The 144179-nt window shown below is 47.1% G+C and overlaps 7 protein-coding genes across 8 annotated transcripts; 2 read left to right on the plus strand and 5 right to left on the minus strand.

The window, feature by feature from the left end:
• Window positions 1–156: 156 nt before the first annotated feature.
• LOC139394321 (intermembrane lipid transfer protein VPS13B-like) lies at window positions 157–1485 on the plus strand. The gene is made up of 2 exons (XM_071142362.1): window positions 157–402; window positions 1154–1485. Exons 1-2 carry the CDS (start codon window positions 157–159, stop codon window positions 1400–1402), a joined length of 495 nt encoding a protein of 164 aa, XP_070998463.1. The 3' UTR covers window positions 1403–1485.
• Window positions 1486–6298: 4813 nt separating this feature from the next.
• LOC139394312 (regulator of G-protein signaling 22-like) lies at window positions 6299–47177 on the minus strand. The gene is made up of 22 exons (XM_071142350.1): window positions 47087–47177; window positions 43953–43981; window positions 43661–43723; window positions 43203–43382; window positions 42761–42846; window positions 37119–37278; window positions 35699–36366; window positions 34190–34351; window positions 30558–30771; window positions 29303–29428; window positions 28939–29040; window positions 26300–26494; window positions 26027–26119; window positions 24036–24208; window positions 22056–22218; window positions 21435–21599; window positions 20573–20641; window positions 20086–20247; window positions 17514–17693; window positions 15095–15355; window positions 9785–9875; window positions 6299–6518 (listed from the first exon to the last, which is right to left on the minus strand). Exons 1-22 carry the CDS (start codon window positions 47175–47177, stop codon window positions 6391–6393), a joined length of 3561 nt encoding a protein of 1186 aa, XP_070998451.1. The 3' UTR covers window positions 6299–6390.
• Window positions 47178–47628: 451 nt separating this feature from the next.
• On the minus strand, window positions 47629–54971 carry LOC139394323 (F-box only protein 43-like). Its single transcript, XM_071142364.1, has 5 exons — window positions 53924–54971; window positions 53124–53618; window positions 50986–51088; window positions 50200–50388; window positions 47629–47877 (listed from the first exon to the last, which is right to left on the minus strand). The coding sequence occupies exons 1-5, from the start codon at window positions 54943–54945 to the stop codon at window positions 47629–47631; spliced, it is 2058 nt and encodes a 685-aa protein (XP_070998465.1). The 5' UTR covers window positions 54946–54971.
• Window positions 54972–56464: 1493 nt separating this feature from the next.
• LOC139394316 (large ribosomal subunit protein eL30-like) lies at window positions 56465–60102 on the plus strand. Its single transcript, XM_071142356.1, has 4 exons — window positions 56465–56620; window positions 58164–58309; window positions 59765–59895; window positions 59984–60102. Exons 1-4 carry the CDS (start codon window positions 56600–56602, stop codon window positions 60034–60036), a joined length of 351 nt encoding a protein of 116 aa, XP_070998457.1. The 5' UTR covers window positions 56465–56599; the 3' UTR covers window positions 60037–60102.
• Window positions 60103–60107: 5 nt separating this feature from the next.
• Window positions 60108–64337, minus strand: LOC139394315 (ethylmalonyl-CoA decarboxylase-like). Of its 2 annotated transcripts, none has more exons than XM_071142355.1 (6): window positions 64309–64337; window positions 63517–63850; window positions 62776–62918; window positions 61704–61756; window positions 61528–61608; window positions 60108–61363 (listed from the first exon to the last, which is right to left on the minus strand). In XM_071142355.1, exons 2-6 carry the CDS (start codon window positions 63788–63790, stop codon window positions 60949–60951), a joined length of 966 nt encoding a protein of 321 aa, XP_070998456.1. In that variant the 5' UTR covers window positions 63791–63850; window positions 64309–64337; the 3' UTR covers window positions 60108–60948. The 2 variants fall into 2 exon arrangements, with proteins under 2 accessions (XP_070998456.1, XP_070998455.1); XM_071142354.1 differs by lacking the exon at window positions 64309–64337 and adding an exon at window positions 64017–64033 and having other exon boundaries at window positions 60721–61363.
• Window positions 64338–75729: 11392 nt separating this feature from the next.
• LOC139394317 (serine/arginine repetitive matrix protein 2-like) lies at window positions 75730–122465 on the minus strand. The gene is made up of 8 exons (XM_071142357.1): window positions 121709–122465; window positions 121364–121531; window positions 107548–107814; window positions 98681–99172; window positions 97800–97882; window positions 94287–96554; window positions 93299–93473; window positions 75730–77131 (listed from the first exon to the last, which is right to left on the minus strand). The coding sequence occupies exons 1-8, from the start codon at window positions 122096–122098 to the stop codon at window positions 76901–76903; spliced, it is 4074 nt and encodes a 1357-aa protein (XP_070998458.1). The 5' UTR covers window positions 122099–122465; the 3' UTR covers window positions 75730–76900.
• A 4911-nt stretch (window positions 122466–127376) lies between these two features.
• On the minus strand, window positions 127377–140539 carry LOC139394320 (microtubule cross-linking factor 3-like). The gene is made up of 10 exons (XM_071142361.1): window positions 139689–140539; window positions 138269–138493; window positions 134348–134506; window positions 133839–133907; window positions 133438–133754; window positions 132340–132490; window positions 129603–129764; window positions 128733–128933; window positions 128286–128642; window positions 127377–127695 (listed from the first exon to the last, which is right to left on the minus strand). The coding sequence occupies exons 1-10, from the start codon at window positions 140490–140492 to the stop codon at window positions 127585–127587; spliced, it is 2556 nt and encodes an 851-aa protein (XP_070998462.1). The 5' UTR covers window positions 140493–140539; the 3' UTR covers window positions 127377–127584.
• Window positions 140540–144179: the final 3640 nt, after the last annotated feature.

Raw genomic sequence — 144179 nt, forward strand, 5'->3', positions numbered from 1 at the left:
TGTGTGGTAGTGTTTGAATAGGTACAACATATCTAGTGATTTAACATGTGTGTATACATTTGTATGGACATACTGGTCATGTGGTCTAATGGGATCTTGTATATTCATCTGTCGGCTGACCTCTGTCTCCTCTTCCTCCCTCCACTCCCCAGGAAGATGCTCCAGTCCCTGGGTCGTCCAGAGGTTCACATGTCCCTGGAGGTGGTGATCGTGTCCGGGTCGGGCCAGGAGCATGCTGGGTGTCTGCTGCTGACAGGGGAGGTGGTGTTTGTGGTCAGTCTGTCTGAAGACACACAACAGCAGGCCTTCCCCATCACCGAGGTGGCCTGTCAACAAGACCCCCACCACCTGGGAGCGCTGACCCTCACGCTGCAGCAGCAGAGACTCACCAACGATGTAGAGGTAGGGGGGATGGGATGGTAGGGGTGAGGGGGGATGAGAGGTGGTGAGGGGGGAGGGGAGGGTGAGGGAGGGTAGGGGTGGTGAGGGTAGGGGGGGGTAGGGGTTGTGAGTGTAGGGGAGGGGAGGGGAGGGTGAGGGAGGGGAGGGTGAGGGAGGGTGAGGGAGGGTAGGGGTGGTGAGGGTAGGGGGGGGGTAGGGGTTGTGAGTGTAGGGGAGGGGAGGGTGAGGGAGGTGAGGGGAGGGTGAGGGTAGGGGGGGAGGGGAGGGTGAGGGAGGTGAGGGTAGGGGTGGGGGAGTGGAGGGTGAGGGTAGGGGTGAGGGAGGGGAGGGTGAGGGTAGGGGTGAGGGAGTGGAGGGTGAGGGTAGGGGTGAGGGAGGGGAGGGTGAGGGTGAGGGTAGGGGTGAGGGAGGTGAGGGTGAGGGTAGGGGTGAGGGAGTGGAGGGTGAGGGTAGGGGTGAGGGAGTGGAGGGTGAGGGAGGGGAGGGTGAGGGTAGGGGTGAGGGAGGGGAGGGTGAGGGAGTGGAGGGTGAGGGTAGGGGTGAGGGAGGGGAGGGGAGGGTGATCACTATATGGTCATTTAGCAGACGTGTTTATTGGCCAACTACAGTGAACAAAAATATTCAGATTTCAGAACATGCAGGAAACATCACTAAACCTCTTCCTCTCTTTCTCTCCTCCCCCTTCCTCTATTTCTCTCCTCCCCCCTCTTCCTCCCCCTTCCTCTATTTCTCTCCCCCCCCCCCCCCCCAGGGTGACAGTGGGAGGGAGTGGTTGTCAGAGCAGCAGTATGGTCGCCTGGTGGACTATGTGACTCGTGCGTCTGCGTTCCTCTCCCCGTCGGCCTCGTCCCTCCAGCAGGCTCCTCCCATCACCCCGGCCGAGCCTCCGCCCGCCGTCACCAAGACCTACCGTTACCTGGTCAGCCCCGCCCACGCCGCCGTGTTCGTCTCCAAGTTCACCATGGTCAAGAACAAGGCGCTGCGCATCGGCTTCCACTGACACACAGCTTTACAGAGACACACCTGTACACACACACACCTTTACAGAGACACACCTGTACACACACACACCTTTACAGAGACCCTGACACACACCTTTACAGAGACACACCTGTACACACACACACCTTTACAGAGACACACCTGTACACACACACACCTTTACAGAGACCCTGACACACACCTTTACAGAGACCCTGACACACACCTTTACAGAGACACACCTGTACACACACCTTTACAGAGACACACCTGTACACACACACACCTTTACAGAGACACACCTGTACACACACACACACACCTTTACAGAGACACACCTATACACACACACACACACACACACACACCTTTACAGAGACACACCTATACACACACACACACACCTTTACAGAGACCCTGACACACACACCTTTACATAGACCCTGACACACACACACCTGTTGTACTCTCTCTTTAGGTTGTACATCCACAAACTGCCTTTAAGGTTTAATGTCCTCTGTGCATTAAGAAACAGTTCCCCCTCTCATAGAACAAGGGAAGAGGGTTTTAGGTTGTACATCCACAAACTGCCTTTAAGGTGTAATGTCCTCTGTGCATTAAGAAACAGTTCCCCCTCTCATAGAACAAGGGAAGAGGGTTTCAACTGTGATTTACATTTCAATAAAACACCTGTGACAGTGAACACTAATGTCGAGGAGACTGGAGGGGCTACAGTACGTTCCAAATGCCACCCTAATCCCTACATAGTGCACTACTTTAGCCCAGGCCCCAATGCCACCCTAATCCCTACATAGTGCACTACTTTAGCCCAGGCCCCATAGGCCCCTGTGTTGGGAATAGGTTGCCATTAGGTCGTTTCACTCGTCTGAGCTGTTTAAAGCTCTTAACCGAGTGTCTCCGAGCTCTTTATTCCTGAGTAACTGAGCCGTTTAAAGCTCTTAATGCCGAGAGCCTCTCTGACCGGGTCGCGGTGTCGGTGGCGAACATGTCGGACGAACGCTCAGGAATATAGAAATGGTCCATATCCAGGCTGTCCACCAAAATATGGTTGTGGGATTTGTTGCTTTTCAGTGTTTTTTTGTTTTTGTTTTCTAGAAGACGTTTAAACATCTAATCGTTTAGTTCTGTGTATTTTAAGTTCATGCCCAAGATCATGACCTTGTTATAAATTCTGTTCAAACGCAGCTAAAAACAGTTCATGCCCAAGATCATGACCTTGTTATAAATTCAGCTAAAAACAGTTTTTGTACTCTGATGCTTTTTTGATGGTCTGGCTCAGGTGTCCCCAACCCCGTTCCACGGAGGGCCGAGTGTCTGAAGGGGTTTCTCCCTCCTCCCCTTTGTACTTGATTGGTGAATTAAAGGTCACTAATTAGTCAAGAACTCACCCTCACCTGGTTGTCTAGGTCTTAACTGAAAGGAAGAGCCTAAAACCTGCAGACGCCAGGCCCTCCGTGGAACGAGTTGGACCCCCACCTGGTCTACATGGATAATATATTGTATTAAATGACATTCTAATAAAAATATTGAAGTTGTGATGTCACGTGGTTCCCTCGACCAATAATACCTGATCAGGTTATTAAAGTTAGTCGATCTACTACGGATTGTTCAGGGTTGGATAGCCAGCCAATAGGAGGAGACATTAGGGCTCAGTATTATCCTGACTAGGAGGAGACATTAGGGCTCAGTGTTATCCTGACTAGGAGGGGACATTAGGGCTCAGTATTATCCTGACTAGGAGGAGACATTAGGGCTCAGTATTATCCTGACTAGGCAACTAGCAGGAGACATTAGGGCTCAGTATTATCCTGACTAGCAGGAGACATTAGGGCTCAGTATTATCCTGACAAGGAGGAGACATTAGGGCTCAGTATTATCCTGACTAGGAGGAGACATTAGGGCTCAGTATTATCCTGACTAGGAGGAGACATTAGGGCTCAGTGTTATCCTGACTAGGAGGGGACATTAGGGCTCAGTATTATCCTGACTAGGAGGAGACATTAGGGCTCAGTATTATCCTGACTAGGAGGAGACATTAGGGCTCTGTGTTATCCTGACTAGGAGGAGACATTAGGGCTCAGTATTATCCTGACAAGGCCACTGGGAGGAGACATTAGGGCTCAGTATTATCCTGACTAGGAGGAGACATTAGGGCTCAGTATTATCCTGACTAGGCCACTAGGAGGAGACATTAGGGCTCAGTATTATCCTGACAAGGCCACTAGGAGGAGACATTAGGGCTCTAGGAGGTGACAACACTAATCTAATTTCTGATTCATCTCTGTGTTGACCCGTCTGTCTGCCACTGGGCGCGTTTGAGTATATCACATTTGTCAAGTCTGATATAACTCATTGGTCACTGCCTTTCAAAGTGTGTTGCATTATGGGGAAATAAATTGTCAGACTTGCGCCTCCATGTCGACTGCGTGAACTTTACAACAACCACGTGATCGAAGGTCATGACGTTGACTGCAACGTTTCTGCAGTTGCTCCTCACCAACTAGCAGACATCGCCTGCATTGTGGGAGGAGACTATTTGTCAACCAATCACGTGATTTTACTTGACCCATGAGAACAGGACCAAAGAGGTGACTAAACAGAAAGCAGCCTTACAGCGATTCATTTATACACTGGATATGTACAAGTTACATTTTATTTAACCTTTATTTAACTTGGCAAGTCAGTTAAAGAACAAATTCTTATTTTCAATGCCGTCCTAGGAACAGTGGGTTAACTGGTCTAGGAACAGTGGGTTAACTGGTCTAGGAACAGTGGGTTAACTGGTCTAGGAACAGTGGGGTTAACTGGTCTAGGAACAGTGGGTTAACTGGTCTAGGAACAGTGGGGTTAACTGGTCTAGGAACAGTGGGTTAACTGGTCTAGGAACAGTGGGTTAACTGGTCTAGGAACAGTGGGTTAACTGGTCTAGGAACAGTGGGGTTAACTGGTCTAGGAACAGTGGGTTAACTGGTCTAGGAACAGTGGGGTTAACTGGTCTAGGAACAGTGGGGTTAACTGGTCTAGGAACAGTGGGGTTAACTAGTCTAGGAACAGTGGGTTAACTGGTCTAGGAACAGTGGGTTAACTGGTCTAGGAACAGTGGGTCTAGGAACAGTGGGTTAACTGGTCTAGGAACAGTGGGTTAACTGGTCTAGGAACAGTGGGTTAACTGGTCTAGGAACAGTGGGTCTAGGAACAGTGGGTTAACTGGTCTAGGAACAGTGGGTTAACTGGTCTAGGAACAGTGGGTTAACTGGTCTAGGAACAGTGGGTTAACTGGTCTAGGAACAGTGGGTTAACTGGTCTAGGAACAGTGGGTTAACTGGTCTAGGAACAGTGGGTCTAGGAACAGTGGGTTAACTGGTCTAGGAACAGTGGGTTAACTGGTCTAGGAACAGTGGGTTAACTGGTCTAGGAACAGTGGGTTAACTGGTCTAGGAACAGTGGGTTAACTGGTCTAGGAACAGTGGGTCTAGGAACAGTGGGTTAACTGGTCTAGGAACAGTGGGTTAACTGGTCTAGGAACAGTGGGTCTAGGAACAGTGGGTTAACTGGTCTAGGAACAGTGGGTTAACTGGTCTAGGAACAGTGGGTTAACTGGTCTAGGAACAGTGGGTTAACTGGTCTAGGAACAGTGGGTTAACTGCCTGTTCAGGGGCAGAACGACAGATTTGTACCATGTCAGCTCGGGGGATTTGAACTTGTTACCTTCCGCTCTAACCACTAGGCTACCCTGCCGCCCCAAATGTGATATTTGAGTCTCTCTCTTCCCAGTACAAATTTAGGCTACACACATTTACAGTGATATGGGGATAGAGACATTTATTTCTACAAACAATCAACTTTTCTGAAAAATGTCAACACTGCCATGTTGGAAAGTTACGTGAGTATCAGACTTAACGCTGAAACAGATGCACCTTCCCAGAATTAATTTCTCCACGATCGTCTGCAGACGGTTTGCTTCAGGCTTACCACTCAAACAAGCCCATTGTCTGTCCTGGGGAAGACGTTGGAGCTCTGCTGGGCCTGGTGTTGGCTCTGTCCTGGGGAAGACGTTGGAGCTCTGCTGGGCCTGGTGTTGGCTCTGTCCTGGGGGAGACGATAGAGCTCTGCTGGGCCTGATGTTGGCTTGGGGAGACGATAGAGCTCTGCTGGGCCAGGTGTTGGCTGGGGGAGACGTTAGAGCTCTGTTGGGCCTGGTGTTGGCTCTGTCCTGGTGGAGACGTTAGAGCTCTGCTGGGCCTGGTGTTGGCTGGGGGAGACGTTAGAGCTCTGTTGGGCCTGGTGTTGGCTCTGTCCTGGGGGAGACGTTAGAGCTCTGCTGGGCCTGGTGTTGACTGGGGGAGACGTTAGAGCTCTGTTGGGCCTGGTGTTGGCTGGGGGAGACGTTAGAGCTCTGTTGGGCCTGGTGTTGGCTCTGTCCTGGGGGAGACGTTAGAGCTCTGCTGGGTCTGGTGTTGGCTCTGTCCTGGGGGAGACGTTAGAGCTCTGTTGGGCCTGGTGTTGACTCTGTCCTGGGGGAGACGTTAGAGCTCTGCTGGGCCTGGTGTTGGCTTTGTCCTGGGGGAGACGTTAGAGCTCTGCTGGGTCTGGTGTTGACTCTGTCCTGGGGGAGACGTTAGAGCTCTGTTGGGTCTGGTGTTGGCTCTGTCCTGGGGGAGACGATAGAGCTCTGCTGGGGCTGTTGTTGGCTCTGTCCTGGGGGAGACGATAGAGCTCTGCTGGGTCTGGTGTTGGCTCTGTCCTGGGGGAGACGATAGAGCTCTGCTGGGTCTGGTGTTGGCTCTGTCCTGGGGGAGACGATAGAGCTCTGCTGGGTCTGGTGTTGGCTCTGTCCTAGGGGAGACGTTAGAGCTCTGTTGGGCCTGGTGTTGACTCTGTCCTGGGGGAGACGTTAGAGCTCTGCTGGGCCTGGTGTTGGCTCTGTCCTGGGGGAGACGTTAGAGCTCTGCTGGGCCTGGTGTTGGCTCTGTCCTGGGGGAGACGTTAGAGCTCTGCTGGGTCTGGTGTTGGCTCTGTCCTGGGGGAGACGTTAGAGCTCTGCTGGGTCTGGTGTTGGCTCTGTCGGGAGTGTCTGCTGCCCTTTGACTTCCGACTGTGGGCAGAGGACGAGTCTGGAGGACAAGAGAGGAGGAGAGTAGACTTATTGTTGTGGTCGTTAAGCGCCGTCAGTCAAACTACAGGTGTGATTTTACAATGTGAGGACAGACAGCGCTGACTGACTCTTCAATGTGAGGACAGACAGCGCTGACTGACTCTTCAATGTGAGGACAGACAGCGCTGACTGACTCTTCAATGTGAGGACAGACAGCGCTGACTGACTCTTCAATGTGAGGACAGACAGAGCTGACTGACTCTTCAATGTGAGGACAGACAGCGCTGACTGACTCTTCAATGTGAGGACAGACAGCGCTGACTGACTCTTCAATGTGAGGACAGACAGCGCTGACTGACTCTTCAATGTGAGGAGAGACAGCGCTGACTGACTGTTTAATGTGAGGACAGACAGCGCTGACTGACTCTTCAATGTGAGGACAGAAAGCGCTGACTGACTCTTCAATGTGAGGACAGACAGCGCTGACTGACTCTTCAATGTGAGGACAGACAGCGCTGACTGACTCTTCAATGTGAGGACAGACAGCGCTGACTGACTCTTCAATGTGAGGACAGACAGCGCTGACTGACTCTTCAATGTGAGGACAGACAGCGCTGACTGACTCTTCAATGTGAGGACAGACAGCGCTGACTGAATCTTCCCCTCCTACAGAAACACTTCTGAACCAGGAGCAGAGCCCTGGCTAGCTTTCCGTTGTGAATCACGAGATTTGTCTCAAAGCTCCACATACAGATGGTCCATGTTTCTATGTAGACAGGAGGTCCATGTTTCTATGTAGACAGGAGGTCCATGTTTCTATGGAGACAGAAGTTCCATGTTTCTATGTAGACAGGAGGTCCATATGTAGATAGAAGGTCCATGTTTCTATGTAGACAGAAGGTCAATGTTTCTATGTAGACAGAAGGTCCATGTTTCTATGTAGACAGAAGGTCCATGTTTCTATGTAGACAGAAGGTCCACGTTTCTATGTAGACAGAAGGTCCACGTTTCTATGTAGACAGAAGGTCCATATGTAGACAGAAGGTCCACGTTTCTATGTAGACAGAAGGTCCATGTTTCTATGTAGACAGAAGGTCCACGTTTCTATGTAGACAGGAGGTCCATATGTAGATAGAAGGTCCATGTTTCTATGTAGACAGAAGGTCAATGTTTCTATGTAGACAGAAGGTCCATGTTTCTATGTAGACAGAAGGTCCATGTTTCTATGTAGACAGAAGGTCCATGTTTCTATGTAGACAGAAGGTCCACGTTTCTATGTAGACAGAAGGTCCACGTTTCTATGTAGACAGAAGGTCCACGTTTCTATGTAGACAGAAGGTCCATGTTTCTATGTAGACAGAAGGTCCACGTTTCTATGTAGACAGGAGGTCCACGTTTCTATGTAGACAGGAGGTCCATATGTAGACAGAAGGTCCACGTTTCTATGTAGACAGGAGGTCCATATGTAGACAGAAGGTCCATGTGTCTATGTAGACAGAAGGTCCACGTTTCTATGTAGACAGGAGGTCCATATGTAGACAGAAGGTCCATGTTTTTATGTAGACAGAAGGTCCACGTTTCTATGTAGACGGAAGGTCCACGTTTCTATGTAGACAGAAGGTCCACGTTTCTATGTAGACAGAAGGTCCACGTTTCTATGTAGACAGAAGGTCCATGTTTCTATGTAGACAAAGGGCCCTTGTTTCTATGTAGACAGAAGGTCCATGTTTCTATGTAGACAGGAGGTCCATGTTTCTATGTAGACAGAAGGTCCACATGTAGATAGAAGGTCGATGTTTCTATGTAGACAGAAGGTCGATGTTTCTATGTAGACAGAAGGTCCATGTTTCTATGTAGACAGAAGGTCCATGTTTCTATGTAGACAGAAGGTCCATATGTAGACAGAAGGTCCATATGTAGACAGAAGGTCCACGTTTCTATGTAGACAGAAGGTCCATGTTTCTATGTAGACAGAAGGTCCATGTTTCTATGTAGACAGAAGGTCCATGTTTCTATGTAGACAGAAGGTCCACGTTTCTATGTAGACAGAAGGTCCATATGTAGACAGAAGGTCCACATGTAGACAGGAGGTCCATATGTAGACAGAAGGTCCACATGTAGACAGAAGGTCCATGTGTCTATGTAGACAGAAGGTCCACGTTTCTATGTAGACAGGAGGTCCATATGTAGACAGAAGGTCCATGTTTTTATGTAGACAGAAGGTCCATATGTAGACAGAAGGTCCACGTTTCTATGTAGGCGGAAGGTCCACGTTTCTATGTAGACAGAAGGTCCACATTTCTATGTAGACAGAAGGTCCATGTTTCTATGTAGACAGAAGGTCCATGTTTCTATGTAGACAGAAGGTCCATGTTTCTATGTAGACAGGTCTGAGATCATTATTACAGCCACAAGGTCTTAGATCATTACTACAGCCACAAGGTCTGAGATGGATACAGCTAACGGACAAACTACCGCGCATTAACAACAGACACACTGGGGAACCTGTCTAGTGCTGTAGAGATCCATCTGTTAATGGGCCATAGCTGTAATATACTGTAGAGAGGACCAGACTGTACTATACTGTAGAGAGGACCAGACTGTAATATACTGTAGAGAGGACCAGACTGTAATATACTGTAGAGAGGACCAGACTGTAATATACTGTAGAGAGGACCAGACTGTAATATACTGTAGAGAGGACCAGACTGTCCTGTATTGTAGAGAGGACCAGACTATCCTGTATTGTAGAGAGGACCAGACTATCCTGTATTGTAGAGAGGACCAGACTGTAATATACTGTAGAGAGGACCAGACTGTAATATACTGTAGAGAGGACCAGACTGTAATATACTGTAGAGAGGACCAGACTGTAATAGACTGTAGAGAGGACCAGACTGTAATATACTGTAGAGAGGACCAGACTGTAATATACTGTAGAGAGGACCAGACTGTAATATACTGTAGAGAGGACCATACTGTAATATACTGTAGAGAGGACCAGACTGTAATATACTGTAGAGAGGACCAGACTGTAATATACTGTAGAGAGGACCAGACTGTACTATACTGTAGAGAGGACCAGACTGTAATATACTGTAGAGAGGACCAGACTGTACTGTAATATACTGTAGAGAGGACCAGACTGTAATATACTGTAGAGAGGACCAGACTGTAATATACTGTAGAGAGGACCAGACTGTAATATACTGTAGAGAGGACCAGACTGTAATATACTGTAGAGAGGACCAGACTGTACTATACTGTAGAGAGGACCAGACCTACCTGTCCCAGTGGAGGAGGTGAGTTCCTGTCTCCTCAGCAGCACCTCCTCTCTCTCCAGGGCGACCATGTATTTAGAGTAGGACCAAGACAACTGTTATAGAGACATGTAGTTAGAATAGGACCAAGACAACTGTTATAGAAGAGACATGTAGTTAGAATAGGACCAAGACAACTGTAATAGAGACATGTAGTTAGAATAGGACCAAGACAACTGTTATAGAGACATGTAGTTAGAATAGGACCAAGACAACTGTAATAGAGACATGTAGTTAGAATAGGACCAAGAAAACTGTTATAGAGACATGTAGTTAGAATAGGACCAAGACAACTGTAATAGAGACATGTAGTTAGAATAGGACCAAGACAACTGTAATAGAGACATGTAGTTAGAGAATAGGACCAAGACAACTGTTATAGAGACATGTAGTTAGAATAGGACCAAGACAACTGTAATAGAGACATGTAGTTAGAATAGGACCAAGACAACTGTTATAGAAGAGACATGTAGTTAGAATAGGACCAAGACAACTGTAATAGAGACATGTAGTTAGAATAGGACCAAGACAACTGTTATAGAGACATGTAGTTAGATTAGGACCAAGAAAACTGTTATAGAGACATGTAGTTAGAGATTAGGAACAAGACAACTGTTATAGAGACATGTAGTTAGAGATTAGGAACAAGACAACTGTTATAGAGACATGTAGTTAGAGAATAGTACCAAGACAACTGTTATAGAGACATGTAGTTAGATTAGGACCAAGACAACTGTTATAGAGACATGTAGTTAGAATATGACCAAGACAACTGTTATAGAAGAGACATGTAGTTAGAATAGGACCAAGACAACTGTTATAGAAGAGACATGTAGTTAGATTAGGACCAAGACAGCTGTTATAGAGACATGTAGTTAGAGAATAGGACCAAGACAACTGTTATAGAGACATGTAGTTAGAGAATAGGACCAAGACAACTGTTATAGAGACATGTAGTTAGAATAGGACCAAGACAACTGTAATAGAGACATGTAGTTAGAATAGGACCAAGACAACTGTTATAGAAGAGACATGTAGTTAGATTAGGACCAAGAAAACTGTAATAGAGACATGTAGTTAGAATAGGACCAAGACAACTGTTATAGAAGAGACATGTAGTTAGAATAGGACCAAGACAACTGTAATAGAGACATGTAGTTAGAATAGGACCAAGACAACTGTTATAGAGACATGTAGTTAGATTAGGACCAAGAAAACTGTTATAGAGACATGTAGTTAGAGATTAGGAACAAGACAACTGTTATAGAGACATGTAGTTAGAGATTAGGAACAAGACAACTGTTATAGAGACATGTAGTTAGAGATTAGGAACAAGACAACTGTTATAGAGACATGTAGTTAGAGAATAGTACCAAGACAACTGTTATAGAGACATGTAGTTAGATTAGGACCAAGACAACTGTTGTAGAGACATGTAGTTAGAATATGACCAAGACAACTGTTATAGAAGAGACATGTAGTTAGAATAGGACCAAGACAACTGTTATAGAAGAGACATGTAGTTAGATTAGGACCAAGACAGCTGTTATAGAGACATGTAGTTAGAGAATAGGACCAAGACAACTGTTATAGAGACATGTAGTTAGAGAATAGGACCAAGACAACTGTTATAGAGACATGTAGTTAGAATAGGACCAAGACAACTGTAATAGAGACATGTAGTTAGAATAGGACCAAGACAACTGTTATAGAAGAGACATGTAGTTAGATTAGGACCAAGAAAACTGTTATAGAGACATGTAGTTAGAATAGGACCAAGACAACTGTAATAGAGACATGTAGTTAGAATAGGACCAAGACAACTGTAATAGAGACATGTAGTTAGAATAGGACCAAGACAACTGTTATAGAAGAGACATGTAGTTAGAATAGGACCAAGACAACTGTAATAGAGACATGTAGTTAGAATAGGACCAAGACAACTGTTATAGAGACATGTAGTTAGATTAGGACCAAGAAAACTGTTATAGAGACATGTAGTTAGAGATTAGGAACAAGACAACTGTTATAGAGACATGTAGTTAGAGAATAGGACCAAGACAACTGTTATAGAGACATGTAGTTAGATTAGGACCAAGACAACTGTTATAGAGACATGTAGTTAGAGATTAGGAACAAGACAACTGTTATAGAGACATGTAGTTAGAGATTAGGAACAAGACAACTGTTATAGAGACATGTAGTTAGAGATTAGGAACAAGACAACTGTTATAGAGACATGTAGTTAGAGAATAGGACCAAGACAACTGTTATAGAGACATGTAGTTAGAGAATAGTACCAAGACAACTGTTATAGAGACATGTAGTTAGATTAGGACCAAGACAACTGTTATAGAGACATGTAGTTAGAATATGACCAAGACAACTGTTATAGAAGAGACATGTAGTTAGAATAGGACCAAGACAACTGTTATAGAGACATGTAGTTAGATTAGGACCAAGACAACTGTTATAGAAGAGACATGTAGTTAGATTAGGACCCAGAAAACTGTTATAGAGACATGTAGTTAGAGATTAGGAACAAGACAACTGTTATAGAGACATGTAGTTAGAGATTAGGAACAAGACAACTGTTATAGAGACATGTAGTTAGAGATTAGGAACAAGACAACTGTTATAGAGACATGTAGTTAGAGAATAGTACCAAGACAACTGTTATAGAGACATGTAGTTAGATTAGGACCAAGACAACTGTTATAGAGACATGTAGTTAGAATATGACCAAGACAACTGTTATAGAAGAGACATGTAGTTAGAATAGGACCAAGACAACTGTTATAGAAGAGACATGTAGTTAGATTAGGACCAAGACAGCTGTTATAGAGACATGTAGTTAGAGAATAGGACCAAGACAACTGTTATAGAGACATGTAGTTAGAGAATAGGACCAAGACAACTGTTATAGAGACATGTAGTTAGAATAGGACCAAGACAACTGTAATAGAGACATGTAGTTAGAATAGGACCAAGACAACTGTTATAGAAGAGACATGTAGTTAGATTAGGACCAAGAAAACTGTTATAGAGACATGTAGTTAGAATAGGACCAAGACAACTGTAATAGAGACATGTAGTTAGAATAGGACCAAGACAACTGTAATAGAGACATGTAGTTAGAATAGGACCAAGACAACTGTTATAGAAGAGACATGTAGTTAGAATAGGACCAAGACAACTGTAATAGAGACATGTAGTTAGAATAGGACCAAGACAACTGTTATAGAGACATGTAGTTAGATTAGGACCAAGAAAACTGTTATAGAGACATGTAGTTAGAGATTAGGAACAAGACAACTGTTATAGAGACATGTAGTTAGAGAATAGGACCAAGACAACTGTTATAGAGACATGTAGTTAGATTAGGACCAAGACAACTGTTATAGAGACATGTAGTTAGAGATTAGGAACAAGATAACTGTTATAGAGACATGTAGTTAGAGATTAGGAACAAGACAACTGTTATAGAGACATGTAGTTAGAGATTAGGAACAAGACAACTGTTATAGAGACATGTAGTTAGAGAATAGGACCAAGACAACTGTTATAGAGACATGTAGTTAGAGAATAGTACCAAGACAACTGTTATAGAGACATGTAGTTAGATTAGGACCAAGACAACTGTTATAGAGACATGTAGTTAGAATATGACCAAGACAACTGTTATAGAAGAGACATGTAGTTAGAATAGGACCAAGACAACTGTTATAGAGACATGTAGTTAGATTAGGACCAAGACAACTGTTATAGAAGAGACATGTAGTTAGATTAGGACCAAGACAGCTGTTATAGAGACATGTAGTTAGAGAATAGGACCAAGACAACTGTTATAGAGACATGTAGTTAGAGAATAGGACCAAGACAACTGTTATAGAAGAGACATGTAGTTAGAGAATAGGACCAAGACAACTGTTATAGAAGAGACATGTAGTTAGAGAATAGTACCAAGACAACTGTTATAGAGACATGTAGTTAGATTAGGACCAAGACAACTGTTATAGAGACATGTAGTTAGAATATGACCAAGACAACTGTTATAGAAGAGACATGTAGTTAGAATAGGACCAAGACAACTGTTATAGAAGAGACATGTAGTTAGATTAGGACCAAGACAGCTGTTATAGAGACATGTAGTTAGAGAATAGGACCAATACAACTGTTATAGAGACATGTAGTTAGAGAATAGGACCAAGACAACTGTTATAGAGACATGTAGTTAGAATAGGACCAAGACAACTGTAATAGAGACATGTAGTTAGAATAGGACCAAGACAACTGTTATAGAAGAGACATGTAGTTAGATTAGGACCAAGAAAACTGTTATAGAGACATGTAGTTAGAATAGGACCAAGACAACTGTAATAGAGACATGTAGTTAGAATAGGACCAAGACAACTGTAATAGAGACATGTAGTTAGAATAGGACCAAGACAACTGTTATAGAAGAGACATGTAGTTAGAATAGGACCAAGACAACTGTAATAGAGACATGTAGTTAGAATAGGACCAAGACAACTGTTATAGAGACATGTAGTTAGATTAGGACCAAGAAAACTGTTATAGAGACATGTAGTTAGAGATTAGGAACAAGACAACTGTTATAGAGACATGTAGTTAGAGAATAGGACCAAGACAACTGTTATAGAGACATGTAGTTAGATTAGGACCAAGACAACTGTTATAGAGACATGTAGTTAGAGATTAGGAACAAGATAACTGTTATAGAGACATGTAGTTAGAGATTAGGAACAAGACAACTGTTATAGAGACATGTAGTTAGAGATTAGGAACAAGACAACTGTTATAGAGACATGTAGTTAGAGAATAGGACCAAGACAACTGTTATAGAGACATGTAGTTAGAGAATAGTACCAAGACAACTGTTATAGAGACATGTAGTTAGATTAGGACCAAGACAACTGTTATAGAGACATGTAGTTAGAATATGACCAAGACAACTGTTATAGAAGAGACATGTAGTTAGAATAGGACCAAGACAACTGTTATAGAGACATGTAGTTAGATTAGGACCAAGACAACTGTTATAGAAGAGACATGTAGTTAGATTAGGACCAAGACAGCTGTTATAGAGACATGTAGTTAGAGAATAGGACCAAGACAACTGTTATAGAGACATGTAGTTAGAGAATAGGACCAAGACAACTGTTATAGAAGAGACATGTAGTTAGAGAATAGGACCAAGACAACTGTTATAGAAGAGACATGTAGTTAGAGAATAGGACCAAGAGGTGTTTACCTGTTGACTAGGGTAAAGCAGCTCTCTGCTCTCCTGTAGTCCTTTGTGTTTCTCCTCATGCTCCTCTGGAAACCTCTCCACTTCCTCCTGGGCTCTCCTCTCCACTTCCTTTTCCTCCTCTCGCCTCCTGAGACGCTGCAGTTTAGCACTCTGTTTGTTCACGCTGTTCTGCAACAGCGGCAACACCTCCTCCTCCTGCACACCGCTGCTGAACGACAGGAACTCTGGCCACAGCTTCAGTAGCTCACTGAACACACACATCTACTACACAGAGAGAGAGAGAGAGAGAAACAGAGAGAGACAGAGAGAAAGACAGAAACAGAGAGACAGAGAGAGAGAGAGACAGAGAGAGAGTGCTGGCCCAATGCTTCATACCGTGTCAAGTTGGCTGGATGTCGTTTGAGTGGTGGACCATTCTTGATACACACAGGAAGTTCTTGATACATTCAAACTGGTGCTCCTGACACCTACTACCAAACCCATTTCAAAGGCACGTCAGTCTTTTGTCTTTCCCCTTCAACTCTCTGAATGGCACACCTGGATTCACCTGGTCAGTGTGTGTCATGGAAAGAGGAATGTTTGGTACACCCAGCCTTGCGAAAGTATTCGGCCCCCTTGAACTTTGCGACCTTTTGCCACATTTCAGGCTTCAAACATAAAGATATAAAACTGTATTTTTTTTGTGAAGAATCAACAACAAGTTGGACACAATCATGAAGTGGAACGACATTTATTGGATATTTCAAACTTTTTTAACAAATCAAAAACTGAAAAATTGGGCGTGCAAAATTATTCAGCCCCCTTAATTTAATACTTTGTAGCGCCACCTTTTGCTGCGATTACAGCTGTAAGTCGCTTGGGGTATGTCTCTATCAGTTTTGCACATCGAGAGACTGACATTTTTTCCCGTTCCTCCTTGCAAAACAGCTCGAGCTCAGTGAGGTTGGATGGAGAGCATTTGTGAACAGCAGTTTTCAGTTCTTTCCACAGATTCTCGATTGGATTCAGGTCTGGACTTTGACTTGGCCATTCTAACACCTGGATATGTTTATTTTTGAACCATTCCATTGTAGATTTTGATTTATGTTTTGGATCATTGTCTTGTTGGAAGACAAATCTCCGTCCCAGTCTCAAGTCTTTTGCAGACTCCATCAGGTTTTCCTCCAGAATGGTCCTGTATTTGGCTCCATCCATCTTCCCATCAATTTTAACCATCTTCCCTGTCCCTGCTGAAGAAAAGCAGGCCCAAACCATGATGCTGCCACCACCATGTTTGACAGTGGGGATGGTGTGTTCAGCTGTGTTGCTTTTACGCCAAACATAAAATGTTGCATTGTTGCCAAAAAGTTCAATTTTGGTTTCATCTGACCAGAGCACCTTCTTCCACATGTTTGGTGTGTCTCCCAGGTGGCTTGTGGCAAACTTTAAACAACACTTTTTATGGATATCTTTAAGAAATGGCTTTCTTCTTGCCACTCTTCCATAAAGGCCAGATTTGTGCAATATACGACTGATTGTTGTCCTATGGACAGAGTCTCCCACCTCAGCTGTAGATCTCTGCAGTTCATTCAGAGTGATCATGGGCCTCTTGGCTGCATCTCTGATCAGTCTTCTCCTTGTATGAGCTGAAAGTTTAGAGGGACGGCCAGGTCTTGGTAGATTTGCAGTGGTCTGACACTCCTTCCATTTCAATATTATCGTTTGCACAGTGCTCCTTGGGATGTTAAAAGCTTGGGAAATCTTTTTGTATCCAAATCCGGCTTTAAACTTCTTCACAACAGTATCTCGGACCTGCCTGGTGTGTTCCTTGTTCTTCATGATGCTCTCTGCGCTTTTAACGGACCTCTGAGACTATCACAGTGCAGGTGCATTTATACGGAGACTTGATTACACACAGGTGGATTGTATTTATCATCATTAGTCATTTAGGTCAACATTGGATCATTCAGAGATCCTCACTGAACTTCTGGAGAGAGTTTGCTGCACTGAAAGTAAAGGGGCTGAATAATTTTTCCCGCCCAATTTTTCAGTTTTTGATTTGTTAAAAAAGTTAGAAATATCCAATAAATGTCGTTCCACTTCATGATTGGGTCCCACTTGTTGTTGATTCTTCACAAAAAAATACAGCTTTATATCTTTATGTTTGAAGCCTGAAATGTGGCAAAAGGTCGCAAAGTTCAAGGGGGCCGAATACTTTCGCAAGGCACTGTATATCACTGTCTGTCTGTCTGTCTGTATGTCTGTCTGTATGTCTGTCTGTCTCCCTCTCTCCATGTCTGTCTGTCTGTCTGTCTGTCTGTCTGTGTGTACCTGAGCCTCTCTGAAGACGTAGGGCCCCATCTCCCCCCTCCTCTCCAGGATGTGTGTTGCCTGCTCTGGGGGGATGTCTATCTGCAGGGCTGTCTGTCTGTCTGTGTACCTGAGCCTCTCTGAAGACGTAGGGCCCCATCTCCCCCCTCCTCTCCAGGATGTGTGTTGCCTGCTCTTGGGGGATGTCTATCTGCAGGGTTGGGGGGACGGAGGACTGGATGAAACAGCTGATGATGGTGGACACCTTGTCCTGGACTACAGCCTCCACACAGTGGGAATGACACAGATCCTAATGGGAGAGAGGGAGGGATGAAATGGGGGGGAGAGGGAGGGATGGATGGGGGAGGGATGGAATGGGGGGGTGGCATGGCATGGGGGGGATGGAATGGGGGGAGGGGGAATGATGGCATGGGGGGAGGGAGGGATGGCATGGGGGGAGGGATGACATGGGGGGAGGGAGGGATGACATGGGGGGAGGGAGGGATGGCATGGGGGGCAGGGATGACATGGGGGGCAGGGATGACATGGGGGGAGGGAGGGATGGCATGGGGGGCAGGGATGACATGGGGGAGGGAGGGATGGCATGGGGGGGAGGGATGACATGGGGGGAGGGAGGGATGACATGGGGTGGAGGGAGGGATGGCATGGGGGGGCATGGGGGGAGGGAGGGAGGGATGGTATCGGGGGGGAATGGAGGGAAAGGGAGGGATGGCATGGGGGGAGAGGGAGAGACGGATGGAGGGAGGGAGAGAGAGGGATGGTATGGGGGGAGAGGGAGGGAGGGAGGGATGGTATGGGGGGAGAGGGAGGGAGGGAGGGAGGGATGGTATGGGGGAGAGGGAGGGAGGGAGGGAGGGATGGTATGGGGGGAGAGGGAGAGATGGCATGGGGGGACAGATCTATTATTCATTCAAGAAGATTACCAAGGCCCAGTGTAGACCCCAGAGATAACAGCACCAGATTACCAAGGCCCAGTGTAGACCCCAGAGATAACAGCACCAGATTACCAAGGCCCAGTGTAGACCTCAGAGATAACAGCATCAGATTACCAAGGCCCAGTGTAGACCCCAGAGATAGCAGCACCAGATTACCAAGGCCTAGTGTAGACCTCAGAGATAACAGCACCAGATTACCAAGGCCCAGTGTAGACCCCAGAGATAACAGCACCAGATTACCAAGGCCCAGTGTAGACCTCAGAAATAACAATACCAGATTACCAAGGCCTAGTGTAGACCCCAGAGATAGCAGCACCAGATTACCAAGGCCCAGTGTAGACCCCAGAGATAACAGCACCAGATTACCAAGGCCCAGTGTAGACCCCAGAGATAACAGCACCAGATTACCAAGGCCCAGTGTAGACCCCAGAGATAACAGCACCAGATTACCAAGGCCCAGTGTAGACCCCAGAGATAACAGCACCAGATTACCAAGGCCTAGTGTAGACCCCAGAGATAACAGCACCAGATTACCAAGGCCCAGTGTAGACCCCAGAGATAACAGCACCAGATTACCAAGGCCCAGTGTAGACCCCAGAGATAGCAGCACCAGATTACCAAGGCCCAGTGTAGACCCCAGAGATAACAGCACCAGATTACCAAGGCCCAGTGTAGACCCCAGAGATAGCAGCACCAGATTACCAAGGCCCAGTGTAGACCCCAGAGATAGCAGCACCAGATTACCAAGGCCCAGTGTAGACCCCAGAGATAACAGCACCAGATTACCAAGGCCCAGTGTAGACCCCAGAGATAACAGCACCAGATTACCAAGGCCCAGTGTAGACCCCAGAGATAGCAGCACCAGATTACCAAGGCCCAGTGTAGACCCCAGAGATAACAGCACCAGATTACCAAGGCCCAGTGTAGACCCCAGAGATAGCAGCACCAGATTACCAAGGCCTAGTGTAGACCCCAGAGATAACAGCACCAGATTACCAAGGCCCAGTGTAGACCCAAGAGATAACAGCACCAGATTACCAAGGCCCAGTGTAGACCCCAGAGATAACAGCACCAGATTACCAAGGCCCAGTGTAGACCCCAGAGATAACAGCACCAGATTACCAAGGCCCAGTGTAGACCTCAGAGATAACAGCACCAGATTACCAAGGCCCAGTGTAGACCCCAGAGATAACAGCACCAGATTACCAAGGCCCAGTGTAGACCCCAGAAATAGCAGCACCAGATTACCAAGGCCCAGTGTAGACCCCAGAGATAACAGCACCAGATTACCAAGGCCCAGTGTAGACCTCAGAGATAACAGCACCAGATTACCAAGGCCCAGTGTAGACCTCAGAGATAACAGCACCAGATTACCAAGGCCCAGTGTAGACCCCAGAGATAACAGCACCAGATTACCAAGGCCCAGTGTAGACCCCAGAGATAACAGCACCAGATTACCAAGGCCCAGTGTAGACCCCAGAGATAACAGCACCAGATTACCAAGGCCCAGTGTAGACCCCAGAGATAACAGCACCAGATTACCAAGGCCCAGTGTAGACCTCAGAGATAACAGCACCAGATTACCAAGGCCCAGTGTAGACCTCAGAGATAGCAGCACCAGATTACCAAGGCCCAGTGTAGACCTCAGAGATAACAGCACCAGATTACCAAGGCCCAGTGTAGACCTCAGAGATAGCAGCACCAGCTGGACCTCCAGCCAGAACAGAAGGTTTGGTTCAGTCTTACCTTATACCTCTGGACCTCCAGCCAGAACAGGACGTCATTCTCCAGGAAGTCTCCCTTCAGAGAGACGAAGCGCCGGAACTGATGACACGTGACGGGGTTGAGCAGGGCCCTCCGGACAGCCAGGATCTCCCCTGCAGAGGTCATCCACGTCCCCTTGACCTGCTGCAGGAGAGGAGCGGTTAAACACGCAGGAACATACAGCCGGGAGGCTTTAAGGTGAGGAACAACTCAGAGAGGAACAACATTGGTCATAGAAGTCTACAGACATGATGTTCTAGATCCATGGATGGGCAACATTTTAGAAAACTAGAATAAATTATAATGGACCTATATATTTTTCTGACACGCCAAAATAGATTTTGACAAACAAAATTGGTTCCTAAATACAATCTGTCCGATAATCCCGATGTGGACCTCGAGACAAAAAAAAAGTTTTCCCAGCGTTGCTCTATGACGTTCAAAAGATTGACAGAGGACCAGAGATCACCTTCCACACCTCTCTCTTGTTCCTGTGTCGCTGGTAGACCTGGTCGGACACCCCGTCTTCACCCCGAGGCTGAAAGAGCAGCAGTCAGAAACACAGTACGGCTGGACAGAGACTTCAGCAAGACACCTCTGGTCCTCTGCAGTATCTACACCTCTCTCTCTCTGTCTCTCTCTCTCTGTCTCTCTCTCTCTGTCTCTCTCTCTCTCTCTCTCTCTCTGTCTGTGTCTGTCTGTCTCTCTCTCTCCGTCTCTCTCCGTCTCTCTCTGTCTCTCTCTCTCCATCTCTCTCCGTCTCTCTCTCTGTCTCTCTCTCTCTGTCTCTCTCTCTCTGTCTCTCTCTCTCTGTCTTTCTCTCTCTCTCTCTCTCTCTCTCTGTCTCTCTCTGTCTCTCTCTGTCTCTCTCTGTCTCTCTCTGTCTCTCTCTGTCTCTCTCTGTCTCTCTGTCTCTCTCTGTCTCTCTGTCTCTCTGTCTCTCTCTGTCTCTCTCTGTCTCTTGATGAGGTAATGTACAGAGGTTTCACATGGCAGAGCTGATGCCTCTACAGTACCTAGCCTAGCTTAGGGCCGTAGCTATACTGTACACATAGCATTCAACAGTTAGAAGGCCATATAACATATAGATATGTATCTTGATATCTGGAAGCCAGATCCCCTCTAATCAGGGACTGATTTAGACCAGGAAGCCAGTTCCCCTCTAATCAGGGACTGATTTAGACCTAGAAGCCAGTTCCCCTCTAATCAGGGACTGATTTAGACCTAGAAGCCAGTTGATCGGTCAGTAGTCCGGACCTTGTAGGGTCAGGTTGTAATCCCCCTGATACAAGCAGATGGAGAGCTGGCTAGATGAGACCCTGGACTCTTACCCTGACTCTCTGCTGCTGTCTCTCATTGAACTCCGGCGTCGTCAGGAAGACAGGCAGCCATCTTGTTTCTATGTGGTTCCTGGTGATGCTCTGAATGTCCACCAGGACAGGAGCACACAGACGGTCATGGAGCAGTCTCCCCCAGCCACCAGCCAGACGCATCACCTAGAGGAGAAACACACACACACACACACACACACAGACACACACACACACACACACACACGGTCATGAAGCAGTCTCCCCAGCCACCAGCCAGACGCATCACCTAGAGGAGAAACACACACACACACACACACACACAGACACACACACACACGGTCATGAAGCAGTCTCCCCCAGCCACCAGCCAGACGCATCACCAAGAGGAGAAACACACATATACACACACACACAGACAGACACACAGACGGTCATGAAGAGAAGGACACACACACACAGACACGCACAAAAACACACAGGCACACACACACACACAGACACGCACAAAAACACACAGGCACACACACACACAGACACGCACAAAAACACACAGGCACACACACACACAGACAGACACACAGACAGACACAGACAGACACAAAAACACACACACCATCACAGAAGAGACTGTGGCATTACCTCCTCCTGTTGTTGTCTGGTGGCAGGACTGTCAGGCCCAAAGAAGTATTTCCTATTGAGGTATTTGTCCTTAATGAGTCTGGACTTGTCCTCTCTCTGGGCCTTGTCTTTATGGGGGATTCTCCTGTAATTCTCTATGTCCTGCCAGCAAGCCAGGTGTATACTGTAGACACACACACACACACGTCAGAACTATACACATCATTGACAACTGAGCAATAGGTCATTAGGATCATTGAGGTAGAGATCATTAGGATCATTGAGCTATAGATCATCAGGATCATTGAGGAATAGATCATTGAGGTAGAGATCATTGAAGTATAGATAATTGAAGTATAGATCATTGGGATTATTGAGGTATAAATCATTGAGGTATAGATCATTGAGATAGAGATCATTAGGATCATTGAGGTATACATCATTGAGGTATAGATCATTAGGATCTTTGAGGTATAAGATCATTGAGGTATAGGTATATTAGGATCATTGAGGTAGAGACCATTGAAGTAGAGATCATTAGGATCATTGAGGTATAGATCATTGAGGTATAGATCATTGAGGTAGAGATCATTAGGATCATTGAGGTAGAGATCATTAGGATCATTGAGGTAGAGATCATTAGGATCATTGAGGTATACATCATTGAGGTATAGATCATTAGGATCTTTGAGGTATAAGATCATTGAGGTATAGATCATTAGGATCATTGAGGTAAAGCTCATTAGGATCATTGAGGTAGAGCTCATTGGGATCATTGAGGTAGAGATAATTGAGGCAGAGATCATTTAGGATCATTGAGGTATAGGTCATTAGGATCATTGAGGTAGAGATCATTGAGGTATAGATCATTAGGATCCTTAAGATATAGATCATTGAGGTAGAGATCATTGAGGTAGAGATATTAGGATCATTGAGGTAGAAATCATTGAGGTAGAGATCATTGAGGTAGAGATCATTGAGGTAGAGATCATTGCGGTAGAGATCATTGAGATAGAGATCATTGAGGTATAGATCATTGAGGTAGAGATCATTGAGGTAGAGATCATTGAGGTAGAGATCATTGTGGTATAGATCATTGAGGTATAGATCATTGAGGTAGAGATCATTGAGGTAGAGATCATTGAGGTATAGATCATTGAGGTAGAGCTATTAGGATCATTGAGGTAGAGATATTAGGATCATTGAGGTATAGATCATTGTGGTAGAGATCATTGAGGTATAGATCATTGAGCTATAGATCATTAGGATCATTTAGTTTTTACTGACATGACCAGGAATAATGATTTGGTCCCTATAGATAAACACAACACTTGTTTGATAGAAGGTGTGTTTATGACAGAAAGGTCACGTCTAACAATCAGCATGGTGTTGTGGTCACCTGGCCACACATAGCGTATGTCATGTAAAATAAGCCTGCTGTATCTACAGCTAGAGTTTCACCTGGCGGTGATGTCCTGTAGGAAGGATGTGAAGTGTATAGAGCTAGAGTTTCACCTGGCGGTGTTGTCCTGTAGGAAGGATGTGAAGTGTATAGAGCTAGAGTTTCACCTGGCGGTGTTGTCCTGTAGGAAGGATGTGAAGTGTATAGAGCTAGAGTTTCACCTGGCGGTGTTGTCCTGTAGGAAGGATGTGAAGTGTATAGATCTAGAGTTTCACCTGGCGGTGTTGTCCTGTAGGAAGGATGTGAAGTGTATAGAACTAGAGTTTCACCTGGCCCTGTTGTCCTGTAGGAAGGATGTGAAGTGTATAGAACTAGAGTTTCACCTGGCGGTGTTGTCCTGTAGGAAGGATGTGAAGTATATAGAACTAGAGTTTCACCTGGCGGTGTTGTCCTGTAGGAAGGATGTGAAGTGTATAGAGCTAGAGTTTCACCTGGCTGTGTTGTCCTGTAGGAAGGATGTGAAGTATATAGAGCTAGAGTTTCACCTGGCGGTGTTGTCCTGTAGGAAGGATGTGAAGTGTATAGAACTAGAGTTTCACCTGGCGGTGTTGTCCTGTAGGAAGGATGTGAAGTGTTGTAGCTCCGTGCGGTGTCCTAGCAGAGAGCCCAACCTGTACCCTCTGTACCTCTCTGGGACGGCAGACCACATAGCTGGAGACCTGGCGACCTCTAGTGGTGGAGGAGGGGGCCTGCAGGCCTGGGCCACAGCATGCTGAGAGAGGGAGAGAGAGAGGAGAGAGAGAATCTCAAATTGTACTAAACCCTCCTCACTTCCTTCTGAAGGTTGTGAGGAGATAGGATGCGAGGAATCAAGGAAATACAACTGAGAATCCCCCAAATCCTTACTAGAGATCTCGGCCCATATGTGAAAAGCTTCTCGGAGTAGAAGTGCTTCATCTATGATCAGTTTTGTCTTTCAGATCAACACTTCAGGGGGGACTTGATCCTAGATCAACACTTCAGGGGGGACTTGATCCTAGATCAACACTTCAGGGGGGACTTGATCCTAGATCAACACTTCAGGGGGGACTTGATCCTAGATCAACACTTCAGGGGGGACTTGATCCTAGATCAGCACTTCAGAGGGACAGGGGGGACTTGATCCTAGATCAACACTTCAGGGGGGACTTGATCCTAGATCAGCACTTCAGGGGGGACTTGATCCTAGATCAACACTTCAGGGGGGACTTGATCCTAGATCAGCACTTCAGAGGGGACTTGATCCTAGATCAGCACTTCAGAGGGACAGGGGGGACTTGATCCTAGATCAACACTTCAGGGGGGACTTGATCCTAGATCAGCACTTCAGGGGGGACTTGATCCTAGATCAACACTTCAGGGGGGACTTGATCCTAGATCAACACTTCAGGGGGGACTTGATCCTAGATCAGCACTTCAGGGGGGACTTGATCCTAGATCAGCACTTCAGGGGGGACTTGATCCTAGATCAGCACTTCAGAGGGGACTTGATCCTAGATCAACACTTCAGGGGGGACTTGATCCTAGATCAGCACTTCAGAGGGACAGGGGGGACTTGATCCTAGATCAGCACTTCAGGGGGGACTTGATCCTAGATCAGCACTTCAGGGGGGACTTGATCCTAGATCAGCACTTCAGGGGGGACTTGATCCTAGATCAGCACTTCAGAGGGGACTTGATCCTAGATCAGCACTTCAGGGGGGACTTGATCCTAGATCAGTACTTCAGGGGGGACTTGATCCTAGATCAACACTTCAGGGGGGACTTGATCCTAGATCAACACTTCAGGGGGGACTTGATCCTAGATCAACACTTCAGGGGGGACTTGATACTAGATCAGTACTTCAGGGGGGACTTGATCCTAGATCAGCACTTCAGGGGGACTTGATCCTAGATCACCACTTCAGGGGGACAGGGGAGACTTGATCCTAGATCAGCACTTCAGGGGGGACTTGATCCTAGATCAGCACTTCAGGGGGACAGGGGGGACTTGAACCTAGATCAGCACTTCAGGGGGGACTTGATCCTTGATCAGCACTTCAGAGGGACAGGGGGGACTTGATCCTAGATCAACACTTCAGGGGGACAGGGGGGACTTGAACCTAGATCAGCACTTCAGGGGGGACTTGATCCTAGATCAGCACTTCAGGGGGGACTTGATCCTAGATCAGCACTTCAGAGGGACAGGGGGGACTTGATCCTAGATCAGCACTTCAGGGGGACAGGGGGGACTTGATCCTTGATCAGCACTTCAGAGGGACAGGGGGGACTTGATCCTAGATCAGCACTTCAGAGGGGACTTGATCCTAGATCAGCACTTCAGAGGGACAGGGGGGACTTGATCCTAGATCAGCACTTCAGGGGGGACTTGATCCTTGATCCTTGATCAGCACTTCAGAGGAACAGGGGGGACTTGATCCTAGATCACCACTTCAGGGGGGACTTGATCCTAGATCACCACTTCAGGGGGGACTTGATCCTAGATCACCACTTACTACTCAGACTGTTACATAGATCATGCATTGGAGCGTTGGACTTCAATAGAGCTCACCTGTTCCAGTCTGTGTACAGCCTCCTCGTACAGCGTCTTCAGTTCTCCGTACGGCTCTGACTCCACCTGGCGAGTCTCCTCCCGTACAGCCACCTGAGAGAGAACGCGCAGTAACAATGAATCCACGACATCAAATATCCAGACCATAACACACATCTTACGAATCTGACTAAGGAGAGATGCACGAACAGGAGAGTTTGTCCGTTTCGGCCGATAAGCTATTTCAACTATAGCGTGTTTAAAAAAAATGTTTTTAAAGATAAGGGCTCACACCTTCAGGAAGGTGTCTGTGTCCCTGGTGGTGAGCAGCGTCCAGGGCTCCAGGAGGAGGGTCAGAGTGTGTTCCTCCACCCAGTCAAACAGCTCCTCAAACGGGGGAGTGAGACAGGTGTACACCCTCTCTCTGCTCTCCTCCTCCACCTCAATGCTACTACGGGCAGCACTGCACACGTAGGTTGAATACAGCAACTGGAGGGGTTAGAATGAGAACCGTAACTAATGGGTGAGACGGTCATCTTCATCATCTTCATCATCATCACCATCATCATCACAACTGGAGGGGTTAGAATGAGAACCGTAACTAATGGGTCAGACGGTCATCTTCATCATCATCACCATCATCATCACAACTGGAGGGGTTAGAATGAGAACCGTAACTAATGGGTGAGACGGTCATCTTCATCATCATCACCATCATCATCACAACTGGAGGGGTTAGAATGAGAACCGTAACTAATGGGTCAGACGGTCATCTTCATCATCATCATCATCACCATCATCACAACTGGAGGGGTTAGAATGAGAACCGTAACTAATGGGTGAGACGGTCATCTTCATCATCTTCATCATCATCACCATCATCATCACAACTGGAGGGGTTAGAATGAGAACCGTAACTAATGGGTCAGACGGTCATCTTCATCATCATCATCACTATCATCATCACCACCATCATCACTATCAACTGGAGGGGTTAGAATGAGAACCGTAACTAATGGGTCAGACGGTCATCTTCATCATCATGACTATCATTATCATCACTATCATCACCACTATCATCATCACTATCATCATCACCACCATCATCACCATTGTGACGACCCTCCCACTCTGTCTGCCGTATTCTGTCTTTGTTCTTGTTTCCTTATTAGGATGCCGGTGGGCGGAGATGGGAGGGTCGTCAGCTACATGGGAAACACCTGGGCCAGGTGTCTCCCAGGATAAATAGACCTCTTCCACATTCATGGAGGAGACTCTCTCCATGCAGACACCTTTGTAGATTGTGTTGTGGTTCTTGGTGGCCTTTTGTTTGTTTGCTTTGGTACCTTTCAACACCCTGCATTATCACATCCATGCATGCAAAACACTCACTTACACTACTGATTACTGATTACACACACCATTGTATATTTTCCTTAGTTGCTTTAGTTAATCAATATATATTTTGTTATGCCTTATCTCCACGTTGTCTCGGTTCGAGTTTCGTTGTCTTGGTTCGTGACACCATCATCACTATCGTCATCACTACCATCATCATCATCACTATCATCTTCATCATCATGACTATCATCATCACCACCACCATCATCACTATCATCACCATCATCACTATCATCATCACCACCACCATCATCACTATCATCACCATCATCACTATCATCATCATCACCATCATCATCATCATCATCATCACCATCATCACTATCATCACCATCATCATCACCATCACCATCATCACTATCATCATCATCACCATCATCACTATCATCACCATCATCATCATCATCATCACTATCATCACCATCACCATCATCACTATCATCATCATCACCATCATCTCTATCATCATCATCATGATAGTCACTCCATCATCATCATGATAGTCACTCCATCATCATCATCACATAAAATGTCTAATATAGGGCTCATTATATGTCTTTAATGTAGGGCTCATTATATGTCTTTAATGTAGGGCTCATTAAATGTCTTTAATGTAGGGCTCATTATATGTCTTTAATGTAGGGCTCATTATATGTCTTTAATGTAGGGCTCATTATATGTCTTTAATGTAGGGCTCATTATATGTCTTTAATGTAGGGCTCATTATATGTCTTTAATGTAGGGCTCATTATATGTCTTTAATGTAGGGCTCATTATATGTCTTTAATGTAGGGCTCATTATATGTCTTTAATGTAGGGCTCATTATATGTCTTTAATGTAGGGCTCATTATATGTCTTTAATGTAGGGCTCATTATATGTCTTTAATGTAGGGCTCATTATATGTCTTTAATGTAGGGCTCATTATATGTCTTTAATGTAGGGCTCATTATATGTCTTTAATGTAGGGCTCATTAAATGTCTTTAATGTAGGGCTCATTAAATGTCTTTAATGTAGGGCTCATTAAATGTCTTTAATGTAGGGCTCATTATATGTCTTTAATGTAGGGCTCATTAAATGTCTTTAATGTAGGGCTCATTAAATGTCTTTAATGTAGGGCTCATTAAATGTCTTTAATGTAGGGCTCATTATATGTCTTTAATGTAGGGCTCATTAAATGTCTTTAATGTAGGGCTCATTAAATGTCTTTAATGTAGGGCTCATTAAATGTCTTTAATGTAGGGCTCATAAAATGCCTTTAATGTAGGGCTCATTATATGTCTTTAATGTAGGGCTCATTAAATGCCTTTAATGTAGGGCTCATTAAATGCCTTTAATGTATGGCTCGTTCAAATTAGGGAAGGGGCTTGGACATTTGGCCCACGCTTTGGCTGAGAGTCTCCATTGACTGGGGTGGAGACTTCGCCTGTATCGTTAATATATTCTATCCTACATCTCCCACCAGAACCTAATCCAGCATCAGATGCAATTACCCCCCCCCCCCCCCCCTTCCCCCAGGGAATCATTCTTACATGAGCCTGTCTCTGTACCCTGTAGGGATCCAGTCCATCTTGGTAGAAGAGCTGGTGGTACTGCTGCAGATCACACCAGCAGTGGACGGCATTCTCCCACAGCTGACAAGATACAGGAAGACCTATTCATTTATGTTGTACAATACAGCTACAACAGCACTATGGGAGAGAGAGAGAGAAGGAGAGACAGAGCGAGAGATAGAGAGAGAGAGAGAGAGAGAGACAGAGCCAGAGAGAGACAGCGCCAGAGAGAGAGAGACAGAGAGAGATAGAGAGACAGAGAGACAGAGAGACAGAGAGAGAGAGAGATAGACAGAGACAGAGAGAGAGAGAGAGAGAGAGAGAGAGAGAGAGCTGTCTATACCGGGTTTCCAGAGCGTTCACAGTAGCGTGTGAAGTAGAACCCGGCCTGTGAGTCCACACATAGAGCCTGTAACATCCTCTCCATCCTCCAGGCCCCTACAACAGGACTGCTGCTGGCATAACCTGTCTGACACCACACAGAATAATACGACTTTATTAACCTGTCTGACACCACACAGAATAATACGACTTTATTAACCTGTCTGACACCACACACACAGAATAATACGACTTTATTAACCTGTCTGACACCACACAGAATAATACGACTTTATTAACCTGTCTGACACCACACACAGAATAATACGACTTTATTAACCTGTCTGACACCACACAGAATAATACGACTTTATTAACCTGTCTGACACCACACAGAATAATACGACTTTATTAACCTGTCTGACACCACACAGAATAATACGACTTTATTAACCTGTCTGACACCACACAGAATAATACGACTTTATTAACCTGTCTGACACCACACAGAATAATACGACTTTACTAACCTGTCTGACACCACACACACAGAATAATACGACTTTACTAACGTGTCTGACACCACACAGAATAATACGACTTTACTAACCTGTCTGACACCACACACACAGAATAATACGACTTTATTAACCTGTCTGACACCACACACACAGAATAATACGACTTTACTAACCTGTCTGACACCACACACACAGAATAATACGACTTTACTAACCTGTCTGACACCACACAGAATAATACGACTTTACTAACGTGTCTGACACCACACAGAATAATACGACTTTACTAACCTGTCTGACACCACACAGAATAATACGACTTTACTAACCTGTCTGACACCACACACACAGAATAATACGACTTACTAACCTGTCTGACACCACACAGAATAATACGACTTTACTAACCTGTCTGACACCACACAGAATAATACGACTTTACTAACGTGTCTGACACCACACAGAATAATACGACTTTACTAACATGTCTGACACCACACACACAGAATAATACGACTTACTAACCTGTCTGACACCACACAGAATAATACGACTTTACTAACCTGTCTGACACCACACAGAATAATACGACTTTACTAACCTGTCTGACACCACACAGAATAATACGACTTTACTAACCTGTCTGACACCACACACACAGAATAATACGACTTTATTCAACTTATATAGCGCTTTTTATAAAATAAAGACATTTCAAAGCTCCTATCTCAACTCTCTGTCGGTCACACCTAGTACCTGTGTGTGAGCTGGTGTGGGGGTCCTGTCTCTGGGTAGAGAGGTGTCTGGGCGGATGGTAGGTTGAGGGATAGAGATGTGAGGCCGGAGGGGGTGGAGGTTGATGTAACGAGGGTTAGGGTTCACACCAGAGGGAGGGTGTAGCTGTCTGTTCCTCCACAGTGACAGTCTGAGAGGATCTACTGCTCTCTGGCTCATCCTGAACCTGGGACCCCTGGAACACAACATGAACCTGGGACCCCTGGAACACAACATGAACCTGGGACCCCTGGAACACAACATGAACCTGGGACCCCTGGAACACAACATGAACCTGGGACCCCTGGAACACAACATGAACCTGGGACCCCTGGAACACAACATGAACCTGGGACCCCTGGAACCCAACCAGAACATGAACCTTGGACCCCTGGAACACAACATGAACCTGGGACCCCTGGAACACAACTTGACCAGGTGATAACAGTTCAGGTCACAGTCTAGTATGGACCAGGTGATAACAGTTCACAGTCTAGTACGGACCAGGTGATAACAGTTCAGGCCTCAGTCTAGTCTAGTATGGACCAGGTGATGACAGTTCAGGCCTCAGTCTAGTCTAGTATGGACCAGGTGATAACAGTTCAGGCCTCAGTCTAGTCTAGTATGGACCAGGTGATCTCAGTTCAGGTCACAGTCTAGTCTAGTATGGACCAGGTGATGACAGTTCAGGCCTCAGTCTAGTCTAGTATGGACCAGGTGATAACAGTTCAGGCCACAGTCTAGTCTAGTATGGACCAGGTGATCTCAGTTCAGGTCACAGTCTAGTCTAGTATGGACCAGGTGATCTCAGTTCAGGCCTCAGTCTAGTCTAGTATGGACCAGGTGATAACAGTTCAGGCCTCAGTCTAGTCTAGTATGGACCAGGTGATCTCAGTTCAGGCCTCAGTCTAGTCTAGTATGGACCAGGTGATCACAGTTGGAGTCACAGTCTAGTACGGACCAGGTGATCACAGTTCAGGTCACAGTCTAGTCTAGTATGGACCAGGTGATCCTAGTTCAGGTCACAGTCTAGTCTAGTATGGACCAGGTGATTTCAGTTCAGGTCACAGTCTAGTATGGACCAGGTGATCACAGTTCAGGTCACAGTCTAGTCTAGTATGGACCAGGTGATCACAGTTCAGGTCACAGTCTAGTCTAGTATGGACCAGGTGATCACAGTTCAGGTCACAGTCTAGTCTAGTATGGACCAGGTGATCCTAGTTCAGGTCACAGTCTAGTATGGACCAGGTGATGCTAGTTCAGGTCACAGTCTAGTCTAGTATGGACCAGGGGATCACAGTTCAGGCCTCAGTCTAGTCTAGTATGGACCAGGTGATCTCAGTTCAGGTCACAGTCTAGTCTAGTATGGACCAGGTGATCTCAGTTCAGGTCACAGTCTAGTCTAGTATGGACCAGGTGATCCTAGTTCAGGTCACAGTCTAGTATGGACCAGGTGATGCTAGTTCAGGTCACAGTCTAGTCTAGTATGGACCAGGTGATCTCAGTTCAGGTCACAGTCTAGTCTAGTATGGACCAGGTGATCTCAGTTCAGGTCACAGTCTAGTCTAGTATGGACCAGGTGATCTCAGTTCAGGCCTCAGTCTAGTCTAGTATGGACCAGGTGATCTCAGTTCAGGTCACAGTCTAGTCTAGTATGGACCAGGTGATCTCAGTTCAGGTCACAGTCTAGTCTAGTATGGACCAGGTGATCTCAGTTCAGGTCACAGTCTAGTCTAGTATGGACCAGGTGATCACAGTTCACAGTCTAGTCTAGTAGTTATATAGGATGGTGTGTATAGACAGTATAGACAGTAGTTATAGAGGATGGTGTGTATAGACAGTAGTTATATAGGATGGTGTGTATAGACAGTAGTTATATAGGATGGTGTGTATAGACAGTATAGACAGTAGTTACATAGAATGGGGTGTATAGACAGTAGTTATATAGGATGGTGTGTATAGACAGTATGGACAGTGGTTATAGAGGATGGTGTGTATAGACAGTAGTTACATAGAATGGGGTGTATAGACAGTAGTTATATAGGATGGTGTGTATAGACAGTATAGACAGTAGTTATATAGGATGGTGTGTATAGACAGTAGTTATATAGGATGGTGTGTATAGACAGTAGTTATAGAGGATGGTGTGTATAGACAGTAGTTATATAGGATGGTGTGTATAGACAGTAGTTATAGAGGATGGTGTGTATATACAGTAGTTATATAGGATGGTGTGTATAGACAGTATAGAGAGTAGTTATAGAGTATGGTGTGTATAGACAGTATAGACAGTAGTTATAGAGGATGGTGTGTATAGACAGTAGTTATATAGGATGGTGTGTATAGACAGTAGTTATATAGGATGGTGTGTATAGACAGTAGTTATATAGGATGGTGTGTATAGACAGTAGTTATATAGGATGGTGTATATAGACAGTATAGACAGTAGTTATAGAGGATGGTGTGTATAGACATTATAGACAGTAGTTATATAGGATGGTGTGTATAGACAGTAGTTATATAGGATGGTGTGTATAGACAGTATAGACAGTAGTTATAGAGGATGGTGTGTATAGACAGTATAGACAGTAGTTATATAGGATGGTGTGTATAGAGAGTAGTTATAGAGGATGGTGTGTATAGACAGTATAGACAGTAGTTATAGAGGATGGTGTGTATAGACAGTATAGACAGTAATTATATAGGATGGTGTGTATAGACAGTATAGACAGTAGTTATATAGGATGGTGTGTATAGACAGTAGTTATATAGGATGGTGTGTATAGACAGTAGTTATATAGGATGGTGTGTATAGACAGTAGTTATAGAGGATGGTGTGTATAGACAGTAGTTATAGAGGATGGTGTGTATAGACAGTAGTTATATAGGATGGTGTGTATAGACAGTATAGACAGTAGTTATATAGGATGGTGTGTATAGACAGTAGTTATATAGGATGGTGTGTATAGACAGTAGTTATATAGGATGGTGTGTATAGACAGTAGTTATATAGGATGGTGTGTATAGACAGTAGTTATAGAGGATGGTGTGTATAGACAGTAGTTATAGAGGATGGTGTGTATAGACAGTATAGACAGTAGTTATATAGGATGGTGTGTATAGACAGTATAGACAGTAGTTATAGAGGATGGTGTGTATAGACAGTATAGACAGTAGTTATATAGGATGGTGTGTATAGACAGTATAGACAGTAGTTATACAGGATGGTGTGTATAGACAGTAGTTATACAGGATGGTGTGTATAGACAGTAGTTATACAGGATGGTGTGTATAGACAGTAGTTATATAGGATGGTGTGTATAGACAGTAGTTATATAGGATGGTGTGTATAGACAGTAGTTATAGAGGATGGTGTGTATAGACAGTATAGACAGTAGTTATATAGGATGGTGTGTATAGACAGTAGTTATACAGGATGGGCCTTGACTAGAATACAGTTTATACATACGAAGTGGGTAAAACAGTATATAAACATGATCACAATGTTAAATCGGAGGGCTCTGGAGTAGTTTAAAAAACGTGGAACGTCTGGGGGTCCCCGAGGAGAGGTATAAAAACCCCTGGTGTGGATGACCTCAGTCTGTCTGTCTCACCAGTAGCAGAGCAGTGTCTCAGTGACACGGGGCTGAACTCTCTGCAGTCTGTCCTCTCTCCAGCAGGGGGAGGTAGAGAGACCCAGTCTGGTTAACAGCTCACCATTCAGACTGCTCTGGCCACCGGTCAGCAGGTAGCAGCTACGCATCTGGACCAAATGCCTGAAACAATTAATAAATCAGTCACTGAAGATGGTTCTGTCCACGTCATTGGTTAAGAGGAAGGCTCATTGTCATCTCAGGTTCTATACTTCAATGAAGGGTTAGGGTTGAGGTTAGGGTTATGGCTTAGGTTAAGAGTCAGAGTTATGGGTTAAGGGTTGGGGTCAGGGTTAAGGTGAAGGTTAGGAGTTATGGGGTTAAGGGTTGGGGTCAGGGTTGGGGTTAGGGTTATGGCTTAGGTTAAGAGTCAGAGTTATGGGTTAAGGGTTGGGGTCAGGGTTGGGGTCAGGGTTATGGCTTAGGTTAAGAGTCAGAGTTATGGGTTAAGGGTTGGGGTCAGGGTTAAGGTGAAGGTTAGGAGTTATGAGGTTGGGGTCAGGGTTGGGGTTAGGGTTATGGCTTAGGTTAAGAGTCAGAGTTATGGGTTAAGGGTTGGGGTCAGGGTTCAGGTGAAGGTTAGGAGTTATGGGTTAGGGGTTGGGGATCAGGATTAAGGTGAAGGTTAGGAGTTATGTGTTAAGGGTTGGGGTCAGGGTTGGGGTCAGGGTTGGGTTCAGGTGAAGGTTAGGAGTTATGGGTTAAGGGTTGGGGTCAGGGTTGGGGTCAGGGTTGGGTTCAGGTGAAGGTTAGGAGTTATGGGTTAAGGGTTGGGGTCAGGGTTAAGGTGAAGGTTAGGAGTTATGGGTTAAAGGCCCAGTGCAGTCAAAACTATGAAATTCCTGTGTTTTATATATATTTTCACACTATGAGCTTTGAAATGTCAGCCTGTTTTGGTGGGATGGAGTGTTGGCCTTCCATGGTGACATCACCGTGCAGTGAATTAGTTAATAGACCAATAAGAAAGAGAGTTCCAAACCTCTCTGCCAATAAGAGAAAATGTTCTGTTCCCCCCCCCCCCCTTGAGAAATTGCCTTTTGCTAAGAAGATACATTTGTTTCATTTTGACCATTTTAATTGAAAACAATCACAGTAAGGTACTTCATTGTTACCCAGAAATGTGATTTGATATTGAGATAAAAACTGCTGCATTGGCCCTTTAAGGAAGTACTAAATGTGTATATGAAGTACTGAATGTGTATATGAAGTACTGAATGTATATATGAAGTACTGAATGTATATATGAAGTACTGAATGTATATATGAAGTACTGAATGTGTATATGAAGTACTGAATGTATATATGAAGTACTGAATGTATATATGAAGTACTGAATGTATATATGAAGTACTGAATGTGTATATGAAGTACTGAATGTATATATGAAGTACTGAATGTGTATATGAAGTACTGAATGTGTATATGAAGTACTGAATGTGTATATGAAGTACTGAATGTGTTCATGAATACCTGATTCTCCTCCTGTCGTCCTGTAGGGTCTTCAGTCTCTCTATATCCATCCACAGACGCAAAAGCTTCTCTCCTAGTGTTCCCTTTAAGAAGTCCTTAAAGTCACCAAGGCCCTGTCTATCACCATTGTTACTAGCAGTGACATCATAGAACTCAAGGTCATGGTCATTCTCCTCCTCTGACCCTCCAACCTCCTCCTGCTGCTCCTTCAGTCTGCTGTGGCTGGTGGCTGGACCTCCCTCACAGGTGCTCTCTGTGTGGGGACCACCCGTCTCCTCATCAGTGGTAGAACAGGCGGGACTCTGGGGCTTGGGGTCCCCATTATCCTCATCTGTAGTTCCTGCCTCTATCTCTGTCTTTGCCTCTGTCTCTGTGAGGTAGACTTTCATCTCCTGCTCTGCGCTGTGGTCTCCCCGTCTCTTGTCCCAGTCTAGAAGTGAAGAGCAGAGAGGACAGTCCGGGAGCGAAGAGGAGAGAGGAAAGGAGACGAGGAGTGAGGAGGACAGGGCGTAGGACTCTGAGTCAGGGATGCAGGAGAAGCAGGCTGAGGCCGGACCCCTCTGTCCCTCCCGGCCCAGAGAGCACACCGGGGTTCTCACAGACCGGGTACAGACAGGCAGCCGCTTGTCTTTGTCCTTAGCCATTGTCAACATGTCTGTTACCGAGGACTGCAGACACACAAAGAACACAAACACACCCAGTGTGACTACAGGGAAGTGTTGCCTGGGGTGACAGAGACAGAGAAATACCTGGATCATACACAGTATATAAAGTAAACTACTGTTTTACCAACACCACAAAACAAGTGTTTATTTATGACAAATAATCATCTCCGCTGTACTGAACCATATTGACATCATACTGAGATATATCATCTCCGCTGTACTGAACCATATTGACATCATGCTGAGATATATCATCTCCGCTGTACTGAACCATATTGACATCATGCTGAGATATATCATCTCCGCTGTACTGAACCATATTGACATCATACTGAGATATATCATCTCCGCTGTACTGAACCATATTGACATCATGCTGAGATATATCATCTCCGCTGTACTGAACCATATTGACATCATGCTGAGATATATCATCTCCGCTGTACTGAACCATATTGACATCATACTGAGATATATCATCTCCGCTGTACTGAACCATATTGACATCATGCTGAGATATATCATCTCCGCTGTACTGAACCATATTGACATCATGCTGAGATATATCATCTCCGCTGTACTGAACCATAATGAGATATATCATCTCCGCTGTACTGAACCATATTGACATCATACTGAGATATATCATCTCCGCTGTACTGAACCATAATGAGATATATCATCTCCGCTGTACTGAACCATATTGACATCATACTGAGATATACCATCTATGTGAATAAGCAGGATCTGCTGACCTGTCCCAGTGACACATAGAGGACCTTCATCAGGGTCTCTCTGTCATCGGGCCCAGGGGAAGGACAGACAGGCTCTGTGGTGACAGGGGGCTGGACTGAGGTACCATCCCTCTTCTGGTTCCAGCCCTGAGGGCCCCACTGAGAGAGCAGCTTCGCTAACCTTGGGAAACATCGTCAAGCATCAAACACACATCAATCAATCAAAACGTTATTTATAAAAGCCTTTTAAACAACATTTGTCACAAAGTGCAGGAATGGAGGGTCAGACAAAGCTATGAATGGAATAGAATAGAATATAATAGAATAGAATAGAATAGAATGGAATGGAATAGTATAGAATGGAATATAATGGAATGGAATGGAATATAATGGAATGGAATATAATGGAATGGAATATAATGGAATGGAATATAATGGAATGGAATATAATGGAATGGAATATAATGGAATGGAATATAATGGAATGGAATATAATGGAATGGAATATAATGGAATGGAATGGAATATAATGGAATAGAATGGAATGGAATGGAATATAATGGAATGGAATATAATGGAATATAATGGAATATAATGGAATGGAATGGAATATAATGGAATATAATGGAATAGAATGGAATATAATAGAATGGAATGGAATAGAATGGAATAGAATGGAATATAATGGAATAGAATGGAATGGAATGGAATATAATGGAATGGAATATAATGGAATATAATGGAATGGAATGTAATATAATGGAACATAATGGAATATAATGGAATATAATGGAATGGAATGGAATATAATATAATGGAATATAATGGAATGGAATATAATGGAATAGAATATAATGGAATATAATGGAATATAATGGAATGGAATGGAATATAATAGAATGGAATAGAATGGAATATAATGGAATAGAATGGAATGGAATGGAATATAATGGAATAGAATGGAATGGAATGGAATATAATGGAATGGAATATAATGGAATATAATGGAATATAATGGAATGGAATGGAATATAATGGAATATAATGGAATAGAATGGAATGGAATGGAATATAATGGAATGGAATATAATGGAATATAATGGAATGGAATGGAATAGAATGGAATGGAATATAATGGAATGGAATGGAATATAATGTAATGGAATATAATAGAATGGAATATAATGGAATGGAATGGAATAGAATGGAATAGAATGGAATATAATGGAATGGAATGGAATAGAGTAGAATAGAATAGAATGGAATGGAATAGTATAGAATGGAATGGAATAGAATGGAATGGAATAGAATGGAATAGAATATAATAGAATGGAATGGAATAGTATAGAATGGAATATAATGGAATGGAATGGAATAGAGTAGAATGGAATATAATGGAATGGAATATAATGGAATGGAATATAATGGAATGGAATATAATGGAATAGAATGGAATATAATGGAATGGAATATAATGGAATGGAATGGAATATAATGGAATGGAATATAATGGACTGGATTGGAATAGAATATAATGGAATGGAATGGAATGGAATATAATGGAATGGAATGGAATGGACTGGAATAGAATAGAATGGAATGGAATATAATGGAATGGAATATAATATAATGGAATAGAATGGAATATAATGGAATGGAATATAATGGAATATAATATAATGGAATGGAATATAATGGAATAGAATATAATGGAATATAATGGAATGGAATATAATGGAATATAATGGAATTGAATATAATGGAATGGAATGGAATGGAATATAATAGAATGGAATGGAATATAATGGAATATAATAGAATGGAATGGAATGGAATATAATGGAATGGAATATAATGGAATGGAATATAATGGAATGGAATAGAATGGAATAGAATGGAATATAATGGAATATAATGGAATGGAATAGTATAGAATGAAATGGAATATAATGGAATGGAATGGAATAGAATGGATTGGAATGGAATAGAGTAGAATAGAATGGAATGGAATGGAATAGTATAGAATGGAATGAAATATAATGGAATGGAATGGAATAGAATGGAATGGAATATAATGGAATGGAATATAATGGAATGGAATATAATGGAATGGAATATAATGGAATGGAATGGAATATAATGGAATGGAATATAATGGAATGGAATATAATGGAATGGAATATAATGGAATGGAATGGAATATAATGGAATGGAATATAATGGACTGGAATAGAATAGAATGGAATATAATGGAATGGAATGGAATGGAATGGAATAGAATAGAATGGAATATAATGGAATAGAATAGAATGGAATGGAATGTAATGGAATGGAATGGAAAAGAATTTAATAGAATGGAATAGAATGGAATATAATGGAATGGAATATAATGGAATAGAATGGAATATAATGGAATGGAATATAATGGAATATAATGGAATATAATGGAATGGAATATAATGGAATAGAATGGAATATAATGGAATGGAATATAATGGAATATAATGGAATATAATGGAATGGAATATAATGGAATAGAATATAATGGAATAGAATGGAATATAATGGAATGGAATATAATGGAATGGAATGGAATATAATGGAATGGAATATAATGGAATGGAATGGAATATAATGGAATGGAATATAATAGAATGGAATGGAATAGAATGGAATGGAATATAATGGAATGGAATATAATGGAATAGAATGGAATATAATGGAATGGAATATAATGGAATGGAATATAATGGAATATAATGGAATGGAATATAATGGAATGGAATATAATGGAATAGAATGGAATATAATGGAATGGAATATAATGGAATGGAATGGAATGGAATATAATGGAATGGAATATAATGGAATGGAATATAATAGAATGGAATGGAATGGAATGGAATATAATGGAATGGAATATAATAGAATGGAATGGAATATAATGGAATGGAATATAATAGAATGGAATGGAATGGAATATAATGGAATATAATGGAATGGAATATAATAGAATGGAATGGAATATAATGGAATATAATGGAATGGAATATAATGGAATGGAATAGAATGGAATATAATGGAATGGAATAGAGTAGAATGGAATAGAATGGAATGGAATGGAATATAATGGAATGGAATAGAATATAATGGAATATAATATAATGGAATAGAATAGAATGGAATATAATGTAATATAATGGAATGGAATAGAGTAGAATGGAATATAATGGAATGGAATAGAGTAGAATGGAATGGAATAGAATGGAATGGTGGTCCCTGGAGTAAGGTATTATTCTATCACTGTCCCAGGGTGTCTACCTTCACTCTGCCAATACAGGTGTGTAACGTTAGGTGAGTGACAGGCAAGGGTAGTGTGGGTCAGAGAGAGTCGCCTGCTCTCAACAGGTACAGTATATGGTGACATGGCTGTGGGATTAGGTATCCATGAGCTGCAGGAAGTAGACCTATAGGTTGAATGGAAGTAGACCTATAGGTTGGGTAGAAGTAGACCTATAGGTTGGGTAGAAGTAGACCTAATGGTTGGGTGGAAGTAGACCTATATTTTGGGGAGATGTAGTCCTATAGGTTGGGTGGAAGTAGACCTATATTTTGGGTAGAAGTAGACCTATAGGTTGGGTAGAAGTAGACCTATAGGTTGGGTAGAAGTAGACCTATAGGTTGGGTGGAAGTAGACCTATAGGTTGGGTGGAAGTAGACAAGGCAGGGGCTGATTTCAAGGTTTTACTGCTAACCTACAAAGCATTACATGGGCTTGCTCCTACCTATCTTTCTGATTTGGTCTTGCCGTACATACCTACACGTACGCTACAGTCACAAGACGCAGGCCTCCTAATTGTCCCTAGAATTTCTAAGCAAACAGCTGGAGGCAGGGCTTTCTCCTATAGAGCTCCATTTTTATGGAACGGTCTGCCTACCCATGTGAGAGACGCAGACTCGGTCTCAACCTTTAAGTGTTTACTGAAGACTCATCTCTTCAGTGGGTCATATGATTGAATGTAGTCTGGCCCAGGGGTGCGAAGGTGAACGGAAAGGCACTGGAGCGATGAACCGCCCTTGCTGTCTCTGCCTGGCCGGTTCCCCTCTCTCCACTGGGATTCTCTGCCTCTCACCCTATTACAGGGGCTGAGTCACTGGCTTACTGGTGCTCTTCCATGCCTTCCCTAGGAGGGGTGCGTCACTTGAGTGGGTTGAGTCACTGACGTGATCTTCCTGTCTGGGTTGGCGCCCCCCCTTGCGTTGTGCCGTGGCGGAGATCTTTGTGGGCTATACTCGGCCTTGTCTCAGGATGGTAAGTTGGTGGTTGAAGATATCCCTTCTAGTGGTGTGGGGGCTGTGCTTTGGCAAAGTGGGTGGGGTTATATCCTGCCTGTTTGGCCCTATCCAGGGGTGTCCTCGGATGGGGCCACAGTGTCTCCTGACCCCTCCTGTCTTAGCCTCCAGTATTTATGCTGCAATAGTTTATGTGTCGGGGGGCAAGGGTCAGTCTGTTATATCTGGAGTAATTCTCCTTTCTTATCCGGTGTCCTGTGTGAATTTAAGTATGCTCTAATTCTCTCTCTCCTTTTCTCGCTTTCTCTCTCGGAGGACCTGAGCCTTAGGACCATGCCTCAGGACTACCTGGCCTAATGACTCCTTGTTGTCCCCAGTCCACCTGGCCGTGCTGCTGCTCCAGTTTCAACTGTTCTGCCTGTGGCTATAGAACCCTGACCGGACGTGCTACCTGTCCCAGACCTGCTGTTTTCAACTCTCTAGAGACAGCAGGAGCAGTAGAGATACTCTGAATGATCGGCTATGAAAGCCAACTGACATTTACTCCTGAGGTGCTGACCTGTTGCACCCTCTACAACCACTGTGATTATTATTATTTGACCATGCTGGACATTTGAACATCTTGGCCATGTTCTGTTATAATCTCCACCCGGCACAGACAGAAGAGGACTGGCCACCCCTCATAGCCTGGTTCCTCTCTAGGTTTCTTCCTAGGTTCTGGCCTTTCTAGGGAGTTTTTCCTAGCCGTGCTTCTACATCTGCATTCCTTGCTGTTTGGGGTTTTAGTCTGGGTTTCTGAACAGCACTTTGTGACATCGGCTAATGTAAGAATGGCTTTATAAATAAATTTGATTCAAAAATCAATGTGATTGATGAAGTCAGGACAGACATGGATCAGGATAAAGGGCAGTGTTGATATCAAGACATGCATCAACAGGTGGTATGACCCCTGTTGGTCTACTTCTGACCCAACCTATAGGTCTACTTCTACCCAACCTATAGGTCTACTTCTACCCAACCTATAGGTCTACTTCTGACCCAACCTATAGGTCTACTTCTACCCAACCTATAGGTCTACTTCTACCCAACCTATAGGTCTACTTCTACCCAACCTATAGGTCTACTTCTGACCCAACCTATAGGTCTACTTCTGACCCAACCTATAGGTCTACTTCTACCCAACCTATAGGTCTACTTCTACCCAACCTATAGGTCTACTTCTACCCAACCTATAGGTCTACTTCTGACCCAACCTATAGGTCTACTTCTGACCCAACCTATAGGTCTACTTCTGGCCCAACCTATAGGTCTACTTCCTCCCAACCTATAGGTCTACTTCTGACCCACAGTAATAAAACATTGGGGATTACCTGTACTCGAAGTAGCAGTCACTTTCAATAAACAAGGGTAGTCTTTCTTTTAGGATCCACTCCACTCCCTGTTCTCTGTCCAAGCACTGTTAAGACAATGATTATTATTCTAATTTAGATGATGTCACACACACACACAGGTGTCTGATTTCATAAAACTCCATATCATTAAATCAACCAACTAATCTGATGAGAAACTTGAAAATACTTGAATTTTTTTTTTTTTAAAGCAATCCTCTTTAGTTTGATTAAAACTTATGAGGGCAATGTAGTGGTTGGCAAATCAAAATCAAAGTTGATTTGTCAATTGAACAATATACCATAGGTGTTAAAACAGTACAGTGAATTAATCACTTGGAAGCCCCCCCCCCCCCCCCACCCACAATGCAGTATTCTATGTCAAGATGACATTCTATAAAGGAACAGGAGAATGTGAACTGACCAGAACAGTGTAGTGGTTGTCCACCACAGGTCTAGCAGTCAGCTCTGTTGGGTCAGTGAGAGGTTGTGATTTAAAGTACTGCAGGGCTGACCTGATCCTCCTAGACAGAGCCTCTGCTGCATCACTGACCACCTCAAACCCACCAGTCGCCTGGTTGTACTGTACACACTCAGGGAACGACTGGGTTGGAAGGAAACCAGGACATATGGGACATTATTTTCTCAGAATCTGACAGAATAGATACAGAGAAAGAGTAGCCCATGTAATTAGTAAATTATCTTAAAATCTGATCAACCGTTTGAGGAAAGGTGAAATCAAGACAAATCCACAAGCATAACAATTTCCAACATCGTTGTGCTTTACAAAAGTTCAGGCATTCATCCCACAGTGAAAATAACACTTTTGTTACTGAATAAAGTAAATAATATGGCAAAGTAGAAATGTGACCGGATGTTTACAGGTAGACTGAGGAAGCAGTTAAAGAAGTGCACCAGAACATCATCAGAAGCCAGACAGTCCTCCTGTGGACATCGAACAGAAGACATCGGTTAATTTGTTTTCAATGTGTTGATATGGGGGGGGGGGGGGGGGGACTACAGCATTCACTTTAAATCCCTTGCCAGAACCATAAAGTCATATTAAAAGTTGTTCAAGTAACAGTACAGTAGTCCATAATGTGACATGTTGAAACGTTTAGAAAAAGGTATTCGTTTTTTAATATATATATATTTTTATAAATAGGTTACTCACAAAATTATCGATGGTAAGGTAAGGTGGATCTATGGAAGAAAAATTAAAATAAAATTTAAGACAACTGATGCCACCTTCAGATAAACTGGGAACTCGGAAATCCCCGACTTCCAAAGCGTCCAAGACAACCGAAAACTCAGGAAACGAGCTCAAATCATGACGTCGGGGATCTTGAACTCAGAGCTCAAGAAAGAGGCCCGAGTTCCCGACTTGAAATTCCGAGTTGGATGACCGTTCAAAACGATTTTCCCGTCACAAAGCGTTCACCCCCAGTTCTTAGTTGTCTTGAACGCATTGAAGATCATAGTTGTTTTTAACGTTGAAAGTTCTCTCACCGCAGTTTTAATTCAGATTTTTCTAGAATTCCCGGAACTCACCTGTTGTAATCTTCCCCAACATTCTTCACTTTTATGTACTTCAGTTGTCCTTAGTTATAATTCACCCAGAAACCTCAGCCAGGGGGCTCTATACCGAACCCTGAACACCTCTGACCCGCCGTCACCAGACCGTTCAGTGTGTAATTACCGACAGAGGGGTTGCTATGGAAGTGAACTCAATCACATTACAGAAGAGGGGAGCAGTAACTCGTGACGCTGAGGAAACAATAACTGGAGTGCTAGTTTATCCAGTTTTAAAACTACTAAATATATTGCATTTTATTCAGTCTTCTCATAGTAAAGTAGAGATTATTAACCATAGCACGCTACTATGCACACCGACATGTATTCTATTTCAGAGAGGAAATAGACCGTAGTAGTTTCTCAGTGAGTGCGACAGTCAAGTGAACGACAACCAGTAGAGGGCGCCATAACGACAAAAAAAATAATATTTCGACACAGCGGTGTTATACAAAACACATTGTCAAATCAAATCAAAGTTTATTTACCGAATACAACAGGTGTAGCTTTCTTACAGGCTTTAACCAATAGTGCAAACAAAAAAAATATTAGGTAGGTAAAGAAATAAAACAATAGTAAAAAGACAGGCTATATACAGTAGAGAGGCTATATACAGTAGAGAGGCTATATACAGTAGAGGGGCTATATACAGTAGAGGGGCTATATACAGTAGAGAGGCTACATACAGTAGAGAGGCTATATACAGTAGAGTGGCTATATACAGTAGAGAGGCTATATACAGTAGAGAGGTTATATACAGTAGAGAGGTTATATACAGTAGAGAGGCTATATACAGTAGAGAGGTTATATACAGTAGAGAGGTTATATACAGTAGAGAGGCTATATACAGGAGAGGTTACATACAGTAGAGCGGCTATATACAGTAGAGAGGCTATATACAGTAGAGAGGCTATATACAGTAGAGAGGCTATATACAGTAGAGAGGCTATATACAGTAGAGAGGCTATATACAGTAGAGAGGCTATATACAGTAGAGAGGCTATATACAGTAGAGAGGCTATATACAGACACCGGTTAGTCGGGCTGATTGGAGGTAGCATGTACATATATACAGTAGAGAGGCTCTATACAGACACCTGTTAGTTAGGCTGATTGAGGTAGTATGTAGATATGATTAAAGTGACAGTGCATATATGATAAACAGAGAGTAGCAGCAGAGTAAAAAGAGGGGTTGGTGGGTGGTGGGACACAATGCAGATAGTCCGGCTATAGCCAATGTGTGGGAGCACCGGTTGGTCGGGCCAATTGAGGTAGTATGGACATGAACGTATAGTTAAAGTGATAATGCATATATGATAAACAGAGAGTAGCAGCAGAGTAAAAAAGGGGTTGGGGCACACAATGCAAATAGTCCGGGTAGCCATGTGATTACCCATTGAGGAGTCTTGTCTTGGGGGGTAAAAACTGTTGAGAAGCATTTTTGTCCTCGACTTGGCACTCCAGTACCGCTTGCCAGGCAGTAGTAGAGAGAACAGTCTATGACTGGGGTCTTTGACAATTTGTAGGGCCTTCCTCTGACACCACCTGGTGTAGAGGTCCTTGATGGCAGGAAGCTTGGCCCCAGTGATGTACTGGGCCGTACACACTACCCTCTGTAGTGCCTTGCGGTCAGAGGCCGAGCAATTGCCGTACCAGGCAGTGATGCAACTGTAGAACCTTTTGAGGATCTCGGGACCCATGTCAAATCTTTTTAGTTTCCTGAGAGGAAATAGGTTTTGTCGTGCCCTCTTCACGACTGTCTTGGTTTGTTTGGACCATTCTAGTTTGTTGGTGATGTGGACACCTAGGAACTTGAAGCGCTCAACCTGCTCCACTGCAGCCCCGTCGATGAGAATGGGGGAGTGCTCGGCCCTCCTTTTCCTGTAGTCCACAATCATCTCCTTTGTCTCGATTACATTGAGGGAGAGGTTGTTATTCTGGCACCACACGGCCAGGTCTCTGACCTCCTCCCTATAGGCTGTCTCATCGTTGTCTGTGATCAGGCCTACCACTGTTGTGTCATCGGCAAACTTAATGATGGTGTTGGAGTCGTGCCTGGCCACACAATCATGAGTGAACAGGGAGTACAGGAGGGGACTGAGCACACACCCCTGAGGGGCCCCTGTGTTGAGGATCAGCGTGGTGGATGTGTTGTTACCTACCCTCACCACCTGGGGGAGGGGGGGGGGCATCAGGAAGTCCAGGGTCCAGTTGCAGAGGGAGGTGTTTAGTCCCAGGGTCCAGTTGCAGAGGGAGGTGTTTAGTCCCAGGGTCCTTAGCTTAGTGATGACCTTTGAGGCCACTATGGTGTTGAACGCTGAGCTGTAGTCAATGAACAGCATTCTCATATAGGTGTTACTTTTGTCCAGGTGGGAAAGGGCAGTGTGTAGTGCAATAGAGATTGCATCATCTGTGGATCTGTTTGGGCGGTATGCAAGTTGGAGTGGGTCTAGGGTTTCTGGGAGGATGCTGTTGATGTGAGCCTTGACCAGCCTTTCAAAGCACTTCATAGCTACGGACGTGAGCGCTACGGGTCAGTAATCAGTGTTCTTGGGCACAGGGACTATGGTGGTCTGCTTGAAACATGTTGGTATTACAGACTCAATCAGGGACATGTTGAAAATGTCAGTGAAGACACCTGCCAGTTGATCAGCACATGCCCGGAGCACACGTCCTGGTAATCCATCTGGCCCCGCAGCCGTGTGAATGTTGACCTGTTTAAAAGGTCTTACTCACGTCGGGCTACGGAGAGCGTGATCACACAGTCGTCCGGAACAGCTGATGCTCTCATGCATGCCTCAGTGTTGCCTGCCTCGAAGCCGAGCATAGAAGTGATTTAGCTCGCCTGATTTAGGCTCGTGTCACTGGGCAGCTCGCGGCTGGGCCTCCCTTTGTGGTCCGCAAGCCCTGCCACACAAGACGAGCGTCGGCGCCGGTGTAGTACGATTTGTCCCTGTTCACATGCCTATGAGACAACGGCAAATAAAATATGTAAAAAGTACAACTTTATTAAAATAAATGTAGACAATGTACAGAAACATTGATATAAAAACCATGGAAATTCAGTTGAGAAGAGAAAACAACAATCTGGTAACGTCGATGGAGGAGCCCAGCATTCAGCAGCCATTTCATCTCTGATTGATTCTCCTGTCTCGGCTCCTCTCAGACCCATAATTAAAAACATATCCAAGCTAAACACATTTTAAAAAGGGGACAGGAAGTACAAATAATTGCAAAACAACTAAACATTAAAAAAAAATTAATTTTAAAAAACACATTCACAATCTCCTGACATTGCGTTTGCTCCGAGCGCTCCCGGGAAGAACGTCCATCTTGCTGCGTCTCTTGGCAGACAGGCTGGCGCATTCTCTGGATCCGTGGAAGGCACAAAGGCAGCCGGTACAGAACCGGAATCCACAGTCAACGCTGCTACACACGGCCTCCATCTTCACCGAGTGACACCGAGCAGGGTGCCGGCACCGAGGGCAGGGCTTCAGACATTCGTCGGTGAAGAGGGTTTTGGCCACCTAGGAGGACGGAAAACAAAATATAAAAACAGAGATTAGAGTGAGTGTCCTAACAGAGCTAGTGTCCTAACAGAGCTAGTGTCCTAACAGAGCTAGTGTCCTTGTCTACAGGGAAGGATCCACAACCTAACAGAGTGAGTGTCCTAACAGAGCGAGTGTCCTAACAGAGCTAGTGTCCTAACAGAGCTAGTGTCCTTGTCTACAGGGAAGGATCCACTACAACAGAGCTAGTGTCCTTGTCTACAGGGAGGGATCCACAACCTAACAGAGCTAGTGTCCTTGTCTACAGGGAAGGATCCACAACCTAACAGAGCGAGTGTCCTAACAGAGCTAGTGTCCTTGTCTACAGGGAGGGATCCACAACCTAACAGAGCTAGTGTCCTTGTCTACAGGGAAGGATCCACAACCTAACAGAGCGAGTGTCCTAACAGAGCGAGTGTCCTAACAGAGCGAGTGTCCTAACAGAGCTAGTGTCCTAACAGAGCTAGTGTCCTAACAGAGCTAGTGTCCTAACAGAGCTAGTGTCCTTGTCTACAGGAAGGGATCCACAACCTAACAGAGCTAGTGTCCTTGTCTACAGGAAGGGATCCACAACCTAACAGAGCTAGTGTCCTTGTCTACAGGAAGGGATCCACAACCTAACAGAGCTAGTGTCCTAACAGAGCTAGTGTCCTTGTCTACAGGAAGGGATCCACAACCTAACAGAGCTAGTGTCCTTGTCTACAGGAAGGGATCCACAACCTAACAGAGCTAGTGTCCTTGTCTACAGGAAGGGATCCACAACCTAACAGAGCTAGTGTCCATGTCTACAGGGAAGGATCCACAACCTAACAGACCTAGTGTCCTTGTCTACAGGGAAGGATCCACAACCTAACAGAGCTAGTGTCCTTGTCTACAGGGAAGGATCCACAACCTAACAGAGCTAGTGTCCTTGTCTACAGGGAAGGATCCACAACCTAACAGAGCTAGTGTCCTTGTCTACAGGGAGGGATCCACAACCTAACAGAGCTAGTGTCCTTGTCTACAGGGAAGGATCCACAACCTAACAGACCTAGTGTCCATGTCTACAGGGAGGGATCCACAACCTAACAGAGCTAGTGTCCTTGTCTACAGGGAAGGATCCACAACCTAACAGACCTAGTGTCCTTGTCTACAGGGAGGGATCCACTACAACAGACCTAGTGTCCTAACAGAGCTAGTGTCCTAACAGAGCTAGTGTCCTAACAGAGCTAACAGAGCTAGTGTCCTTGTCTACAGGGAGGGATCCACAACCTAACAGAGCTAGTGTCCTAACAGAGCTAACAGAGCTAGTGTCCTTGTCTACAGGGAGGGATCCACAACCTAACAGAGCTAGTGTCCTTGTCTACAGGGAGGGATCCACAACCTAACAGAGCTAGTGTCCTTGTCTACAGGGAGGGATCCACTACAACAGAGCTAGTGTCCTTGTCTACAGGGAAGAATCCACTACAACAGAGCTAGTGTCCTTGTCTACAGGGAAGGATCCACAACCTAACAGAGCTAGTGTCCTTGTCTACAGGGAAGGATCCACAACCTAACAGAGCTAGTGTCCTTGTCTACAGGGAAGGATCCACAACCTAACAGAGCTAGTGTCCTTGTCTACAGGGAAGGATCCACAACCTAACAGAGCTAGTGTCCTTGTCTACAGGGAAGGATCCACAACCTAACAGAGCTAGTGTCCTTGTCTACAGGGAAGGATCCACAACCTAACAGAGCTAGTGTCCTTGTCTACAGGGAAGGATCCACAACCTAACAGAGCTAGTGTCCTTGTCTACAGGGAGGGATCCACAACCTAACAGAGCTAGTGTCCTTGTCTACAGGGAGGGATCCACAACCTAACAGAGCTAGTGTCCTTGTCTACAGGGAAGGATCCACAACCTAACAGAGCTAGTGTCCTTGTCTACAGGGAAGGATCCACAACCTAACAGAGCTAGTGTCCTTGTCTACAGGGAGGGATCCACAACCTAACAGAGCTAGTGTCCTTGTCTACAGGGAAGGATCCACAACTTAACAGAGCTAGTGTCCTTGTCTACAGGGAAGGATCCACAACCTAACAGAGCTAGTGTCCTTGTCTACAGGGAAGGATCCACAACCTAACAGAGCTAGTGTCCTTGTCTACAGGGAAGGATCCACATTTGGCTGATTTGATAAACTTACAGCAACGAGGCATCATTAAAATAGCGACATTAGTTGGATGTGTGTTTCGAATGCTGTTTTAATTCATCGCGGCCATAAACTAATGTCTTATTTTTTATTAAATATACCTGAAACGTAGGGCCACATAACATGACACAGGGGACTCACCTGTATGAACAGGTCCTGTTTGCTGGCTGAGTTGTGCTGGACGGGGGTTGAAGTGCCCGTTCCTGACTGGGGGGTACCGCGGATGCTGGTACTGGGGGTCCTGGACTGGGCCTGGACTGACTTCAGGACAGACCGGCTCGGCAGGGTCAACCTGGTCTCTGCATCAGGGACATGGACTGCACTGCCAAGCTGCGCACACACACACACACACACACACACACACAGGGAATGAACAGTGTTGGTGAAAGTAGCCCTGTATTAAATATATATAGAACATCTGAGCCTCTTTATGAATACAGCTCCAGTCAGTAGGAGTGGTGATCTAGGATCAGTTTGTCCTTTAGACCCTACTGAATAAGACGACACGGAACTGATCCTAGACCCTACATGGACCGATGGGACCTGATCCTAGATCCCAATGAATAAGACTACATGGGCCTGATCCTAGACCCTAATGATGAAGACTACATGGACAGATGGGACCTGATCCTAGATCCTAATGAATAAGACTCATGGACCTGATCCTAGATCATAATGAAGAAGACTACATGGACAGACGGGACCTGATCCTAGATCGTACTGACTACATGGACAGATGGGACCTGACCCTAGATCATGATGAATAAGACTCATGGACCTGATCCTAGATCATAATGAATAAGACTACATGGACAGACAGGACCTGATCCTAGATCAGCACTCCTACTGAGACACTAATAATAGTGGCCCCAGACAAAGTGCTTTTCTAGATCAATGCTGAAACACGGTTACAGGAGACAACCTCACCTCCAGAGAGGCCTTGACGTCCATCAGGTAGTGTCTCCTCCTGCGGCTGGACATCTTGTTCTGAACTATGATCTCATCCCAGCTCCGGGACACCTGACCGACCCTGTAGACCAGGAGAACGAACACACGCGACAATGTCATGACAATGACGTGGTAATAGAATGTTCTAGCAAGCGTTTTGATTACACATATATGTTTGCACACATATATGTTTGCACACATATATGTTTGCACACATATATGTTTGCGCACACACACACACACACACACCTTTCAGAAAGTATTCATATAGCCCTGGGCTTATTCCACATGTTTCGTTGTGTTCACAGCCCTGAATTCAAAATGGTATTGTTTCTCACCCCTTTTCACACAATACCCCTCAACAAAATGACAAAGTTATATCAATGATGTCGCTCTTGCTGCGGGCGATTCCCTGATCCACCTCTACGCAGACGACACCATTCTGTATACTTCCGGCCCGTCCTTGGACACTGTGCTATCTGACCTCCAAACGAGCTTCAATGCCATACAGCACTCCTTCCGTGGCCTCCAACTGCTCTTAAACGCTAGTAAAAACCAAATGCATGCTTTTCAACCGTTCACTGCCTGCACCCGCACGCCCGACTAGCATCACCACCCTGGATGGTTCCGACCTAGAATATGTGGACATCTATAAGTACCTAGGTGTCTGGCTAGAATGTACTCTCCTTCCAGACTCATATCAAACATCTCCAATCTAAAATCAAATCTAGAGTCGGCTTTCTATTCCGCAACAAAGCCTCCTTCACTCACGCCGCCAAACTTATCCTAGTAAAACTGACTATCCTACCGATCCTCGACTTCGATGTCATCTACAAAATAGCTTCCTACACTCTACTCAGCAAACTGGATGCAGTCTATCACAGTGCCATCCGTTTTGTCACTAAAGCACCTTATACCACCCACCACTGCGACCTGTATGCTCTAGTCGGCTGGCCCTCGCTACATATTCGTCACCAGACCCACTGGCTCCAGGTCATCTACAAGTCCATGCTAGGTAAAGCTCCGCCTTATCTCAGTTCACTGGTCACGATGGCAACACCCGCTCCAGCAGGTGTATCTCACTGATCATCCCTAAAGCCAATACCTAATTTGGCCGCCTTTCATTCCAGTTCTCTGCTGCCTGTGACTGGAACGAATTGCAAAAATCGCTGAAGTTGGAGACTTTTATCTCCCTCACCAACTTCAAACATCTGCTATCTGAGCAGCTAACCGATCGCTGCAGCTGTACATAGTCCATCGGTAAATAGCCCACCCATTTTCACCTACCTCATCCCCGTACTGTTTATATTTATTTACTTTTCTGCTCTTTTGCACACCAATATCTCTACCTGTACATGACCATCTGATCATTTATCACTCCAGTGTTAATCTGTAAAATTGTAATTATTCGCCTACCTTCTCATGCCTTTTGCACACAATGTATATAGACATGTGTTTTCTACTGTGTTACTGACTTGTTAATTGTTTACTCCATGTGTAACTCTGTGTTGTTGTCTGTGTCACACTGCTGTGCTTTATCTTGGCCAGGTCACAGTTGCAAATGAGAACTTGTTCTCAACTAGTCTACCTGGTTAAATAAAGGTGTTCTCAACTAGCCCACCTGGTTAAATAAAGGTGTTCTCAACTAGCCTACCTGGTTAAATAAAGGTGTTCTCAACTAGCCTACCTGGTTTAGATAAGTATTCAGAGCCCTTTGTTACGACACTCCAAAATGGGCTCGGGTGCATCCCGATTTCCTTCGATCATCCGCGAGGCGTCGCTACAACCCGATTGGAGTCCCACCTGTATCCAATTCAACAGTTTGGACATTGATTTTAGAGAGAAACACACCCGTCTATATGAGGGTCCCAGAGTTGACAGGTTATATCTGAACTACCCAGACTCTGTCTAGAGCTGGCCGTCCGACCAAAATTCTCAATAAATTTGCTACAATTTCTATTTAAAAAAACCAACCTGTTTTCACTGTCATTACGGTAAGGGAAAAAAAACATACATTTAATCTATTGTTTTTTAAATTCAGGCTGTAAACACAACAAAATGTGGAATCAGTGAAGGGGTATGAGTCCTTTCTGGAGGTACTGTATTAAAATCCTCACCTATAGACATCTTCAGAGGACAGCTGATTGAGAATCTTAGCCAGGATGTGTCTGAGGTTCTTCTTCTTCAGCTCGGTAAAGATGTCTACCTTCCCCAGGCCCATCTTCCTGCCGATCAGCCCAGCCAGGGGCATGGTGGTCCTGAAGGCCTCCTTCTCAGAGACCCTCAGCAGTTCCTCCAGACTGGTGCGCTCCAGCAACATCCTGGATGTCCTCTGGGACAGGGCCCGGACCATCTGCAGGGCCGGCGTGAAGGACAGGTCCTCTAGCTTAGCGGTGGTTGTTGTTGTGTTCGGCGGCGTCACATCCGGGAAGACGTCACTGTCGTCATCCTCCTTGAAGATGCTGCGCTCCAGATGTTCCTGGGATACGATGTTCTTCTTCTCTCTGCGATGAGTTCTGTGGCCAGCCAGGTTCCTCACGTCCCGGTCCCCCTCCGACTGGGAACCCCCCTCTCGGAGAGTGGAGAGGCGACGCTGGCGCTCCAGTCTGGACCTGATGATCAGAATTTTTGATGATCATAAACGACTTCACAAAAAAAAAAAAAATGGAAGCAAGCAACAAACTGAATTACACCAAGTACAACTAAAATTATTAAATATGACAATTATTAGCTACAAAAACACCATAAACATACAACACTAAAAACGTTCTACAGCAATGTTTCACAACTCAACTTTCTCAACCCCCTCCCCCCAAACAGCACACATTTGTATATACTGTTGAGGGTACTCAAGGATTGGCGATGAGAAACACTGTTCTAGGGCGTTCAACGGAAGTCAAAAAGCCATCTAGCCTACCTCCTCTTCATCGTCTCAGCCAGCCTGCTGGGGGTCTCCTTGCACCTGGAGCTACCCGACGACAACAGCAGCAGCTCCTGGAAAGAACCATCATTGTCTACCGTGGAGTCCTGGGATTTATCCAGAGCCAAGGAGCTGAAGCCGCTGTCCTCAGACACAGAGCGGTTGTAGTGTTTACGAGTAGGGGTGGAGGAAGGGGTGTCAAAGTGGTATTTAGGAGCAGGGGTGCTCAGGACACTCAGGCTGTCCGAGAGGTTAGCCGCTACGTCGTTGTTGACCGGAGTCTGGAAGTCGTCTCTGGCCGAGGGCGTTAATCTGCTATAGCGCGGGGTCTCCGGCATCTCCGTGGTAAGGAGGTCTGAGGGACCGACGCTCTCTTCCAGGTCTGCATCTGAGAGCGACGTAGCACAGGCCTTTCTCTCAAAGAGAGTGACGTTGGCCATGTTGCATTTGCCATCTTCGAGTGTCGAGGTTTTTACGAGAGAGAAGAGGAGGCGCAGTTTCCTGCCGGACAGAAGCACGTCTTCTGGTTTTAAAGTGCTTGAAGCCAAAGCGCCAATAGTAAAGGCACCCGGCGAGTCAAAGACCTCAGTTGAGCCGTGTTCGGTTCTCCCGTTGGATGACGAGTCAGTCCCTGTAGTGCGCGGCGTTTCTGTATCGTCTGCAGTTTTAGACACGAGGAGACGTCTTCTCAGCAACGGCTCTCTCCTGGATACTTTAGGCGTTTCGCACCAGCCGTTCTTCAACGGCTGCTCCTTCAGGAAGTCTTTCCGTGGACTTCTGACGGCCGCTTGTCGTCTGTTCTTTCTGGGTGACAGAGGTTCGCATTTCCGTGAAACGTTCTCTTTAGGCGTTTCGTGATAACCGTCATCAGAAGATAAACACTTCGAGAGGTCAAAATCCTCTCCGCTCTCAATCTTAGAGCTGTAGCCGCTGTCCAGGTATCCGCTGTCATGACCAGCTCCATATTGCGGGTCTTTGAGGTTGTGGAAATTGACATCTGGTCTGAGACAGTGCTCCATACTCCCTTTCAGATGTAGAAACACAGATATTTCACCGGGTTGACGGGTCTGGCGTTTCAAACTGATCTGTGAGAAGACAATTGGAAAAACTATGCAGTTAGACAAAAAGGGTTAAGTCACTTTTGTTGTAAACAAGCTAACTAGCTAACGTTAGCTTTAAGTTAATTCATGTAGCTAGCTAGTTAGCTCAAATTAAACAAACATGTAAGCTGTACTCAATTTTGGTAAATACAAATATATCTAGATATATATAATATATCTATTTTTTTTATAAAATTAAAAAGTGGTCAATAGTTAACAGGTTATGAGAGTAGTTACTTTTAAACCTTCCAAGTGGATAAAACAAACAGCCAGAAGCTAACTAGCAGTCGACGACAGTGACAACAACTCCGTAGTTACTATGCTGTCGATAAACGGCATTTAAATCCCGTCGTTTTGGGGGTTTTAAACTGTTCCGGCTGGATATCTCCATGGCTCCCAGTCGCCCGCTCAAAACTGCACTGCGACCGCCAAAAAAAACCCTCGACTGAGGCCGGGGACACTGGCTCCTTCTCTCTCCCTAGAGACCCATTAGCCCGCTGGCTAGTTGGCTGACTGACTGGCTGGCTAGTTGGCTGACTGGCTGACTGGTTGGCTAGCTGACTGGCTGGCTAGTTGGCTGACTGGCTGACTGGTTGGCTAGCTGACTGGCTGGCTAGTTGGCTGACTGGCTAGCTGAAAGGCTAGCTGACTGGCTGGCTGACTAGCTGAAAGGCTAGCTGACTAGCTGAAAGGCTGGCTGACTGGCTGGCTGACTGGCTAGTTGAAAGGCTGGCTGAATGGCTGGCTGGCTTACTAGCTGAAAGGCTGGTTGACTGGTTGGCTAGTTGACTGGCTGGCTAGCTGACTGGTTGACTAGCTGAAAGGCTGGCTGACTAGCTGAAAGGCTGGCTGACTGGCTGGCTGACTGGCTAGCTGACTGCTTGGCTAGCTGACTGGCTGGCTGGCTGGCTGACTGGCTGAAAGGCTGACTGGCTGGCGTCAAAAACAAAAATGTTAAAAAGCAGTTGCAATTTCAGAATGTGATTGCAATGTAGAGTCCATTGTTGTATTATTACTAGTTAGCTTTGCTTGTTAAACAATTGGATTACTAGCTGAAAGTTAATATATTAAATGTTAGCAACTCACCTTGAAATACATACTAAAATGTAATACATATATATATACAAGCCTGAGACAGACGTTAACGTTACGTAGAAAACTAGTTAACGTTACTTACCTAGTTATTGTTTCAGAAAGAAAGTTAATCCGTGTCGAAGTGTTTACTAAACTTCTAGCCAAAAGGCAAAATGTCGGACATTGCAAAGAGATGTATCGTGTTGTACCCGTACACAGACGACAGTCTCCTCGTCCTCCTAATGAACTGTGTGTTTAGGACTGAGATGTTTTCAAATCTGGTGCAAGTCTCACTCCACATCTCGCGATGCTTTGTTTTCCCAAACACACGCACTGTAGTCTGGGAGGTAATTCTCCTTCTTTCATTCAACTACCGGACAGTGTAGATTGCTGTGCGTTTACCGAAACTCTCCGGTTGATGTCAACACAAGATTGTAATCACTCATTCTTGCATGTGATACCCTCGTTTAGGTTGCCTAGTAACATCTAAACTGCAGACATGGTGGCCACTAAGAAAACTGTGAGTTTGAGATTGGAAAAATCGTTCATTTATTATAGAAATGTTTGCGCACATCCTTAAACTTAATCGGTGATGGGTAAATGTTCATTTATCCCAGTGTTGAGTGACCAAGCAGGGTCCGCTTTCGGGTTAGCGAAGGAACTTTAGGCTTACGAGTGTCTACGATGCGTCTTTCCTAGGTCGCTAGATGTAACATGCGTTTCCCGAAACACCACGACAACGTTCGGTAGGTGCGTCGTTGCGGAATGTGTAATCAAGGCAGCGTTCATTCTCGGGTAAGCGTTCTCCGTTCAAATACATTTGACCTAATAGTAAAATGAAACCCCATTGAAATGAACATTACATTGACTTAGATATCAGGGAAATATGTAGGCCTGTGTAGCATATACCGTATTCACTTTAATGCAGTCATAGCGGTTTTCATTTTAAGCATATTTTCTAACCTTGCTTGTAAAAATTATAAAGACATTGGCAACTGTGTATTTGTAGTCAACTTCGTTGTGAAGTTATCGGCGGTCACACAGAGACAGATCCACATCTGGACTCTATGTTTAGCGAGATCTTCTGTGTATAAAGTGACGCAGTAGGGGGAAAAAACGCAGGCAACGACGCACTTGGCTTTTTCTACGAGTGGTCTGCGGCAGTCGATAAATAACTCGCGTTTAAGTACAACTTTAGTAGTGCTGGTTTTAGGGAAACGGCTCGGAGGTTTTAACATTGCTCATACGAAGGTTCTAACGATGAAGTTAGTCGTAAGATGCTTTTGTGAAACCGGGCCCTCGCCTGGTCTATATTGACATGCCATGATGCATGTGTAACCGATGTGAAATGGCTAGCCAGTTAGCGGTGGTGAGCGCTAATAGCGTTTCAATCAGTGACGTCACTCGCTTTGAGACCTTGAAGTAGTTGTTCCCCTTGAGCTACAAGGGCCGCGGCTTTTGTGGCGCGATGGGTAACGATGCTTCGCGAGTGACTGTGGTTGATGTGTGCAGAGGGTCCCTGGTTGGGGCGAGGAGAGGGACGGAAGCTAGACTGTTACACATGGACTGTCTTGTGTTCTGTCATAAAAAAAAAACAAAGTTAACCTTTTTTATTTAACTAAGTAAATTAAGAACAAATTCTTATTTACAATGATGGCCTACAATGGACGAAGTTGGGACAATTGTGTGTCGCCCTATGGGACTCCCAATCACAGCAGGTTGTGATACAGCCTGGAATTGAACCAGGGTCTGTAGTGACTCCTCTAGCACTGAGATGCAGTGTCTCAGACCGCTGAACCAGGGTCTGTAGTGACGCCTCTAGCACTGAGGTGCAGTGTCTCAGACCGCTGAACCAGGGTCTGTAGTGACGCCTCTAGCACTGAGATGCAGTGTCTCAGACCGCTGAACCAGGGTCTGTAGTGACGCCTCTAGCACTGAGATGAAGTGCCTTAGACCGCTGCGCCACTCAGGAGCCTATTTATGCAGTCGTGGGCTAAAAGCAGCCCGAATGTCAGAAGGCCAACTTTCCGACAGTTGGTCTCTAAATCAGTTTCTCTCCCCAGAAAAAGTCCCTGGAGTCCATCAACTCTCGTCTTCAGCTGGTGATGAAGAGTGGTAAATACGTACTGGGCTACAAACAGACTCAGAGGATGATCCGCCAGGGCAAAGCCAAGCTGGTCATCCTGGCCAACAACACACCTGCTCTCAGGTAACTACACTGATCCAAAAATATAAACGCAACATGTGAAGTGTTAGTCTCATGACATGAACTGAAATAAGACCTCTCAGATATGTTCCATACGCGCAAAAAAGCTTTTTCATATTGAGTTCACAATTAGTTTTTTTAAAAACCCTGTTGTGAGCATTTTTGCCTTCGCTAAAAATAATCTATTCACCGGACATATCATGTGGCATATCAAGAAGCTGATTAAACAACAACATTGGAGCGGCAGGGTAGCCTAGTGGTTAGAGTGTAGAGGGGGCAGGGTAGCCTAGTGGTTAGAGTGTAGAGGCGGCAGGGTAGCCTAGTGATTAGAGTGTAGAGGGGGCAGGGTAGCCTAGTGGTTAGAGTGTAGAGGCGCCAGGGTAGCCTAGTGGTTAGAGTGTAGAGGCGCCAGGGTAGCCTAGTGGTTAGAGTGTAGAGGGGGCAGGGTAGCCTAGTGGTTAGAGTGTAGAGGCGCCAGGGTAGCCTAGTGCTCGTCGTCCTCACCTCACCAGGGTCTTGACCTGAATGCAGTTTGTTGTCGTAACCCGACTTCAGTGGGTAAATGGTCACCTTCAGTGGCCAATGACGCGCTGAAGAAGTGCTCTCTAGACGGATGAATCCCCGGTTCCAACTGTACCCGGTGCGTTTGGCGTTGTTGTGTGGTCAAGCGGTTTGCTGACGTCAACGTTGTGAACAGAGTGCCCCGTGGTGGAGGTGGGGTTATAGCATGGGGCAGGCATAAGCTACGGACAACAAACACGATGGCGATTTGAATACACAGGGATGTAGATGATGAGATCCCGAGGCCCCATTGTTTCAGCACGACGATGAATGGCCCCATGTCGCAAGAAATCTGTACACAGTTCCCGGAAGGCTGGTAATGTCCCATGGCCTGCATACGCTCCTCCACTCTGGATCGACATGTAGGACTGTGTTCCAGTTCCCGCCAATATCCAGCAACTTCAACACAGCCATTTGAATTAGAGTGGGACAACATTCCACAGGCCACAATCAACAGCCTGATTAACTCTTATGTGAAGGAGATGTGTCACACTGCATGAGGTAAATGGTTTGTCACATCAGATACGGACTAGTTTTCTGATCCACGCCCTTACCTTTTTTTGGATAAGGTGTCTGTGACCAACAGATTCATATCTCTGTATTCACAGTTGTGTGAAATCTATAGATTAGGGCCTGATGAATTTATTTCAATTGACTGATTTATTTGAATCAGGTGTGCTACTACTTGGCTGGCGCAGAAACCTCTTTCCCTCAGGGAAGATTACGCAGTCCTGCTCAGAACTGATATTGAACTAAAGTGAACCCACCCTAAAAGTGACTGGGCTCAGCACTGATATTGAACTAAAGTGAACCCACCCTAAAAGTGACTGGGCTCAGCACTGATATTGAACTAAAGTGAACCCACCCTAAAAGTGATTTGAACTCTTCTCCCGGTAGGAAATCAGAGATCGAGTACTATGCGATGCTGGCTAAGACTGGGGTCCACCACTACAGTGGGAACAACATAGAGCTTGGCACGGCCTGTGGAAAGTACTTCAGAGTCTGTACCCTGGCCATCATTGACCCTGGTGAGTGTGTGTGTGTGTGTGTAAACTGTTATTCTCTCACTACTGGTTTCTAGAATGTAACTTGTCATTATTTTCTAATCATCCACAGGGGACTCAGACATCATCAGGAGTATGCCTGATCAGCCACAGGGGGAGAAGTAGTCTAGTTGCTTCTCTTCCGTTTCTCTGTAGATGTATTTTGGTATAAATAAATCGACTTCAAGATGACCCAGTTGTTTTTGTCATATGTTTAGTCATTGACATGTAATTGTAGTACAATGGAAGAAATTGTGGAAGAGACTAAGAAATGTGGGCACTCGTGTTTTTTTTTTTTTCTACATCAAGCTTGCATTGTAATGAAGAGGGTCACCCCCTGGCGTTGGGTCACCCCCCCCCCGGCGTTCAGTCACCCCCCTGGCGTTCGGTCACCCCCCTGGTGTTGGGTCACCCCCCTGGTGTTGGGTCACCCCCCTGGTGTTGGGTCACCCCCCCGGCGTTGGGTCACCCCCCTGGTGTTGGGTCAACCCCTGGCGTTCATGGACTGTAGTAGAGCCACAAAGGCCAAAAGGCACAATACCATCTTCACATGTCACAACTAGTGTATCGGACTCTCCTGTAATAAACATTACCACTTTTAGATGGGGCCCATATAATTGTCCCAACAGTCGACAACAATTCCTTCACTGAAATAATAGATTGTTAGTGGTCACTCACAACACAGCAATATAAATCTGTCATTGGGTACTGTCAAACTCTCAGAGCACAGTCCAGGGATGTATTCATTCTGCCTAATGGGTTCAAAACATTTCCCAACTAAAACTATAGTTGCTATTGGACAAATACAAGTAGGATTCGTTTGCTTCTGTTTTTAAGAGACCCTTTTTTTTAACAACAGAATCGTCAGAATGAATACACTAGTTCAGTGTGTTCTGGTTGAGTTCAGACCCTCTACAGCCCATCCTAATGTTCCAGTTCAGTCTCGGTGTGGGTTGGTTCACGACTTCCACTCCAGACGTTCTAGGTTTCTCCAGAACATTAGGACGAGACTACAATGTAATCGCAAGACTAGTCAATTCACTTGTGTTTGGCCTTAGTGGCCAGAGCCTGTAGGTTAGCCGGTCCTCCCCACACTGTCCCGAACACGTCCCTCTCAGTCCTCAGGGCCACCTCCAGGGGGAGCTCTCTCCCAGACACCACCACGCTCTTTATGGCTCTGATGACCGGGGCTGGACCCGCGGTGTAGCATCCCAACCACTGCTCTGCCTCCAGGAGGGCATTGGCTCCAGACCCAGCCAGGGAACCTTCCAGGACCCCGTCCGCAAGCCCAATCTGAAGCCCCATCTCTGGGTCTATTTTCAAAGCGCCACCCAGCATCTTCAGGGCGTTCTGGCCGCCTACGATGCGTACCAATCTAGCTGCACCGCCCCAGCCAGGGACCAGACCCATGTGTTTATGGACAAACTGGATCACACCGCCCGGCGCCATCAACCTAGCAGGGAGAGACCGGGAACGTTTGTTTTTACAGATGTTTTTTTATATTTCTAGAAAATGCCTTTTTATGTGAACTCTACTTTTCTCCACTATCTGGATGTAGGCCTAAAAGTTAATAAACACAATGGTGATATCTATGGACAGTGAGTCACGTTACTGTACCTAAAGTCACAGGCAGTAGTGAGTTCAGCTCCTCCCCCCAGTGCGTTCCCTTCCACCAGAGCTACAGACAACAGAGGTAGCCTTCAACAGAGAACACGTGGGTTAGTGTGGCACAGAGCATCTGGTGTGACACGCCGATCTAGAACCTTCTACCACAGAGGGTAGTGTGTAACTACCTCAGTAGTCTGGTCAGGGCATTCTGCATGAACGTACACATCTTCATCCCATCCTGAAAGACAAGATGCTTCGTTTTAGACCAGGAGGTCCAACTCATTCCATGGAGGGCCTGGTAGTGTCTGCTGGTTTTTTTTGGGGGGGGGGGGTGGTTTCCTTTCAATTAAGACCTAGACAACCAGGTGAGGGGACTTCCTGACTAATTAGTGACCTTAATTCATCAACCAAGGAAGGAAAGAAAGACACTCGGCCCTCCGTGGAATGAGTTTGACACGTGGTTTAGGAAGTCGGATTGGATGGAAGTAGGAGTGCCCCAATACAAATGGGACTGAATAAAAACTGTTCACTGAGCTTTCTACTGGTCTTTCAGAGAGAGAACCTCAGAGAGACTGACCTGAGGGTTGGATATATCTCTGACAACATTGAGGACTGACCTGAGGGTTAGATATATCTCTGACAGCATTGAGGACTGACCTGAGGGTTAGATATATCTCTGACAGTATTGAGGACTGGCCTGAGGGTTAGATATATCTCTGACAACATTGAGGACTGACCTGAGGGTTGGATATATCTCTGACAACATTGATAACTGACCTGAGGATTGGATATATCTCTGACTGCGTTGAGGACTGACCTGAGGGTTGGATATATCTCTGACAACATTGAGGACTGACCTGAGGGCTGGATATATCTCTGACAACATTGAGGACTGACCTGAGGGTTGGATATATCTCTGACTGCGTTGAGGACTGACCTGAGGGTTAGATATATCTCTGACAACATTGAGGACTGACCTGAGGGTTAGATATATCTCTGACAGCATTGAGGACTGACCTGAGGGTTAGATATATCTCTGACAGCATTGAGGACTGGCCTGAGGGTTAGATATATCTCTGACAACATTGAGGACTGACCTGAGGGTTGGCTATATCTCTGACAACATTGATAACTGACCTGAGGATTGGATATATCACTGACAACATTGAGGACTGACCTGAGGGCTGGATATATCTCTGACAACATTGAGGACTGACCTGAGGGTTAGATATATCTCTGACAACATTGAAAACTGACCTGAGGATTGGATATAGCCCTGACTGCGTTGAGGTCTGACCCAGAGCAGAATGTCCCAGCAGCCCCCTGGATGATGAGACCTTTGCCCTCCGTCCACTCCTCTAGCTGGGACACCCTCTCCTCCAGCTCCACCATCATGGAACCTGGAGAAAACAGGGTAGTGTTCAGTAGGGATAAAACGTTTTGAACCTGAGTGAAACAGGGAGGTACAACCTGAACATGTTCAATATGACATTTTAAAAATAAAAAAACGGATTAAACAACATCTCACGGAACGACGGAGACTGTGAGGGGACACAAACAAACACACATTGTTTTGTTGTATTGTTAAATGGGTTTGTAATTGTAAGTCCTTGTCCATCAGTGTATCGGTGTTCTGTTGTCATGTTTTGTGTTGTTTTTGTGGACCTCCCAGAATGAGCAGCTGCTGCTTCTGCAAAAGCTAATGGAGATCCGAATAAACAAGTTTTTTTTTTTTGTTGGTCATCTGTTGCAAAACGTCTTGCTACAGTGTGCCCTACTCAACACAACCCAGTTCATTGAGCACCAGCCCCCTTAGTTCCACTGTCATTCTCAGGAGAAACAAAGAGTGGGAAATATAAAGTGAAATATATTTTTCACTCCGTTTGGTGAAGAGAAAACCGAAGAGAATCGGAGTGATATTTAGTCTGAATTGCAGGTCAGCAAAGAGCAACACTCGGATCAATTAATACAATATAACATTAGGCAGTGCTTCCATACCAGAGAAAGCGTTCATGCGAGCAGGGTTGTTGACGGTCAGTACCGCGATGCCCGACTCCTGTTTGACAAGGTCTATAGATCCCCCAGGGAAAGCTTGGAGTTTCTCTCTGATCTCCTTCTCCTGGAACCCCTTGGCAGCGGTGTAAACTGATCCAATGCCCCTGAGGAGGTGCTGCCCCCAGGCACCAGGCCGACTGCCCCCGAGGAGGTGCTGCCCCCAGGCACCAAGCCGACTGCCCCCGAGGAGGTGCTGCCTGGCTGCAGACAGAACCATGCTGCTACCAGGGAAAGGTAGGAGAGAAGGATGGAGGGATAGAAACAGACAGGAGAGGGACTGAGGAAGAGGAGGAGAGAGAGAAACAAAAAGGAGAGGAAGAGCAAGGGAGGGAAACAGAGAGGAATCAGCACTGTTATTGAACTGTAAAACAGTTGGCCAGAGTTGGTTGCTAGGTCGTATGTGTGCAGCTACCAGTCCATAATAGTCCTCTGTCTGTGCTAACTGAGGCAGATAGACAGTAGCTCAGGTCCAAGGGCATGCGTCCGGTCCCAACTAAGAGATCTACGCATGCGCATCTGACCCGTGCAGAGGCACCTTATTGTTGTTGCCTTCGAGCGATGGGCAAGAGCTAGCTGACTAACCATGTCCTTCAGTTATATCCTCTTTATAAAAATGTGGATTTCTAAAAGCGTAGACTTTAACATCCCCAAAAGTACTGTGGAAAAAACGTCCCTAACAACCTGATAATTAGGTGAAATAACATAAGAAGCTACAACTTAAAAACATTCACAAACCTGTGCTGTCTGATAGCTCAATGTTGTGGTGTTACATTGAACCTTCGCCCCCCGGAAACATGAACCAGTGAACAAGGAACTTGGCCAGCTGCACTTCGCTGGAACCGACACACGAGGGCAAGCGAACACTCCCATCATTCAGAATGATTGATTCTATGTAGTTTTACTAAAGAGAATTGTGGTATACACTCATTTTTCGGTTCACCGTACCGTCTAGTAATTATATATGTCGTTCAAAAATGATTCAAACATGCCGTGATATCAGTTCACCCGATTTTTTTCTCAACTTTTATTTGTATTTAACCTTTATTTAATTAGGCAAGTCAGTTAAGAACAACATTTTATTTACAATGACAACCTACCAACAGCCAAAAGGCTTTCTGCGGGGACAGGGGCTGAAAAAAATAAATAAATAAAAAATACATTTAAAAAAATATGTAAATACATGCTCCTGGTATCCCCTCCTTTCCTCTCTCCCTCCTCCTGATATCCCCACCTTACCTCTCTCCCTCCTCCTGATATCCCCTCCTTTCCTCTCTCCCTCCTCCTGGTATCCCCTCCTTTCCTCTCTCCCTCCTCCTGATATCCCCTCCTTTCCTCTCTCCCTTCTCCTGATATCCCCTCCTTTCCTCTCTCCCTCCTCCTGATATCCCCACCTTTCCTCTCTCCCTCCTCCTGATATCCCCACCTTTCCTCTCTCCCTCCTCCTGATATCACCACCTTTCCTCTCTCCCTCCTCCTGATATCCCCACCTTTCCTCTCTCCCTCCTCCTGATATCCCCACCTTTCCTCTCTACCTCCTCCTGATATCACATCCTCTCCTCTCTCCCTCCTCCTGATATCCCCACCTTTCCTCTCTCCCTCCTCCTGATATCCCCACCTTTCCTCTTTCCCTCCTCCTGATATCACCTCCTTTCCTCTCTCCCTCCTCCTGATATCCCCACCTTTCCTCTCTCCCTCCTCCTGATATCCCCACCTTTCCTCTCTCCCTCCTCCTGATATCCCCACCTTTACTCTCTCCCTCCTCCTGATATCCCCACCTCTCTCCCTCCTCCTGATATCACCTCCTTTCCTCTCTCCCTCCTCCTGATATCCACACCTCTCCTCTCTCCCTCCTCCTGATATCCCCACCTTTCCTCTCTCCCTCCTCCTGATATCACCTCCTTTCCTCTCTACCTCCTCCTGATATCACATCCTCTCCTCTCTCCCTCCTCCTGATATCCCCACCTTTCCTCTCTCCCTCCTCCTGATATCACCACCTTTCCTCTTTCCCTCCTCCTGATATCACCTCCTTTCCTCTCTCCCTCCTCCTGATATCCCCACCTTTCCTCTCTCCCTCCTCCTGATATCCCCACCTTTCCTCTCTCCCTCCTCCTGATATCCCCACCTTTACTCTCTCCCTCCTCCTGATATCCCCACCTCTCTCCCTCCTCCTGATATCACCTCCTTTCCTCTCTCCCTCCTCCTGATATCCCCACCTTTCCTCTCTCCCTCCTCCTGATATCCCCACCTTTCCTCTCTCCCCCCTCCTGATATCCACACCTCTCCTCTCTCCCTCCTCCTGATATCCCCACCTTTCCTCTCTCCCTCCTCCTGATATCACCTCCTTTCCTCTCTACCTCCTCCTGATATCCCCACCTTTCCTCTCTACCTCCTCCTGATATCCCCACCTTTCCTCTCTCCCTCCTCCTGATATCCCCACCTCTCCTCTCTCCCTCCTCCTGATATCCCCACCTTTCCTCTCTCCCTCCTCCTGATATCACCTCCTTTCCTCTCTACCTCCTCCTGATATCACCACCTTTCCTCTCTACCTCCTCCTGATATCCCCACCTTTCCTCTCTCCCTCCTCCTGATATCCCCACCTCTCTCCCTCCTCCTGATATCACCTCCTTTCCTCTCTCCCTCCTCCTGATATCCCCACCTTTCCTCTCTCCCTCCTCCTGATATCCCCACCTCTCCTCTCTCCCTCCTCCTGATATCCCCACCTCTCCTCCCTCCCTCCTCCTGATATCACCTCCTTTCCTCTCTCCCTCCTCCTGATATCCCCACCTTTCCTCTCTCCCTCCTCCTGATATCCCCACCTTTCCTCTCTCCCTCCTCCTGATATCCCCACCTTTCCTCTCTCCCTCCTCCTGATATCCCCACCTTTCCTCTCCCTCCTCCTGATACCCCCACCTTTCCTCTCTCCCCCCTCCTGATATCCCCACCTTTCCTCTCTCCCTCCTCCTGATATCCCACCTTTCCTCTCTCCCTCCTCCTGATATCCCCACCTCTCCTCTCTCCCTCCTCCTGATATCCCCACCTCTCCTCTCTCCCTCCTCCTGATATCACCTCCTTTCCTCTCTCCCTCCTCCTGATATCCCCGCCTCCTCTCTCCCTCCTCCTGATATCCCCACCTCTCCTCTCTCCCTCCTCCTGATATCCCCACCTTTCCTCTCTCCCTCCTCCTGATATCCCCACCTCCTCTCTCCCTCCTCCTGATATCACCTCCTTTCCTCTCTACCTCCTCCTGATATCCCCACCTCTCTCCCTCCTCCTGATATCCCCACCTCCTCTCTCCCTCCTCCTGATATCACCTCCTTTCTTCTCTCCCTCCTCCTGATATCCCCACCTTTCCTCTCTCCCTCCTCCTGATATCCCCACCTCCTCTCTCCCTCCTCCTGATATCACCTCCTTTCTTCTCTCCCTCCTCCTGATATCCCCACCTTTCCTCTCTCCCTCCTCCTGATATCCCCACCTCCTCTCTCCCTCCTCCTGATATCCCCACCTTTCCTCTCTCCCTCCTCCTGATATCACCTCCTTTCCTCTCTACCTCCTCCTGATATCCCCACCTCCTCTCTCCCTCCTCCTGATATCCCCACCTTTCCTCTCTACCTCCTCCTGATATCCCCACCTCCTCTCTCCCTCCTCCTGATATCCCCCCCTTTCCTCTCTCCCTCCTCCTGATATCACCTCCTTTCCTCTCTACCTCCTCCTGATATCCCGACCTCCTCTCTCCCTCCTCCTGATATCCCCACCTGTCCTCTCTCCCTCCTCCTGATATCACCTCCTTTCCTCTCTACCTCCTCCTGATATCCCCACCTCCTCTCTACCTCCTCCTGATATCCCCACCTCCTCTCTCCCTCCTCCTGATATCCCCACCTTTCCTCTCTCCCTCCTCCTGATATCACCTCCTTTCCTCTCTACCTCCTCCTGATATCCCCACCTCCTCTCTCCCTCCTCCTGATATCCCCACCTTTCCTCTCTACCTCCTCCTGATATCCCCACCTCTCTCCCTCCTCCTGATATCCTCACCTTTCCTCTCTCCCTCCTCCTGATTTTCCTTTATTTGTGGGGAAAAAAAATCTTTGCAGTTCACTTTATATTCATGTAAGGGTTGTCTCCTTAGTTTAGCAGATTGGATGTTTGATATAAAACACACACCAACCATAATTCTGCCATAGAGTCTCCACACAGTGTGTAAGATCACATGGCAGTAGGAACAGAGCTTCCTTCTGCCTGCCTCCATTCATTCCCCTGTTATAAACAAAGCACTCTTGTCTGAGGAACACATTCAGCTTGCAGGTCCTTATTCAGTCAGGAGAGGCTTTTGTAATAACACATAGTTGGTTACCCCCCACCCCCCCACCCCAGCAGAGAGGTTGGATTCAGAACTCAGATTACAGTAAATCAACTTCTCTCAATTGATATGGGATTGGTCCCATATCAACACTAACCCAATCTGACTGATCCCGAGAGAAGGCCAGGCTTATTCTACAATCACACATACTGATAGTGCTTCTGAAGTACAGCTCTTTCATCTATGGGTCGGCCTATATCTGTAGAATGCCCTGTTTCTTGTTTCGTCACTCTGGGCTCTGGTCAAACTGTGTCCCAATGGGCACTGTTCAAACTGTGTCCCAATGGGCCCTGTTCAAACTGTGTCCCAATGGGCTCTGGTCAAACTGTGTCCCAATGGGCCCTGGTCAAACTGTGTCCCAATGGGCCCTGGTCAAACTGTGTCCCAATGGGCTCTGGTCAAACTGTTTCCCAATGGGCTCTGGTCAAACTCTGTCCCAATGGGCCCTGGTCAAACTGTGTCCCAATGGGCTCTGGTCAAACTGTGTCCCAATGGGCCCTGGTCAAACTGTGTCCCAATGGACCCTGGTCAAACTGTGTCCCAATGGGCCCTGGTCAAACTGTGTCCCAATGGGCCCTGGTCAAACTGTGTCCCAATGGGCCCTGGTCAAACTGTGTCCCAATGGGCCCTGGTCAAACTGTGTCCCAATGGGCCCTGGTCAAACTGTGTCCCAATGGGCCCTGGTCAAACTGTGTCCCAATGGACCCTGGTCAAACTGTGTCCCAATGGACCCTGGTCAAACTGTGTCCCAATGGGCCCTGGTCAAACTGTGTCCGAATGGGCCCTGGTCAAAGGTGGTGCATTAAATAGGACATACTGCATTCCAATGGGCCCTGTGATGTCATCTCTTCAGGGTAGTTAAATGTGTGATGTCATCTCTCCAGGGTAGTTAAATGTGTGATGTCATCTCTCCAGGGTAGTTACATGTGTGATGTCACCTATCCAGGGTAGTTAAATGTGTGATGTCATCTCTTCAGGGTAGTTAAATGTGTGATGTCATCTCTCCAGGGTAGTTAAATGTGTGATGTCATCTCTCCAGGGTAGTTACATGTGTGATGTCACCTCTCCAGGGTAGTTAAATGTGTGATGTCAGCTCTCCAGGGTAGTTACATGTGTGATGTCACCTCTCCAGGGTAGTTAAATGTGTGATGTCATCTCTCCAGGGTAGTTACATGTGTGATGTCATCTCTCCAGGGTAGTTACATGTGTGATGTCACCTCTCCAGGGTAGTTACATGTGTGATGTCACCTCTCCAGGGTAGTTACATGTGTGATGTCATCTCTCCAGGGTAGTTAAATGTGTGATGTCATCCCTCCAGGGTAGTTAAATGTGTGATGTCATACTGTTTCTACTGTGTCTAACTCAGGTGATGTTTATACTGTGTCTAACAGGTGGTGTTTATACGGTGTCTAACTCAGGTGATGTTTATACTGTATCTAACAGGTGATGTTTATACTGTGAAAACACAATAAGACATAAAGAGAGGGAGACGAGGAGCCACTGAGCTGAACAAACTGATAGCCAATAGCCGCCCTGTAACGGTAAGGAGCCACTGAGCTGAACGACCTGATAGCCAATAGCAGCCCTGTAACGGTAAGGAGCTACTGAGCTGGACGACCTGATAGCCAATAGCCGCCCTGTAACGGTAAGGAGCCACTGAGCTGAACAACCTGATAGCCAATAGCAGCCCTGTAACGGTAAGGAGCCACTGAGCTGAACAACCTGATAGCCAATAGCAGCCCTGTAACGGTAAGGAGCCACTGAGCTGAACAACCTGATAGCCAATAGCAGCCCTGTAACGGTAAGGAGCTACTGAGCTGAACAACCTGATAGCCAATAGCAGCCCTGTAACGGTAAGAAGGTAAGAATAGCAAGACAAACATACAGACATATTGTAGATGTATGACTCTGGTCACATAAGGGAGGACTGTCTCTACTGGTAGGATAGTATCGTCATGGAGACAGCAAGTTATTCCATAGACTGATGGGGAGAGAGGGAGACAGGACGCCCCCAGGTGGTGAAGGTAGGCAACAACACCTCCACTACGCTGATCCTCAACACCGGGGGCCCCACAAGGGTGCATGCTCACCCCCCCCGTACTCTCTGTTCACCCATGACTGATTTGAAGACGACACAACAGTAGTAGGCCTGATTACCAACAACGACGAGACTGCCTACAGGGAGGAGGTGAGGGCACTGGGAGAGTGGTGCTAGAAAAATAACCTCTCCCTCAACGTCAACACAAAGAAGGATCTGACCGTGGAATACAGGATGCAGCAGAGAGAGCACGCCCCCGTCCACATCACAGACAACCTGATATGGTCCACCCACACAGACAGTGTGGTGAAGAAGTCGCAACAGAGCCTCTTCAACCTCAGGAGGCTGAAGAAATTTGTCTTGGTCCCTAAGACCCTCACAAACGTCTACATGCACCATTGAGAGTGAATACCAGACCTGTGAATAGCAGTCCTGTGAATAGCAGTCCTGTGAATAGCAGTCCTGTGAATACCAGACCTGTGAACATCAGACCTGTGAATACCAGACCTGTGCATATCAGACCTGTGAATACCGGACCTGTGAATACCAGACCTGTGAATACCAGACCTGTGAATAGCAGACCTGTGAATAGCAGACCTGTGAATACCAGACCTGTGAATACCAGACCTGTGAATACCAGTCCTGTGAATAGCAGTCCTGTGAATACCAGACCTGTGAATAGCAGACCTGTGAATAGCAGACCTGTGAATAGCAGACCTGTGAATAGCAGACCTGTGAATAGCAGACCTGTGAATAGCAGACCTGTGAATAGCAGACCTGTGAATACCAGACCTGTGAATACCAGACCTGTGAATAGCAGACCTGTGAATACCAGACCTGTGAATACGGTTTCAACTGTGCCGGGCAGATGGCAGACAACGTATATCAGTACATCTCAGTGTCTGACATCTGTCTGGTACAGTTGAAACTGGGATTCATCTGTGAAGAGCACACTTCTCCTCCATACCAGTGGCCATAGAAGTTGAGCATTTGCCCACTGAAGTCGGTTACGACACCAAGCTGCAGTCAGGTCAAGACCCTGGTGAGGACAACGAGCCTGCAGATGAGCTTCCCTGAGACATGCATTGCGTTGTGTGGGCTAGCAATTAGCTGATGTCATCGTGTGCCCTGTGGTGGGGTTATGGTATGGGGCAGGCATAAGCTACGGACAATGAACACAATTGCACTTTATCAATGGCAATTTGAATGCACAGAGATACCGTGACGAGATCCTGAGGCCCCATTGTCGTGCCATTCATCCGCCACCATCACCTCATGTTTCATTCCAGACTCTGGGACTCTGCCCTATCCCAGTCGTTCCAGACTCTAGGACTTTGCCCAACCCCAGTCGTTCCAGACTCTAGGACTTTGCCCTATCCCAGTCATTCCAGACTCTGGGACTCTGCCCTATCCCAGTCGTTCCAGACTCTGGGACTCTGCCCTATCCCAGTCGTTCCAGACTCTAGGACTCTGCCCTATCCCAGTCATTCCAGACTCTAGGACTCTGCCCTATCCCAGTCGTTCCAGACTCTAGGACTCTGCCCTATCCCAGTCGTTCCAGACTCTAGGACTCTGCCCTATCCCAGTCGTTCCAGACTCTAGGACTCTGCCCTATCCCAGTCGTTCCAGACTCTGGGACTCTGCCCTATCCCAGTCGTTCCAGACTCTGGGACTCTGCCCTATCCCAGTCGTTCCAGACTCTAGGACTCTGCCCTATCCCAGTCATTCCAGACTCTAGGACTCTGCCCTATCCCAGTCGTTCCAGACTCTGGGACTCTGCCCTATCCCAGTCGTTCCAGACTCTGGGACTCTGCCCTAACCCAGGCGTTCCAGACGCTGGGACTCTGCCCTATCCCAGTCGTTCCAGACTCTGGGACTCTGCCCTATCCCAGTCGTTCCAGACTCTGGGACTCTGCCCTATCCCAGTCGTTCCAGACTCTGGGACTCTGCCCTATCCCAGTCGTTCCAGACTCTGGGACTCTGCCCTATCCCAGTCGTTCCAGACTCTGGGACTCTGCCCTATCCCAGTCGTTCCAGACTCTGGGACTCTGCCCTATCCCAGTCGTTCCAGACTCTGGGACTCTGCCCTACCCCAGTCGTTCCAGACTCTAGGACTCTGCTCTACCTCCTACTGTACGGAACAAGAAGTCACCAGGGTCAACAACCACCTGGAGACTGAGTGACAGGACAGCCTTGTGGTCTCCTCAGGCAGGCAGTGGCAATTTAGTTAAACCAATTGGCATGGAGTGAGTGATGACACTATGTCGTCTGCTTGTCTGATAGGTCAGTTCTATACATATTGTATATACAGCACATCTCCATATATGGATGTGAATAATGAACCAAGCCTTTTGATCAAAGAGGGACAGGTTGAATGGGTTTAGGCTTGATCATCTATCCCGCTGAGGAGGATATTACCATGCAGTTTCTGTTAGAGAATGGAGTCCGTCTGAAATTACAGTCAGGCTAATGGAGAGAGGAGCGTGTGGCTCTGAGAGAGAGAGAGAAACACAGAGAGAGAGGGAGGGAGGGAGGGGGGGGATGGAGGGAGGGAGGGAGGGAGTGGGGGGGATGGAGGGAGGGAGGGAGGGGGAAGCGCGTGGCTCAGAGGCTGAGAGAGAGAAACAGAGGGAAGGAGTGAGGGAGACGGAAGAGGACAGGCCACTAAGTGATGCATCACCAGGTTGATACACGGCTGTCTGCTGCAACACAGGAAGTCTGGGAATGTGCTGGAGTCAGCATGGTACTAAAACCTTCCTGAGATAAGACCCAGGAGACAGACAGACAGACAGACAGACAGACAGACAGACAGACAGACAGACAGACAGACAGACAGACAGACAGACAGACAGACAGACAGACAGACAGACAGACACACACACACACACACACACACACACACACACACACACACACACACACACACACACACACACACACTCTCTTGCAGTTGAGTTGAATGTCAACGTGTCTGTTCAGTAGAATGTCTATTTCAGGGCAGGATGGATGGCAGGTTGGCAGATGCCACAGCCCTCAGTGGAACCCAAACCGCTGGGGCCCTAGGACTCCTAGAGAGAAGGGTCGGAGGTCAGGGTTCGGATGTCAGGGGTCGGATGGCGGTGGGACACACACACACACACGCTCGGGAACTTGTGGAGAGGACCTGTGGACCAGAGAACAGCTGTTTGAGAGGGAGTGCACTAAACACCATAAAGATGCTGTCACAGCTGCTATAGTACAAGGTGTGTGTCTGTTCTTCGTGTGTGTGTGTGTGTGTGTCCGCTCTGTGTGTTTAGGAGACTGACTGTTGTTTGACAGGTAGTGTATGGAGCTAAATGTACCTACCCTACCATCTCTTTACCATGTCTATCTATATGTGACTGTCACTATGTAGAATGAAGATAGACAGCCCATGTCTGTCTGCCTGGTGGAGCTCTCCCCTGGGCCCATGTCTGTCTGCCTGGTGGAGCTCTCCCCTGGGCCCATGTCTGTCTGCCTGGTGGAGCTCTCCCCTGGGCCCATGTCTGTCTGCCTGGTGGAGCTCTCCCCTGGGCCCATGTCTGTCTGCCTGGTGGAGCTCTCCCCTGGGCCCATGTCTGTCTGCCTGGTGGAGCTCTCCCCTGGGCCCATGTCTGTCTGTCGCTATGCAGAATGAAGTCCAGGTTTGTTTACTGTTTTTACAGACTGACTGGGTGCTTAGGCGAACACGTGAGCCCCCCCCTCCCACGTTCCACCCAGACTTAGAAACAGGAACCCATCCCAGGGAAGGAGAGGTCAGGACTGGGCTTCTATCACCAGACCCAGACTTAGAAACAGGAACCCATCCCAGGGAAGGAGAGGTCAGGACTGGGCTTCTATCACCAGACCCAGACTTAGAAACAGGAACCCATCCCAGGGAAGGAGAGCTCAGGACTGGGCTTCTATCACCAGACCCAGACTTAGAAACAGGAACCCATCCCAGGGAAGGAGAGGTCAGGGCTGGGCTTCTATCACCAGACCCAGAAACAGGAACCCATCCCAGGGAAGGAGAGGTCAGGGCTGGGCTTCTATCACCAGACCCAGACCCAGAAACAGGAACCCATCTCAGGGAAGGAGAGGTCAGGGCTGGGCTTCTATCACCAGACCCAGTGGAGGGGTAGGATTTCAGGCACCGAGACATCGTGGCTAAACGCATGCTATTTCTATCAGCACAGGGTGCCAAGTTTAGACAGCCTGGTCTCAGGTGTCTGTCCACCACCTGGGTTCAAATACTATTTGAAATCATTTCATTCAGCTTGCCTGGCTTAACGGACCGATAGGAAAAGGTGCCAAAACGATGAACCCCACACAGCTGGCTCTCTAGGAAAGCTAGAGAAAACACTCAAAAGGTATTTGAAAGATTTTAAGTAGTATTAGAACCTAGGTCTGGTGTCCCCCCCCCCCCCCCCTCCCAGGGAGCCGGGTCTGGCCCCCCCCCAGGGAGCTGGGTCTGCCCCCCCCCCCCCCCCCCCCCTAAATACCTGACAATACAAAACATATTTATCAGATGTTATGGTGGGTGGAGAGAAATGTTTATGTTCTCAGCTCCAACAACTCAGTAGTCTAAATACCTGACAATACAAAACATATTTATCAGATGTTATGGTGGGTGGAGAGAAATGTTTATGTTCTCAGCTCCAACAACTCAGTAGTCTAAATACCTGACAATACAAAACATATTTATCAGATGTTATGGTGGGTGGAGAGAAATGTTTATGTTCTCAGCTCCAACAACTCAGTAGTCTAAATACCTGACAATACAAAACATATTTATCAGATGTTATGGTGGGTGGAGAGACATGTTTATGTTCTCAGCTCCAACAACTCAGTAGTCTAAATACCTGACAATACAAAACATATTTATCAGATGTTATGGTGGGTGGAGAGAAATGTTTATGTTCTCAGCTCCAACAACTCAGTAGTCTAAATACCTGACAATACAAAACATATTTATCAGATGTTATGGTGGGTGGAGAGACATGTTTATGTTCTCAGCTCCAACAACTCAGTAGTCTAAATACCTGACAATACAAAACATATTTATCAGATGTTATGGTGGGTGGAGAGACATGTTTATGTTCTCAGCTCCAACAACTCAGTAGTCTAAATACCTGACAATACAAAACATATTTATCAGATGTTATGGTGGGTGGAGAGAAATGTTTATGTTCTCAGCTCCAACAACTCAGTAGTATAAATACCTGAAAATACAAAACACCCCCCCCCCCCAAAAAAACTTTTAAAAAACAGGATTTTTGAATATGACAAGAATACACATTATTATTATTATAATATAAATTGTAATCCAGACGTATTAAGAAGTAGACGGTAAATATGTAGCTACATTTATTACACAAATTAAAAACAGCAAAGGCATCACGTTCATGATATAGACACGAGGTCACGAGGTCACCACCACATCGGCTCAACAGACTGTAGTCAATAGGGCCGGGTAGGTAACCATCGGTTACAGAGACCACGAGGTCACCACCACATCGACTCAACAGACTGTGGTATTAGTCAATAGGGCCGGGTAGGTAACCATCGGTTACAGAGACCACGAGGTCACGAGGTCACCACCACGTCGATTCAACAGACTGTGGTATTAGTCAATAGGGCCGGGTAGGTAACCATCGGTTACAGAGACCACGTGTCACGAGGTCACCACCACATCGACTCAACAGACTGTGGTATTAGTCAATAGGGCCGGGTAGGTAACCATCGGTTACAGAGACCACGTGTCACGAGGTCACCACCACATCGACTCAACAGACTGTGGTATTAGTCAATAGGGCCGGGTAGGTAACCATCGGTTACAGAGACCACGAGGTCACCACCACATCGATTCAACAGACTGTAGTATTAGTCAATAGGGCCGGGTAGGTAACCATCGGTTACAGAGACCACGAGGTCACCACCACGTCGATTCAACAGACTGTGGTATTAGTCAATAGGGCCGGGTAGGTAACCATCAGTTACAGAGACCACCAGTAGAAAGGGTTTGTTGTCCATTTCATCAAGTTAAAAATAAAATTAAAAAATATATTTTAAAAAAAGGGTAATTCTGCTATTAATAAAGTGTTTTTTTTGTATGAACTGCAGATTGCCCCTTTAAGCATGGGCCCCCCAACAAACAGGAAGCGCTAACACACAAGGAGCTAGTCGGCTATCCTGCCCGACAACAGCCGGCGATGTCCAATCAAATAAAAGCATAGAAACTCGTCAGTCCTTTTTTTTTTTTATAGAGAGAAGAGAAGCTGTAGACGACACCTTTGGTAAATATGAAGAAACAGGCCCGTTTTATGTAATCCATCTGATATCAGAAAGGTAAAGAATAACGAACATTTATTCTGTAATACTGTAATTATTATGCAACATGTCAAGTTAAAGAGAGTACGTGAAATGAAAGGCGTTGAATATATTAGCCTCCTAAATGGCACCCTATTCCCTATTTAGTGCACTACTTTTGACCAAAAAACACCCTATGGCACTATGGGCTCTGGTCTAAAATAGTGCGCACTATATAGGGAATAGGGTGCCATTTGGGATGCACATTAAGCCACAGAGGTACAGTCAGCATTGGGGATCCTGGAGTTGCTATAGTAGAATACATGAAACGCCTCCTCCGCTAGTCGATGAGATTACATTCTGAAGATGATCGGTGAACCAACTCCACGTTGGTCCACAGCTGAAGCTCTTGGATCGTCTGATTGGTTGTAGAAGTAACAGTCTCGGTACGTATAGAGGCGATGGAGGAAAAGGCAGGTTTGAGTCGGGTTCTGTCTCAGTTCATCATCACGTTCTTCACAACCATATTGGAGGAGGAGAAGGTCCCCCCGTCCCCCCCCCACCACCCGACTCATTACTACAGTAACGAAAGGCATCTTATTGGTTCAGACACGGGGTCAGCTAAGGGGTCAGATGATGACTGTCTCCGTGTGATAGGCTGAGTAGGAGAATGAGGTGTGTTTGTGGGCGGAGCCGGAAGAGGGCTGGTTTATAGGGGTGGAGGAGGAGGAGGTGGAGGAGGAGGAAGAGGTGGAGGGGGAACAACTAGCCCAGCGTGACGGGGGGCGGCGGTTGGCTGGACAGGCCGGACGAGAGAAATTCTTCTGGACTGATGAGGAGCTGGAAGATACTTTACACTCCTGAGGGAAGAGAGAGAGACAGAGAGAGAGACAGAGCGAGAGAGAGGGGGAGAGACAGAGCGATAGAGAGCGCGAGAGCGGGGGAGAGAGAGACAGAAGGGGAGAGACAAAAAGAGAGAGAGAGAAGGGGGAGAGAAAACGAGAGAGGGGGAAAGACAGAAAGAGAGAGAGAGAGAGAGAGAGAGAGGGGGAGAGAGAGAAAGGGGGAGAGAGAGAGGGAGAGAGAGAGAAAGGGGGAGAGAGAGAGGGAGAGAGAGAGAGGGAGAGAGAGAGAGGGAGAGAGAGAGAGAGAGGGAGAGAGAGGGGGAGAGAGAGGGAGAGAGAGGGGGAGAGAGAGAGAGAGAGGGGGAAAGACAAAGAGAGAGCGAGAGAGAGGGGGAGAGAGAGACAGAAGGGGAGAGACAAGAAGGGGGAGAGAGAACGAGAGAGGGAGAGACAGAGAGAGAGGGGGAGAGCATGAGAGAGAAAGAGAATTAACAAACATTCCTCACTCCAATCAGCCATAAAAACATTATTTTGAGCAGGAACAGTAGGCTACATTTCGCCAGGTCATCTGCAGCCCTCGGCCATCGACTCTATTTCACTTCAGAACAACATTTGAGTTGGAATACTTTCCATATGATCTCCTACCTTCGTCCTCTGTAGCCCCCTTGAGCACCTAACTCTACTTCTTGGCTACTGTCAGTCTGTTGCATAGAGACGGGATACTGAGAAAGTGATACTTAATAATAATTATAATAATAATAATGATGTAACCTTTATATATCTAGGGAAAGTCAGTTTAAGAATTAAATCTTTATTTACAATGACGGCCTACACCGGGGCCAAAACCCGGACGACGCTGGGCCAATTGTGCCTCGCCCTACGGGACTCCCAATCACGGCCGGTTGTGATACAGCCTGGGATTCGAACCAGGGTCTGTAGTGACACCTCTAGCACTGAGATACAGTGCATTAGACCTCTGAACCAGGGTCTGTAGTGACACCTCTAACACTGAGATGCAGTGCATTAGACCGCTGAACCAGGGTCTGTAGTGACACCTCTAGCACTGAGATACAGTGTCTCAGACCACTGAACCAGGGTCTGTAGTGATTCCTCTAGCACTGAGATACAGTGCCAGACCACTGAACCAGGGTCTGTAGTGACACCTCTAGCACTGAGATACAGTGTCTCAGACCACTGAACCAGGGTCTGTAGTGATTCCTCTAGCACTGAGATACAGTGCCAGACCACTGAACCAGGGTCTGTAGTGACACCTCTAGCACTGAGATACAGTGTCTCAGACCACTGAACCAGGGTCTGTAGTGACACCTCTACCACTGAGATACAGTGCCAGACCGCTGAACCAGGGTCTGTAGTGACACCTCTAGCACTGAGATACAGTGTCTCAGACCACTGAACCAGGGTCTGTAGTGATTCCTCTAGCACTGAGATACAGTGCCAGACCACTGAACCAGGGTCTGTAGTGATTCCTCTAGCACTGAGATACAGTGCCAGACCACTGAACCAGGGTCTGTAGTGATTCCTCTAGCACTGAGATACAGTGCCAGACCACTGAACCAGGGTCTGTAGTGACACCTCTACCACTGAGATACAGTGTCTCAGACCACTGAACCAGGGTCTGTAGTGACCCCTCTAGCACTGAGATACAGTGCCAGACCACTGAACCAGGGTCTGTAGTGACACCTCTACCACTGAGATACAGTGTCTCAGACCACTGAACCAGGGTCTGTAGTGACCCCTCTAGCACTGAGATACAGTGCCAGACCACTGAACCAGGGTCTGTAGTGACACCTCTACCACTGAGATACAGTGTCTCAGACCACTGAACCAGGGTCTGTAGTGACCCCTTCTAGCACTGAGATACAGTGCATTAGACCACTGAACCAGGGTCTGTAGTGACCCCTTCTAGCACTGAGATGCAGTGTCTCAGACCGATTGATTCCCGGGCCCTAAGATAGTCAACCTTTTAGTGCAAGGTTGAGCTAAATCAGGGTCACACAGAGAGAGAGAGAGGTTCTCGGTTGTATTAAAACAATAACCTACTTTGAAACAGAAGGATCCCCCTCATACACATGGTTCTGGGTTTAAAGGAAGAAGACACCAGTACTGTGTCCGTTTGCATCCTAATATTACACTTTATATAATAATTATAGTTAAATTGAGCTTTTATTGACATGATGTAACAATGTACATGTTGTCAAAGTTTAACTTTATTTACATTATTAAGATAATAAGAATCAAAGTTGTCAACGGGACGACAGTAACAACAACGAACAAGGGTCAAAACAACCAGACATTCAACAACAACAACAAGTATACAGTAGAGGACATGTGCAGGTTGATTGGTCTGTCAGACACTGTCCCTCATCCTATAGCAGGCAGCAATGTAGTGGTCTGTCAGACACTGTCCCTCATCCTATAGCAGGCAGCAATGTAGTGGTCTGTCAGACACTGTCTCTCATCCTATAGCAGGCAGCAATGTAGTGGTCTGTCAGACACTGTCTCTCATCGTATAGCAGGCAGCAATGTAGTGGTCTGTGAGACACTGTCTCTCATCGTATAGCAGGCAGCAATGTAGTGGTCTGTCAGACACTGTCCCTCATCCTATAGCAGGCAGCAATGTAGTGGTCTGTCAGACACTGTCCCTCATCCTATAGCAGGCAGCAATGTAGTGGTCTGTCAGACACTGTCTCTCATCCTATAGCAGGCAGCAATGTAGTGGTCTGTCAGACACTGTCTCTCATCCTATAGCAGGCAGCAATGTAGTGGTCTGTCAGACACTGTCTCTCATCGTATAGCAGGCAGCAATGTAGTGGTCTGTGAGACACTGTCTCTCATCGTATAGCAGGCAGCAATGTAGTGGTCTGTCAGACACTGTCCCTCATCCTATAGCAGGCAGCAATGTAGTGGTCTGTCAGACACTGTCCCTCATCCTATAGCAGGCAGCAATGTAGTGGTCTGTCAGACACTGTCTCTCATCCTATAGCAGGCAGCAATGTAGTGGTCTGTCAGACACTGTCCCTCATCCTATAGCAGGCAGCAATGTAGTGGTCTGTCAGACACTGTCTCTCATCCTATAGCAGGCAGCAATGTAGTGGTCTGTCAGACACTGTCCCTCATCCTATAGCAGGCAGCAATGTAGTGGTCTGTCAGACACTGTCCCTCATCCTATAGCAGGCAGCAATGTAGTGGTCTGTCAGACACTGTCCCTCATCCTATAGCAGGCAGCAATGTAGTGGTCTGCCAACCCACAGCTCTCTCATCTCCCTCATCGTATAGCAGGCAGCAATGTAGTGGTCTGCCAACCCACAGCTCTCTCATCTCCCTCATCGTATAGCAGGCAGCAATGTAGTGGTCTGCCAACCCACAGCTCTCTCATCTCCCTCATCGTATAGCAGGCAGCAATGTAGTGGTCTGCCAACCCACAGCTCTCTCATCTCCCTCATCGTATAGCAGGCAGTAATGTAGTGGTCTGCCAACCTACAGCTCTCTCATCTCCCTCATCATATAGCAGGCAGCAATGTAGTGGTCTGTCAGACACTGTCCCTCATCCTATAGCAGGCAGCAATGTAGTGGTCTGTCAACCCACAGCTCTCTCATCTCCCTCATCGTATAGCAGGCAGTAATGTAGTGGTCTACCAACCCACAGCTCTCTCATCTCCCTCATCGTATAGCAGGCAGCAATGTAGTGGTCTACCAACCCACAGCTCTCTCATCTCCCTCATCGTATGGCAGGCAGCAATGTAGTGGTCTACCAACCCACAGCTCTCTCATCATATAGCAGGCAGCAATGTAGTGGTCTACCAACCCACAGCTCTCTCATCTCCCTCATCGTATAGCAGGCAGCAATGTAGTGGTCTACCAACCCACAGCTCTCTCATCTCCCTCATCATATAGCAGGCAGCAATGTAGTGGTCTACCAACCCACAGCTCTCTCATCTCATGGCAGGCAGCAATGTAGTGGTCTGCCAACCCACAGCTCTCTCATCTCCCTCATCATATAGCAGGCAGCAATGTAGTGGTCTACCAACCCACAGCTCTCTCATCATATAGCAGGCAGCAATGTAGTGGTCTGCCAACCCACAGCTCTCTCATCTCCCTCATCATATAGCAGGCAGCAATGTAGTGGTCTACCAACCCACAGCTCTCTCATCTCCCTCATCATATAGCAGGCAGCAATGTAGTGGTCTGCCAACCCACAGCTCTCTCATCTCCCTCATCATATAGCAGGCAGCAATGTAGTGGTCTGTCAACCCACAGCTCTCTCATCTCCCTCATCGTATGGCAGGCAGCAATGTAGTGGTCTGCCAACCCACAGCTCTCTCATCTCCCTCATCCTATAGCAGGCAGCAATGTAGTGGTCTGCCAACCCACAGCTCTCTCATCTCCCTCATCCTATAGCAGGCAGCAATATAGTGGTCTACCAACCCACAGCTCTCTCATCTCCCTCATCGTATGGCAGGCAGCAATGTAGTGGTCTGCCAACCCACAGCTCTCTCATCTCCCTCATCCTATAGCAGGCAGCAATATAGTGGTCTACCAACCCACAGCTCTCTCATCTCCCTCATCGTATAGCAGGCAGCAATGTAGTGGTCTGCCAACCCACAGCTCTCTCATCTCCCTCATCCTATAGCAGGCAGCAATATAGTGGTCTACCAACCCACAGCTCTCTCATCTCCCTCATCGTATAGCAGGCAGCAATGTAGTGGTCTGCCAACCCACAGCTCTCTCATCTCCCTCATCGTATAGCAGGCAGCAATGTAGTGGTCTGCCAACCCACAGCTCTCTCATCTCCCTCATCATATAGCAGGCAGCAATGTCGTGGTCTGTCAACCCACAGCTCTCTCATCTCTCTCATCATATAGCAGGCAGCAATGTAGTGGTCTACCAACCCACAACTCTCTCATCTCCCTCATCGTATGGCAGGCAGCAATGTAGTGGTCTGCCAACCCACAGCTCTCTTATCTCCCTCATCATATAGCAGGCAGCAATGTAGTGGTCTGCCAACCCACAGCTCTCTCATCTCCCTCATCATATAGCAGGCAGCAATGTAGTGGTCTGCCAACCCACAGCTCTCTCATGTCCCTCATCGTATGGCAGGCAGCAATGTAGTGGTCTGTCAACCCACAGCTCTCTCATCATATAGCAGGCAGCAATGTAGTGGTCTACCAACCCACAGCTCTCTCATCTCCCTCATCGTATGGCAGGCAGCAATGTAGTGGTCTGCCAACCCACAGCTCTCTCATCCTATAGCAGGCAGCAATGTAGTGGTCTGCCAACCCACAGCTCTCTCATCTCCCTCATCATATAGCAGGCAGCAATGTCGTGGTCTGCCAACCCACAGCTCTCTCATCTCCCTCATCATATAGCAGGCAGCAATGTAGTGGTCTGTCAACCCACAGCTCTCTCATCATATAGCAGGCAGCAATGTAGTGGTCTGTCAACCCACAGCTCTCTCATCTCTCTCATCATATAGCAGGCAGCAATGTAGTGGTCTACCAACCCACAGCTCTCTCATCTCCCTCATCGTATGGCAGGCAGCAATGTAGTGGTCTGCCAACCCACAGCTCTCTCATCTCCCTCATCGTATGGCAGGCAGCAATGTAGTGGTCTGCCAACCCACAGCTCTCTCATCTCCCTCATCGTATGGCAGGCAGCAATGTAGTGGTCTGCCAACCCACAGCTCTCTTATCTCCCTCATCATATAGCAGGCAGCAATGTAGTGGTCTGTCAACCCACAGCTCTCTCATCATATAGCAGGCAGTAATGTAGTGGTCTACCAACCCACAGCTCTCTCATCTCCCTCATCATATAGCAGGCAGCAATGTAGTGGTCTACCAACCCACAGCTCTCTCATCTCCCTCATCGTATGGCAGGCAGCAATGTAGTGGTCTGTCAACCCACAGCTCTCTCATCTCCCTCATCATATAGCAGGCAGCAATGTAGTGGTCTACCAACCCACAGCTCTCTCATCTCCCTCATCGTATGGCAGGCAGCAATGTAGTGGTCTGTCAACCCACAGCTCTCTCATCTCTCTCATCATATAGCAGGCAACAATGTAGTGGTCTGCCAACCCACAGCTCTCTCATCTCTCTCATCATATAGCAGGCAGCAATGTAGTGGTCTGCCAACCCACAGCTCTCTCATCTCCCTCATCGTATGGCAGGCAGCAATGTAGTGGTCTGTCAACCCACAGCTCTCTCATCATATAGCAGGCAGCAATGTAGTGGTCTACCAACCCACAGCTCTCTCATCTCCCTCATCGTATGGCAGGCAGCAATGTAGTGGTCTGCCAACCCACAGCTCTCTCATCTCCCTCATCATATAGCAGGCAGCAATGTAGTGGTCTGCCAACCCACAGCTCTCTCATCTCCCTCATCGTATAGCAGGCAGTAATGTAGTGGTCTGCCAACCCACAGCTCTCTCATCTCCCTCATCGTATAGCAGGCAGCAATGTAGTGGTCTGCCAACCCACAGCTCTCTCATCTCCCTCATCGTATAGCAGGCAGTAATGTAGTGGTCTGCCAACCCACAGCTCTCTCATCTCCCTCATCATATAGCAGGCAGCAATGTAGTGGTCTGTCAACCCACAGCTCTCTCATCATATAGCAGGCAGCAATGTAGTGGTCTGTCAACCCACAGCTCTCTCATCTCTCTCATCATATAGCAGGCAGCAATGTAGTGGTCTACCAACCCACAGCTCTCTCATCTCCCTCATCGTATGGCAGGCAGCAATGTAGTGGTCTGCCAACCCACAGCTCTCTCATCTCCCTCATCGTATGGCAGGCAGCAATGTAGTGGTCTGCCAACCCACAGCTCTCTCATCTCCCTCATCGTATGGCAGGCAGCAATGTAGTGGTCTGCCAACCCACAGCTCTCTTATCTCCCTCATCATATAGCAGGCAGCAATGTAGTGGTCTGTCAACCCACAGCTCCCTCATCATATAGCAGGCAGCAATGTAGTGGTCTGCCAACCCACAGCTCTCTCATCTCCCTCATCGTATGGCAGGCAGCAATGTAGTGGTCTGTCAACCCACAGCTCTCTCATCATATAGCAGGCAACAATGTAGTGGTCTACCAACCCACAGCTCTCTCATCTCCCTCATCGTATGGCAGGCAGCAATGTAGTGGTCTGCCAACCCACAGCTCTCTCATCTCCCTCATCATATAGCAGGCAGCAATGTAGTGGTCTGCCAACCCACAGCTCTCTCATCTCCCTCATCGTATAGCAGGCAGCAATGTAGTGGTCTGCCAACCCACAGCTCTCTCATCTCCCTCATCGTATAGCAGGCAGTAATGTAGTGGTCTGCCAACCCACAGCTCTCTCATCTCCCTCATCGTATAGCAGGCAGCAATGTAGTGGTCTGCCAACCCACAGCTCTCTCATCTCCCTCATCGTATAGCAGGCAGTAATGTAGTGGTCTGCCAACCCACAGCTCTCTCATCTCCCTCATCATATAGCAGGCAGCAATGTAGTGGTCTGTCAACCCACAGCTCTCTCATCATATAGCAGGCAGCAATGTAGTGGTCTGTCAACCCACAGCTCTCTCATCTCTCTCATCATATAGCAGGCAGCAATGTAGTGGTCTACCAACCCACAGCTCTCTCATCTCCCTCATCGTATGGCAGGCAGCAATGTAGTGGTCTGCCAACCCACAGCTCTCTCATCTCCCTCATCGTATGGCAGGCAGCAATGTAGTGGTCTGCCAACCCACAGCTCTCTCATCTCCCTCATCGTATGGCAGGCAGCAATGTAGTGGTCTGCCAACCCACAGCTCTCTTATCTCCCTCATCATATAGCAGGCAGCAATGTAGTGGTCTGTCAACCCACAGCTCCCTCATCATATAGCAGGCAGCAATGTAGTGGTCTGCCAACCCACAGCTCTCTCATCTCCCTCATCGTATGGCAGGCAGCAATGTAGTGGTCTGTCAACCCACAGCTCTCTCATCATATAGCAGGCAACAATGTAGTGGTCTACCAACCCACAGCTCTCTCATCTCCCTCATCGTATGGCAGGCAGCAATGTAGTGGTCTGCCAACCCACAGCTCTCTCATCTCCCTCATCATATAGCAGGCAGCAATGTAGTGGTCTGCCAACCCACAGCTCTCTCATCTCCCTCATCGTATAGCAGGCAGCAATGTAGTGGTCTGCCAACCCACAGCTCTCTCATCTCCCTCATCGTATAGCAGGCAGTAATGTAGTGGTCTGCCAACCCACAGCTCTCTCATCTCCCTCATCGTATGGCAGGCAGTAATGTAGTGGTCTGCCAACCCACAGCTCTCTCATCTCTCTCATCATATGGCAGGCAGTAATGTAGTGGTCTGCCAACCCACAGCTCTCTCATCTCTCTCATCATATAGCAGGCAGTAATGTAGTGGTCTGTCAACCCACAGCTCTCTCATCGTATAGCAGGCAGCAATGTAGTGGTCTGTCAACCCACAGCTCTCTCATCATATAGCAGGCAGTAATGTAGTGGTCTGCCAACCCACAGCTCTCTCATCTCTCTCATCATATAGCAGGCAGTAATGTAGTGGTCTGCCAACCCACAGCTCTCTCATCTCTCTCATCATATAGCAGGCAGTAATGTAGTGGTCTGCCAACCCACAGCTCTCTCATCTCCCTCATCATATAGCAGGCAGTAATGTAGTGGTCTGCCAACCCACAGCTCTCTCATCTCCCTCATCATATAGCAGGCAGTAATGTAGTGGTCTACCAACCCACAGCTCTCTCATCTCTCTCATCATATAGCAGGCAGTAATGTAGTGGTCTGCCAACCCACAGCTCTCTCATCTCCCTCATCGTATAGCAGGCAGCAATGTAGTGGTCTGTCAACCCACAGCTCTCTCATCATATAGCAGGCAGCAATGTAGTGGTCTGTCAACCCACAGCTCTCTCATCTCCCTCATCGTATAGCAGGCAGCAATGTAGTGGTCTGCCAACCCACAGCTCTCTCATCTCCCTCATCGTATAGCAGGCAGCAATGTAGTGGTCTGTCAACCCACAGCTCTCTCATCTCCCTCATCATATAGCAGGCAGCAATGTAGTGGTCTGTCAACCCACAGCTCTCTCATCATATAGCAGGCAGCAATGTAGTGGTCTGTCAGACACTGTCTCTCATCATATAGCAGGCAGCAATGTAGTGGTCTGTCAGACACTGTCTCTCATCATATAGCAGGCAGCAATGTAGTGGTCTGTCAACCCACAGCTCTCTCATCTCCCTCATCATATAGCAGGCAGCAATGTAGTGGTCTGTCAACCCACAGCTCTCTCATCTCCCTCATTGTATGGCAGGCAGCAATGTAGTGGTCTGTCAACCCACAGCTCTCTCATCTCCCTCATCATATAGCAGGCAGTAATGTAGTGGTCTGTCAACCCACAGCTCTCTCATCATATAGCAGGCAGCAATGTAGTGGTCTGTCAACCCACAGCTCTCTCATCTCCCTCATCATATAGCAGGCAGCAATGTAGTGGTCTGCCAACCCACAGCTCTCTCATCTCCCTCATCATATAGCAGGCAGCAATGTAGTGGTCTGCCAACCCACAGCTCTCTCATCTCCCTCATCATATAGCAGGCAGCAATGTAGTGGTCTGCCAACCCACAGCTCTCTCATCTCCCTCATCATATAGCAGGCAGCAATGTAGTGGTCTGCCAACCCACAGCTCTCTCATCTCTCTCATCATATAGCAGGCAGCAATGTAGTGGTCTGCCAACCCACAGCTCTCTCATCTCCCTCATCATATAGCAGGCAGCAATGTCGTTTATACATTACAGAAGACTGAAATATAACAAACAACTGACATAGAAACAACATATTTTCATCAAGTTAAAAAAAAAAAAAAAATGTTTATGAAATGATGAAAGATATGAATAACATTCCACCCATGAGGCTTTTGGTCTGCAGGACAGCGCCTCATACAGACCCAACGCTAATCTGTCCTCGATCAAGATGACATGAGCAAATATTCCAGTCAGAGCGATGACCATCTCATTCTGAGCTTCTAGTTCCACTACATTCTCTCTCTCTCTCTCTCTCTGATGACCATCTCATTCTGAGCTTCTAGTTCCACTACATTCTCTCTCTCTCTGATGACCATCTCATTCTGAGCTTCTAGTTCCACTACATTCTCCCTCTCTCTCTGATGACCATCTCATTCTGAGATTCTAGTTCCACTACATTCTCTCTCTCTCTCTGATGACCATCTCATTCTGAGCTTCTAGTTCCACTACATTCTCCCTCTCTCTCTGATGACCATCTCATTCTGAGCTTCTAGTTCCACTACATTCTCTCTCTCTCTCTCTCTGATGACCATCTCATTCTGAGCTTCTAGTTCCACTATATTCTCTCTCTCTCTCTGATGACCATCTCATTCTGAGATTCTAGTTCCACTACATTCTCTTTCTCTCTCTGATGACCATCTCATTCTGAGCTTCTAGTTCCACTACATTCTCTCTCTCTCTCTGATGGCCATCTCATTCTGAACTTCTAGTTCCACTGCATTCTCTCTCTCTCTCTCTGATGGCCATCTCATTCTGAGCTTCTAGTTCCACTACATTCTCTCTCTCTCTCTCTCTCTCTGATGGCCATCTCATTCTGAGCTTCTAGTTCCACTGCATTCTCTCTCTCTCTCTCTGATGGCCATCTCATTCTGAGCTTCTAGTTCCACTACATTCTCCCTCTCTCTCTGATGACCATCTCATTCTGAGCTTCTAGTTCCACTACATTCTCTCTCTCTCTCTCTGATGACCATCTCATTCTGAGCTTCTAGTTCCACTACATTCTCTCTCTCTCTCTGATGACCATCTCATTCTGAGCTTCTAGTTCCACTGCATTCTCTCTCTCTCTCTCTCTGATGACCATCTCATTCTGAGCTTCTAGTTCCACTTCATTCTCTCTCTCTCTCTCTGATGACCATCTCATTCTGAGCTTCTAGTTCCACTGCATTCTCTCTCTCTCTCTGATGACCATCTCATTCTGAGCTTCTAGTTCCACTACATTCTCTCTCTCTCTCTGATGGCCATCTCATTCTGAGCTTCTAGTTCCACTGCATTCTCTCTCTCTCTCTCTCTGATGGCCATCTCATTCTGAGCTTCTAGTTCCACTACATTCTCTCTCTCTCTCTGATGACCATCTCATTCTGAGCTTATAGTTCCACTGCATTCTCTCTCTCTCTCTCTCTCTGATGACCATCTCATTCTGAGCTTCTAGTTCCACTGCATTCTCTCTCTCTCTCTGATGGCCATCTCATTCTGAGCTTCTAGTTCCACTACATTCTCTCTCTCTCTCTGATGGCCATCTCATTCTGAGCTTCTAGTTCCACTACATTCTCTCTCTCTCTCTGATGGCCATCTCATTCTGAGCTTCTAGTTCCACTGCATTCTCTCTCTCTCTCTCTGATGGCCATCTCATTCTGAGCTTCTAGTTCCACTACATTCTCTCTCTCTCTCTGATGGCCATCTCATTCTGAGATTCTAGTTCCACTGCATTCTCTCTCTCTCTCTGATGACCATCTCATTCTGAGCTTCTAGTTCCACTGCATTCTCTCTCTCTCTCTGATGACCATCTCATTCTGAGCTTCTAGTTCCACTACATTCTCTCTCTCTCTCTGATGGCCATCTCATTCTGAGCTTCTAGTTCCACTGCATTCTCTCTCTCTCTCTCTCTCGCTCTCTCTCTCTCTCTCTGATGGCCATCTCATTCTGAGCTTCTAGTTCCACTACATTCTCTCTCTCTCTCTGATGGCCATCTCATTCTGAGCTTCTAGTTCCACTACATTCTCTCTCTCTCTCTGATGGCCATCTCATTCTGAGCTTCTAGTTCCACTGCATTCTCTCTCTCTCTCTCTCTCGCTCTCTCTCTCTCTCTCTGATGGCCATCTCATTCTGAGATTCTAGTTCCACTGCATTCTCTCTCTCTCTCTGATGACCATCTCATTCTGAGCTTCTAGTTCCACTGCATTCTCTCTCTCTCTCTGATGACCATCTCATTCTGAGCTTCTAGTTCCACTACATTCTCTCTCTCTCTCTGATGGCCATCTCATTCTGAGCTTCTAGTTCCACTGCATTCTCTCTCTCTCTCTCTCTCTCTCTCTGATGACCATCTCATTCTGAGCTTCTAGTTCCACTACATTCTCTCTCTCTCTCTCTGATGGCCATCTCATTCTGAGCTTCTAGTTCCACTACATTCTCTCTCTCTCTCTGATGACCATCTCATTCTGAGCTTCTAGTTCCACTGCATTCTCTCTCTCTCTCTGATGACCAATCTAATAGGTCTGCTAATCACTGACTGACTCTCATGCTCTCAGAAACATTTGCATTACATTACAGCAGTTTCATCTAAAGGGAGGTTTCATTCCTGTGGTCTGGGGGGGGGGGGGGGGGTGGGGGGGGTGGGCTCAGAGGCAGCTGGCTGGCTGGAGATATTTCTGTAATTACACAACACAGGACCAGAAACCTCTCGCTTCCAACTGAGAGTTAGGGTGAGAGAGAGAGAAAGAGAGAGAGAGGGGGAGCAAGAGAGAGAGAGGGGGGGGGGGGTGAGAGTGAGAGAGAGAGAGGGGGGGTGAGAGAGAGAGGGGGGGTGAGAGTGAGAGTGAGAGTGAGGGGGTGAGAGTGAGAGAGTGAGAGACTTAAGATGAAACGGTTGGATTTAGAGGTTAGAGTGTCTTCCTGCCAAGTTAACTTCTTGGTTCCTTTGTTACAAGGCTGTTAAAAGTGAAATGGGCCACATTGCAGCCAACCAGGAGGCTTTGGCCTCTGTCCTTCTGCACATAGTCGAAATAAACACCATTCCCAGCGCTGTTGTCCTCAGACTAGGACAATCAGGGAGGATTTCACAACGGAATGTGTGTGAGGTCCCCTTTTACCTGGAGTGTACTACCGTCAACCAGGACCCATAGGAACTAGGGGACCATTAACCAGGACACATAGGAACTAGGGGACCATAAACCAGGACCCATAGGAACTAGGGGACCATCAACCAGGACCCATAGGAACTAGGGGACCATTAACCAGGACCCATAGGAACTAGGGGACCATTAACCAGGACCAATAGGAACTAGGGGACCATTAACCAGGACCCATAGGAACTAGGGGACCATTAACCAGGACCCATAGGAACTAGGGGACCATAAACCAGGACACATAGGAACTAGGGGACCATTAACCAGGACCCATAGGAACTAGGGGACCATTAATCAGGACCCATAGGAACTAGGGGACCATTAACCAGGACCCATAGGAACTAGGGGACCATTAACCAGGACCCATAGGAACTAGGGGACCATTAACCAGGACCCATAGGGACCATTAACCAGGACCCATAGGGACCAATAACCAGGAACCATAGGAACTAGGGGACCATTAACCAGGACACATAGGAACTAGGGGACCATTAACCAGGACCCATAGGAACTAGGGGACCATTAACCAGGACCCATAGGAACTAGGGGACCATTAACCAGGACCCATAGGAACTAGGGGACCATTAACCAGGACCCATAGGAACTAGGGGACCATTAACCAGGACCCATAGGAACTAGGGGACCATCAACCAGGACCCATAGGAACTAGGGGACCATTAACCAGGACCCATAGGAACTAGGGGACCATTAACCAGGACCCATAGGGACCATTAACCAGGACCCATAGGGACCATTAACCAGGACCCATAGGAACTAGGGGACCATTAACCAGGACACATAGGAACTAGGGGACCATTAACCAGGACCCATAGGAACTAGGGGACCATTAACCAGGACCCATAGGAACTAGGGGACCATTAACCAGGACCCATAGGAACTAGGGGACCATTAACCAGGACCCATAGGAACTAGGGGACCATTAACCAGGACCCATAGGAACTAGGGGACCATTAACCAGGACCCATAGGAATTAGGGGACCATTAATGGAACCCGGGATGGTATTACTGTCAACCAGGACACATAGGGACCATTAACCAGGACCCATAGGGACCATTAACCAGGACCCATAGGAACTAGGGGACCATTAATGGAACCCTGGATGGTATTACTGTCAACCAGGACACATAGGGACTAGGGGACCATTAACCAGGACCCATAGGAACTAGGGGACCATTAATAGAACCCTGGATGGTATTACTGTCAACCAGGACACATAGGGACTAGGGGACCATTAACCAGGACCCATAGGGACCATTAACGGAACCCGGGATGGTATTACTGTCAACCAGGACATATAGGAACTAGGGGACCATTAATGGAACCCGGGATGGTATTACTGTCAACCAGGACATATAGGGACCATTAACCAGGACCCATAGGGACCATTAACGGAACCCTGGATGGTATTACTGTCAACCAGGACATATAGGAACTAGGGGACCATTAATGGAACCCGGGATGGTATTACTGTCAACCAGGACACATAGGGACCATTAACCAGGACACATAGGGACCATTAATGGAACCCTGGATGGTATTACTGTCAACCAGGACACATAGGGACCATTAACCAGGACCCATAGGGACCATTAACCAGGACCCATAGGGACCATTAACCAGGACACATAGGGACCATTAACCAGGACCCATAGGGACCATTAACCAGGACCCATAGGGACCATTAACCAGGACACATAGGGACCATTAACCAGGACACATAGGGACCATTAATGGAACCCTGGATGGTATTACTGTCAACCAGGACACATAGGGACCATTAACCAGGACCCATAGGGACCATTAACCAGGACCCATAGGGACCATTAACCAGGACACATAGGGACCATTAACCAGGACCCATAGGGACCATTAACCAGGACCCATAGGGACCATTAACCAGGACACATAGGGACCATTAACCAGGACCCATAGGGACCATTAACCAGGACCCATAGGGACCATTAACCAGGACCCATAGGGACCATTAACCAGGACCCATACGGACCATTAACCAGGACACATAGGGACCATTAACCAGGACCCATAGGGACCATTAACCAGGACCCATAGGGACCATTAACCAGGACACATAGGGACCATTAACCAGGACACATAGGGACCATTAACCAGGACCCATAGGGACCATTAACCAGGACACATAGGGACCATTAACCAGGACCCATAGGGACCATTAACCAGGACACATAGGGACCATTAACCAGGACCCATAGGGACCATTAACCAGGACACATAGGGACCATTAACCAGGACCCATAGGGACCATTAACCAGGACACATAGGGACCATTAACCAGGACCCATAGGGACCATTAACCAGGACACATAGGGACCATTAACCAGGACCCATAGGGACCATTAACCAGGACACATAGGGACCATTAACCAGGACCCATAGGGACCATTAACCAGGACCCATAGGGACCATTAACCAGGACCCATAGGGACCATTAACCAGGACCCATAGGGACCATTAACCAGGACACATAGGGACCATTAACCAGGACCCATAGGGACCATTAACCAGGACCCATAGGGACCATTAACCAGGACACATAGGGACCATTAACCAGGACACATAGGGACCATTAACCAGGACCCATAGGGACCATTAACCAGGACCCATAGGGACCATTAACCAGGACACATAGGGACCATTAACCAGGACCCATAGGGACCATTAACCAGGACCCATAGGGACCATTAACCAGGACACATAGGGACCATTAACCAGGACACATAGGGACCATTAACCAGGACACATAGGGACCATTAACCAGGACACATAGGGACCATTAACCAGGACCCATAGGGACCATTAACCAGGACACATAGGGACCATTAACCAGGACACATAGGGACCATTAACCAGGACACATAGGGACCATTAACCAGGACCCATAGGGACCATTAACCAGGACACATAGGGACCATTAACCAGGACCCATAGGGACCATTAACCAGGACACATAGGGACCATTAACCAGGACCCATAGGGACCATTAACCAGGACACATAGGGACCATTAACCAGGACACATAGGGACCATTCTGGGATGCAGATTTTGCCACTTAAATGTGTTAGAGAGCCTGAAGAGTTTTGATCAACAAGTCAAACTATTCCACAGAATAAACACAATGGTGTGTGTGTGTGTGTGTGTGTGTGTGTGTGTGTGTGTGTGTGTGTGTGTATTCATGCGTTTGCGTTTTAACGCTGTACCCACCTGCATGGTTAGCCTCGTCTCTCTGTGGGAGCTGGTCAGCTGGCTGTGGTGAGAGTGTGTGTGGGAGGAGTGTCCAGAGGCAGGGCCTGACTGATCCCAGTAATCCTTATCCATCATCTCCTCCAGAAGATCCATGAGTTCCTCTTCCTGTCTGGGGCTGGGACCAGGGTTAGGGCTGGGGCTGAGACGGGGGCTGAGACCAGGGTTAGGGCTGGGGCTGAGACCAGGGTTAGGACTGAGGCTGAGACCAGGGTTAGGGCTGTGGTTGAGACCAGGGTTAGGACTGAGACCAGGGTTAGGACTGGGTCTGAGACCAGGGTTAGGACTGGGGCTGAGACCAGGGTTAGGACTGAGGCTGGGTCCAGGGTTAGGGCTGGGGTTGAAGCCAGGGTTAGGGCTGGGGCTGAGACCAGGGTTAGGGCTGGGGCTGAAACCAGGGTTAGGACTGAGGCTGGGTCCAGGGTTAGGGCTGGGGTTGAAGCCAGGGTTAGGGCTGGGGCTGGGTCCAGGGTTAGGGCTGAGACCAGGGTTAGGACTGGGGCTGAGACCAGGGTTAGGACTGGGGCTGGGTCCAGGGTTAGGACTGGGGTTGAGACCAGGGTTAGGGCTGGGGCTGGGTCCAGGGTTGGGACTGGGGTTGAAGCCAGGGTTAGGGCTGGGGCTGAGACCAGGGTTAGGGCTGGGGCTGAGACCAGGGTTAGGACTGTGGTTGAGACCAGGGTTAGGACTGAGACCAGGGTTAGGACTGGAGCTGAGACCAGGGTTAGGGCTGAGGCTGGGTCCAGGGTTAGGACTGGGGCTGAGACCAGGGTTAGGGCTGAGGCTGGGTCCAGGGTTAGGACTGGGGTTGAGACCAGGGTTAGGACTGAGACCAGGGTTAGGACTGGGGCTGAGACCAGGGTTAGGGCTGAGGCTGGGTCCAGGGTTAGAGCTGAGGCTGGGTCCAGGGTTAGGGCTGGACTCAGTGGGTTGGGTATGGTTCTGGTACCGCTGGCTCCAGGCAGTGTTCTCATAGCTCTTCAGGATCCTCTCCACAGCTCCGTAATTAGACCTGGAGTCAGATGGACGTAACGCAGCCAGAGTCAGGGGCTTCCAGGGCTGGTCGCTCATTACACCACGGAGTCCTGACCCCCCAGGCACACTGAGTCCTGACCCCACAGGCACACGGAGTCCTGACCCCCCAGGCACACAGAATCCTGACCCCCCAGGCACACGGAGTCCTGACCCCCCAGGCACACGGAGTCCTGACCCCCCAGGCACACTGAGTCCTGACCCCCCAGACACACGGAGTCCTGACCCCCCAGGCACACGGAGTCCTGACCCCACAGATCCAGCTTTAAGGATGTCCTGCGTTGTGGTTGAGCGACACCCAGGTTGCCCAACCTGCCTCGGCCTGAGGTTTGTAGGAGGCTGGGGCGCTGGGCATGACTTAACGGAATGAGGCCTTGTTCCTTGGGCCTTGATGTCCCTCTTAGGACTGGCACTCACCTCTGGTCCTGGAGCCGTGTGTGTAGTCTGGGCAGGCTGCTTGTATTCACTAGAGATGGACCTGTGCAGTGTGGGCTTAGACAGGCTGTTGGGGGGTCCAGCTTTGTGTTTGACCTCAGGGCAGCGTGTTGCCGGGTTAGAAGGCATGTTCCTAAACGTAACTTCTGGGCGTTGGGGTGAAAGGTCAGAGGTGGCAGGGGGGTCAAAGGTCCTGACAGTGACCCCTGGATGAGTGTCAGATGGGGGCAGGGCCTGGCTCAGTTTGATCCCTGAACTCAGCTTCTGAGCTGTGATGTCACAGATCACCTCCTTCTGTCTGACCTCTGTGGCGTGCTGTGGCGGGAGGTCAAAGTTCGTCTCCCTGTTGACCCCGTGTGTGACCTCGCCACATACCGTCGTACCGTCTGGTATGCCCCTTTTAGAGACACCCGCTGATGTAAAACTGTCCTCTACCTCATCGTCCTCCATCCCTCGACCCATCTCAGCCTGGAAGAGAGTCCTGTTAAACTCAGCAGTGGCCTGTTCCAGCATCATATTCCTACTGTGGCCTGGAGGATTGGAGCCTGGAGGGTTGGAGTGTGGAGGGTTGGAGCCTGGAGGGTTGGAGCCAGGAGGGTTGGAGCCTGGAGGGTTGGAGTCTGGAGGGTTGGAGTCTGGAGGGTTGGAGCCTGGAGGGTTGGAGCCTGGAGGGTTGGAGCCTGGAGGGTTGGAGTCTGGAGGTTTGGAGTCTGGAGGGTTGGAGCCTGGAGGGGGTAACTCTAAGGTAAGGTCAAGACAGATGTGTGAAACTGCTAGGTCTTTGTTTCCAGGTTGTATATGACTCTCTCTCTCAGGGCTTCTAGGACTTCTAGGTTTCTCAACGGGCCTGTAGTCGTGGATCAAGTCCTTCCCAGCAGCACTCACTATGTTGACTTCAGACAGGCTCTTCTGGACAGGCACGTAGGTGGACGACTTGCTGCTGCCGAAGGGGCTCCCGTCGCAGGACCAGCGGTTGTGGCAACAGCCCACGTTGCAACGGGAGTTAACGGGAACAGCACAGGTGGTAAACCCCGCCTCTGTCAGAACTTTCCCCTCGTTCTCCTGCAGCATCGCCTCGAACTTCCTCACTATCGATGGGCTGCTGCTGCACTTCCTGTCTAACGGGAGACAGGGGCTGTGGCACTTCCTGCCTGAGCCACTGAGGGATTCTGGGACGTGTAGTTGTAGTTCAGGGGAGGGGCTGGCGAGGTACCATGATGTTGTCCGAGGAGGGATAGGAGGAGGAACCAGCAGATGGGGGAGCGGAGGTGCTTCTCTCTCCCTCTCAGAGGGCTTGGATGTGGGGTCCTTGAGGTGACTGGGGACCCTGTCGGGGTCCTTGAGGTGACTGGGGCCCCTGGCGGGGTCCTTGAGGTGACTGGGGCCCCTGTCGGGCTCCTTGAGGTGACTGGGGCCCCTGGCGGGGTCCTTGAGGTGACTGGGGCCCCTGGTGGGCTCCTTGAGGTGACTGGGGCCCCTGGTGGGCTCCTTGAGGTGACTGGGGCCCCTGGCGGGCTCCTTGAGGTGACTGGGGCCCCTGTCGGGCTCCTTGAGGTAACTGGGGCCCCTGTCGGGGTCCTTGCGGTGACTGGGGCCCCTGGTGGGGTCCTTCCTGATGGACAGCCAGTTCTCCTCTTCCAGGGCCCTGAGGTCAGCTACCAGCTGCGTCAGGTTGAAGGCAGGGTCCTCCATTCTCTCTCTGGTCGTAACATGATCCACCTCGGGGAAATACGAGGACTCGGTTCGACCCCTTAAGGCAGAGGGAATCAAAACACAGAGAGAAAGCAAAAGGTCATTACATTACTAAAATACAGCGAGCATCTAAGCTATTTCAAACAATTCAACTCTAGGAGAGATCAAGCAGAATGGGCTCACAAAGCCCAGCAAACAGCCCAGGTATTTGAAACAGTGACTCCTAGAGCAGAGGACGGAACAGAGAGAGAGGAAGTCCATACTGTTACAAAGCACAGCCAGCATCCCAGGATTCTCAGGTATTTCATATAATGACTGGTGGCTGCTAAGGCAAATGGAGCAGACCAAGCATGCCTGGTATTTGAACCAGTGGTTCGTAATGCAACATTTAGTTCTGGATGCAGAGTTTAAAAAGCACAGCGTGTATCCCAGGTATTTAACACAGAGAAGGGGTTAGATCCAGTCAAGTGCCATGGTGTTCCCAGCCGAGGACTGGTTAGATCCAGCCGTGTGCCAGGATGCTCCCAGCCGAGTACTGGTTAGATCCAGCCAAGTGTCATGGTGTTCCCAGCCGAGGACTGGTTAGATCCAGCCGTGTGCCAGGATGCTCCCAGCCGAGGACTGGTTAGATCCAGCCGTGTGCCAGGATGCTCCCAGCCGAGTACTGGTTAGATCCAGCCAAGTGCCAAGGTGTTCCCAGCCGAGTACTGGTTAGATCCAGCCAAGTGCCAGCGTGCTCCCAGCCGAGGACTGGTTAGATCCAGCCATGTGCCAGGATGCTCCCAGCCGAGTACTGGTTAGATCCAGCCAAGTGCCAAGGTGTTCCCAGCCGAGGACTGGTTAGATCCAGCCAAGTGCCAAGGTGTTCCCAGCCGAGGACTGGTTAGATCCAGCCAAGTGCCAAGGTGTTCCCAGCCGAGGACTGGTTAGATCCAGCCATGTGCCAGGGTGTTCCCAGCTGAGGACTGGTTAGATCAAGCCATGTGCCAGGATGCTCCCAGCCGAGGACTGGTTAGATCCAGCCATGTGCCAGGATGCTCCCAGCCGAAGACTGGTTAGATCCAGCCATGTGCCAGGATGCTCCCAGCCGAGTACTGGTTAGATCCAGCCAAGTGCCAAGGTGTTCCCAACCGAGTACTGGTTAGATCCAGCCATCGGTAGACAGTCACTGTATCCCAAACGGAACCCTATTCCCTATACAGAGCCCTATGGCACTTGGCTGGATCTAACCAGTACTCGGCTCTATGGGCCATGGTCAAAAGTAGTGCACTATACAGGGAACAGTTTGTTGATATAGTTTTACCTCTTGTCCCCTCCGGACTTCCTGCTGATCTCATCCTGGTAGCTACACAGCTCTTCACTCACACGGGCTATCTCCTTCAGGGCCTAGAGAGAGGAGAGAGGGAGACAGAAGGAGAGAGAAGGAGAGAGAAGGAGAGAGAGAGAGAGGAGAGAGAGAGAGAGAAGGAGAGAGAGAGAGAGGAGAGAGGGAGACAGAAGGAGAGAGAGAGAGAGAAGGAGAGAGAGGGAGAGGAGAGAGGGAGACAGAAGGAGAGAGAGGAGGGAGAGAGAGAGAGAGAAGGAGAGAGAGAGAGAGAAGGAGGGAGAGAGAGAGAAGGAGAGAGAGAGAGGAGAGAGGGAGACAGGAGAGAGAGAGAGAAGGAGAGAGAGAGAGAGAGGAGAGAGGGAGACAGAAGGAGAGAGAGGAGGGAGAGAGAGAGAAGGAGAGAGAGATAGAGAAGGAGAGAGAGAGAGAGAAGGAGAGAGAGAGAGAGGAGAGAGGGAGATAGAAGGAGAGAGAGGAGGGAGAGAGAGAGGAGAGAGAGAGACAGAAGGAGGGAGAGAGAGAGACGGAGAGAGAGGTAGGGAGAGGGAGAGAGTAGAGGAGGGAGGGAGAGAGGAGGGAGGGAGAGAGTAGAGGAGGGAGGGAGGGAGAGAGAAGGAGAGAGAGTAGAGGAGGGAGGGAGGGAGAGAGAAGGAGAGAGAGTAGAGAAGGAGAAAGGGAGAGAAGGAGAGAGTAGAGAATGAGAGAGGGAGAGAGAAGGAGAGAGAGTAGAGAATGAGAGAGGGAGAGAGAAGGAGAGAGAGAGTAGAGAAGGAGAGAGGGAGAGATGTACATTACTAAAGACCAAAATAGACTTCAGAGGGTGGAGCCATAGACGACAGAACGTTGTGGTGACTCACGGCATTGAGGGCTGTAGTATTCTCCATCTTGTCACTCCATGTCCCGGAGATCATCTCTGTGTTGTGGGTCACTCCTACACTAGATCCACCGTGGGAGGAGCGACGGACATTAACCATACCCCCTTTAGAGGGAGAGTGTCTGTCAACCCCTCGCAGGATGGCCTCCAGTTCCGCCATGTCCACTTCCTGGTTACCGACACAGTCGTCATAGTTACGGGGGTTTCCTCTGTCGCCACGGTGATCCGCCCGGTTTCTGTGGGCGGCAAAGTCATCGTTGCGGTGACGACGGGGGTAGGAGCCGCGTTGGTTGGTGGGCTCTGATTGGCTGCTGCTGCTGCTCTGGGGGTCGGAAGTCGAGTTGTCGCTAAGCATGCTGGATCCTGTGCTGGTGGTATGTACGCTGACATTCAGGGTGACTTCCTCTGTAATCTCTCCGACAGGTTCTCTCATCTCCCCAGATACCTCGCGCCTCACCTTCACCTCGTTGTACATCTAGGAAGAGAGAGTCATATCATTTAAATGATGTGGAAACAACGTGGATTCAACCAGTGTGTGGACAGTGGGAAATTATGTAGAAACAACGTGGATTCAACCAGTATGTGGACAGTGGGAAATGACGACTAGAAACAACATGGATTCAACCAGTGTGTGGACAGTGGGAAATGACGACTAGAAACAACGTGGATTCAACCAGTGTGTGGACAGTGGGAAATGACGACTAGAAACAACATGGATTCAACCAGTGTGTGGACAGTGGGAAATGACGACTAGAAACAACGTGGATTCAACCAGTGTGTGGACAGTGGGAAATGATGTAGAAACAACGTGGATTCAACCAGTGTGTGGACAGTGGGAAATGACGACTAGAAACAACGTGGATTCAACCAGTGTGTGGACAGTGGGAAATGACGACTAGAAACAACGTGGATTCAACCAGTGTGTGCCCAGTGGGAAATGACGACTAGAAACAACGTGGATTCAACCAGTGTGTGGACAGTGGGAAATGACGACTAGAAACAACGTGGATTCAACCAGTGTGTGGCCATTGGGAAATGCTTTCACAGGTCTTGCCCACGATGCATTAGGGCAGAATCACAACGTTTCACATCTGTAAGGCGTGAAGTAAGGTGTTACCACAGAAACAGAATCTCATTCCAGGTCTGTGGGTGTTATTATTATGTTTAAGCTTTAAACTCTTCGATGTAAAAGTCCTGCGTAGTTCTGGTACCGGGTTTTTTCCGACAGACATTTTCACGTTATAAATCGGTCTGTGGACACCGTAGATGGAAAAGACTAGCCCTGGTTACCACGGACACAGGAGTACGTCTCTAACCGCCTGCATGTCCCTCCCTCCTACCATTTCATTCGGTCTTCCGACTGTCCATCAAGTCCTGGCTGAAACCTTACTGGTTGAGCCACTAACAAGGCATACTCTACAGGTTAAAGTCATTTTATAAAATCCATTCTAGTATATTTTGAAAACAATATAAGTCATTTCAAGCCTTATTCATATACAGATTTGTTGAATAGGAAATACGCTGTATAAAATACTGAAAATATTGGATCATATTTGTACTGTGTACTTGAGTTTGTGTCCTGAAAAATGACGATGCATATCGACTTTTACCTTTCATGGAGTACGTGGCATTACTAGCCATTGTTTATGGCCCTCTCGTGATATATCGACTTTTACCTTCCATGGAGTACGTGGCATTACTAGCCATTGTTTATGGCCCTCTCGTGATATATCGACTTTTACCTTTCATGGAGTACGCAGCATTACTAGCCATTGTTTATGGCCCTCTCGTGATATATCGACTTTTACCTTCCATGGAGTACGTGGCATTACTAGCCATTGTTTATGGCCCTCTCGTGATATAACGACTTTTGGTGCTGACGTAGATTACATTTTGGATGACATTTAAGTTAAAAAAGTATGGAGTACACAGCCATAGAAATAAAGGCATTGATCCCATACATAAAAACACATATGGAAACCACGACAGAAACCACTCCAATACAACTCACTCCTTAGGATACACACCCAGAGAAACACACAACTCACTCCTTAGGATACACACCCAGAGAAACACACAACTCACTCCTTAGGATACACACCCAGAGAAACACACAACTCACTCCTTAGGCCACGCACCCAGAGAAACACACAACTCACTCCTTAGGATACGCACCCAGAGAGAAACACATCTCACTCCTTAGGATACACACCCAGAGAAACACACAACTCACTCCTTAGGATACACACCCAGAGAAACACACAACTCACTCCTTAGGATACACACCCAGAGAAACACACAACTCACTCCTTAGGCCACGCACCCAGAGAAACACACAACTCACTCCTTAGGATACGCACCCAGAGAGAAACACATCTCACTCCTTAGGATACACACCCAGAGAAACACACAACTCACTCCTTAGGCCACACACCCAGAGAAACACACAACTCACTCCTTAGGATACGCACCCAGAGAGAAACACACAACTCACTCCTTAGGCCACGCACCCAGAGAGAAACACACAACTCACTCCTTAGGCCACGCACCCAGAGAGAAACACATCTCACTCCTTAGGATACACACCCAGAGAAACACACAACTCACTCCTTAGGCCACGCACCCACAGAAAAATACAACTGACCACAGACTCAGAGTGCTAAACTGAACAAATGACCTTTCCCCTCCTACCACCCCCCAATCTGGAGAACTATTTCATAATGGATGCCTCCCAAATGGCACTCTGTTCCCTATATAGGTCTCTCTGTCTCTCTGTGTCTCTGCCTCTCTGTGTCTTTCTGCCTCTCTGTAGTGAGGTGAGGACTATGCTGTGGTAAACATGTCTCTCTGTAGTGAGGTGAGGACTATGCTGTGGTAAACATGTCTCTCTGTAGTGAGGTGAGGACTATGCTGTGGTAAACATGTCTCTCTGTAGTGAGGTGAGGACTATGCTGTGGTAAACATGTCTCTCTGTAGTGAGGTGAGGACTATGCTGTGGTAAACATGTCTCTCTGTAGTGAGGTGAGGACTATGCTGTGGTAAACATGTCTCTCTGTAGTGAGGTGAGGACTATGCTGTGGTAAACATGTCTCTCTGTAGTGAGGTGAGGACTATGCTGTGGTAAACATGTCTCTCTGTAGTGAGGTGAGGACTATGCTGTGGTAAACATGCCTCTCTGTCTCTCTGTAGTGAGGTGAGGACTATGCTGTGGTAAACATGCCTCTCTGTAGTGAGGTGAGGACTATGCTGTGGTAAACATGCCTCTCTGTCTCTCTGTAGTGTGGTGAGGACTATGCTGTGGTAAACATGCCTCTCTGTCTCTCTGTAGTGAGGTGAGGACTATGCTGTGGTAAACATGCCTCTCTGCCTCTCTGTAGTGAGGTGAGGACTATGCTGTGGTAAACATGCCTCTCTGTCTCTCTGTAGTGAGGTGAGGACTATGCTATGGTAAACATGCCTCTCTGCCTCTCTGTAGTGAGGTGAGGACTATGCTGTGGTAAACATGTCTCTCTGTAGTGAGGTAAAGACTATGCTGTGGTAAACATGTCTCTCTGTAGTGAGGTGAGGACTATGCTGTGGTAAACATGTCTCTCTGTAGTGAGGTGAGGACTATGCTGTGGTAAACATGCCTCTCTGTCTCTCTGTAGTGAGGTGAGGACTATGCTGTGGTAAACATGTCTCTCTGTGGTGAGGTGAGGACTATGCTGTGGTAAACATGTCTCTCTGTAGTGAGGTCAGGACTATGCTGTGGTAAACATGTCTCTCTATCTCTCTGTAGTGAGGTGAGGACTATGCTGTGGTAAACATGTCTCTCTGTAGTGAGGTGAGGACTATGCTGTGGTAAACATGCCTCTCTGCCTCTCTGTAGTGAGGTGAGGACTATGCTGTGGTAAACATGCCTCTCTGTCTCTCTGTAGTGTGGTGAGGACTATGCTGTGGTAAACATGCCTCTCTGTCTCTCTGTAGTGAGGTGAGGACTATGCTGTGGTAAACATGCCTCTCTGCCTCTCTGTAGTGAGGTGAGGACTATGCTGTGGTAAACATGCCTCTCTGTCTCTCTGTAGTGAGGTGAGGACTATGCTATGGTAAACATGCCTCTCTGCCTCTCTGTAGTGAGGTGAGGACTTTGCTGTGGTAAACATGTCTCTCTGTAGTGAGGTGAGGACTATGCTGTGGTAAACATGCCTCTCTGTCTCTCTGTAGTGAGGTGAGGACTATGCTGTGGTAAACATGTCTCTCTGTGGTGAGGTGAGGACTATGCTGTGGTAAACATGTCTCTCTGTAGTGAGGTCAGGACTATGCTGTGGTAAACATGTCTCTCTATCTCTCTGTAGTGAGGTGAGGACTATGCTGTGGTAAACATGTCTCTCTGTAGTGAGGTGAGGACTATGCTGTGGTAAACATGTCTCTCTGTAGTGAGGTGAGGACTATGCTGTGGTAAACATGTCTCCATGTCTCTCTGTAGTGAGGTCAGGACTATGCTGTGGTAAACATGTCTCTCTGTAGTGAGGTGAGGACTATGCTGTGGTAAACATGTCTCTCTGTAGTGAGGTGAGGACTATGCTGTGGTAAACATGCCTCTCTGTCTCTCTGTAGTGAGGTGAGGACTATGCTGTGGTAAACATGTCTCTCTGTGGTGAGGTGAGGACTATGCTGTGGTAAACATGTCTCTCTGTAGTGAGGTCAGGACTATGCTGTGGTAAACATGTCTCTCTATCTCTCTGTAGTGAGGTGAGGACTATGCTGTGGTAAACATGTCTCTCTGTAGTGAGGTGAGGACTATGCTGTGGTAAACATGCCTCTCTGCCTCTCTGTAGTGAGGTGAGGACTATGCTGTGGTAAACATGCCTCTCTGCCTCTCTGTAGTGTGGTGAGGACTATGCTGTGGTAAACATGCCTCTCTGTCTCTCTGTAGTGAGGTGAGGACTATGCTGTGGTAAACATGCCTCTCTGTCTCTCTGTAGTGAGGTGAGGACTATGCTGTGGTAAACATGTCTCTCTGTGGTGAGGTGAGGACTATGCTGTGGTAAACATGTCTCTCTGTAGTGAGGTCAGGACTATGCTGTGGTAAACATGTCTCTCTATCTCTCTGTAGTGAGGTGAGGACTATGCTGTGGTAAACATGTCTCTCTGTAGTGAGGTGAGGACTATGCTGTGGTAAACATGCCTCTCTGCCTCTCTGTAGTGAGGTGAGGACTATGCTGTGGTAAACATGCCTCTCTGTCTCTCTGTAGTGTGGTGAGGACTATGCTGTGGTAAACATGCCTCTCTGCCTCTCTGTAGTGAGGTGAGGACTATGCTGTGGTAAACATGCCTCTCTGTCTCTCTGTAGTGAGGTGAGGACTATGCTATGGTAAACATGCCTCTCTGCCTCTCTGTAGTGAGGTGAGGACTATGCTGTGGTAAACATGTCTCTCTGTAGTGAGGTGAGGACTATGCTGTGGTAAACATGCCTCTCTGTCTCTCTGTAGTGAGGTGAGGACTATGCTGTGGTAAACATGTCTCTCTGTGGTGAGGTGAGGACTATGCTGTGGTAAACATGTCTCTCTGTAGTGAGGTCAGGACTATGCTGTGGTAAACATGTCTCTCTATCTCTCTGTAGTGAGGTGAGGACTATGCTGTGGTAAACATGTCTCTCTGTAGTGAGGTGAGGACTATGCTGTGGTAAACATGTCTCTCTGTAGTGAGGTGAGGACTATGCTGTGGTAAACATGTCTCCATGTCTCTCTGTAGTGAGGTCAGGACTATGCTGTGGTAAACATGTCTCTCTGTCTCTCTGTAGTGAGGTGAGGACTATGCTGTGGTAAACATGCCTCTCTGTCTCTCTGTAGTGAGGTGAGGACTATGCTGTGGTAAACATGTTTCTCTGTAGTGAGGTGAGGACTATGCTGTGGTAAACATGTCTCTCTGTCTCTCTGTAGTGAGGTGAGGACTCTGCTGTGGTAAACATGTCTCTCTGTAGTGAGGTGAGGACTATGCTGTGGTAAACATGTCTCCATGTCTCTCTGTAGTGAGGTCAGGACTATGCTGTGGTAAACATGTCTCTCTGTCTCTCTGTAGTGAGGTCAGGACTATGCTGTGGTAAACATGTCTCTCTGTAGTGAGGTGAGGACTATGCTGTGGTAAACATGCCTCTCTGTAGTGAGGTGAGGACTATGCTGTGGTAAACATGTCTCTCTGTAGTGAGGTGAGGACTATGCTGTGGTAAACATGTCTCTCTGTAGTGAGGTGAGGACTATGCTGTGGTAAACATGTCTCTCTGTAGTGAGGTGAAGACTATGCTGTGGTAAACATGTCTCTCTGTAGTGAGGTGAGGACTATGCTGTGGTAAACATGTCTCTCTGTAGTGAGGTGAGGACTATGCTGTGGTAAACATGTCTCTCTGTAGTGAGGTGAGGACTATGCTGTGGTAAACATGTCTCTCTGTAGTGAGGTGAGGACTATGCTGTGGTAAACATGTCTCTCTGTAGTGAGGTGAGGACTATGCTGTGGTAAACATGTCTCTCTGTAGTGAGGTGAGGACTATGCTGTGGTAAACATGTCTCTCTGTAGTGAGGTGAGGACTATGCTGTGGTAAACATGTCTCTCTGTAGTGAGGTGAGGACTATGCTGTGGTAAACATGTCTCTCTGTCTCTCTATTTTTCCTCTGTGCTTTTCTCGGGAGGCCAAATGAGAGCCACATGTTGGTTCAAAGCAGATTGTTCCTTTTGTATTTCTCTTCTCATTAGGAAGCTAATCTCCTAGCCTCCCCTAGCCTAGTCCCCCTTCCCCTCTCCTAGCCTCCCCTAGCCTCTCCTAGCCTCCCCTCCTGTCTCCTAGCCTCCCCTAGCCTCTTCTAGCCTCCCCATAGCCTCTCATAGCCTCCCCTAGCCTCTCCTAGCCTCACCTAGCCTCTCCTAGCCTCTCCTAGTCTCCCCTAGCCTCTCCTAGCCTCTCCTAGCCTCTCCTAGCCTCTCCTAGCTTCCCAGCCTCCCCTAGCCTCTCCCAGCCTCTCCTAGACTCCCTTAGCCTCCCCTAGCCTCCCCTAGCCTCTCCTAGCCTCCCCATAGCCTCTCCTAGCCTCCCCTAGCCTCTCCTAGCCTCTCCTAGCCTCCCCTAGCCTCTCCTAGCCTCCCCTAGCCTCTCCCAGCCTCCCCTAGCCTCTCCCAGACTCCCTTAGCCTCCCCTAGCCTCTCCCAGCCTCTCCTAGACTCCCCTAGCCTCTCCTAGCCTCCCTTAGCCTCCCCTAGCCTCCCCTAGCCTCTCCCAGCCTCTCCTAGACTCCCTTAGCCTCCCCTAGCCTCCCCTAGCCTCTCCCAGCCTCCCCTAGCCTCTCCTAGCTTCCCCTAGCCTCTCCTAGCCTCCCCTAGCCTCTCCCAGCCTCCCCCAGCCTCTCCTAGACTCCCTTAGCCTCCCCTAGCCTCTCCCAGCCTCTCCTAGACTCCCCTAGCCTCCCCTAGCCTCTCCTAGCCTCTCCTAGCCTCCCTTAGCCTCCCCTAGCCTCTCCTAGCCTCCCCTAGCCTCTCCCAGCCTCCCCTAGCCTCTCCCAGCCTCCCCTAGCCTCCCCTAGCCTCCCCTAGCCTCTCCTAGCCTCTCCTAGCCTCCCTTAGCCTCCCCTAGGCCCCCCTAGCCTCTCCTAGCCTCCCTTAGCCTCCCCTAGCCTCTCCTAGCCTCTCCTAGACTCCCCTAGCCTCCCCTAGCCTCTCCTAGCCTCTCCTAGCCTCCCCTAGCCTCTCCTAGCCTGAGTGTGTCAGATTTAAAGCCTTTTGTCACCTCTCTCCTCCCCTCCACCTCTCCTCCCCCCTCTCACTCTCCTCCCCCCACTCTCCTCCCACCACTCTCCTCCCACCTCTCTCCTCCCCCCTCTCACTCTCCTCCCCCTCTCACTCTCCTCCCTCTCACTCTCCTCCCCTCCACCTCTCCTCCCCCCTCTCACCTCCCACCTCTCACTCTCCTCCCACCTCTCTCCTCCCACCTCTCTCCTCCCCCCTCTCACTCTCCTCCCACCTTTCTCCTCCCCCCTCTCACTCTCCTCCCACCTCTCACTCTCCTCCCCCCTCTCACTCTCCTCCCACCTCTCACTCTCCTCCCACTCCTTCCTCCTCCCCTCCTCCCCACCTCTCACCTCCTCCTCCCCTCCTCTCACCTCTTCTCACCTCCTCCCTCCTCTCACCTCCTCTGCATGTCTCCCAGCTGGCTCTCCCACTCCTTCCTCTCCCCTCCCCTCCCCTCCTCTCCCCTCCCCTCCTCTCACCTCCTCAATTTTCCTCTGCATGTCTCCCAGCTGGCTCTCCCATTCCTTCCTCTCCTCTCCTCTCACCTCTCCTCCCCTCCCTCCTCTCCCCTCCTCCCCTCCCCTCTCCTCCCCTCCTCTCACCTCCCCTCACCTCCTCTATTTTCCTCTGCATGTCTCCCAGCTGGCTCTCCCACTCCTCCCCTCCTCTTCGCTCCTCCCCTCCTCTGCCCTCCCCTCCTCTCACCTCCCCTCACCTCCCCTCCTCTCACCTCCTCTATTTTCCTCTGCATGTCTCCCAGCTGGCTCTCCCATTCCTTCCTCTCCTCTCCCCTCCCCTCCTCTCACCTCTCCTCCTCACCCCTCCCTCCTCTCCCCTCCTCCCCTCCCCTCCCCTCCTCCCTCCCCTCCTCTCCTCCCCTCCTCCCCTCTCCCCCTCCCCTCCTCTCCTCTCCTCTCCTCTCACCTCCTCTATTTTCCTCTGCATGTCTCCCAGCTGGCTCTCCCACTCCTTCCTCTCCCCTCCCCTCCCCTCCTCTCACCTCTCCTCCTCACCCCTCCCTCCTCTCCCCTCCTCCCCTCCTCTCCTCCCCTCCCCTCCTCCCTCCTCTCCCCTCCTCTCCCCCCCTCCTCTCACCTCCTCTATTTTCCTCTGCATGTCTCCCAGATGGCTCTCCCACTCCTTCCTCTCAGAGTTGAATCTCTCCATCAGTTCAGACTTCTCTCGGACCCAGCCCTTCTCGCTGAGCTCCAGCCGACAGCGCAGGTCCATGGCGGCCGTGTGGGTGTCGACCAGCAGCCTCCTCTGCTGCTCTCTGTCCCCCCGCTGTAGAGGACTCTCCCTGGGCTCTGGACTCTGAGTTCTCAGCCCCAGCTCAACGACAGGACCTCCTCTAGCCTCCAACTGGACAGGAAGAGAGAGATGGAGGAGTAGAGAGAGAGGCAGGCAGGCAGGGAGAGAGGGAGATGGAGAAAGGGGAGTAGAGAGAGAGGCAGGTAGAGAAGGAGATGGAGAGAAGCAAGGAGAGAGGGAGATGGAGAAAGGGGAGTAGAGAGAGAGGCAGGTAGAGAAGGAGATGGAGAGAAGCAAGGAGAGAGGGAGATGGAGAAAGGGGAGTAGAGAGAAAGAGGCAGGTAGGGAGAGAGACAGGGAGATGGAGAAGGGGGAGTAGAGAGAGAGGCAGGCAGGGAGAGAGAGAGGGAGATGGAGAAGGAAGAGTAGAGAGAGAGAGGGAGGGAGATGGAGAAGGGGGAGTAGAGAGAGAGGCAGGCAGGGAGAGATGGCAGGCAAGAGAATTAGGTGGGAGAGAATGTCAGGGAGTGTCAGGAAGAGGGGCGGAGGGAGAGAAGGACCAGAGGGAGGAGAGGAAAAGGGAGAATTCAGAGAACGGATGGAAGGGATTAAAAGATCATAACTCAGAGGAGTTCATGGTCAACCTCTCCTCCCTCTGTCTCCCTCTCTCATCATCTGACAGGATATCACAGCTGCCTCTACACAGTTCCTTTCCTGTCTGTGGTCCTGTCTCCCTGTCTGTCTCTGGACCCATCTACAGCTCTTTCCCTGTCTGTCTCTGGACCCATCTACAGCTCTCTCCCTGTCTGTCTCTGGACCCATCTACAGCTCTCTCCCTGTCTGTCTCTGGACCCATCTACAGCTCTCTCCCTGTCTGTCTCTGGACCCATCTACAGCTCTATCCCTGTCTGTCTCTGGACCCATCTACAGCTCTCTCCCTGTCTGTCTCTGGACCCATCTACAGCTCTATCCCTGTCTGTCTCTGGACCCATCTACAGCTATCTCCCTGTCTGTCTCTGGACCCATCTACAGCTGTCTCCCTGTCTGTCTCTGGACAGATACAGCTATCTCCCTGTCTCTGGACCCATCTACAGAGTAGTTGTTGAAAAGGGGAGTACATTTTTTAAAAACTAGGCAAGTCAGTTAAGAACAAATTCTTATTTACAATGACAGCCTACCGGGGAACAGTGGGTTAACTGCCTTGTTCAGGGGAACAGTGGGTTAACTGCCTTGTTCAGGGGAACAGTGGGTTAACTGCCTTGTTCAGGGGAACAGTGGGTTAACTGCCTTGTTCAGGGGAACAGAGGGTTAACTGCCTTGTTCAGGGGAACAGTGGGTTAACTGCCTTGTTCAGGGGAACAGTGGGTTAACTGCCTTGTTCAGGGGAACAGTGGGTTAACTGCCTTGTTCAGGGGAACAGTGGGCTAACTGCCTTGTTCAGGGGAACAGTGGGCTAACTGCCTTGTTCAGGGGAACAGTGGGTTAACTGCCTTGTTCAGGGGAACAGTGGGTTAACTGCCTTGTTCAGGGGAACAGTGGGCTAACTGCCTTGTTCAGGGGAACAGTGGGTTAACTGCCTTGTTCAGGGGAACAGTGGGTTAACTGCCTGTTCAGGGGAACAGTGGGTTAACTGTCTTGTTCAGGGGAACAGTGGGTTAACTGCCTGTTCAGGGGAACAGTGGGTTAACTGCCTTGTTCAGGGGAACAGTGGGCTAACTGCCTTGTTCAGGGGAACAGTGGGTTAACTGCCTTGTTCAGGGGAACAGTGGGTTAACTGCCTTGTTCAGGGGAACAGTGGGTTAACTGCCTGTTCAGAGGAACAGTGGGTTAACTGTCTTGTTCAGGGGAACAGTGGGTTAACTGCCTGTTCAGGGGAACAGTGGGTTAACTGCCTTGTTCAGGGGAACAGTGGGCTAACTGCCTTGTTCAGGGGAACAGTGGGTTAACTGCCTTGTTCAGGGGAACAGTGGGTTAACTGCCTGTTCAGGGGAACAGTGGGTTAACTGTCTTGTTCAGGGGAACAGTGGGTTAACTGCCTTGTTCAGGGGAACAGTGGGTTAACTGCCTTGTTCAGGGGAACAGTGGGTTAACTGCCTGTTCAGGGGAACAGTGGGTTAACTGTCTTGTTCAGGGGAACAGTGGGTTAACTGCCTGTTCAGGGGCAGAACGACAGATTTGTACCTTGTCAGCTCTGGGATTTGAACTAGAAACCTTTTGGTTACTAGTCCAACGCTCTAATCACTAGGCTACCTGTCACCCCCCTCTAACCACTGTCTGGTCAATATATCCCTTAGAGAAACTACTCTGGTCAATATATCCCTTAGAGAAACTACTCTGGTCAATATATCCCTTATAGAAACTACTCTGTCTGGTCAATATACCCCTTAGAGAAACTACTCTGGTCAATATATCCCTTAGAGAAACTACTCTGGTCAATATATCCCTTAGAGAAACTACTCTGGTCAATATATCCCTTAGAGAAACTACTCTGTCTGGTCAATATACCCCTTAGAGAAACGACTCTGTCTGGTCAATATATCCCTTAGAGAAACTACTCTGGTCAATATATCCCTTAGAGAAACTACTCTGTCTGGTCAATATATCCCTTAGAGAAACTACTCTGTCTGGTCAATATACCCCTTAGAGAAACTACTCTGTCTGTGGAGCTGGAATGAGACCAGGACAATGCCTCTCTCTGTAGTAAGTAGACATAGACTACCATCCAAAATGGCATCCTATTCAATATATAGTGAACTACTTTTGACCAGGGCCGATAGTGCACCATATAGGGACTAGTGTCCCATTTGGGAAGCGTCCTCTGTCTGTCTGTGGTCTTTGAACGCTCTGTGTAATTGCAGTGGCAGGATGGGACTGGCGCTGTCCAGTTTATTCCTGACCCAAACATGAACAGGAACACACAGAGAGACAGAGAGAGAGACAGAGAGAGAGACAGAGAGAGAGACAGAGAGAGAGAGAGAGACAGAGAGAGAGAGAGAGAGAGAGAGAGAGAGAGAGAGAGCTGCTACCCCTGTAACTCAGAGGTTAAACTGAGACGGAGGCTGATGCTCTTCTTGGCAGTGAGGGATGAATATTCCAGAAGGACCTGTATCAACAAGAGACTTAAGGCTTACAGTTCTCCAGACAGGCTGGCAGACAGACAGTAAGACACAGAGGAGACAGGCTGGTAGACAGACAGTAAGACACAGAGGAGACAGGCTGGTAGACAGACAGTAAGACACAGAGGAGACAGGCTGGCAGACAGACAGTAAGACACAGAGGAGACAGGCTGGTAGACAGACAGTAAGACACAGAGGAGACAGGCTGGTAGACAGACAGTAAGACACAGAGGAGACAGGCTGGTAGACAGACAGGAAAACACAGAGGAGACAGGCTGGTAGACAGACAGACAGTAAAACACAGAGGAGACAGGCTGGTAGACAGACAGACAGTAAAAGACAGAGGCAGGCTGGTAGACATATAATAAATACACAGGAGCAGCCATCTCCTGCTACTGTAGGACTGGACAGTGTGTGTGTGTGTCTCTGTGTGTGTGTGTGTGTGTGTGTGTCTCTCTCTCTCTGTTAGTGTGAGTGTGTGTAAAAGTGACCGTGTCATGGTGGTCTCTCTCTATTAATAGGAGACTCAACCAACCAGCCAACGCTGTACAGAGTTACAACGTCACGTACATTCCTCAGGGTGGGGCTGGAAGGACGACGGAGATGTTTCTGTGTGTGTGTGTGTGTGTGTGTGTGTGTGTGTGTACGCTGTACAGAGTTACAACGTCACGTACATTCCTCAGGGTGGGGCTGGAAGGACGACGGAGATGTTTCTGTGTGTGTGTGTGTGTGTGTGTGTGTGTGTGTGTGTATGTGTACGCTGTACAGAGTTACAACGTCACGTACATTCCTCAGGGTGGGGCTGGAAGGACGACGGAGATGTTTCTGCTCGACAAACATCTAAAGTATGTGGACAAATATGCCTGCAAATATCCGGCTGAGCCCCAGGATGCTTAGTGGCAAACCCTGGTAGTCCGAAGACCCAGGATGCTTAGTGGCAAACCCTGGTAGTCCGAAGACCCAGGATGCTTAGTGGCAAACCCTGGTAGTCCGAAGACCCAGGATGCTTAGTGGCAAACCCTGGTAGTCCGAAGACCCAGGATGCTTAGTGGCAAACCCTGGTAGTCCGAAGACCCAGGATGCTTAGTGGCAAACCCTGGTAGTCCGAAGACCCAGGATGCTTAGTGGCAAACCCTGGTAGTCCGAAGACCCAGGATGCTTAGTGGCAAACCCTGGTAGTCCGAAGACCCAGGATGCTTAGTGGCAAACCCTGGTAGTCCGAAGACCCAGGATGCTTAGTGGCAAACCCTGGTAGTCCGAAGACCCAGGATGCTTAGTGGCAAACCCTGGTAGTCCGAAGACCCAGGATGCTTAGTGGCAAACCCTGGTAGTCCGAAGACCCAGGATGCTTAGTGGCAAACCCTGGTAGTCCGAAGACCCAGGATGCTTAGTGGCAAACCCTGGTAGTCCGAAGACCCAGGATGCTTAGTGGCAAACCCTGGTAGTCCGAAGACCCAGGATGCTTAGTGGCAAACCCTGGTAGTCCGAAGACCCAGGATGCTTAGTGGCAAACCCTGGTAGTCCGAAGACCCAGGATGCTTAGTGGCAAACCCTGGTAGTCCGAAGACCCAGGATGCTTAGTGGCAAACCCTGGTAGTCCGAAGACCCAGGATGCTTAGTGGCAAACCCTGGTAGTCCGAAGACCCAGGATGCTTAGTGGCAAACCCTGGTAGTCCGAAGACCCAGGATGCTTAGTGGCAAACCCTGGTAGTCCGAAGACCCAGGATGCTTAGTGGCAAACCCTGGTAGTCCGAAGACCCAGGATGCTTAGTGGCAAACCCTGGTAGTCCGAAGACCCAGGATGCTTAGTGGCAAACCCTGGTAGTCCGAAGACCCAGGATGCTTAGTGGCAAACCCTGGTAGTCCGAAGACCCAGGATGCTTAGTGGCAAACCCTGGTAGTCCGAAGACCCAGGATGCTTAGTGGCAAACCCTGGTAGTCCGAAGACCCAGGATGCTTAGTGGCAAACCCTGGTAGTCCGAAGACCCAGGATGCTTAGTGGTAGGCCCTGGTAGTCCGAAGACCCAGGATGCTTAGTGGTAGGCCCTGGTAGTCCGAAGACCCAGGATGCTTAGTGGCAAACCCTGGTAGTCCGAAGACACAGGATGCTTAGTGGTAGGCCCTGGTAGCCCGAAGACACAGGATGCTTAGTGGCAAACCCTGGTAGCCTGAAGACACAGGATGCTTAGTGGCAAACCCTGGTAGCTCGAAGACACAGGATGCTTGGTGGTAGGCCCTGGTAGCCCCGAAGACACAGGATGCTTGGTGGTAGGCCCTGGTAGCCCCGAAGACACAGGATGCTTGGTGGTAGGCCCTGGTAGCTCGAAGACACAAGATGCTTGGTGGTAGGCCCTGGTAGCTCGAAGACACAAGATGCTTGGTGGTAACTCCTGGTAGCCCGAAGACACAAGATGCTTGGTGGTAGGCCCTGGTAGCTCGAAGACACAGGATGCTTGGTGGCAAACCCTGGTAGCCCGAAGACACAGGATGCTTGGTGGTAACTCCTGGTAGCCCGAAGACACAGGATGCTTGGTGGTAACTCCTGGTAGCCCGAAGACACAGGATGCTTGGTGGTAACTCCTGGTAGCTCGAAGACACAAGATGCTTGGTGGTAGGCCCTGGTAGCTTGAAGACACAAGATGCTTGGTGGCAAACCCTGGTAGCCTGAAGACACAGGATGCTTGGTGGTAACTCCTGGTAGCCTGAAGACACAGGATGCTTGGTGGTAACTCCTGGTAGCCCGAAGACACAGGATGCTTAGTGGTAACTCTTGGCAGCCCGAAGACACAGGATGCTTAGTGGTAACTCCTGGTAGCCCGAAGACACAGGATGCTTGGTGGTAACTCCTGGTAGCCTGAAGACACATGATGCTTGGTGGTAACTCCTGGTAGCCCGAAGACACAGGATGCTTAGTGGTAACTCCTGGTAGCCCGAAGACACAGGATGCTTAGTGGTAACCCCTGGTAGCCCGAAGACACAGGATGCTTGGTGGCAACTCCTGGTAGCCCGAAGACACAGGATGCTTAGTGGTAACTCCTGGTAGACTGAAGACACAGGATGCTTGGTGGTAACTCCTGGTAGCCCGAAGACACAGGATGCTTGGTGGTAACTCCTGGTAGCCTGAAGACACAGGATGCATGGCACCCTATTCCCTACATACAGCAGTGCACTACTTTTGACTAGTGCACTACTTTTGACCAGGGCCCATAGGAAATAGGGAGCTCTTTGAGACAACCACAGGCTTTGTATAACTGTCTATAAACTAAACTGTGGCAGCAGGATGTGGCTGAGAGGAGAAAACAGCTTTTACAATGGAGCTAACCCCTCCCTGCACATCGCCAGGCTATGCCAGACCAACATTCCAGTCATTCATATAGAACACTGTGAACTCACACAGAACCATCAGAACCCTGGTGGAACAACAAGTGAATTCTAGAAGCTGATGTGGTCTGACTATCATTCATATAGAACACTGTGGACTCACACAGAACCATCAGAACCCTGGGGAACAACAAGTGAATTCTAGAAGCTGATGTGGTCTGACTATCATTCATTCATATAGAACACTGTGGACTCACACAGAACCATCAGAACCCTGGGGAACAACAAGTGAATTCTAGAAGCTGATGTTGTCTGACTATCATTCATTAATATAGAACACTGTGGACTCACACAGAACCATCAGAACCCTGGTGGAACAACAAGTGAATTCTAGAAGCTGATGTGGTCTGACTATCATTAATATCGAACACTGTGGACTCACACAGAACCATCAGAACCCTGGGGAACAACAAGTGAATTCTAGAAGCTGATGTGGTCTGACTATCATTCATTCATATAGAACACTGTGGACTCACACAGAACCATCAGAACCCTGGGGAACAACAAGTGAATTCTAGAAGCTGATGTGGTCTGACAATCATTAATATAGAACACTGTGGACTCACACAGAACCATCAGAACTCTGGGGAACAACAAGTGAATTCTAGAAGCTGATGTGGTCTGACTATCATTAATATCGAACACTGTGGACTCACACAGAACCATCAGAACCCTGGGGAACAACAAGTGAATTCTAGAAGCTGATGTGGTCTGACTATCATTCATTCATATAGAACACTGTGGACTCACACAGAACCATCAGAACCCTGGGGAACAACAAGTGAATTCTAGAAGCTGATGTTGTCTGACTATCATTCATTAATATAGAACACTGTGGACTCACACAGAACCATCAGAACCCTGGTGGAACAACAAGTGAATTCTAGAAGCTGATGTGGTCTGACTATCATTAATATCGAACACTGTGGACTCACACAGAACCATCAGAACCCTGGGGAACAACAAGTGAATTCTAGAAGCTGATGTGGTCTGACTATCATTCATTCATATAGAACACTGTGGACTCACACAGAACCATCAGAACCCTGGGGAACAACAAGTGAATTCTAGAAGCTGATGTGGTCTGACAATCATTAATATAGAACACTGTGGACTCACACAGAACCATCAGAACTCTGGGGAACAACAAGTGAATTCTAGAAGCTGATGTTGTCTGACTATCATTAATATAGAACACTGTGGACTCACACAGAACCATCAGAACACTGGTGGAACAACAAATGAATTCTAGAAGCTGATGTGGTCTGACTATCATTCATTCATATAGAACACTGTGGACTCACACAGAACCATCAGAACCCTGGGGAACAACAAGTGAATTCTAGAAGCTGATGTGGTCTGACTATCATTCATATAGAACACTGTGGACTCACACATAACCATCAGAACCCTGGGGAACAACAACAAGTGAATTCTAGAAGCTGATGTTGTCTGACTATCATTAATATAGAACAATGTGGACTCACACAGAACCATCAGAACCCTGGGGAACAACAAGTGAATTCTAGAAGCTGATGTTGTCTGACTATCATTAATATAGAACACTGTGGACTCACACAGAACCATCAGAACCCTGGGGAACAACAAGTGAATTCTAGAAGCTGGGAGGGTTTTGAACATGGAATAGTTTTAACATTGAACATAGTTCTTCTTCATAAATAGTTAGTGAACAGACTGTACTGTTTATATTCATAGTACTGGTCCAACATGGAATCCTGACAGATGACTAGGTCATACAGTACAGGGGCCTACATGCTTCACCCACAATCACTGTCTCACACACACACACACACACACACACACACACACACACACACACACACACACACACACACACACACACACACACACACACACACACACACACACACACACACACACACACCCTCTGCATGTACACACACACACACACACCCTCTGCATGTACACACACACACACACACCCTCTGCATGTACACACACACACACACACACACACACACACACCCTCTGCATGTACACACACACACACACACACACACACCCTCTGCATGTACACACACACATTCAGTTTCTATGCTTCAGTCATGCTTTAGCCGAAGACACAGGATGCTTGGTGGCAAACCCTGGTAGCTCAAAGACACAGGATGCTTGGTGGTAGGCCCTGGTAGCTCGAAGACACATGATGCTTGGTGGTAAACCCTGGTAGCCTGAAGACACAGGATGCTTGGTGGTAAACCCTGGTAGCCTGAAGACACAGGATGCTTGGTGGTAGGCCCTGGTAGCCTGAAGACACAGGATGCTTGGTGGTAGGCCCTGGTAGCTCGAAGACACAGGATGCTTGGTGGTAGGCCCTGGTAGCTCGAAGACACAGGATGCTTGGTGGTAGACCCTGGTAGCTCGAAGACACAGGATGCTTGGTGGTAGGCCCTGGTAGCCCGAAGACACAGGATGCTTGGTGGCAAACCCTGGTAGCTCGAAGACACAGGATGCTTAGTGGTAGGCCCTGGTAGCTCGAAGACCCAGGATGCTTGGTGGTAGGTACAGGGGCCTACAGTACAGGGGCCTACAGTACATGCTTCACCCACAATCACTGTCTCACACACACACACACACACACACACCCTCTGCATGTACACACACACATTCAGTTTCTATGCTTCAGTCATGGTATAATTCCAGACCTATGTGAGGAGATGTTGTGTTACTCTGTTAAGTGAAAGGTCTGTTTAGTATGAGTCTATATCATGTTTAGTATGAGTCTGTATCTATCCCCTGTTTACATGTTTAGTATGAGTCTGTATCATGTTTAGTATGAGTCTGTATCTATCCCCTGTTTACATGTTTAGTATGAGTCTGTATCATGTTTAGTATGAGTCTGTATCTATCCCCTGTTTACATGTTTAGTATGAGTCTATATCATGTTTAGTATGAGTCTGTATCTATCCCCTGTTTACATGTTTAGTAGGAGTCTATATCATGTTTAGTATGAGTCTGTATCATGTTTAGTATGAGTCTGTATCATGTTTAGTATGAGTCTATATCATGTTTAGTATGAGTCTATATCATGTTTAATATGAGTCTATATCATGTTTAGTATGAGTCTGTATCATGTTTAGTATGAGTCTATATCATGTTTAGTATGAGTCTGTATCATGTTTAGTATGAGTCTATATCATGTTTAGTATGAGTCTATATCATGTTTAGTATGAGTCGTTATCATGTTTAGTATGAGTCGTTATCATGTTTAGTATGAGTCGTTATCATGTTTAGTATGAGTCCATATCATGTTTAGTATGAGTCCATATCATGTTTAGTATGAGTCGTTATCATGTTTAGTATGAGTCGTTATCATGTTTAGTATGAGTCTGTATCATGTTTAGTATGAGTCTATATCATGTTTAGTATGAGTCTATATCATGTTTAGTATGAGTCTGTATCATGTTTAGTATGAGTCTATATCATGTTTAGTATGAGTCTATATCATGTTTAGTATGAGTCTATATCATGTTTAGTATGAGTCGTTATCATGTTTAGTATGAGTCTGTATCATGTTTAGTATGAGTCTATATCATGTTTAGTATGAGTCTATATCATGTTTAGTATGAGTCTATATCATGTTTAGTATGAGTCGTTATCATGTTTAGTATGAGTCTGTATCATGTTTAGTATGAGTCTATATCATGTTTAGTATGAGTCTATATCATGTTTAGTATGAGTCTATATCATGTTTAGTATGAGTCTATATCATGTTTAGTATGAGTCGTTATCATGTTTAGTATGAGTCTGTATCATGTTTAGTATGAGTCTATATCATGTTTAGTATGAGTCGTTATCATGTTTAGTATGAGTCGTTATCATGTTTAGTATGAGTCGTTATCATGTTTAGTATGAGTCCATATCATGTTTAGTATGAGTCGTTATCATGTTTAGTATGAGTCCATATCATGTTTAGTATGAGTCGTTATCATGTTTAGTATGAGTCGTTATCATGTTTAGTATGAGTCCATATCATGTTTAGTATAAGTCCATATCATGTTTAGTATGAGTCGTTATCATGTTTAGTATGAGTCCATATCATGTTTAGTATGAGTCCATATCATGTTTAGTATGAGTCGTTATCATGTTTAGTATGAGTCGTTATCATGTTTAGTATGAGTCTATATCATGTTTAGTATGAGTCTATATCATGTTTAGTACGAGTCGTTATCATGTTTAGTATGAGTCCATATCATGTTTAGTATGAGTCGTTATCATGTTTAGTATGAGTCCATATCATGTTTAGTATGAGTCCATATCATGTTTAGTATGAGTCCATATCATGTTTAGTATGAGTCGTTATCATGTTTAGTATGAGTCCATATCATGTTTAGTATGAGTCGTTATCATGTTTAGTATGAGTCCATATCATGTTTAGTATGAGTCGTTATCATGTTTAGTATGAGTCGTTATCATGTTTAGTATGAGTCTAGGGTAGCCTAGTGATTAGAGCGTTGGACTAGTAACCGAAAGGTTGCAAGTTCGAATCCCCGATCTGACAAGGTACAAATCTGTCGTTCTGCCCCTGAACAGGCAGTTAACCCACTGTTCCTAGGCCGTCATTGAAAATAAGAATTTGTTCTTAACTGACTTGCCTGGTTAAATAAAGGTAAAATAAAATGAGTCTATATCATGTTTAGTATCAGTTTCTGTCTGTCTGTCTGTCTGTAGGACTCTGTCTGTCTTTCTTCAGACCCTGAATCCCCTCATCCAATTGATTGGTCACACATTCACAGATCCCAGTCTGTGTAGCCACTGATTCTTTCTGGCATCATGTGATGCCAGCATGACTCTTCTAACCACATCACAGGCCTCTGAAAGATGGCTGACTGTGTCCTACAGTAGTGACATAGAGAGAGATGGCTGACTGTGTCCTACAGTAGTAACACAGAGAGAGATATAGAGGGAGATGGCTGACTGTGTCCTACAGTAGTGACACAGAGATATTATAGAGGGAGATGGCTGACTGTGTCCTACAGTAGTGACACAGAGAGAGATATTATAGAGGGAGATGGCTGGCTGTGTCCTACAGTACTGATATAGAGAGAGATGGCTGACTGTGTCCTACAGTAGTGACACAGAGAGAGATATAGAGGGAGATGGCTGACTGTGTCCTACAGTACTGACACAGAGAGAGATATAGAGGGAGATGGCTGACTGTGTCCTACAGTACTGACACAGAGAGATATCATAGAGAGAGATGGCTGACTGTGTCCTACAGTAGTGACACAGAGGGAGATGGCTGACTGTGTCCTACAGTAGTGACACAGAGAGAGATATAGAGGGAGATGGCTGACTGTGTCCTACAGTAGTGACACAGAGAGAGATATAGAGGGAGATGGCTGACTGTGTCCTACAGTAGTGACACAGAGAGAGATATAGAGGGAGATGGCTGACTGTGTCCTACAGAGACTAATGGAATACTGTCTAGTGGATAGTGATAATATATAAGGACTATGCATGATGAGAAAAGACTGATGCCATCCATGCCTGTTGCTACGCAATATGATTGAATTGATGAAGTAGGCATTCCATTCCATTCTATTGCATTCTATAGTGTTGTATCATATAGTATAGTATAGTATAGTACAGTGGTGTATCATGTAGTATAGTATAGTGTTGTATCATATAGTGTAGTGTAGTATCATGTAGTATAGTATAGTGTTGTATCATATAGTATAGTATAGTATAGTACAGTGGTGTATCATGTAGTATAGTATAGTGTTGTATCATATAGTATAGTGTAGTGTAGTATCATGTAGTATAGTATAGTGTTGTATCATATAGTATAGTATAGTATAGTACAGTGGTGTATCATGTAGTATAGTATAGTGTTGTATCATATAGTATAGTGTAGTATCATATAGTATAGTACATTGTAGTATCATATAGTATAGTATAGTGGTGTATCATATTGTATAGTATTTTATAGTATAGTATCACATAGTATAGTATAGCATAGCATCATATCATATTGTACAGTAAAGTATCATGTTGTATTGTATAGTATAGCGTTGTATCATATTGTATAGTAAAGTATCATATTGTATAGTATAGTATAGCATAGTGTTGTATCACATAGTATAGTATAGTGTGGTATCATATAGTATAGTGTAGTATCATATAGTATAGTATAGTGGTGTATCGTGTAGTATTGTATAGTGTTGTATCACATAGTATAGTATAGTGTTGTATCATATTGTACAGCATAGTGTTGTATCATATAGTATAGTATAGTGTTGTATCATATTGTATAGTATAGTACTGTGTCATATTGTGTAGTATAGTATCATATTGTATAGTATAGCATAGTGTTGTATCATATAGTATAGTATAGTGTTGTATCATATTGTATAGTATAGAACTGTGTCATATCGTGTAGTATAGTATCATATTGTATAGTATAGAACTGTGTCACATTGTGTAGTATAGTATAGTGTTGTATCATATAGTAGAGTCAAGTGTTGTATCATATAGTATAGTATAGTATCACATAGTATAGTATAGTATCATATAGTATAGTATAGTGTTGTATCACATAGTATAGTACCATATAGTATAGTGTTATATCATATTGGATAGTATTTTATAGTATAGTATATAGTATATATAGTGTTGTATCATATTGTATAGTATTTTATAGTATAGTATCATATAGTATAGTATAGCATCATATCATATTGTACAGTAAAGTATCATGTTGTATTGTATAGTATAGTATAGTGTTGTATCATATTGTATAGTAAAGTATCATATTGTATAGTATAATATAGTATAGTGTAGTATTATATAGTATAGTGTAGTATCATATAACATAGTATAGTATCATATAGTATAGTATAGTGTTGTATCATATTGTATAGTATAATATAGTATAGTGTAGTATCATATAGTATAGTATCATATAGTATAGTATAGTACCATATAGTATAATATAGTGTTGTATCATATTGTATAGTATTTTATAGTATAGTATCATATAGTATAGTGTTGCATCACATAGTATGGTGTTGTATCACATAGTATAGCATCATATAGTATAGTATAGTGTAGTATCATATAGTATAGTATCATATAGTATAGTATAGTATCATATAGTATAGTGTTGTATAGTGTAGTCTTACCTGTGCGATTCTGCATTTCAGCTCAGCTCTCTCCAGTTCCCAGGCACATCTGTCCTTAGTGTACTGCAGCTGTAGCTCGCACCTCTTCGACTCCTCTCTCTTCACCTCTAGCTGCACCTCCTCCACTACAGTCTTCAGATCCAACAAAATCCTTCTGTTCTCCCCGCCCTGAGAATCAACACAGCAAAACAGAGTTAGCTGTAGTTGGTGACCCACAATACATACATTCAGAAACAAAAAAAACAAAATCGTAGTGCAACAAGTAGTGAACCAGATGTATCATCTAAAACTTAGAATAAAATATCTCCCTGTGCTGAAGTGTGAAATTATTTCAATTAGGCCTACTTGTATCTCAGCAACTTGTCTTAAAAGTATCTCCTTCTCTCGTATCCATTCTTCCTTGTCCTGTCCGTGGCGTTTCTTAAAGTGTTCAAACTTATTTTTCAGGCGGGAGTGATGAGTCCCTGGATCTTGCGCCCGAACTTGTCCCCGAGGAAGCTCCGGTGATGTTCCGACCGTTCCAGGATGAGACTGTTCGTAGAACTGAGTGACTGTTGGCGGGGACGAGAACGTCCTGAACGGGCTGCGACTCTTCCCTCTGTCCCTCTCTCTTTCTCTTTCCAGAAGCGAGCAGGGAACGAATTCCCAGTCCTGCGCTGGCACGTACCCGCCGCCGCAGCCGCCGCCTCCTCCACTACGCAAATCTGACCCATTTCCGAACGCAGCATTCCACATTTCTCAACGTGCAGAGACAAACAAACACAAACTGATGACAGCCTTCGGTTGACCGGTGCCTTCGGTTGTAGTTGCAGCAGCAGCAGCATAATTATCCGAAGCCGGCGATTTCCCCGGCGGTGTCCGTGTCTCTCAACGCTGAACCAGCAGCAGTTCCAGCCGATGCAGCGATGTGCGTATTTGTCCCTTCCATGTCACCGCGCTGCGCCAAGGTCAACAATCGGTCATTATGCTGTGGAACTCTACTGATGCTATCTGGATTTATTATCCAAACTTATGTAGGTTGTTCATTATTCCTACATTGAAAAGTATAGTAAAAGGCTACGGCTTTCGCCTAGGCTACCGCCCTGTACAGTGCACCGTGTGGGTGAAGAACACCCAGTAGGTTGTTGTTACGTGGACAGGACGAGTACCCAATAATACACATAGCCCACTGATGTAAGAGCTGAGGACTATTTTTACACCCTGTAACCACGCATATCCTTTTACTCAATAACCCCACTGTGTGCCGTAGACTACTAAGTAACGGAACCGGGAGTAGGTCGCGCGGGAAGCCACCCGGTTGAAGAGGTATTAATCACGTCTGTTTACTACCGGGACCACTGTGTCGCGTGCTCTAAATAAGTTGTGACTGCGGAATGTGACTCAAGTGGTAGACTAAGGCTATCCAAACGGGTTGTGACCGGGACCATAGCGATAAATGTGTTCAGCTCGCTGGTTATAGCCTAATAACCTAACGGTTGTTTATTGGCTTCACACGCAGAATCAGAAGCCAAATGTTGCACAGCCTGTCAATGCGCGCGCGCACACACACAGACACACACACACACACACACACAGTAGCCAAGCCAAACACTGGAACCACGTTTCTGCATTCGCAGTTAGTTTGCATCCTATTTTAATAGAAGGCTGTGCTCCGTTATTTCACAAGACCCTTCATTGCCTTCAGATCTCTGAATAGATTCGGGACATCTGAAAACATCTTACCTGTTATGCAATGTCCAGCTGTGTAATATCTTATTAAAGATCTCCAAAAACACCAAAATAAGCTATCCAGAAAAACTGGTCTTTCTGGTCAATTGTTAATGAAAATCAGAGTGGTCCCTAAATCCAACGGAAATAACCGTCTTGGTCAGAGCTCTCTATATCTTTTCCTGATGCCTTTTTTGCATTGGCCAACTCGACCAGACGAGCCACGAAAGCCCCGCGTACTTCTCCCTCACAGCTGGTCTTAATACCGTTTATGACGTCATATCCCCACCGCCGGATGAGAATCGCCGTGTGTTCCCGCCCCCCCCCCCCCCCCCCCCCCCCCCCCCCCTCTCAGTGGCCAGTATAATTTACGGGATAAACAATTCCATATCCAGCACAAATCAAATGTTATTGGTCATGCGCACATATTTTATCAGATGTTATCGCAGTTGTAGCGAAATGCGTATGTTTTCTAGGTCCAACAGTGCGGTAACACCTAACAAAAACACAGCAATACACCCCAAACATATCAGAACGAGCAGTGGCATGTATGTTCCGTATATGATGGTGTGTATATACACATTATGACAGTATAGGAATAGAAAAGGAGTGTTCAGCAGTAGTTATATAGGAGGAGCCTTGACTAGAATACAATATATATATATATATATGTAGCAGTATAACTTTAGACCGTCCCCTCGCCCATACCCTGGCGCAAACCAGGGACCCTCTGCACACATCAACAACAATCACCCACGAAGCATGGTACCCATCGCTCCACAAAAGTGACGTCACCGATTGAAACGCTATTTAGCGCGCACCACCGCTAACTAAGCTAGCCGTTTCACATCCGTTATATACATGTATATAATATATACATGTATATATATATATATATATGTATGAAGTGGGTAAAACAGTATATAAACATTATTAAAGTGACCAATGTTCAATGACTATGTACATTGAGCAGCATTTACTGGTTTTCATGTAGTTTATTTAGCAAAAGTTTATTACTTACTTATTTAAAACTCTGCATTGTTGGTTAAGGACTCATAAGTAAGTATTTCACAGTACTCCAGGCTCTGTTGATGGATTAGGTGTCCCTAACACTGCTCTACTCCAGGTTAATGCTCTGTTGATGGATTAGGTGTCCCTAACACTGTTATACTCCAGGCTCTGTCGATGGATTAGGTGTCCCTAACACTGCTCTACTCCAGGTTAATGCTCTGTTGATGGATTAGGTGTCCCTAACACTGATATAATCCAGGCTCTGTCGATGGATTAGGTGTCCCTAACACTGCTCTACTCCAGGTTAATGCTCTGTTGATGGATTAGGTGTCCCTAACACTGCTCTACTCCAGGCTCTGTTGATGGATTAGGTGTCCCTAACAATGTTATACTCCAGGCTCTGTTGATGGATTAGGTGTCCCTAACACTGTTATACTCCAGGCTCTGTTGATGGATTAGGTGTCCCTAACACTGTTATACTCCAGGCTCTGTTGATGGATTAGGTGTCCCTAACACTGTTATACTCCAGGTTAATGCTCTGTTGATGGATTAGGTGTCCCTAACACTGCTCTACTCCAGGCTCTGTTGATGGATTAGGTGTCCCTAACACTGTTATACTCCAGGCTCTGTTGATGGATTAGGTGTCCCTAACACTGCTCTACTCCAGGTTAATGCTCTGTTGATGGATTAGGTGTCCCTAACACTGCTCTACTCCAGGCTCTGTTGATGGATTAGGTGTCCCTAACACTGTTATACTCCAGGCTCTGTTGATGGATTAGGTGTCCCTAACACTGCTCTACTCCAGGTTAATGCTCTGTTGATGGATTAGGTGTCCCTAACACTGCTATACTGTACATGCATGGACACTATACATAGGTAGGTACTGTGTGGGTTTACAGACTGGGACTCCTATTCACCCACAGCACACGGTTGTTCCTTCCTGCCTTTTGCATCAGAGTTCTGGGGGACCTCTGAAATAAGGTTAGATGAGAGACCATTCACTGTTAACCTTGTCTACTCACCTAATAATATACGGTGTCTCAGCCCCAGAGGTGTGTGGTCTCCTCCAGTGTCTCAGCCCCAGAGGTGTGTGGTCTTCTCCAGTGTCTCAGCCCCAGAGGTGTGTGGTCTTCTCCAGTGTCTCAGCCCCAGAGGCGTGTTGTCTTCTCCAGTGTCTCAGCCCCAGAGGTGTGTGGTCTCCTCCAGTGTCTCAGCCCCAGAGGTGTGTTATCTTCTCCAGTGTCTCAGCCCCAGAGGCGTGTGGTCTTCTCCAGTGTCTCAGCCCCAGAGGTGTGTGGTCTTCTCCAGTGTCTCAGCCCCAGAGGTGTGGTGTCTTCTCCAGTGTCTCAGCCCCAGAGGTGTGGTGTCTCCTACAGTGTCTCAGCCCCAGAGGTGTGTGGTCTTCTCCAGTGTCTCAGCCCCAGAGGTGTGTGGTCTTCTCCAGACTCTCAGCTCCAGAGGTGTGTGGTCTTCTCCAGTGTCTCAGCCCCAGAGGTGTGGTGTCTCCTCCAGTGTCTCAGCCCCAGAGGTGTGTGGTCTCTTCCAGTGTCTCAGCCCCAGAGGTGTGTGGTCTTCTCCAGTGTCTCAGCCCCAGAGGTGTGTGGTCTCCTCCAGTGTCTCAGCCCCAGAGGTGTGTGGTCTTCTCCAGTGTCTCAGCCCCAGAGGTGTGTGGTCTTCAGTGTCTCAGCCCCAGAGGTGTGGTGTCTTCTCCAGTGTCTCAGCCCCAGAGGTGTGTGGTCTTCTCCAGTGTCTCAGCCCCAGAGGCGTGTTGTCTTCTTCAGGCTCTCAACCCCAGAGGTGTGTGGTCTCCTCCAGTGTCTCAGCCCCAGAGGTGTGTGGTCTTCTCCAGTGTCTCAGCCCCAGAGGTGTGTGGTCTTCTCCAGTGTCTCAGCCCCAGAGGTGTGTGGTCTCCTCCAGTGTCTCAGCCCCAGAGGTGTGTGGTCTTCTACAGTGTCTCAGCCCCAGAGGTGTGTTGTCTTCTACAGTGTCTCAGCCCCAGAGGTGTGTGGTCTCCTCCAGTGTCTCAGCCCCAGAGGTGTGTGGTCTTCTCCAGTGTCTCAGCCCCAGAGGTGTGTGGTCTCCTCCAGACTCTCAGCCCCAGAGGTGTGTTGTCTTCTACAGTGTGTCAGTCCCAGAGGTGTGTTGTCTTCTCCAGTGTCTCAGCCCCAGAGGTGTGTTGTCTTCTTCAGGCTCTCAGCCCCAGAGGTGTGTTGTCTTCTCCAGTGTCTCAGCCCCAGAAGTGTGTGGTTTCCTCCAGTGTCTCAGCCCCAGATGTGTGTGGTCTTCTCCAGTGTCTCAGCCCCAGAGGTGTGTGGTCTCCTCCAGTGTCTCAGCCCCAGAGGTGTGTGGTCTCCTCCAGTGTCTCAGCCCCAGAGGTGTGTGGTCTCCTCCAGTGTCTCAGCCCCAGAGGTGTGTGGTCTCCTCCAGTGTCTCAGCCCCAGAGGTGTGTGGTCTCCTCCAGTGTCTCAGCCCCAGAGGTGTGTGGTCTTCTCCAGTGTCTCAGCCCCAGAGGTGTGTGGTCTCCTCCAGTGTCTCAGCCCCAGAGGTGTGTGGTCTCCTCCAGTGTCTCAGCCCCAGAGGTGTGTGGTCTCCTCCAGTGTCTCAGCCCCAGAGGTGTGTGGTCTCCTCCAGTGTCTCAGCCCCAGAGGTGTGTGGTCTTCTACAGTGTCTCAGCCCCAGAGGTGTGTTGTCTTCTACAGTGTCTCAGCCCCAGAGGTGTGTGGTCTCCTCCAGTGTCTCAGCCCCAGAGGTGTGTGGTCTTCTCCAGTGTCTCAGCCCCAGAGGTGTGTGGTCTCCTCCAGACTCTCAGCCCCAGAGGTGTGTTGTCTTCTACAGTGTGTCAGTCCCAGAGGTGTGTTGTCTTCTCCAGTGTCTCAGCCCCAGAGGTGTGTTGTCTTCTTCAGGCTCTCAGCCCCAGAGGTGTGTTGTCTTCTCCAGTGTCTCAGCCCCAGAAGTGTGTGGTCTCCTCCAGTGTCTCAGCCCCAGATGTGTGTGGTCTTCTCCAGTGTCTCAGCCCCAGAGGTGTGTGGTCTCCTCCAGTGTCTCAGCCCCAGAGGTGTGTGGTCTCCTCCAGTGTCTCAGCCCCAGAGGTGTGTGGTCTCCTCCAGTGTCTCAGCCCCAGAGGTGTGTGGTCTCCTCCAGTGTCTCAGCCCCAGAGGTGTGTGGTCTCCTCCAGTGTCTCAGCCCCAGAGGTGTGTGGTCTTCTCCAGTGTCTCAGCCCCAGAGGTGTGTTGTCTTCTCCAGTGTCTCAGCCCCAGAGGTGTGTGGTCTTCTACAGTGTCTCAGTCCCAGAGGTGTGTGGTCTTCTCCAGTGTCTCAGCCCCAGAGGTGTGTGGTCTCCTCCAGTGTGTGTTGAAAGCTTGTAAATAGTAACTGCTGAAACGTGGAATAGTGTCCCGTATCACTTGTGACCTTAGATGGGAATATTCCAAAATAAAAATAAAATAAATAAATAAAAATATGACTAAACAAATATATGTGTCTATGTCAAAGTGAGACGGACGTTACAGGACGAAGAAGAGAGTGAAGAGGAAGACGAGTTTGAAGATGGTGGTGTAGGAGAGTGAAGAGAACAGGACGAGGATGAGGATGAGCAGAATGATGGGTTGAAACATCTAGGTGGGATTAATAAGGACGGCAAAGGAGGACGAGTCAGGAAAACAGAATGGTAGAAAGACAGGAAGAGAGAACAGATTAAAAGCAGGTTAAACAATACTGACATTCACACCAAATAGAGGCCTGTCCTACAGTAGATGTAATACTGACATTCAGACCAAATAGAGGCCTGTCCTACAGTAGATACTGACATTCACACCAAATAGAGGCCTGTCCCACAGTAGATGTAATACTGACATTCAGACCAAATAGAGGCCTGTCCTACAGTATATGTAATACTGACATTCAGACCAAATAGAGGCCTGTCTTACAGTAGATGTAATACTGACATTCCGACCAAATAGAGGCCTGTCCCACAGTAGATGTAATACTGACATTCACACCAAATAGAGGCCTGTCCTACAGTAGATGTAATACTGACATTCAGACCAAATAGAGGCCTGTCCTACAGTAGATGTAATACTGACATTCAGACCAAATAGAGGCCTGTCCTACAGTAGATACTGACATGTCCACAATGCATACTAAACAATGGAACTATTACCGGCCAACGGAAACCCTGGTGTGCTTCTAACTCTGTTCAACTTACAGACAGTGGTTCCTCCTCCTCTTTGTCCTCTGGCTTGGGAACATCCAGTCTGTCTATAAAACCCTGCAGCTCCTTCCTGAAGGCCTTCATCTGAGCGGTGATCCTGTACAACAACTCGTGCTCCCGGACGGTGCTCCCTTCCTCCTCGTAAAGCTCCCCGTTGGAGACCATATAGACCCGGGCCTCGGCCATGATGGTGCCGGTGTCTGCTATCAGCCTGTCGACGGTCCGGCCCAGCCGCTCTGCTTCTATACGGATGTCTACCATCTGCTGCCGGTCCTTCAGGCTGCGGGGGAGGAAACGGCCCTCGGGGGAGTAGAGGGTGCGGGTTGGGGTCAGGCACCGGATGTTACGCACCTGGATTGGTAGGGAGACGGGATAACCTTAGCGTGTATTTAATACACAAAGCATTATGGGTCACTGTGGCGGTACACGACGCTGTATCACCTCGTCCGAGTCGCTCTCCCCTCCGATGGGACCTTCTCGTTTACGGTGGGGTGGGAAGCGCGATGAGGTGGAGGCGTCATCTCCTCCGTCACTCTCTGCGTCACTTTCCCGGGGGCTGGCCCTGATGCCCAGGTGTGACGCCAGGTCGTAGCGCTGCATGTTGGACAGCAGGACCCGGTTCTCGTACTGCATCTGCATCACCTGTAGAGGTAAGGAGACAGAATAGCATTATGTTAGCGTCAGAGATGATTAGCATTATGTTAGCAACAGAGAGGATTAGCATTATGTTAGCATCAGAGATGATTAGCATTATGTTAGCATCAGAGATGATTAGCATTATGTTAGCGTCAGAGATGGATAGCATTATGTTAGCTTCAGAGATGGATAGCTTTATGTTAGCTTCAGAGATGGATAGCATTATGTTAGCGTCAGAGATGGATAGCATTATGTTAGCGTCAGAGATGGATAGCTTTATGTTAGCGTCAGAGATGGATAGCATTATGTTAGCGTCAGAGATGGATAGCATTATGTAAGCGTCAGAGACAGGATAGCATTATGTTAGCTTCAGAGATGGAAACCATTATGTTAGTGTCAGAGATTATTAGCATTATGTTAGCATCAGAGATGGATAGCATTATGTTAGCGTCAGAGATGGATAGCATTATGTTAGCATCAACTGTCAGCTTCATTTCATGTCAATCAATTCAGGAAAGTCAACTGAAATTCCACTTCCAATGTGTTCTCACAGAGAAGCATGGAGGGAAATTGGAATTCCAGGTAATGACATGAATGGAAGAAATTAAAATGGAAGTGACCGCTAGAAACCCCCACAGAGCATCGTGGGTAGTGTAGTCCATCACGCTGCCTCACCTTGCCACTCAGCTCGTTGATCTGCAGCCTGGCAGCCTTTAGCTCCTCCTGCAGGACCTCCACCTTGGCCCGGTCTGCAGCCGCCCCGGCGCCACCTCCTCCACCCCCGGCGCCGTGCCTGGAGCCCTCCTTGTACTTCAGCTTGTTCAGCTCCCCCGTCACCTAAAAGACAGATTTAGTAGTGGGGGGGGGGGGGGGGGGGGGAGTTCTGCCCTCAACTACGCTGAGTAAAACTACCTTAGCTTAAATCAGGCCTTCTCCTAGGAGATACATGGTAAACCTTATGAGACCAGGTGTCCTTCCCATAGGAGATACATGGTAAACCTTATGAGACCAGGTGTCCTTCCCCTAGGAGATACATGGTAAACCTTATGAGACCAGGTGTCCTTCCTCTAGGAGGTACATGGTAAACCTTATGAGACCAGGTGTCCTTCCCCCAGGAGATACATGGTAAACATTATGAGACCAGGTGTCCTTCCTCTAGGATATACATGGTAAACCTTATGAGACCAGGTGTCCTTCCCATAGGAGGTACATGGTAAACCTTATGAGACCAGGTGTCCTTCCTCTAGGAGATACATGGTAAACATTATGAGACCAGGTGTCCTTCCCCTAGGAGATACATGGTAAATCTTATGAGACCAGGTGTCCTTCCCCTAGGAGGTACATGGTAAACCTTATGAGACCAGGGGTCCTTCCCCCAGGAGATACATGATAAACATTATGAGACCAGGTGTCCTTCCCCTAGGAGATACATGGTAAACCTTATGAGACCAGGTGTCCTTCCCCTAGGAGGTACATGGTAAACCTTATGAGACCAGGGGTCCTTCCCCCAGGAGATACATGATAAACATTATGAGACCAGGTGTCCTTCCTCTAGGAGGTACATGGTAAACCTTATGAGACCAGGTGTCCTTCCCCTAGGAGATACATGGTAAACCTTATGAGACCAGGTGTCCTTCCTCTAGGAGATACATGGTAAACCTTATGAGACCAGGTGTCCTTCCCCCAGGAGATACATGGTAAACCTTATGAGACCAGGTGTCCTTCCCCCAAGAGGTACATGGTAAACCTTATGAGACCAGGTGTCCTTCCCCCAAGAGGTACATGGTAAACCTTATGAGACCAGGTGTCCTTCCCCCAAGAGGTACATGGTAAACCTTATGAGACCAGGTGTCCTTCCCCCAAGAGGTACATGGTAAACCTTATGAGACCAGGTGTCCTTCCCCTAGGAGATGCATGGTAAACCTTATGAGACCAGGTGTCCTTCCTCTAGGAGGTACATGGTAAACCTTATGAGACCAGGTGTCCTTCCCCCAGGAGATACATGATAAACATTACGAGACCAGGTGTCCTTCCCCTAGGAGATACATGGTAAACCTTATGAGACCAGGTGTCCTTCCCCTAGGAGGTACATGGTAAACCTTATGAGACCAGGGGTCCTTCCCCCAGGAGATACATGATAAACATTATGAGACCAGGTGTCCTTCCTCTAGGAGGTACATGGTAAACCTTATGAGACCAGGTGTCCTTCCCCTAGGAGATACATGGTAAACCTTATGAGACCAGGTGTCCTTCCTCTAGGAGATACATGGTAAACCTTATGAGACCAGGTGTCCTTCCCCCAGGAGGTACATGGTAAACCTTATGAGACCAGGTGTCCTTCCCCCAAGAGGTACATGGTAAACCTTATGAGACCAGGTGTCCTTCCCCCAAGAGGTACATGGTAAACCTTATGAGACCAGGTGTCCTTCCCCCAAGAGGTACATGGTAAACCTTATGAGACCAGGTGTCCTTCCCCCAAGAGGTACATGGTAAACCTTACGAGACCAGGTGTCCTTCCCCCAAGAGGTACATGGTAAACCTTATGAGACCAGGTGTCCTTCCCCCAAGAGGTACATGGTAAACCTTATGAGACCAGGTGTCCTTCCTCTAGGAGGTACATGGTAAACCTTATGAGACCAGGTGTCCTTCCCCCAGGAGGTACATGGTAAACCTTATGAGACCAGGTGTCCTTCCCCCAGGAGATACATGGTAAACCTTATGAGACCAGGTGTCCTTCCCATAGGAGGTACATGGTAAACCTTATGAGACCAGGTGTCCTTCCCCCAGGAGGTACATGGTAAACCTTATGAGACCAGGTGTCCTTCCCCCAGGAGGTACATGGTAAACCTTATGAGACCAGGTGTCCTTCCCCCAGGAGATACATGGTAAACATTATGAGACCAGGTGTCCTTCCCCCAGGAGATACATGGTAAACATTATGAGACCAGGTGTCCTTCCCCCAGGAGATACATGGTAAACCTTATGAGACCAGGTGTCCTTCCCCCAGGAGATACATGGTAAACCTTATGAGTGGCCATTTGACCTGACGATACGTTGCTACGAGGGGGTGTTGAGAGAGAGAGCTAAATGTGATCAGTAACGACAAATACTCTACTATATGACTCACACGTAGAATGTAAACACCTGCTTTCCAAATGGCACCCTAATTCCCTATATAGCACACTAGTTTCAACCAAAGCCCTTTGGTCCCGGATCTAAAGTAGTGCACTATATAGGGAATAGGGTGCAATTTGGGACTAACACTGTTGTTCTCCTCTACATCCTGAAGTAGTGAGTAGTGCACTATATAAGGAATAGGGTGCAATTTGGGACTAACACTGTTGTTCTCCTCTACATCCTGCAGTAGTAAGTAGTGCACTATATAGGGAATAGGGTGCCATTTGGGAGCCACCTTGTTGTTGTCCTCCTCTGCGTCCTGTAGGTTCCTCCTAAGTAGCTCTGCCTCGTCCTCCACCAGCTGTAGCTGCTGTCTCAGCTCCCTGAGTTCCTCTCCCTGCTCCCTGCTGCAGCCATGCTCAGCCGAGCCTCCTGCCACCTCATCCCTGGCAATGCATCAATCAACACGTAAATCAATCAATACATCAATCAATGCATCAATAAACACGTCAATCAACACATCAATCAATCAATACATCAATCAACACATCAATCAATACATCAATCAATACATCAATCAACACATCAATCAATACATCAATCAACACATCAATCAATACATCAATCAACACATCAATCAATACATCAATCAATCAATACATAAATCAATACATACATCAATCAATACAGAAATCAATACAGCAATCAATCAATACATCAATCAACACATCAATCAATAAATATATCAATACATCAATCAATCAACACATCAATCAACACATCAATCAATACATCAATCAATCAACACATCAATCAACACATCAATCAATACATCAATCAATACATCAATCAATACATCAATCAATCAACACATCAATCAATACATCAATCAATCAACACATCAATCAATACATCAATCAATCAACACATCAATCAATACATAAATCAATACATCAATCAATCAACACATCAATCAATAAATATATCAATCAATTATTCAATCAATACATCAATCAATACATCAATCAACACATCAATCAATACATCAATCAATACATCAATCAATCAACATATCAATCAACACATCAATCAATACATTAATCAATACATCAATCAACCAATAAATCAATCAATTCATCAATCACTCAATACATCAATAAATACATTGATCAATCAATACATAAATCTATGCATCAATCAATCAAATGTATCTTGTTTATTTACAAAGACATGGAGATCTGAGAGGATTTGATTGGTATAAGCAAGATGGTGAAACTTCTATCTAGGCTATCAGAGAGCAGGGTGGAGCTACTACCATATTGCTGACACCTGTCAAATCCTCTCAGTGCATCAAGTCTATAGGGTTTAGGGTTTAGGGGTCCATTGGGCCTACCTGTCTCTCATGTCCTCCAGTTCAGCCTTCAGTCCTCTATTCTCCACCTCCAGCTCTACGATCTTCCTCCCCAGGATGTTGGCTTCCTCCTCCACCAGTCTCAGTCTCAGTTTCAGCTCTGACTCCCGGGTGGTGGCTGGTCCTCCAGCCTCTCCCTTGGGCCCAGGGCTGTCCACATCCCCGTAGAAAGAGCGGTACTTCTGCAGCTCGTGTTCCAGCCGGTCCTTCTCCTTGTCAATTTTAGCCATTTTTTTCCTCATTAAAATGGCTTCCTCCTTGATGAAGGCTAGCTGGCATTTCAGATCTTCGTTGTCCTCCTGAGGAGAGAAGAAGAATGAAGAAGATATGTTTTGGTCTTGTCTCTCATCATTATAGTTTGACGAATAACGATGATGCCGTACCTCTATTGGAGTCTGTGGAATCCTTTTCTCCTTCTGAACATCCCTGCCTCCTCTCCTCTTCAGTGACAGCTGCAGAGGATAAAGATGACATCACACCAACAGCCCACCTGTTACCTGTTGTACGTGACTGGTGGAATCTGTTGTGGACAGTTCAATGTGCTTTACAGACCTACTGTCGATCATTAAAACACAACTCTCAGAACCTCTTAACTAACAAGCTTGTGATGAGTAACCAGGACCCTGTGTTAACTCCCTGAGCTATAACGTCTTCGGCTTTAGCTCGGCAGGCTAACACAGTGTTGTGGCACACAGGAGACCTGGGTTTGAACACAGACGGTCACATGACACTGCAGAACCTTACCCTCCTTGACAGCAGGTGTCCTCATCACCCCCTTCTCCAGCTGGTTGTGCAGGGCCTGTTCGGTCACTTCCACCTAACCCTAACCCTAACCCCCCCCCCCCCCCCCCCCCCCCCACGTCCACCTCACCCCTTCCCTCCCCCTCATCACCTCCTTGGCCTTCTCCAGTTGGTTTTGCAGGGCCTGTTTGGTCACCTCCACCTCTATCAGCTTTTGCCTTAGTTTCTCGTTCTCCTCCTCCGTCTTCGTCCTTTTCTCCTCCACATTCTCCAACTCATGATGCAGACGCACTGACACATCCTTCGCTACCTAGGGGGGGGGGGGGGGTGATAGGGAGGGGCAGAGAGACAGGGAGGGAGAGGGAGAGAGACAGGGAGGTAGAGGCAGAGAGACAGGGAGGGAGAGGGAGAGAGACAGGGAGGGAGGGGAAGCGACACAGGGAGGGAGGGGGAGAGAGACAGGGAGGGAGGGGCAGAGATACAGGGAGGGAGGGGCAGAGAGACAGGGAGGGAGAGGGAAGGGGAGAGGGAGAAAGACAGGGAGGGAGAGGGAGAGGGAGAGAGACAGGGAGGGAGATGGGCCATGGTCTATTAGTATACATGGTCTATACAGAACCTTACCCTCCTTGACAGCAGGTGTCCTCATCACCCCCTTCTCCAGCTGGTTGGGCTGGGCCTGTTCGGTCCCTTCCCCCTAACCCTAACCCTAACCCACCCCCCCCCCCCCCCCCCCCACGGTCATACATGGTCTATTAGTATACATGGTCTATTAGTATACATGGTCTATTAGTATACATGGTCTATTAGTATACATGGTCTATTAGTATACATGGTCTATTAGTATACTATTAGTGTACAGTCCATTCTGAAAGTATTCTGACCACTTGACTTTTTCCACATTTTGTTACGTTACAGCCTTGTTCTAAAACTGATTAAAACATTTTTTTTACCCTCACCAATCTACACACAATACCCCATTATGACATCACAATACCCCATAATGACAAAGCAAAAACAAGTTTAAAAACCCCCAGAAATATCACATTTACATAAGTATTCAGACCATTTACTCAGTTCTTTGTTGAAGCACCTTTGGCAACGATTACAGCCTTGCTCCCCAAATACAGGTGTGCCAAGAAGACCTTGGGTATGACGCTACAAGCTTGGCACACCTGTATTTGGGGAGTTTCTCCCATTCTTCTCTGCCGATAGGGTTGGATGGGGAGCGTCGCTGCACAGCTATTTTCAGGTCTCTCCAGAGATATTCAATCGGGTTCAAGTCTGGGCTCTGGCTGGGCCACTCAAGGACATTCAGAGACTTGTCCCGAAGCCACTCCTGCATTGTCTTGGCTGTATGCTTAGGGTTGTCCTGTTGGAAGGTGAACCTTCACCCCAGTCTGAGGTCCTGAGTGCTCTGGAGCAGGTTTTCATCAAGGATCTCTCTGTACTTTGCTCCGTTCTTCTTTCCCTCGATCCTGACTAGTCTCCCAGTTCCTGCCACTGAAAAACATCCCCACAGCATGATGCTGCCACCACCATGCTTCTCCGTAGGGATGGTGCCAGGTTTCCTCCAGACGTGACACTTGGCATTCAGGCCAAGGAGTTCAATCTTAGTTTCGTCAGACCAGAGAATCTTTTTTCTCATGGTCTGAGAGTCCTTTAGGTACCTTTTGGCAATTTCTCTAAGCGGGCTGTCGTGTGCCTTTTACTGAGGAGTGGCTTCCGTCTGGCCTCTCTACCATAAAGGCCTGATTGGTGGAGTGCTGAAGAGATGATTGTCCTTCTTGATGGTCCTCCCATCTCCACAGAGGAACTCTGGAGCTCTGTCAGACTGACCATCAGTTTCTTGTTCACTTCCCTGACCAAGGCCCTTCTCCCCCTATTGCTCAGTTTGGCTGGGCGGCCAGCTCTAGGAAGAGTCTTTGTGGCTCTAAATTTCTTCCATTTAAGAATGATGGAGGCCACTGTGTTCTTGGAGACCTTCAATGGTGCAGAAATGTTTAGGTACCCTTCCCCAAGATCTGTGTCTCAACCCAATCTTGTCTCGGAGCTATATAGACAATTCCTTCGACCTCATAGCTTGGTTTTTGCTCTGACATGCACTGTCAACTGTGGGACCTTATATAGACAGGTGTGTGCCTATCCAAATGATGTCCAATCAATTGAATTTACCACAGGTGGACTCCAATCAAGTTGTAGAAACATCTCAAGGATGATCAATGGAAACAGGATGCACCTGAGCTCAATTTCGAGTCTTACAGGAAAGGGTCTGAATACTTCTGTAAATAAGGTATTTCTGTTTTTATTTTTTATAAATTTGACAGGATTTCTTAAAACCTGTTTTCGCTTTGTCATTATGGGATATTGTGATGTCATTATGGGGTATTGTGATGTCATTATGGGGTATTGTGATGTCATTACGGGGTATTGTGATGTCATTATGGGGTATTGTGATGTCATTATGGGGTATTGTGTGTAGATTGATGAGGATTTGTTTTTATTTAATCAATTTTAGAATAAGGTTGTAACGTAACAGAATGTGGAAAAGGTCAAGGGGTCTGAATACTTTCTGAATGCAATGCATATGTAACTGTATAGACACAAGCCTTTTGGGAATAGAATGGCATTTGGATCAAATCAAATTGCATTCATAAAGTCCACAGTTTACAGCAGACACAGTCTAGACAACCTATGAGATATAGAGTCTAGACAACATTACCTTATGACATATAGAGTCTAGACAACATTACCTTCAGGTCACACCTTATGACATATAGAGTCTAGACAACATTACCTTCAGGACACAAACTATAACATATAGAGTCTAGACAACATTACCTTCAGGTCAAACCCTATGACATATAGAGTCTAGACAACATTACCTTCAGGTCACACCCTATGACATATAGAGTCTAGACAACATTACCTTCAGGTCAAACCCTATGACATATAGAGTCTAGACAACATTACCTTCAGGACACACCCTATGACATATAGAGTCTAGACAACATTACCTTCAGGTCAAACCCTATGACATATAGAGTCTAGACAACATTACCTTCAGGACACACCCTATGACATATAGAGTCTAGACAACATTACCTTCATAACACACCCTATGACATATAGAGTCTAGACAACATTACCTTATGACATATAGAGTCTAGACAACATTACCTTATGACAAATAGAGTCTAGACAACATTACCTTCAGGACACAACCTATAACATATAGAGTCTAGACAACATTACCTTCAGGACACACCCTATGACATATCGAGTCTAGACAACATTACCTTCAGGTCAAACCCTATGACATATAGAGTCTAGACAACATTACCTTCAGGTCAAACCCTATGACATATAGAGTCTAGACAACATTACCTTATGACAAATAGAGTCTAGACAACATTACCTTCAGGTCACACCCTATGACATATAGAGTCTAGACAACATTACCTTGTGACATATAGAGACTAGACAACATTACCTTGTGACATATAGAGTCTAGACAACATTACCTTGTGACATATAGAGTCTAGACAACTTCAGGTATTTTAACAAGCCTAACACATTGGTAAATCTAAGCGCAGGCAGTACGTTCATTGGTGTGTTAGAGATATTTTTGCTATTTTCACGATCTCAATTATTGGCGCACTTGCTGGCTTTGGCGCGAAAGGGCTTGGTTTTGATGAATAAACAGGTTGTGGGTGTCTCGAGGCTTGGCCCCTCACTGAAATGCAATGGTTCATTGGATCAGTGTAAAACTTTGCACATACACTGCTGCCATCTAGTGGGCAAAATCTAAATTGCGCCTGTGCTGGAATAATACATTATGGGCCTTTCTCTTATATTTCAGAGATGATGGTACAAAAAAATACCAAAAAACTGTTGCTTTTTTCTTTTAATTATCTTTTACCAGATCTAATGTGTTATATTTTCCTATATTCATTTCACATTTCCACAAACTTCAAAGTGTTTCCTTTCAAATGGTATCAATAATATCCATATCCTTGCTTCAGGTCCTGAGCTACAGGAAGTTAGTTATCCTAGAGTCTAGACAGCGTTTTACCTTCAAGTCCTGCTCCAGGGCCCTCAGTAGCTCTCCGTCTACCTCTCCGGTCTGAGCGAACCGCATCCTCTTCCTCTCCGCCTTCCTCAGACGGTACTGGAGAATCCGGCAGTTCTTATTGGCTCGCTCCAGCTCGCGACGCATGTCCTGCAGCTGGCACGCGTCCTCTTCGTAGAACGTGTCTCTCATCTCGTCCATCTCCGCTCTCATCTCCTCTATCTCAGTCTAATGGGAACGAATGAGAGAGAGAGAGAAAGATGGAGAGGGACACAGCAATTAGAGGAATCAATTCAACATTATAGAGGCAACAGCAAAGACGTTATGCCCTATAGGGGCACAGGGGCACGTGCCCCTCAGATATGTGCTGTTTAAATTTGATTTTTTTAAAGTATTAATACAAATTTGTACACATTTTTTGTTAATTTTTTCTCTGTAATACAACTAGCACGTTTTATGAATAAATTTTATTTATTATTATTATTATTTATTTATCTATTTTATTTAATAATACTAGTATTTATTTATCTATTTTATTTAATAATACTAGTATTTATTTATCTATTTTATTTATTATTATTATTATTTATTTATCTATTTTATTTAATAATACTAGTATTTATTTATCTATTTTATTTATTATTATTATTATTTATTTATCTATTTTATTTATTTATTATTATTATTTATTTATCAATTTTATTTAATAATACTAGTATTTATTTATCTATTTTATTTATTATTATTATTATTTATTTATCTATTTTATTTATTTATTATTATTATTTATTTATCAATTTTATTTAATAATACTAGTATTTATTTATCTATTTTATTTATTTATTATTATTTATTTATTTATTTTATTTAGTTAGCCCAGATAGGTTCCCAATCTCCCAACCTCATAACTAGCTACCAAGGAGCCATTTTCAGGCTATATAGTTAGAGTAGCTAGCTTGTCTAACTATCTTATCTATCCTGCTGGCAAGGTTGGTAGACTTTAGAAAATCAAGCAATAACTAAATGTCCTGAATAAGACTCGTATTTTTAGTTTCTTTAGTAAAAAAGAACCACCAGTCAGGAGGATACAGACGTCTCAAGAGGTACGCTGAGATATGCAGAACAAAGACACATTTTGGACATAGAATTAAGCATAATGATTATGGCTCTAGATTGCCGGAAAAAAGCTGTTTCAGATGTTTGAAAAATGCAAAATTCTCCAATTTATGGACTGGGGCATAGCCCCTCTCCGGAACCCCCCCCCCCCCCCCCCCCCCCCCCCCCAGCCATCCTCATGTACTTTCTGCCCCTCAGATTTTGGGGGTGCATGACGCCCCTGGGCAACAGTATAAAACATAGGCTGCTAAAACATGCTGTTATTTAAACCCATACACATGTGACAGTGGCAGACATATATACATACCTTTAGTTCATCGTTTTCATCCTCCAGTTTCTCTATCTCCTCCTGAAATAGCTGGTCGGGCTCAGGTACCGGTTCGGGCTCGTTAACGATGGCCTCAGGAGAGAGATTCGCCGTTTCCGTGACCGGCTCCGGGGGAGACGGTGTCTTCGACTTCATCTTTCCTCCTCCTTTCTTTAAGCTTTTATTCAGGTGAAACTGGATCAGCTCCGACTGCAAACATCCCTCTCTCCAGAAGCCAGGGCCGCAGCCCACACTGCTCTTGCCGGAGCTCTTTTTGTTGCCGGTCGCTGTGCTGCTAGCCTCGCCTTCTCCTCCCCCTCCTCTCGGGTTATTGTTCTTCAATTTAGGAGATTTGGATGAACAAGGCTGATCAGAAACAACCCGTGTCGTATCCGCCTTCAAACACGATATATCAGTACAACGCGAGTCTTCAGACGGACTACTGCGCTCCTCTGCCGCTCCTCTGCCGCTCCCAACCGCCGCCGCCGCCCTGGTCAACGTATGGATTTCAGCACCATCGGACTGGACAGGGGCCGCGCCTGCCGCGCTTGCCGCGCCTTTAGAAGAAGAAGACAGTCTGTCTTTGCTGGTTGCCGTGGAGACCGGGGAGCTGCCGCGGTTGCCTCTCCCTCCTCCGCACTGCTTTGACGTGATGATCTTTGACGGAGTGCTGCTTTTCGGTGTCTCTTTACATCCAATGTCTTTGCCGCCAGCCGGGGAGGAAGCGCGCTGTTGCTGCTGCTTTCTGTTGCTATTGTCTAGCTGGCTGCGGGAGTCGGCAGCGCCGCCCGAGGCAGGGTTCATGGTGTCATACAGAGAGGATGGACGTTCAGTTCAATAGCCTAGTCTACATCCACATCACATCACCCAGACAGTCCCTTCCTGCGCTGTGTTCTTCTGTCTGAAAAAGAATCCAGTGAACACACCGTTATTTTAAGTACGAATGCAAAGAACAAGAAGCCGAGAAGCCGGTGGTGATTTGCTTTCACGCGTTTCTTGAAAGTAGACTCAAGTAGGCTAAACGAGAGGCCACTCTATTTTGAGAGGTGTTTAAATATAGAGCATATTTGAACTTAATATTCTATGTAAAGCGCACCTTCATAACAACACTGGCCCAATCCACCCACAATAAGGTTGCAGTAGAGGCAAACCATCTAAATCCAGCATTTGCATCTCCCAACACCATCAGACTAGGCTACTAGCCGGCACGCACGCAGGGAATGGCTACAGTAATTGGAAATCTCATCAGCCAATTAAATTGCACTAGGCTGAAGCATGTGTCCAGCCATTCTACTGTAGATCTCTCTCTCTCTATCTCTCTCTCTCTCTCTCTCTCTCTCTCTCTCTCTCTCTCTCTCTCTCTCTCTCTCTCTCTCTCTCTCTCTCTCTCTCTCTCTCTCCCTCCCTCTCCCCTTCCCCCCCCCCCCCCCCCCCCCCCTCTCTCTCGCTCTCTCTCTTTTAAAGACAGGATTCTTCGGAGCCCTGACCTCTAGAAGTAAACATCGTCGAGAGGCTCGAGGGAAAGTGTTTTGAATATCTGTCCGGCTCGTGGCAGTCATTCCACTCCTGCCGTCCGACACGTCCGATGAGACATTACTCAACCGGATGGAATGGATAAACCCGCATATAAAGGAGCGAGCGACAGAAAAAAAGGGTAAATCTACACGAATCGAGCGCTGTTGTACACTCAATAGTTGAATACCGTGTAGAATTCGATGGTCAGCCTAGTGTGTAGTCTAAATAGAGGTGAGTTTCCGACAGAAACCACACACACTGGGTCTAACGATCATCAAGATTCAAATTGATTGACACAATTAAAACCCTTTGTCCTCTCTAAACACTAAATATATTGATGTTATTCGTACAAGTAGAGTTATTGTTAACCAATGAAAACAATGAATATAATTTAAAGGGCATCTTACCAGCAGTATCCCGGCGACAGTGATGGGGAGGAGGAGACTTCCCCTCCTCTGAATCTCTGAGCGCACGGTCCCAACCACCAATGAAACTGTTTCAATGTACAGTACATTACGTCACCTCGGGGAGGGGCGCACAAAGAGACTAACCGGAAGATGAAGTTGGAAGTGCTTAGTTGGCACCTGGCAGGACTCATGATGATATACACAAATAATGCATTCACTGAATGAAAGATTTATGGCACCATAATTGGTGATAATGCCACCAAAACTACCTTGTTGATTTAAAGATTGTCAGAGAGAGAGAGAGATAGAGAGATAGAGAGAGAGGCAGTCATATCAGAGGCTTTTGATGGTGGATAAACAAGGGGGTGTCCCTCCTTGAACATGTGGTTCCTGTCTACAACCAGTTGTATGGTTTGTTAAAATTTGAAATCTATTGGTTTTGGTTTGGTGTACATTTAAACATAATTCTTTTGCCATGCAGTTGGAAGGAGGCATAGTCTATCACTCTGCCTCTGTGTTTCAAAACAAGCTGAGTACCAAAGACATCCAGCCAACATTGTCACTTTCCATTTATTCCCGACTTGTCACTGAGACTCTCTCTCTCTCTCTCTCTCTCTCTCTCTCTCTCTCTCTCTCTCTCTCTCTCTCTCTCTCTCTCTCTCTCTCTCTCTCTCTCTCTCTCTCTCTCTCTCTCTCTCTCTCTCTCTCTCTCTCTCTCTCTCTCTCTCTCTCTCTCTCTCTCTCTCTCTCTGTCTCTCTCTGCCTCAAGCTGTGTTGTGAAACTGTTTCACAGGAGCCTGGAGACCGTCAGAGTTAAGAGAAAGAGGGGGGTACTTTTTGAACAGAGCTACGGGACAGAGACTGTCAAACGCTCTCACCCTCCTCACACTAACTGGGGTTATCTCTCACTGGGGTTATCTCTCACCCTCCTCACACTAACTGGGGTTATCTCTCACCCTCCTCACACTAACTGGGATTATCTCTCACCCTCCTCACACTGACTGGGGTTATCTCCCACCCTCCTCACACTGACTGGGGTTATCTCCCACCCTCCTCACACTGACTGGGGTTATCTCCCACCCTCCTCACACTGACTGGGGTTATCTCCCACCCTCCTCACACTGACTGGGGTTATCTATCACCCTCCTCACACTGACTGGGGTTATCTCCCACCCTCCTCACACTGACTGGGGTTTATCTCTCACCCTCCTCACACAGACTGGGGTTATCTCTCACCCTCCTCACACTAACTGGGGTTATCTCTCACCCTCCTCACACTAACTAGGGTTATCTCTCACCCTCCTCACACTAACGGGTTATCTCTCACTGGGTTATCTCTCACCCTCCTCACACTAACTGGGGTTCTCTCTCACTGGGGTTATCTCTCACCCTCCTCACACTAACTGGGGTTATCTCTCACTGGGTTATCTCTCACCCTCCTCATACTAACTGGGGTTATCTCTCACCCCCCTCACACTAACTGGGGTTATCTCTCACTGGGGTTATCTCTCACCCTCCTCACACTAACTGGGGTTATCTCTCACCCTCCTCACACTAACTAGGGTGTGTAGTCTCCAGAGAGTAGGTCTCTATATCTTCCTCTCCTCTCCCCCAACCTCCTCCCCCTCCTCCTCTCCTCTCCTCCCCCACCTCTCCCCCCTCTCCACCCATCTTCCCCTCTTCCTCTCCTCTCCACCCATCTTCCCCTCTTCCTCTCCTCTCCACCCCAACCTCCTCCCCCAACTTTTCCTCCCCACCTCTCCCACCTCTCCACCCATCTTCCCCTCTTCCTCTCCTCTCCACCCCAACCTCCTCCCCCAACTTTTCCTCCCCCACCTCTCCCACCTCTCCACCCATCTTCCCCCCTTCCTCTCCTCTCCCCCAACCTCCTCCCCCTCTTCCTCTCCTCCCATCCTCCCCTCTTCCTCTCCTCTCCCCCCAACCCCCCCCCTCCTCTCCACCCATCTTCCCCTCTTCCTCTCCTCTCCCCCCAACCTCCTCCCCCTCTTCCTCTCCTCCCATCCTCCCCTCTTCCTCTCCTCTCCCCCCAACCTCCTCCCCCTTTTCCTCTCCTCCCATCCTCCCCTCTTCCTCTCCTCTCCCCCCAACCTCCTCCCCCTCTTCCTCTCCTCCCATCCTCCCCTCTTCCTCTCCTCTCCCCCCAACCTCCCCCCTCTCCTCTCCTCCCATCCTCCCCTCTTCCTCTCCTCTCCCCCCAACCTCCTCCCCCTCCTCCTCTCCACCCATCTTCCCCTCTTCCTCTCCTCTCCCCCCAACCTCCCCCTCCTCCTCTCCACCCATCTTCCACTCTTCCTCTCCTCTCCCCCCAACCTCCTCCCCCTCCTCTCCACTCCCATACCCTCCCTGTCAACTGTGAGGACCTTACTATGACAGATGTCTACATCCCTGCAGGGCCCATCCTCCCCTCTTCCTCTCCTCTCCCCCCAACCTCCTCCCCCTTTTCCTCTCCTCCCATCTTCATCTCTTCCTCTCCTCTCCCCCCAACCTCCCCCTCCTCCTCTCCACCCATCTTCCCCTCTTCCTCTCCTCTCCCCCCAACCTCCTCCAC

Source organism: Oncorhynchus clarkii, unplaced genomic scaffold, assembly GCF_045791955.1.
Source record: "Oncorhynchus clarkii lewisi isolate Uvic-CL-2024 unplaced genomic scaffold, UVic_Ocla_1.0 unplaced_contig_8524_pilon_pilon, whole genome shotgun sequence".
NCBI lineage: Eukaryota > Metazoa > Chordata > Actinopteri > Salmoniformes > Salmonidae > Oncorhynchus > Oncorhynchus clarkii.

Coding starts and splice junctions, on each gene's coding strand:
- LOC139394321 (XM_071142362.1), top strand. CDS start 157: ATGCTCCAGTCCCTGGGTCGTCCAGAGGTTCACATGTCCCTGGAGGTG. Junction 403..1,153: donor GACTCACCAACGATGTAGAG/GTAGGGGGGATG, acceptor CCCCCCCCCCAG/GGTGACAGTGGGAGGGAGTG.
- LOC139394312 (XM_071142350.1), bottom strand. CDS start 47,177: ATGCTCGGCTTCGAGGCAGGCAACACTGAGGCATGCATGAGAGCATCA. Junction 37,279..42,760: donor GACTGCTACTTCGAGTACAG/GTAATCCCCAAT, acceptor ATGTTTCCCAAG/GTTAGCGAAGCTGCTCTCTC. Junction 29,041..29,302: donor GTGAACGCTCTGGAAACCCG/GTATAGACAGCT, acceptor GTATCTTGTCAG/CTGTGGGAGAATGCCGTCCA.
- LOC139394323 (XM_071142364.1), bottom strand. CDS start 54,945: ATGGAGCACTGTCTCAGACCAGATGTCAATTTCCACAACCTCAAAGAC. Junction 51,089..53,123: donor TCCTCTGAAGATGTCTATAG/GTGAGGATTTTA, acceptor CCTGGTCTACAG/GGTCGGTCAGGTGTCCCGGA. Junction 50,389..50,985: donor ACGTCAAGGCCTCTCTGGAG/GTGAGGTTGTCT, acceptor GTGTGTGCGCAG/CTTGGCAGTGCAGTCCATGT.
- LOC139394316 (XM_071142356.1), top strand. CDS start 56,600: ATGGTGGCCACTAAGAAAACT. Junction 56,621..58,163: donor TGGTGGCCACTAAGAAAACT/GTGAGTTTGAGA, acceptor TTCTCTCCCCAG/AAAAAGTCCCTGGAGTCCAT. Junction 58,310..59,764: donor AACAACACACCTGCTCTCAG/GTAACTACACTG, acceptor TTCTCCCGGTAG/GAAATCAGAGATCGAGTACT.
- LOC139394315 (XM_071142355.1), bottom strand. CDS start 63,790: ATGGTTCTGTCTGCAGCCAGGCAGCACCTCCTCGGGGGCAGTCGGCTT. Junction 61,757..62,775: donor GGGCTATATCCAATCCTCAG/GTCAGTTTTCAA, acceptor CTTGTCTTTCAG/GATGGGATGAAGATGTGTAC. Junction 61,364..61,527: donor ACTACTGCCTGTGACTTTAG/GTACAGTAACGT, acceptor TCTCCCTGCTAG/GTTGATGGCGCCGGGCGGTG.
- LOC139394317 (XM_071142357.1), bottom strand. CDS start 122,098: ATGTGGAATGCTGCGTTCGGAAATGGGTCAGATTTGCGTAGTGGAGGA. Junction 121,532..121,708: donor GACAAGTTGCTGAGATACAA/GTAGGCCTAATT, acceptor GTTGATTCTCAG/GGCGGGGAGAACAGAAGGAT. Junction 77,132..93,298: donor AGACGAGGCTAACCATGCAG/GTGGGTACAGCG, acceptor CTCTTCCCTCAG/GAGTGTAAAGTATCTTCCAG.
- LOC139394320 (XM_071142361.1), bottom strand. CDS start 140,492: ATGAACCCTGCCTCGGGCGGCGCTGCCGACTCCCGCAGCCAGCTAGAC. Junction 138,494..139,688: donor ATGAAAACGATGAACTAAAG/GTATGTATATAT, acceptor CGTTCCCATTAG/ACTGAGATAGAGGAGATGAG. Junction 133,908..134,347: donor AACTGGAGAAGGCCAAGGAG/GTGATGAGGGGG, acceptor TATCCTCTGCAG/CTGTCACTGAAGAGGAGAGG.